At 33.7% G+C, this 109456-nt stretch overlaps 5 protein-coding genes across 18 annotated transcripts in view; 2 read left to right on the top strand and 3 right to left on the bottom strand.

The window, feature by feature from the left end:
* Window positions 1-1753, bottom strand: part of LOC138332636 (uncharacterized) — a 2542-nt gene extending 789 nt beyond the window's left edge. The window contains exons 1-2 of the mRNA XM_069280639.1: window positions 1699-1753; window positions 1005-1387 (exon numbers count right to left, since the gene is read on the bottom strand). Of these exons, the coding sequence (XP_069136740.1) occupies window positions 1005-1387; window positions 1699-1753 (438 nt within the window). The remainder of the gene's footprint in view (window positions 1-1004; window positions 1388-1698) is intronic.
* Window positions 1754-3484: 1731 nt separating this feature from the next.
* On the top strand, window positions 3485-8587 carry LOC138333527 (archaemetzincin-2-like). 2 transcript variants are annotated; one of them, XM_069281967.1, is made up of 2 exons: window positions 3485-3587; window positions 6064-8587. In XM_069281967.1, exon 2 carries the CDS (start codon window positions 6085-6087, stop codon window positions 7213-7215), a length of 1131 nt encoding a protein of 376 aa, XP_069138068.1. In that variant the 5' UTR covers window positions 3485-3587; window positions 6064-6084; the 3' UTR covers window positions 7216-8587. The 2 variants fall into 2 exon arrangements, with proteins under 2 accessions (XP_069138068.1, XP_069138069.1); XM_069281968.1 differs by lacking the exon at window positions 3485-3587 and adding an exon at window positions 4237-4294.
* A 1120-nt stretch (window positions 8588-9707) lies between these two features.
* LOC138333526 (coiled-coil domain-containing protein 87-like) lies at window positions 9708-33654 on the bottom strand. Of its 6 annotated transcripts, XM_069281961.1 has the most exons (29): window positions 33588-33654; window positions 33359-33455; window positions 32953-33034; window positions 32420-32564; window positions 32170-32241; window positions 31617-31707; window positions 31151-31199; window positions 30813-30855; window positions 30395-30535; window positions 30095-30235; window positions 29856-29956; window positions 29491-29551; window positions 29248-29349; window positions 28818-28934; window positions 28447-28607; window positions 27900-27951; window positions 25788-25802; window positions 24106-24288; window positions 22637-23053; window positions 19938-20122; window positions 19409-19429; window positions 17674-17792; window positions 15252-15372; window positions 14767-14857; window positions 14342-14479; window positions 14112-14226; window positions 13477-13538; window positions 12263-12343; window positions 9708-12031 (listed from the first exon to the last, which is right to left on the bottom strand). In XM_069281961.1, exons 1-29 carry the CDS (start codon window positions 33612-33614, stop codon window positions 11849-11851), a joined length of 3213 nt encoding a protein of 1070 aa, XP_069138062.1. In that variant the 5' UTR covers window positions 33615-33654; the 3' UTR covers window positions 9708-11848. The 6 variants fall into 6 exon arrangements, with proteins under 6 accessions (XP_069138062.1, XP_069138065.1, XP_069138063.1 ...); XM_069281964.1 differs by lacking the exon at window positions 22637-23053; XM_069281962.1 differs by lacking the exon at window positions 25788-25802.
* An 11369-nt stretch (window positions 33655-45023) lies between these two features.
* Window positions 45024-49431, top strand: LOC138333523 (tRNA (adenine(37)-N6)-methyltransferase-like). Its single transcript, XM_069281960.1, has 4 exons — window positions 45024-45353; window positions 45608-45706; window positions 45764-45822; window positions 46958-49431. Exons 1-4 carry the CDS (start codon window positions 45190-45192, stop codon window positions 47884-47886), a joined length of 1251 nt encoding a protein of 416 aa, XP_069138061.1. The 5' UTR covers window positions 45024-45189; the 3' UTR covers window positions 47887-49431.
* A 10-nt stretch (window positions 49432-49441) lies between these two features.
* LOC138333522 (homer protein homolog 2-like) lies at window positions 49442-105455 on the bottom strand. 8 transcript variants are annotated; one of them, XM_069281955.1, is made up of 10 exons: window positions 105329-105455; window positions 103673-103705; window positions 64783-64939; window positions 61463-61594; window positions 59372-59557; window positions 58799-58941; window positions 58125-58281; window positions 57347-57466; window positions 54746-54826; window positions 49442-54342 (listed from the first exon to the last, which is right to left on the bottom strand). In XM_069281955.1, exons 1-10 carry the CDS (start codon window positions 105337-105339, stop codon window positions 54145-54147), a joined length of 1218 nt encoding a protein of 405 aa, XP_069138056.1. In that variant the 5' UTR covers window positions 105340-105455; the 3' UTR covers window positions 49442-54144. The 8 variants fall into 8 exon arrangements, with proteins under 8 accessions (XP_069138056.1, XP_069138057.1, XP_069138060.1 ...); XM_069281956.1 differs by lacking the exon at window positions 103673-103705 and adding an exon at window positions 102919-102951 and having other exon boundaries at window positions 105329-105444; XM_069281959.1 differs by lacking the exon at window positions 103673-103705 and having other exon boundaries at window positions 105329-105452.
* Window positions 105456-109456: the final 4001 nt, after the last annotated feature.

Raw genomic sequence — 109456 nt, 5'->3', positions numbered from 1 at the left:
AATACCAGCTTCATTAAAGGATATAGCAGAGACAATGCTGAAATTTGAAATACATTTGTTTCTCCTCGAATTTGTCCTATCATCGGTGAAATGTAGTGCTAGACAATGGAAGACTTTCGTTAAAAACGTTACAGAACATTATTATTTCAATAAACGGTGCCGTGAATGTGATCATAGTGTACTACTGAGGCATTACAAATGTATACATCCGAACATTGGCCCAAATCTTTTCCGAAACAGACATGGGCTATTGCGGAATTAGGAAAAACTTTCATACAGATCAGAAACGAATAGTGTCATTTGTAAATTGTGTCGGAAAGAAACGGATAACATTGCTAAGCACTTCCTTATACAGTGTCCATCCTTATACGAATTCAGGGAAGCATTGTTAGAACATTTTGTAAATACGTTAAAAGTTAGTGACTATGTGGAATTTGACTTACTCGAAGATGATGATCGATATTTGTTTCTTCTTGGTAGTAGACTTTGCATGGAAATAGAAAATGACGAGTGGGAAAGCTGCATCATCGGAGTTGCCCGATACGTAGAGCTTATGCTCTCTGAAGTAAATTTCCTTCTTACAAAGTGACACTTTATCTGAAATGTCAGCTAAACTGACCAATTGACTATGTGTGTATTGAATATGGCTGCATTGTTTATCACAAAATATGTAATCTATGCACCAGTCACCATGTTATCTTTGATTCAATCGAGTTTATGTTATAACATTTCATTCATGTAAGACATGTAATCTCAATATTGAGGAAATAAAGAATCTGTCTGTCTGTCTGTCTGTCTATAAAGTAAATCATATTAATGACCATGATCATCATCATCAATCATGATAATCATGATCATCATCATCATCATCATCATCATCCATATAAAGTACATTATCATAATGACTACATGATCATCATCATCAGCAGCAGCAATTATCATCATCATCGACATCATCATCATCATCACAATCATCCTTTTCTTAAAGACATCCTCATCACTACTTTGTATGACCTCCTTTCATCCTCCTCTTCCTCGTCGTCCTCCTCTTCATCATAATCTACTACCTCCTTCTCATTCTCCTCTTCGTCATCATCACAATTTAGCGAGGAACAGGAAACATGTTGTTTATTTTGCGCTGGATACAGAGAGGTCCATGTGCTTCTCCTCAAATTTGTCACGAATTTTCTTTGACAGTAGTGGTCATCTCGGGGCAGTTCTTTGGTCAGGACCACGGACAGCTCCAGGCCATAGTGGAATAACCTCATTGCTTTTGAACGCTCCTCGAAGTTGGCTTTGTCCCTTTTTCTGGACTCGGAGGGTTTCCACAGAGACCTTCTCTTCACTTGACACGGAATGGTACCACAATGGCGGCAGAGGGTAAGACCTGATCAAAAATGACATTTGTTAGATATTATTCAAACAAAACTTTTTGTGTTGAGCATATGGATTGCGGTGGTAAAAGAAGCGCGCTCGGGCCTTTCGGTATCGCCTTTCACAACAACACGACTGAAACACAGATGAGCAAGCTACAACTTTCATCCTACCTCCTCTCAGATAAAAAGAAGGTCCAGTCTGTTTTAGCAGACATTTTCTCTGTCTTTGAAACAATTTCATGACTTGAACAAGTTGATTGGTATGTTGTTGGATACCATTGTTATGCTGCATTGGTATCATGGCCGAGGACCCGATTATTACATCTGTACTTCTCGACAGACTGGAAATAATAGACGAATATGTCAAGTTCTGCCATATTCATACAGTAGTGTTGGTTTACGCACAGGAGTTTGACGAACTCTATTGTTTATGCAACACGTTTGCTATATTATACATTAATTGCTGCAAATTATTCTCAATTCAAATGCAAAGCAGACTTAATACACAAATGCTGAACTAATAGTGCATTCGCAACAAACTACTTTAAACGACCCGCGTTATGAAAACGTGATATCAATCAAATCGTGATAGGTACGCTATATATTCGTTTTGATTTCTGGTCCAGTTTTGCTATAAAAGCATCAAAACCCTGTCAGTTTCCGGATACATCAACGAATAACAGCGGATATACATGTACAGCGCATATCATAAGCATGTAAGCTATGAGGATATAAAAATCCTGGGAACGGATAAACACGCCAATGCGGATAATTCCTGACCTGTGTGGATGTTGGGCGACAGATACAAGCACAATTTACGAATATTGCGTATGTTAAGCGAATGTCAGCCAATTTTGTGCGCAATGCATTCGCAAATCTTCCTAAACGCCAGTGGGACCGGGCCTTATATGGATGAACAAACGCCGCATATTCTACTGTTTGGTCAAGGTGGTAACTGATCATGACGTAACCAGAACCCAGCTTTTCAATAGGTAATATGGCTAATAAAACTTTAGCGACCGTTTTACAAATAAAGATAAAGTAAGTTCTAGCTAAAACATTGCATTTTGAAGATTTTAACGTGAGTTTTGCTAATACGAAGGTTGCTGATATTAATTTGGGGTGGCTATACAGCAAATACAGTATTGCTATACAGTTACAGAATGTATCATTAGATTTTATTAAAGGCCCACTACCTTTCCGGAGCAAAATTTAAAAGGTTTCTTAAAAACATTAATAACAAAAGAAAATATATGTCGATGGCTTAAGATGAGGTTACAACACCAAACATATGCAAGATTTCCTGTATAATGTACGATAACAGTGGAGATTCTTTCGCTGTTTTGTCGTCTGGCGCAGTGATAGTCAACTACCGCGCGGCATTTAGGACGACGGCGGGAAACATAAAACGACCCGCGTTATGAAAATTAACATTTTATTTATTCTAATGAAACAGTTCTGAAGGTGATGATAAGTGTGCTAGTAAACGTATAGTTAATAACTTCTGCGACTCTACCAAATTATCGATCTCGTTTTACATTCCTATTTTAAAAATTAAAAGCCGTTTCGGAAAGGTAGTGGCCCTTTAAGCTTATCCTGATGAATGCATTATGTTTCAAGCCATATATTGGCAAAAGGACCAACAATAACATCAAATATGTCAATGTTTCTAATAATGAAATTCGGTTGGTTGAACTTGCGCCGAATTTTACTAAATTTGACTCGACGTTGTACCAGAAATATAGAATATGGAATCTGGAAATATATACGCAGTTCTAAAGTAGACAAATAACTTTCAAACACTCAATTTGGTTGAATTGTGTGGAAAAACACTGCACTAAGAAAAGGAAGGGGGGGGGGGTTGCAAAATGTATGTACACATGTACATGGAGAGCTACCATCCTATACTACAATGTATTCTGTTTGTAACTAACCTTTGGCATGGCTTTTATATATTTTATTTGTCACTTGTATTTTGAAACTTGTTTATTTAAATCAACTTTTAATAAAGTTAACTAATAGCCAAGAGTTTATGCTTCAGTAGAAGTTCCTTGTCATGTTCCGGAAAACGGAATAATTAATAAATATTCTAAAATTAGTGTATCGATATAAACATCCGGTGGACATTGCACATGATAGTGACAGCTCAGGTGAAAACAACTAATGCAGACGTTTTCAGCTCAATTTGACTGTTGAATTAGGTTCCTTTAGGTAAGGGTCAATGATTACTTCTTATGTTCTTTGCAAACAATGTGTTGATATTGCCGACTTCTTATACACCCACTGCAAGGTAACTAAGTTAGAAAATTGATCGCCCACAATACCTAGCAACTGTCTGATAAATTTATATTGTCTCAAATACAGTGCATTGTCAGCATTTTCTTTATCTCTCTAAATTTAGGCATGAAGTAATCTATAAATAAAGTGGTTAATATTTAAGACCCGTATTACGTGTACAATGTATGTACTGTACATATAACTGCTGTTGTAGCGGAAAAGATATCATATATATATCTTTTCTGCTACAAGAGTACAATGTAGCTACAGTACATACACATTGTCAACTTTGTAATAAAAAGATATTATATCAGTTTATTAAAAAAGATAAGATTTCAAATTTATAATTGGAACTTTATATAAAATAGATATGATGTCAACATTGTAATAAGAAGTTTATACCAAATAGATGGCAAGAAGTTATTATAAAATACTAAAATAGATATGATGTCAATATTATAATATGAAGTTTTTATAAAATAGATGTTTTCATTATAATAGGAAGTTTATATAAAATAGACATGATGTCAACATTATAATAAGAAGTTTATACTAAATTTGATATGATGTCAACATTATAACTAAAACAACTAATGCAGACGTTTTCAGCTCAATTTGACTGTTGAATTAGGTTCCTTTTGGTAAGGGTCAATGATTACTTCTTATGTTCTTTGCAAACAATGTGTTGATATTGCCGACTTCTTATACACCCATTGCAAGGTAACTAGAAAATTGATCGCCCACAATACCTAGCAACTGTCTGATAAATTTACATTGTCTCAAATACAGTGCACTGTCAGCATTTTCTTTATCTCTCTAAATTTAGGCATGGAAGTAATCTATAAATAAAGTGGTTAATATTTAAGACCCGTATTACATGTACAATGTATGTGCTGTACATATAACTACTATTGTAGCGGAAAAGATATCATATATATCTTTTCTGCTACAAGAGTACAATGTAGCTACAGTACATACACATTGTCAACTTTGTAATAAAAAGATATTATATCAGTTTATTAAAAAAGATAAGATTTCAACATTATAATTGGAAGTTTATATAAAATAGATATGATGTCAACATTATAATAAGAAGTTTATACTAAAATTGATATGATGTCAACATTATAACATGAAGTTTATATAAAATAGACATGATTTCAACATTATAATAAGATGTTTATATAAAATAGACATGATGTCAACATTATAATAAAAAGTTCATGTAAAATAGACATGATGTCAACATTATAATTATAATAGAAGTTTATATAAAATAAATATGATGTCAACATTATAAAAAGAAATTTATAAACATAAAAAGAAATTTATATAAAATAAATATGATGTCAATTTTATGTTAGTTTCATAAGTCAATATGTTACAAAATGCTGTGGTAGCCTATTTCTATTGTTTGATATAAATAGGGATGATGTCTGGTAAGTAAATATGCAGTGATATGATTACCAGATTAATGCTAAATCCTTCCGTCAGCAATGTCACTGAAATAGAAATGATGATATCAGTATTTGGCGATATTATAGCACTCAGCTTCATTGATATAAGACACATTCACCCGGAAGACTCATTTGAACTCTTTGGTTTGACAGACTGGAACAGTTTATTATCATTTTTAGGGATGAATGAGTTAAATTTTTATAAAGAGTTGATTCTGAGTTGACATTCAGTCGTTGATTTAATTATCCTCGGCCTGCCACATACATCTTGGATGAGCTAAGTTGAGTAACAGAAGGAAATTTATCAGTTTGTAATTTTATCTATTCATGATAATATATAAATATGATATTGCTTTCTCATTCATGATTTGCTTCTAAAAAGCAAACTTGTTCTTGCCTAGGATTATAGAAAGTACTTGGGTTTATTCCAGACTAGTCAGATTATCTCCCCTGTTTAAAAATGTTCAACTATATGTTTATCTACGGTAGTTGTGATTTCATACTTATTACTTTTAAATATGTGTGACAAAATGTGTAGTGGTAATTTTTGAGATAAAATAATTATGTACATGAATATGTTATATAATCTGGAATACTAGAGAGACTGCGATGGCCAACTTGTCAATATGTCCAAACATATAAGCTTCCAACTCTGGGTTTTAAGGTTGCCAGGTATGTACTGATCTTAGCTGGGTGTTTTTCTCTAGATACTCCAACTTTTCTTTGCTATTAAACCTGGCACATCCATAAAGTCCAGGGGTAACGGCAGTGAAAGTAACCCCTGGAGTATCGAGGATCAAATTAGGATTTTGAACCAATCAAATAAAATATGGAATTTGACAAATTGATATTCCAATTAGGAAACACACTTAACAATTGAAATGACATATATTTTAATGTAAATTGTTTTTTTAGGAAAATTTATAAAATGTTGTTTTATTCTTTATCCACAGAGAGCTCTATCACCTGAAATCATGCCAAAACAAAAATCAAAGAAGCAAAATAGGTATTTGCCATTTGCTGTTGGTTTCAAAATACCTTCCGAACAGGAAAAAAGAAAGGCAATTGGCTCTTCCCCGATGATTCCAGCATTGGACCCACAGTCTTTTAAAGGGTTTGGCTTTTTCCCACCGATTCCCCGGCCTACCAGTATTGATGACTGGTTAGCTCAGTATGTCGAGGAAGGACAATCGTACAGTGATTACCAGCGACAATGTCCATGGCTATCAAAAAGAAAGCTGAAATACATGCCTCAACAATTTGTTAGCAAAGGCAAAACCATTTTGGAGAAATACCCAGATGGCAAAATATACCTTCTACCTGTTGGAGACTTCAGTGGTGAAAATTGTGTCAAATTCAAATCTTTGAGAGATTTTGCTCAGATATATTTGGGATTACCTGTGGTTGAACTACCTGGAATTGCTCTTGAGGAAGAGAATCATAAAATTTTCTGGACAGAAAATCCAGAAGATCGACCAACACATGGTGCAAGATCAAGTTCTCGAAAGAGAAAATTTGAAATAAACTCCAGATATCATCCAGGGACAAACCGTATACAGTTAAAAATGGACGAGACCTTGTTACGCCTGCGAAGCCTCATTCCAACAGACGCCCTTTGTATGGTCGGTTTGACGATGTATGATCTCTATGGAGATGACACTGACCTCTTTGTTGCTGGAATGGCTGCTGGCAACCATCGTGTGGCAATGTTTAGTTTCAATCGGTATGATCCCGCTCTGAGTTTCTCCATTGAGAAATGGTATGATATCACATGTGATAGCACCATAAGTGCTAGTGAGCGTAGAAAACTTATTCTTCAACGTAGTTGCAAGCTTCTTGTCCATGAAATTGGCCACCTGTTAGGCATTGACCATTGTATATACTATGACTGTTGTATGAACGGCTCTGGCCATTTGTCTGAAGATTTCAGGCAGCCCATGCACCTGTGTCCTGTTGATCTACATAAGTTACAGACATTGGTGGGATTTGACATCGTTGAAAGATACCAGAAACTTGCAGGGTTCTACAAGGAACACAAAATGGAGGAGGAACTTAAGTGGGTAACAAGGAGGATTGAGTTCATCACAGACCAAACAAAATCTTAATGATTAAAACTGTACACAATATCATAGAGATTAAATTATAGATTTGTAAAGAAATGTATTTTATGTCTTCGAAGTTTTGGTAACTAAATGTAATAAGTTAAGCTTTTTTAAGAAATGATTTTCATGTTGAACTTTATATATACTGTACATGTGTATTCTTTAAAAAAAAAAATAGAATATTTGATAATGAAACAAATACTAATTGAGTAACTAATCAGGTTTGTTAATTGGGTTTGTGCAAAACATATTCATACCTAATCATGATGTGTTTCGCTCTATGCAGTATAAAACGTTTGACTTATTCATGCCTTTGTCAGTTTAAACTGAATGCCGATACATGTATTTACATGTACAAACATATTGTATTTAAAATTGACAAACATGATAGATAACCAATACATAAATTTTATGATACCCTTATACTTTTTAGATCATTTGACCCGAAGGGTCTGGATGACCTATCGTCATCATGTATCATCTGTCATCTTATGTCGTATATCGTACGCACGTACGCCATGTGTAAACTTTTCATTCAATTGACTTCTTCTCTATAACCGAAAGGCCCAGGGTACTCATATTGGTCCCACAGCATGCCAACATGAAGGGCTACCAAGTTTATTTATATGAATGACCTAAACCTTCAATCAAGGTCACAGGTATCAAAAAGGTTAAATATTTTAACTTCTCAATAACAGAAAGGCCCAAGGTAATCATATTGGGCTTGTAGAATGCTTGGATGAAGGGTACCAAGTTTATTCAAATGAATGACCTTGACATTCATTCAAAGTCACAGGGGTCAAAAAGGCTAAAATCTTTAGATGACTTCTCAATAACCAAAAGGACCTGGGTAATCATATTTGGCCTGTAGCATGTTGGGATGAAGGGCTACCAAGTTTGGTCAAATGAATGACCTCAACGTTCATTCAAGGTCACATGGGTCAAAAAGGCTAAAATCTTTAAATGACTTCTTCTCAATAACCAAAACGCCCAGGGTAATCATATTGAGCCTGTAACATGCTGGGATGAAGGGCTACCAAGTTTGTTCTAATGAATGGCCTTGATCTTCATTCAAAGTCACAAGGGTAAAAAAATGCTACAATCTTTAAACAACTTATTGTGTATTTCAGTTCTCTCATATATTTTATTAATAGTCAGATGATCATAACCATTAAGGCCCATGGGGCGTCTTTTTGATGGGTTATGTGAATATCATTTTTCTTTAATCATGTTTCTCAGGGAAAATTGAAATATCATGAAATATTATAATTGCTTGTAATTGGACTGTGATATAAAACTTGAGGAGGTTGTGATATTAAGTTTTATCAATTTTGTCACACTTATTTCATATGAAATAAATTTATCAACAATTAAATGTTGTTCTATTGTGGATAGCTGAAGTGCAAGGAATATAAGGTAGGTTCCCTTTTTTGTAATAATTGTAGAAAAAGTGCTCAATTAGTCCACATCGCTCACCTAATACTTTTGGTTTGGTCTGATAAGTTTAACATTCTAATACGACCTGGGTCATTTAAGGATGTTACAGGTTTAAATGGTGGAGGAAAACCGGAGTTCCCTGATAAAAACCACTGAGCAGTGGTTAGTACCTGACACAACATGGGATTTGAACTTGCAACCCAGAGGTGGAGGACTTGTGGTAATACATGTATGTCAAGGCATCTTACTAGTAACCACCCGGCCACTTGCTAATGGTGATCAGGATGCACAATATAGGCTAATGATAGACATTTCAGAATTTTCCATGTTTGACCAAAATAACGTTAGGAAATGAAAGTCAAGGTCATTCCTTTGAACACCTTTAGTAGCCCATCAATTCAGCATGGTACAGAAAAAAATTTCTGTTCAAAGATTTCAACCTACCAACCTTGAATGAATATCAGGGTAATTCATGTGAACTAACTTGTAGTTAATAACTCTTCATCCCACCATGTCACAGGCCCAATATCTGGTATCTAGGCCTTTTACTTGTTGGCAACAAGTCATTCAAAATATTTCAGCTAATTAACCTTGAATGAAGGTCATAGTCATTGATATGAACAAACTTGATAGCCCTTCACCCCAGCATGTTGTAGGGCTAATATATCAGGAGGCAGTTGTGTAGTATTTGATCAACAGAAGTATACAGGAATACACAATTCAAATTTTGCTTCTTAAATCTGTTTTATTTTTATAAACACAATTTTGTGAGCATGACATCATATTAAGTCATAGCTACACATGTAAAACATGTTTGTATTTTGTAGAAACACAAAATGAAATATCAATAAAATAATTCAGGTTTTAAATAACAGAACAGTTTGACACAAATTCAGCAGTTATCAAAGACATTTTAGTTTGTCTCCATTATAATTTCCTGGTTAAAGTACATTGACTTAACTAACTAATGTAAAGGAAGTTATCTAAAATAGACGGCTTTTAATTTATAAAATAATACATCATTTACCACCTTCATAAACAACGCTTGTTTTTAAATAAAATATTCACAGTTTTAAATTGTATCACAGGCTTTCAGCAAATACTCTGCCATGTATTATAGCATGTGGTTAGGAATGCTATAATGTTACATACAGTAGAAGAAACCTATTTTGGAGTAATCATAAAAAAGTGTACAGTAAAATCCCATACATTACATCTGACAGTATACATCAAGTCCGTAGTTGTGTTTAATACAATGAAATGAATGATAATTTCCAAGACAGAGTGCTTTAAAATAAACTGAAAAATCCATTTGTTTAGCTTCAATTCCATGTAAAATTTTATTGTTATTCAATTCTTTAACCAAAAACACTCCACAACATATTATTGTAGAAACAAAACTATAAAGAATAAAAAGATTTCATGATAAATAAAAAAAAAAAAGCAGATATTTCTTCATGTAATTAGTATTTTCTTCAAAGATCAACAAGGCACAAACACAACAACACAGACTGGTCTGTTTCTCAGCATCCCTGATAAATAATCGTGGTATTGGGTACCATGGAATCTTCACCAGATGTCAGGTCACCGGAGGTCAGAGGTTATCACTAGAGGTCAGAAGTCACCATTAGAGGTCATAGGTTAAATAAGTTCAAATGTGAGTTCTCTAATCTTGTCAGTAAAATTGTGGTCCTTTTACAGAAGATAGGAATCAAAAGTGAGACAGATTACCATTATTACTGATAATGCTGAATTTTTTTTATAGTATAGAGACTTTTATAAATATATTGTATAATGCTCTTATATCTGATGAATAATTATGAACAATCTCTGACCAAAAATAGAAAAGCAGACATCTGTTAAACATATCTTCTTCACCACTAACATGACAGACAAATGTATCTTGTTTAACCAAGTTTCTAGAAAATTGCAGCATAGTATTTCATGCCACCAGTGAATAGTTAAGACAAAACAATGCATTCTTGTCATTATTATACACCTGGTAACAAGCAGTGATATCCTATCTATTGTGTATATGGTTCGAGACATCAACTTATGCAGTGTTTTTTTTTTTTAAATAGTATCGGTCATAACCAGCAAATATTTAAAAACTATGAACTTAAATTTAATGTCTATCAGATTTGATGTATAACTAGTGTCATCAGACCTAAAAAGACAACATCTGTTATCTAAAGTTTCAACACTGACAATTCATGAACAAAATTTCAAGTAAAATACATGTGGGGCCCTTTCCTTTGTACTTATATGTGGAAGGGGGTTAATGATCAGAATGTCTGTTACCACCGGCTTGTCACCTATTTAGTATTATATACTGGTATGTAGTTGCATATCTATCATTAATTCAAATTTTCTGTAAGAAATGTAATCATCACAGATTTTTAAATAACAGCAAATCAGCTAAAAAAATATGTGAATATCACAGATTTAAAGAACTATATACTGTGTAATATTGGCTAACTTGTCTATAGCACTGAAACCATCCAATCAAAATAAATTAACATTGAATTATGCAAATCTGAGGAATGTTACAATTTGTTTATGGATACACCAGACTTTTTTTTAGATAGTAAAACATAACATAAATATATATTCTGACAGTAAAATCAAAACAGTTCTGGAATACAAAAATACCCCAAAACTATAATATGTTTATATTAATACATATCATATAACAAGGATTATTATTTTATTTATCCTTATAAGGATAAAAAGTACATGTAGGTGTTAAAAAATACAAAAAAAAACTATCACAGTGACACCATGCTGTACATGTACTAATTATTGAACCAGGAATCATTGAAGGCCTTACAATCGGTTACTGAAGTGACATTTACAATGCTGACCACATGCACATCCGATTATCTACAGAATCAAAAGTTCATCTTTTTTATGACTCTGACTTTAGCAAAGGTTGATGATAATACAGGTCAAAGGTCACCTTCTTTAAAGACTTGCTTGTACTATGGTAATTTTTACCTCAACATAGGTTAATGATACGGGTCAAAATTCATCCTCTTCTTGGAATTGTTTGCACTTTGAACAATTTATACAAAGATGAACATTGATTTTTTTTTTACAACCCAAATAGCTGGTATTGCTCACTGGGGCCAGTCTATTAATATTTATTTTTTCTGTAAAGTTATAAACAAATACATTGTGTTAAATATTGAGACAGTCTCTATTTAACTTGTGCTGTACTAGGCGGTGTTATTGGGTCAAGGTGAGCAGTCTTGACCTTCATTGGCACTGCCTGCTGTTTCATCATGGCCTCGTACTTTAGAGCGTTTTGTTTCCTCTCCTCCTGTAACCAATACAGCATCTCTATCCTGTCCCACTTCATCTTCTCCTCATACGACCGACCCTGGGGACAGAAAGTACATGTTTAGGAAATTATCCTCATATGATCAGCCCTTGGGACAGAAATTACATGTATATATAGATGTAGAGAAATTATTATCTGGCTTTCAAGGTCTATTTGACCCATTCAATTCTCAAAACATGGCCGATAAAATTATTCAAAACAAGGTCTCATGAAATCCCAAAGATATAATTCCTGCAAAAATAACCAACCATACAGAATAATAATACTTACCTTATATGTGATAATATCTTGAAAGTGTTGTGTCATGTAATCTATCTCAATCTTAATCTCACGGTCGTAATAGTCAATTCTCTGTAGAAAAAAAGAGTTATTATTAGTATATTTATTAATAAGAAAAAAAGAAAAAGAAATAAAGGACATATGACATAAATGCCCCGCCTCTATTTGGCATCAGAATAGGACAGGATGGGAGAGGACACAAAGGGGCTAACACTAGGTGCTCCTCTTATCATGGATGAAGTGAAGTGTAAGACACACATGCCCCATATAGATCTATCAGAGTTACTTCCCTTTGTTTCATTTTATCAGTACTGTACTGACAGAATGAAACAAAGGAAAGTAAATGATAGATCAAAATCACTCCATATATCAAAGCCAGACGAGACATACCGTAATAGGAATGGACTGATAGGCTAGGATGGTATGGGCATTGGTGACATGAATACTGTTATATATACATATGTAAACGCAATCACATGTATAACTTTTAACCATTTACAAAATGTATGTAAATATTACCATATATCTATATAAGCCAAATATGGCTTTCCAATGATGTTGGACTGATGAGATACTGATGAGATATTACAATTTATATGTCAATCCCCACTTCATTTCATAACGATGGCATAATTATGGTGAAAATATGATCTGGGTCATTTAGTAACTTAATAGTTACAGCTGCTAAAACTGCTGATGAAGCAAAACATCAATGTGACCTAAATACCCTGACATTTATATATGGACATAGAGGTAAGTCTATCTGAGCTGACATGAGAATTATGAGGGCCTGCATTTTTAGTAGTGTACTAATCTACAGAGAGACCCTGGTACTGATGATGGATGGCGTTTATTACAGCTTGATAATCACATTCAGGGTGAAAGGTGACAGGTCACTAAGGTCGCTTCAGTACACATGTACCATGATTTTTTTTATTTGCACTGATAACCCACAGGGTCTATCTATGAACCAGCAAGTAGATATAGCATTAACATCTAAACACCATCAATTGTTGAACTGCAATGATATTTAAGTAATTACAGAAGCAGATAACACCATTCTAATCTACTGCATTGTAGTTGATCAACGTTTATTCTACAATATTAATAATCACTGTGGTATTGAAATTTTTTCACAATATTCAATATTCCACATGACATATAGTTTTTAATGAAGTATAGATGTATTTCTCATTTGGACTTGCCTTATAATAGAAACTTCTCTGTTTGGCCTCCTGTAGTCGTTTCACTGAACTGCCCTTGTTACCTGTATGGGAGTAAAAAACACTTATAAGTAAGCTATTCACAAAAATTCAAAATATTCCACTTTTCTATCCCAACATCATATATACAAGTATATAATTTTATCATATCCAAGAAAATGCCCATGCACACACAAAATACCTTTTGAAAGACTCCTTTCACATACTAGGGGTAGACCCCTTATTGTTGCATGTAGGTCAAAGGTTAAAATAAAGGTCAAAGTGCCTTATTCTTACCATGATAGCCACTTTATGGAGGTAAATCAAAGACCTTAGTATCCAGATCTAATGACAAGTCGTGTAACCTTAAGAAAGCTTTTCTGTTTTAATCAGTGGTGAAAAAGTAGGTCACAGTGACCTATTTATGGTATATACCTTGCCTAAGTAAAATGATAGCCTTGGTATTACGTACCTGGTAATATAAATTTTTGTGGTAAATCATGCTATATGCAAGACAGGATTATGTACAAGAGCACACACATGTAATGCAAACCAGGTCTCAACCCTACATCTAACTTTTACATGTAGAATAAATTGACAAGGTTAAATTCATGATGGACATAGATGCTGTACTTTACCTTTCTCAAAAAATCTGTTTGGATCTGAGGCATTACGTTCAAATTTCTCCAGTTTTGCCAATAAATCTTCTCTTTTTAATATGAATTCTGTTACTTTCTCCCAGCGGTCAATCACCTAAACAGAATACAAAAAAAGAATTTGGTTTTATTTCAGAAATTTTAGCTATTTGAATTGGAAAAAGATTACATGCATTTTTTTGAGGACAGGAATTAATACCAGATTAGGATACCTCAAACAGCCGTGAGTAGAACTCGTTACAGCTGTATTTGATAGCCATATCCAGTCGATGAGAGTCCGGCATTTCCAGCGATTTCCAGACTTTTTCCAATCGATCCTGTGGTGACAGAGGTGCATCTGCTCCTGCACTCTGAAAGTAACACATAAACGAATTGATTATCATTTAATCCCGAAAAATTCACTGAAAGTCTGGAAAAAAATGAACTACATTTATGACAAAATTTATTGTTTAATGGTATCATATGAAAAAGGTCTAAGTTAAAAAAAAAATATTAACCAAAGATAAGCCATTCATAAATTTTCACAGAAGTTGTAAATATACATGAAATTTATGCATGAAAGAGTTATACAAAGACATAGATCAAATATTTCAGGGAGAACTTTCGACTATTTCTATTATATCTAACAGCCACATACCTCTTCTGACCTCTCCGTGTCCATTTTGCTCATGGTACCAGTTACAGACGTCACCTTAGATTGTCTCGACTGTCTGGACTGTATAAAATCTCTGTCCAAAAAATAATCAACAGATTGAAAACTCAAAGTTTCTGCAAGTCAAAAATATCCCCACCTCCATATGAAAATTGGAATGTGACAGGATGGATGTGGTCAACCCTGTATGACCCCTCCCCCCCACACCCACTCCCATCAATAATGACAGCATCAATAAAAATATCTGTCAAAACTATAAACTAAAATAACTGGAAAGATATACCGACAAGTGTATATATGAAACTTTGACCATCACAATGTGAATCTGGATATATAGGCATGATATTGATATGGTCATTTTTCCTAATCCTTTTTTTTGTGACCATGCAAACTTGTGTGCTCCTAGATACTGTTACCATAGATAAAACATTACCATGCTTGGTAGTGTGAGTATAAGATAGTCACTATACCTGGTTGATGTTTTCTCCTGTAGTTTTGCTGAGTGGCGAGCTGCAGCACGCTCCTGTAAAGTCTTGGCAGACTTTGTAGTGTCCGCTGATTTTTGTCTTTTGGAGGAAGCATCATCATCTTCTGTATAAGAAATAGAAAATATAGTATTAAATTGTTAGAAAATGGCAAAATTATCTTAAATCTGGCAGGTACAATGTGGGAGTGCACAGAGTTTTAGGTGTTTACCTGTTTTTACCTGTCAAAGATCAGTAATCTACAAAAACTAGCTTAAACAAGATCTAATTGTGACGGTGCCGTCACATAAATTTCCCCCAATCTCCACAGAGCCTAATTTGACAAGAGTAACATCCCCTGAATGATGGCATGACATTATTTTACCAATATTAAAATAAATTTATTTCGCAGAAGAAAAATGCTTTTTGAAAAGTCACATTATTTAAAATTAATATATTAGGCACAGCAATGCCTATAATTGTATTAGATTTGTATTCTCAACCTTGTTCCTTTTTGTTCAATTTTGACCAATTACATGCCGTGGCAGCCATCTTGATTCCTGGTCTGCAAAAGTTGCACCCAAAAAAAAAGTTTTATGTCACTAGTAACAGTATGATCTATAACTTAAAAATACAACAAAAATGAACTTCGACCTATAGTTGAGGGAAGTTTCTGTAAGTGCTGGGTCCTTGTCTAGACCTCCCCTACAGTAACAATCGCTTACCATCTATAAGTGCTGGGTCCTTGTCTAGACCTCCCCTACAGTAACAATCACTTACCATCTATAAGTGCTGGGTCCTTGTCAATCGCTTACCATCTATAAGTGCTGGGTCCTTGTCTAGACCTCCCCTACAGTAACAATCGCTTACCATCTATAAGTGCTGGGTCCTTGTCTAGACCTCCCCTACAGTAACAATCGCTTACCATCTATAAGTGCTGGGTCCTTGTCTAGACCTCCCCTACAGTAACAATCGCTTACCATCTATAAGTGCTGGGTCCTTGTCTAGACCTCCCCTACAGTAACAATCGCTTACCATCTATAAGTGCTGGGTCCTTGTCTAGACCTCCCCTACAGTAACAATTGCTTACCATCTATAAGTGCTGGGTCCTTGTCTAGACCTCCCCTACAGTAACAATCGCTTACCATCTATAAGTGCTGGGTCCTTGTCTAGACCTCCCCTACAGTAACAATCGCTTACCATTCTATAAGTGCTGGGTCCTTGTCTAGACCTCCCCTACAGTAACAATCGCTTACCATCTATAAGTGCTGGGTCCTTGTCTCCCTACAGTAACATCTCCCCTCAGTACACAATCGCTTACCATCTATAGTGCTGGTCCTTGTCTAGACCTCCCTACAGTAACAATCGCTTACCATCTATAAGTGCTGGGTCTTGTCTAGACCTCCCCTACAGTAACATCGCTTACATCTATAAGTCTGGGTCCTTGTCAGACCTCCCTACAGTAACAATCGCTTACTGGGTCCTTGTCTAGACCTCCTACAGTAACAATCGCTTACCATCTATAAGTGCTGGGTCCTTGTCTAGACCTCCCTACAGTAACAGCCTCTATAAGTCTAGACCTCCCCTACAGTAACAATCGCTTACCATCTATAAGTGCTGGGTCCTTGTCTAGACCTCCCCTACAGTAACAATCGCTTACCATCTATAAGTGCTGGGTCCTTGTCTAGACCTCCCCTACAGTAACAATCGCTTACCATCTATAAGTGCTGGGTCCTTGTCTAGACCTCCCCTACAGTAACAATCGCTTACCATCTATAAGTGCTGGGTCCTTGTCTAGACCTCCCCTACAGTAACAATCGCTTACCATCTATAAGTGCTGGGTCCTTGTCTAGACCTCCCCTACAGTAACAATCCCTTACCATCTATAAGTGCTGGGTCCTTGTCTAGACCTCCCTACAGTAACAATCGCTTACCATCTATAAGTGCTGGGTCCTTGTCTAGACCTCCCCTACAGTAACAATCGCTTACCATCTATAAGTGCTGGGTCCTTGCCAGCCTCCCCTACAGTAACAATCGCTTACCATCTATAAGTGCTGGGTCCTTGTCTAGACCTCCCCTACAGTAACAATCGCTTACCATCTATAAGTGCTGGGTCCTTGTCTAGACCTCCCCTACAGTAACAATCGCTTACCATCTATAAGTGCTGGGTCCTTGCTAGCCTCCCCTACAGTAACAATCGCTTACCATCTATAAGTGCTGGGTCCTTGTCTAGACCTCCCCTACAGTAACAATCGCTTACCATCTATAAGTGTGCTGTGGTCTGGCCGTAGACCTCCCCTACAGTAACAATCGCTTACCATCTATAAGTGCTGGGTCCTTGTCTAGACCTCCCCTACAGTAACAATCGCTTACCATCTATAAGTGCTGGGTCCTTGTCTAGACCTCCCCTACAGTAACAATCGCTTACCATCTATAAGTGCTGGGTCCTTGCCGAGGCCTCCCATAAGAATTGTGTTAACATTCCACATTCCTTCTTCATATTTGTTCTTTACTTCTTTCAGTTCATTAATCTTTCTCTCTCGCTCCCTGTTAAATGTGATCACAAATCTAATTAGATATTCAGTAACAAATACAAAACCTAGAAATGACATAAATGGACAAAACTCATAAAATGATTAACTGTTTAGGCAGGCTTTATTTAGGAATTTCGTATCATTATATGTTTTAGTAAAAATATCTGGGGGAATTGAAAAATAAAATAAAAAAGGAAATGTTTAAATCGCTTTTTTATTAAAATAAGTTTTAAATTAAAATCAGTGTATACCAGGTGATTAATAGTCAACGTTTATTTTCATTTAATGAGACCTTTTGCACAACCCTGAAAGTGTCAAAGCTAATTCATTCAAAACTAAACAAAAAAAATCTGAATAAGAAGTTAAACAATGTTTTTCATATATCATTTTGTTCATGAATATTAGTTAGGTAAAGTAAATCCCGTTCTTAGAGAACTTACTCATACTGAAAAGAAAATAAAAACTTTGGGCTATTTTCTTAATGCTTAATGTCTTTAACTTACAACATAAATAACAAGTATCATCTACAATGAAGGGGTGAATAAATAATCTATCGCTGATAAGGTGAATTGATGGGTAACACAAAGATGTAAGATACAATTTCATTTCTTGGTAGTTTCACTTGCTGTCTTTTTTTTTATTATTTACTTCACATTAAAGTCCTGATTAATTTGAAACCCAGAGTATCAAATAAAAACTAATCAACCTAGGGTCAGGATATGTGTTTCAAACTCAAGCCCCTGAGATAAAAAGCTATATATTGCCACCTTTATCTTTCTGCCACCACCACCAAACTAGAAACGGGTCACACTTTATCAACATAGCCCTCTTTTTTCATAAAAATGATCATTATTAATAAGTTGTCGAAAAAAATAAAATGGTCAGCCATGGCAATTTTCAAACTTTCCATCACCTGTTGTTAAGAGCACTGCAGAATTAACATAATTTACATACATATATGATGCCAACATTCACAGTAACAATTAAAGCTTACATGATAATTTATTTTTATCCCCGGGAAGATTTTTCTACTGTATATTGAAATATGACATACAAAAATGGATGGTCGGGTGGTCTTTTGTGCTGAAATATTTATAATTTCACCAAATACAGTCAGAGCTTGACTGTCTGATTCAATTTTAAGAAGCATATGTGCAATGCATATGCAAATCAACTGAAATAAATTTGAATAATCTTTAATGCAGACAGAGTTCCCATCTCCCATCTCTGTTTATTTTTTTTTTCGTAAAAAATCCCCACTTCATTGTTTTTATTTTTGCAGTTAATAACTTTGACAACAATCAAAGATGTCATTTATTAAAATAAATAAATTAAAAGTGATACTTTAAGCTACATTCTACAGCTAATTCTGATATCTAGAACAAGACAATGATCTATATGAAAATATTAAAATTCATTAATTATTAACTACAAGTGTATTCTATGTAAAGAAATGCACATTATGACCAATGCTACTATCGGTAAGCCAAAATTTGCTGGGTTTACTCCTAAATTTGCACACTACATATAGCAATGATGGACAGAGATGGAAACATCAGGATGATAAAATGATGCTGCCGATTAGCGATGTATCTAGGCGAAAATCTACACAACTACCAGTATACTTACACCTCTCCCTTATGGCGTTTCCTGTAAGGTAATTATGTGATAAAATTCCTAGCCCTTTACCACAATGTCACTTTTTTTTTATTTATCTTATTTTCAGATGCAGTGATAGAGATGATGCACCATATGATACAATGCACTTGGAAAAAAATCCATACAAAAAAAACATGCTGTTATTTATCACAAACTTTAAAGATAAAATTATGGTCGGGACTTTATATACATGCGTTTATTATATCAGGTAATCCTAAAATTATTGTGAAAGGGATTTGAAGACAATAATTATGTAAACACAATGCATCCTTATTGCAAAATTCTTCCATTGAATTTTGTGATTGAATATCAATGAATTGCTGACACCATGCATAATAGGAAAACCTATCTTAGTTACAACCTCTGTGTGAGGACCACCCGGAGTCTAAAAAGTAGATTTTGATCTTTGTATTAAGACCTTTTCCCATTGGGTGGTCTATATAGACAGGTTTTACTGTATCTAGTAAAACCAAAAGTTAAAAAAAAAAGACCTTCATACCTCATTTCTGAAACTTTGCTGGAGTGTGGTTTCGGAGGTTTGGGTACACCTGACAGTGTCATGTGACTCGGCTGAGGAATGGAGTGTGTGTAGATTGATATTGGAGGGGCCGCCGACTCCTCATCTTCTTCATCTTCGTCATCGGAATCGAAAAAGTGGAATGTGGCACCAAGATAGTCGTTTTCCTAGTTATAAAATTGATAGAATCTAAAGTAAAACATTTTCATTTTCTCTTTATATCATCAGCTATTTTACGCTGTCAAGTATATCATAATTTGCTTTTGATCTTGATAATGAGACGTACATGATATGATATGAAATTACGAAATTACTGTAACATTTTGGCAATTGTATATATAATTAACACTTTCAAATAACATATTATGATTACTACTGAGGTATGTAAAATATTAACAACTTTAAATTGAAATTAAGAAATTTATCTTTACAAAGCAACAAAATGTATTCTCTTTTTAACACTGATAACAAAAAATGTCATTATGATTATGAGAACTGGCAGTGAAGGAGAAAATGAATTACATACTTGGCACCAGTATACCACTACACAAACAATTTGACTAGCAAAAATCTTCTCCATATATGTGCACTAGCTATAAACAACATATCCACACAATCACCTACACTAGGAAGCATCATATTTACCTTCAATAGATAATGACCTTGACCTTAAAGGTTGAGTGTATAATAATCAGAATCTTACTGTATGATGACCTTGACCCCGAAATGACCTTTAATTATGAGAGTTACTAGATCACCATCTTGAAACAGACGATAACCTTGAATTTACAGTTATATCTTTGGTACTATATTTTGACCTTAATATTTCAGTTATAATTCAGTTGAGCAATTTTCAAAAAAGTTTTGGTCATCTTACGTTCGACATTTAAATGTTGGACAATTATGTTAACAAGGTCATGTATACAAATACCTCACACCAGTCAACAAAACGTTAACACAATCCATTTTACCGTTATCAGGGACAGGTACAATTCTAAGATGTTAAAATAAAACACTTTATTCATAAAATCTGAATTCCAGAACCCATAAAATCTGACAAAGACAACTCAATGCTACTCCCCAATCCTATTACACAGAAAGACTGATACATATATCAGGGATTTATCAAAATGCTTTCAGAAACGAGCTAATGTAATCAAAACCTTTCATTCAAATTTCTTAATTAATTAAGACAGAAATACTTTTCATAAAAATTATAATGTACGAAACTTTGTTCTATTAAAGGAGAACTTATGAGTATTACATCAAATAGATATCTGAGTGACACTTCCGTTTCATTGTACATCAGAGTTCAACATTGAATATAATTTTGAAGTAAGGTGACACACATTTCTAATTTCATCATATTGTAAACATGGTATTACTTTTATTTATTGAAGTCCTCGAAAAGGAATGTGATATATAAAGAATGATAAAATATGTGTGATTTGGTATTTTATGATGTAAAACTATGTTTTTTTTTAGGGTATACATATTTTTCAGAAATTTCTCTTTTTGTAGGTTGAACTGACACACCTATAAATCATGGAATACCTACAGGTCGTTGGAAACCACTGTCTTTTATTTATTTTTTTAATCTAAAGGTTATTTCATCTTGTCATGAATTTGTTTGATCATGGAAGTAAAGGTTATGATAAATCCCTGTCTATATATGAAAGATTAAGTCTGTAAGCTTGTCAGTAAACTTTAACGTAGTTGACACATGACACAGTTACTCCACGTACGTCAAGTTGTCAGTGACAAAAACATAAGTACTGAAAGAATCTTACATTGGCCTGAAACAATGAGAAAAATGAAATAAAATTACAGCAATCGACATAAAATCAGTGGCAATGTTCAATAGTGAATAAGTATTCAACGGAGTGAATATTTGTTGTGAATATGACAGATGAAGTTTAAGATAAATGAAACAAAGTGAGGTGGTATGTGTTTTATGTTAATTAGTATAAGACTAATTAATAAAATTGGTTTGCCTTAACATATCTTTCTATAACATCTCCCCTTCAAAAGAAGAAAGAAAGAACAAAATATGGAAAATTTCAAACATATCACTTTAAATCTCCCCTGGTTAGATCTAAGTCAAGCCCAGAATTTAATTTCTATTTTGAAAATAACATAATATAGAGATATATTAAATTCAAGTGTCACCAATAAGTGAGAATATATTCTTGTAGAAATCTTGAACAAAATATATGTGTATGTTGTAAAAGTTAGTTATTCAAGATAACCACAATGTGTTATAGCATGCATAGAATATTAAAACAAAGACATTAGTTAACTCACAAACAGAAACGTTCTATAAGGGAAACAGAATCAAAATCAAACATTTGTTTTCACACGAAAAAAATAAAATAAAAAAATTGTGTTTATATTCCTTTCATAGTCTTTGGTAGGATTTCAAGATATTATTTTTCACTGCTGGTAATAACTAATAAGAATCAATAACGGTCTAGCAATTTATGGAACTGAATTGTACCAAATATGATTTGGGAGTCAGAGTTACAAGGACTCATAAATGGTGTCTCAATCTTTTATGTTTGTTTATATAGCCACATATGCTTTGTAGTCTGAAACATTATGATAATTTTAATTTGCAACAAAAGGTTTAATTCAACTTGAATTAACATAAATATGAACACGGCGACATGCTATTATTTTACCTGTACTATCGTAACATTGGAGAGGTTGGCTGCCAGTAAGGATGGCACGCTATGAGTCAGTGGTATCTTTGGTAACAAAAGTGTTTGGCTATCCTTGTGGTCACCTCCTGTACCATTGCTAATACGATTTTGCCCCGCACGTTTCAGGATGGACGGACTTGGACGACCATCTGGTGTATTTAGGTAGCATTTATTTGCTGATTTTTTTTCAGACAGGACACTGTCCTCAGCGGGAATATAATATGAACTTTGGTCCATTGGGTAATACTCCAGTACTTGTTTTAAATCCATAGAAGGAAGACTGAGAATGGCCAATTTGTCCGAGCTCAAGGATCTGGTGCTAGAGGAGTGTTCCTGCACAGAGCTACTGTTTGAAGGAGTAGCGGAAAATTCTAGAACGCCTGGAACAAGTTTCCCCTATTTTTAGAAATGATAGAGAGAAAGATACACAAAGCAAGATGGATTAATGCCATGATAAACACACACTATGTTATTAATGAACTAGAAACACATACCCTCTGAAAATTCTTCTACTCATTTTTTAATTTATAAGTTGAAATTGCAATGTTTCCGAGTTTTTATTCAGTATTCAGTTTGGAATTCTTATACAAAAATCTCGAAAGATTTCTGATCTGAAAATGCTTTTTGCTTAACATGATTGTAGCTAAAACTGTCATCTGTTTTGTTACGATGAGTAGGTTCTGAATTTTGAGAGTTTGCTGAAGGAACGCTATATATTAATCACGTTTTTGTACTAGTACATTCAAATCTGTCAAGAAGATTTTTTTGTATTAAATTACTAGAAATATGAATTCATAACTCAAAATATTTTGTGTTTCAAAACAATTTTCACTGAGACAGATTTGACAGTGTGACAAAAGTATAAGTTGTCACTAGTGACTAGCTAGAGAGAAATGTAAGTACTAACAGGCTAGGCTGAAAGAGAAAAACAGAAAAAGGCTGAAATAAAGAGAAAGTTAGTCAAGTCACAAACAGAAATCACTTCACAATCACGGAAATTCATTCTGGAGAATGAAACAGACTCCAACGGGAATCTTTATTTATGCAATTGATAAAATCAGAAGAAATCTTTTAAATGCTCAGGCCAAAATTAGGCAGAATATCAGTACAGGCAATATTCTTAATGACTGCCCTGAAATCGATATTGTCAACCTAATTTCAACAATTCGTTTGAGTCAAATTTCGGATGAGTCACAATATTTTTGACTGTCCTTTGATTTTTGAGATAACAAATTTTTACAATTGCTACTAATACTAAGAATATTTCCATGAAATTTCAGCCAATATGTCACTAACATAGAGTTGGATTTCCCGAGTGAAATTCTTTCTGTGATGTTTAGATTATGATATTGATATGAGTATCACTGCAGTCCAAACCAGGTGCTAACTAGTGCATGCTATAGGACACAACCGTCACCACTACACTCTAAACACTACAAAATCTGTACCGTGGTCGACAGGTATTTCATGTAATCGTCGCTCGTCACAGTACTTTTCCACCACTGAAGCCATGAGGCATATGTACGTGCCATCTTTTCTGCTACAAATTTTGGCATGTTATCCCCCTGCAACATCTGTGACATCTTGCCAGGGTTGTGCATGGCATCGTGAACACGTTCCATATTTGGAGTCTAAAGAAAATCATTCCAAAAATCAACTTAAATTAATTTTGTTTTTACTCAATGCCATATTATCATGTTAATGTTTATAATATTGATTATAATACACGTACATTTCAATATACAGTATGCAACAATGAACATGTAAAATCTGACGAAAGAAATTCTTGTTTAATCTCATTCTGTCGAAATGCATAGTCTTTAAACTATTTTTTAAGATTGTTGCATTACACAAATGCAAAAATTTGCCTTGAGTAGCCTTTATTACATATGAAATATCAAAATATCAGCTTTTAATTTGAATATATAAAGATAAGTTGATTTTTAAATTATGGATATAGAAATCAGTGTTACAGATAATCTTCTCCCTCAGATAATATGCTCAATGTTGCATACTTCAATGACAAAACTCAGAAAAAGAAATATTTCAATCGAGGAAATATTGAGATTTTTAGACCATTTCCCATTATCTATCAATGTGCCCTTTCACCACATTAATTATGAATGTTTATAAATATGATGTTTTAAAAAATTATAAAAAAATTAAATAAAAGACGTATGTACATAATGCATTAATAAATTCATGTGTTACAACAATCATCTCTTGTAGTTGAAAACACAATATATAAAAGGTTGTCATTTAGCAAATTAGATGTTTTTGATAATTATGATTCAGAAACATCAAAAACGTAGTTATTATACAGACAGTTTAATAGTTAATTAAGATACTAAACCAATCAGTAATTTTCAAAATCACAATTTATGAGGACTCACATCTTAGTTATATTATAACACATACATTCCCTTATAAATCAAACACAAATCATAAATATATTTCATAGTAAAAACACAGGTATATGTAATATACATGAAAATTCAAACAGAAATTATACACATGCATTTGTTTTATGCATTTCATGAATAAATTTTCATAATTAAGATCAACTGTTCCACAGAATTTAGTTTAATATTCTCAAGTTACTATTTTAATTGTGTTATATTCTGTGTTATATTCTAGCTGTCATACAACATCTCATGCTGCAAACAAACACACATACTAACAAATGATCATATTCAGTTAATAAGGAAACAAATATAAATCTAACTGTTAAAGTCTATACAAGGACAATATTAACATTTGATTTATTAATTGTAAATAGACAGACATGTATTTAAATACATAATCTTGTCTTAACCACTTGTTTAAGACTCTTTTAATCTTCGACTAGTTTGTTTAACATTGTCTTACCTACAGCAGCCCAGACCGGCCTGTTTATCAAAATCCTATCATCGGTAGGGAATACTGAACATAGCACCTAAGATCTTCTTCATTGGCAAAACACCCTTAACAACTGAGTTGTCATGTAACACCCATTATGTCCATTCCTCTACTCTAACGTCATTAAGATTATAGACAAGTTATAGAATATGACACAAATAAGTTAAGTGATCATGCTCAACACCTGGTTATATACTCTCTGGTCTACACACTTTCTCCTTATATTACTTACTAAGTTGCTAAGCCACTGTTAGGCATCAGAGAAAATAAACAAATTTATTATCATTTCGTTTCATAAAAGTTATGGTTTATTCTTTGCAACTTGGATTTCACACATTCAGAAAGGACCGTTTAGATTTCAGATCTATATCAACGGAAATTTGATCAAGAACCAACCATAAATCTACATAACATACCGGTACTGAAAAACATGATTGTGCATTGTAGACTTAAGAATTCTGAATGCAATGGAATACAAGTACATGTAATGTCTTTTTGTTAAATTTACAGAACTTAAAATAATTATACTGGCCTCTATTGAAAGGAAACAAGAGATCCCAGAGGGATTTTGGCGCCCACCATAGAATGATCTATGTCTGACAATGGAAAGAAGGATCTTTTCCCTGCTTTTCAAACTTTTTCAAATATACAACATATGATATTTAAGACAAATCGCTTTATTGTTCTCTGAGAATCAGCTGTGAAATCTAAGATGGCGACAGGTTGGCCATCTTGTTGACCAATCAGTTCCAAAGGTACTATGCACAACTAAAGCCCAAGGGGAAACTATGCATGAAATATGAGAGATATCCCTTCAGTAATTGCAGACAAATAGTGATAACTATCCAAATACAAGATGGCTGCCTGGCGGCCATCTTGTTGACCGATCAGTCTAAAAATGCAATGTGCACAACTAGGGTCATAGGGGAACATACATATGACATTTGAGAAACAACCCTTCAGTACTTTCTGAGATATAGCGGTAACAAACTTTAACTATCAAAATCCAAGATGGACGCCAGTCGGCCATCTTATTCACTGATCGGTCCCAAAATGCAATATGCACAACTAGGGTCCTAGGTGAATCTACATATGCCATTTGAGAAACATCCCTTTAGTACTTTCTGAGAAATAGCGGCAACAAACTTTAACTATCAAAATCCAAGATGGTAGCCGGTCGGCTATCTTGTTGACCGATCTTTCTCAAAATGTAATATGCACAACTTGGGTCCTAGGGGAACCTACATATGAAATTTGATAAAGATCCCTTCAGTACTTTCTGAGAAATAGCGGTAACAAACTTTAACTATCAAAACCAAGATGGCCGCCAGTCGCCCATCTTGTTGAGCGATCGGTCCAAAAATGCAATATGCACAACAAGGGTCCTAGGGGAACCTACATACGAAATTTGAGAAAGATTGCTTCAGTACTTTCTGAGAAATAGCGGTAACAAACTTTAACTATCAAAATCCAAGATGGCCGCCGGTCGGCCATCTTGTTGAGCGATCGCTCCAAAATGCAATATGCACAACTAGGGTCCTAGGGGAACCTATATATGAAATTTGAGAAAGATCCCTTAAGTAATTTCTGAGAAATAGCGGTAACAAACTTTAACTATCAAAATCCAAGATGGCCGCTGGTCAGCCATCTTGTTAAGCGATCGGTCCCAAAATGCAATATGCACAACTAGGGTCCTAGGGGAACCTACATATGAAATTTGAGAAAGATCCCTTCAGTACTTTCTGAGAAATAGCGGTAACAAACTTTAACTATCAAAATCCAAGATGGCCGCTGGTCGGCCATCTTGTTGAGCGATCGGTCCCAAAATCCAATATGCACAACTAGGGTCCTAGGGGAACCTACATATGAAATTTGAGAAAGATCCCTTTAGTACTTTCTGAGAAATAGCGGTAACAAACTTTAACTATCAAAATCCAAGATGGCCGCTGAGTGATCGGTCCCAAAATGCAATATGCACAACTAGGGTCCTAGGGGAACCTACATATAAAATTTGAGAATGATCCCTTCAGTACTTTCTGAGAAATAGCGGTAACAATAATTGTTAACGGACCGGACGGACGGACGGACGGACGACGGACCACGGACGAAAGGCGATTTGAATAGCCCACCATCTGATGATGGTGGGCTAAAAAATGCTACAAATCATCTTAAATCTGAATATTTTGACAAGTAAGTATAACTGAAAGAAAATGCCGAAATAATACTTTTTGAACAACAATTTTCAGTTTTATTTTAGAATATAACATTTATTCTATATAATAGCTATGTCATGAAAGTTCTTCCAACTCTTCTTTATTCTATGAATCAATTTGAAATTACTTACTGTTGGCTGAAAGATGTCCTCTCCCAGGAAATTTTTAGGTGGGTTGTTTGGTCTACAGGGACAATTTTGTACATATATATTACCAGGGTAGAATCAGTGGCATATATTCCATAAATAGCTTGTTTAAGAAAGAAATACCTTGGCAGAACAACAAATAATTTATCTTATAACATCTAATAATAAAGTTTTAAATTATCACGAAGGAAAAAAAATGTTCCGCTTCAATGAATTTATTTCAATAAAAAATCCACTTTGAATGGCTAAAAAAGATTTATCTTCATGAGTATGGGGTTGAGAAAAGGTGTGATAGTAATATTGAAAGTAAATAAGAATGAAAGTATTTCGCTACAGTATATATAGTATTTTGATTTATTACACCTAAAAAGAAATTTAACAAAAAAAAAAAAAAAAAAAAAAAAAAAAAAAAAAAAAAGAAAAAAAAAAAAAATCCTTTTTGAATTTAATTTTAGCTAAAATTTTGAATTCATTAGATTTTTACCTAGAAACAAGTTTGATATCAAGGCCATGTTGGCAAAGAAGGACTTACGTCTTGACCCAAGTTTTCGGATCATCGGCTCCCCATGGTGGCTGTTTTTGACTCCGAAGCTTTGGGTTGATGACACGTTCTGACTTCCTTTTGTTCAGTGTAGCTGATGCCATCGTACCTGACAGGTTTACAGAATCAGCCGCCGGGACAACATACACATCCTGTATCATATAGAAATTGTATTGATCCCGACTCTAGATTACCTTGAATACTTTTATAAACATAGAAGAAAGAGGTAATTTAACTTGGCTTATTCCCTGAAGTTTTTAGCTTGCTACTACAGTAATTTTAATAAGACTCTGTTTACAACTTATGCAATAGTATGGAAAATTGCAGCAAAATAATATATTTTGTGTATGAAATGTACTTACATCGTCAAGACGGAGATGTGTAGTGGGGACTGTTTTCATGATTTCTCTGTACACCTCTGTGATCTCCTCGCCAAGGAACAGGTTCTTGTCAAGGTTCTTCACTGTGACCGGGTCAATCTGTTTACATCAAAATCTTAATCTTAGAATTGATAAACATGGAAGTGAACATTAAATTACTTGGGGGTACAAAGACGGGTAATTAAAATAAGAGCACTGTTTATATTTGTTCTTTCGTTAACAGGAAATAATAGGTCACACAATCAGTTTACAAGGGTTTACTCTCGATAAAACAACCGAGTACAACATTTAAAATATAAAATGAACAATTTAACTAAAAATCGTGAAAGATAGAATATTATTCAAAAGAAATTTTTATGTTGATTTTTTTTAATTTCTCCACACTTAGTTGTCCTTGAATGTTATAGCTTACCTCATCCATAAGATCATTGAAGACTGTGGAGAATCGGTCGATCGTAATGGAGGACATGCAGACTCTCTCTGATACACGAATATCCGATGCTCTCACCGTCATCTGAAATAAACATCCACCAATACAGAATTCCTACCAGAAATATACAGTAATACATAAGACAAACACATAGTGAAAACAAAGATATTACAACAGATACTTCAGTGGGATTATTTCTCCTAAGTCTCACCCTTGAGTACCTACCCCGGGGAGCTTGGCGCTGACAGTAGCTGGCTGTGGTTGGGTTGGCTCACGCAGAGGTATACTAGAATACATGGAATGAACAATAATACAGAGCTTCAGTTTCAAACACATTAATGCCATGAAAAATAACCAGATACTTAATATATCCAACAACTTTCAAGTAAAACACTTCTTTTGTTGACTGATAACACACATTCATTAATTGAAATGTTTTATATTTTCAAATTATTTTTATTTGCATATATTTTCCTGTGATTTATTAAGATAATCAAAGTGTATTAGCCAAATTTTTAATGTAAATTTGTTATTAATAAACAAGAATTAATTGTCAGGAGACAAAGATCGTCTATCTAAAGTATGCTTACTTTTCCTTTTCAATTTCTCTTTTTTCTTTCTCTTCAAGTTCTTTTATCTTTTGTTCTACTTTCTTCTTCATCCCATCATGTTTTGCGCTCCTTGTCAGAGCCTAAATAAGAAGCAATAATTTCCAGTTGCAATCATAGAATTATAATGAACAACATAATGAAGTCTACCAGTAGTTTAAATTTAACTTTTTATCAAGCAAACAGACAGTAGAATAATAATATCAAAATGCCCATTGTACCTGTAATAGAGGTGGTAGATCCTCGTCTATTTTTCCCACGTCTTTGTCCTGTGCTCGAGACATCAACCGTTTCAGGTCATTCTGGGCATACTCTCGAGTTCCAGGCTGTGGCCCTTCCTCCACTAAAGGATGTTTTTTCTTCTGTTAAAACATAAACATAAATACATACAAATAACACAAAACCTTAAAGCATTCTAAAAAAAAATCCATATAAAAAAATCTGCATTACAATAACGGACCTAAATGACTTTAGTTATTGATTTGTTGTTAAACTTAAATATAAAGTATTACGATAATTACCCTTTCTAGGGCCTCGTTGTTTCGTTTCAGCATTGCAATCTCCACTTCCTCTAACTCATCCCGTCGGACTTTGTTGGCATCTATTCCAATCTCCTCTAAGATATTTTCTCCAATCTGTAGCTGAGGCATTGACCTTGACCTCTGTTCATACAGAAATAAACCATGTTAATGCCAAAATAGCACTATGTGATACTTTATTTCTTGGCATTGATTTTTCACATTCATTTCTCTAAATGAAAATCTGACTTGGGGATCGTTGGTTGTTTAATAACATCAATTCATGCCATGTTTTTTTCATATCTTAACCTAATAAATTTCTATCTAATTATTTTGATAATCCTTAGACTGACTAAGCTAACAATGTTGTATTCAACATTGATTATAAGATAATGTTTTGTAAGACAAGAAAGGACCTTACCTTGAGTAATATCTTTTTAACTGATAACATTTCCATAGAAACTCTAAAAACAAAAATTTAAATACTTTAATTAATTTATTACCAACTTTCATCAAACTTCTAACAGAATACTGTGAAAAAGTACTGTGAGAAAGTTGTGAGATAGCTAACTAAGGTGTATTTCATATGGTTAATGTCAAATTTCTTTTGTGCCATTTGTGATGCAAATTATTAAAAGTGTAGAGTTCTTAAGATAATTTCAGATAACCAAATTTTCACATCAAATAGAAACCTTACATAAGACAATCAAAAGGATTGTCATTCATTTATACACAAAAAAAACCCCAACATTTACTTACTCTGAAGTAAGATGCTGCTTGCCAGCTCGTGACATGAACCCCTCCGATTCTACAACCAATAGTTAATTAATATCATAAACAACTATATACCAACAAATAATGCAAATGTAGGTTACACAAGGCATTAACTAATATTAATTTTTTTCCAGCAAAACAGGATCTTTATATAAACTTTATTTATTTTTCAGTACTGGATTTGAAAAGCAGCTACAGTTCAACCTTGTTATCTTAGGGTTGTTGAACTGTTGTAAAATTTGAATGATTAGAGTATTGAACTTGCTGGCAACATTCAGGAAAAAAAAAACAAATATGAAAATAATTTTTAAATGAAATTCTTTTACTTTAATTAATGTTTTGGTGTTGATTACAAAAATGTTTCAGCTAACAATAGCCAATCATTCTTGTATGTATACAAACAGCTCTTTGATATGCATTGTAACTATATATATATATATATTAACTGTACCTTGAGATGGTGTTTGTAAATCTCTGTCCGGCATATCAGCCACCAGCCCCATAAGTTTGTTAGTATCTAGTGCAGGCATCGCTTCTGAGATCTAAAAGGTCAAAGGTTAGACGTCAGCAAATTATGAATAGAAAATATTTACAAATTTTTTCAGTTTATCTGTTTTATGTCCAATTCACAGCCAGGGTTTAACAGGATGTGTCAGGTTAAGAAGGTGGAGAAAGGCTGGAGTACCCAGAGGAAAACCACAAACTTTCTGTCAGTATCGAACAACTGATCCACATGGGTGGCTTGACCACATGGTAACCACAGCGATATCATCTCCAATGAATTACAAATTAAAATATCGGCCTTAATTCTTTCATCACACTTGTGTATAGACCTCAAGTACAAGTACCTGTATTTCAAACACTTATCATAAGAGAATTAATTTTAACAATATTAAGCTATAATATTATTTTTAAATATCTTAAGATTTATCAGTAAGATATATATATGTATGATATTAAAGACACAAAAATATGAATGACATTAAAAAGAATAAAGATCTTACTTCTTTTGCCTCCTGTTCTGCTGTCTTGTAGCGGTATTTCTTGATCCTAGACTTTGGACGGCTACTTTGAATCTATAAGAAGAAGCATTACAGATTCTCTGTCACCTTTAATGGTCTAAGACATTTTCAGGTTCATAATATTACTGTTTTCATGTATTTATCACTTTAGTTGATTTTGTTATTCAATGCAATTTCATTATCATATATCATATCATATCCATTGACAATGAAACTCCTACCAAGTACTTACCATCCCTTGGAAAGACAGTGGCGGATGGCTGATTTCCTGTTTCCCAGAAAACTTGGCTGTGAATGTATCCATGTCATCACCCTCAGAATCATCCTTCCCTCGTATATCAGCCACAATGTATCGTCGAATGGTCAACACATTTAAACTGTTGAAAAAAAATTAAAAAATGAAGAAAATATGAAGATATATAGTTTAATATGGAACAAGTGAATAATTATCCAAGAGAGGCAACACTTTGACTGAATGAAAATTTCAGTTTGGTTTATTTAGTTTTACATTCTATTAACAACCAGGGACATTTAAAGATGTACCAGGTTGGATGGTGGAGGAAAGCCGGAGTACCTGGAGACACCAACCAGCAGTCAATACCTGACAACTGCCCCACATTGGATTTGAACTCTTCACCCAGACGTGTAGGGCTTGCGGTAATATGTCAGGACTTCTTAACAACTCAACCAACCCCTAACCCTCACCCTAACCCTGAATAATATGACAAAGAAATAAACAACTAATTTCTTTATTTGATTACTTACAATTTATTGGCATCCAGAGCCAGCTGTGCCTTTAATCTACTCATGTTTGCGGGGCCACTGAATATACCTCTCTCATTCAGGACTGTCAAGATAAACATTCATATTTGCTATTAAAATCAATAATTTTATTCAAATATTCATCCTTTATCTTAAATTTGTCTATTTCAATAAGATATAGTTACTTACATTGTTTTCTTTAAAAATGTGTCGACAAATTTATAGCAGATTCTTCTTGATTCACCAACAAGTGTATATAAATAATATTATAATCATGGGGTGAACACTGCCATTGAAGTTTTGTAGGATAAAATTAAAATCTAAACATTAAATTTACAGAGCTGCTATTGAACCAGTATCTAACAGTTAACAAACATCACCATCAAAAGTTAAAACAGTTCATGCTTACCTTGTGCCTTTTTCAAGTAATGATGAAAGAGTTTTTCACACACTGTTACTATGTGCACCGATATCCGTCTATTCAATTCTTTATTTTCCAGAGTAGACTGCAAATAGAAAAGTTGTAATGCCATCATTCTCTTAGTTTTTCTTAATAAATCTATCACAGGTTATAATTCAAAGAAAAAAAGTGAAACAAATTATTATAGTAACTTTTCTTGACGTAAACAATTGCTTACCAGGAAAGGATCGTCAATCTGCTTCATAATTTCTGGCCAGATCAGTGAGACTTCTCCAATCAAAATTCCTGCCTGTTGATTACAAAAACAGTAGATTTTCATGAATAGAGCATGATATCGAGTGGTAATGCAGGTAAAAATTTATTATTCTGACTTAAAAGAGGGAAGAAATACAAAAGGGGAGTTGTTTGTTTTTACATTGTATTATAATTGATAGTCATTTTGTGGAGAACAGGTACGTTCGTATTGTGATCATGTCATTACGATTGGTCCCAAATGATGCTTTAACCATAGTTCCTCACTCAAACAGAATCGCTTGTTAACTACGTACGCGTCGAAGCGTCTGGGTGATCTATATTGCAGAAGCAAACAAACACGATAAATTATGAAAAGTACGCTGGTTCCTTATCAATTCACACGGATTGTCAACAAACGCATCCTTTCATTAACGAGGGAATATTTAATTACACGGATACAGATACAATGAAATATCGTTACACTCAGCATTTGTGTAATCGGCCGAATGGAAGCAAAGACGTCATCACGCAATGTAGGACCTGTGATGTTAAACTTGCAAGTCAAGAAATATATTTTCCAAATAATTATTCGTAGCGTAAATAAGTGGCATTCCTCATATCTGAAAAACACTAGAAGAATTATTTGAACCACCTGCTTGTTGCCAATGATTGTTGCAAGCCCACTTTGTCTTAGTAATACTACGAAATTCATTTTCGTAATTGGAGGACAGAAGCAGTGAGAAATCGTAAGTTTCATTGCGTTGTTGTATTCTTTGCCTATATATGCCTTATAAATGGGTCGGAATATTATTATATGAGACTATATGACAGACCATACGGAACATGAAGTGAACTTAACAACAGCATGAGTTAATGTGTGTATTCCTGCTAAACATCCATATAATCGACGTTTTAACGTTATTACTACGCATCAAAATTTGAATAACTACTTTAAAGGACCCTCTTTCACACGAACAATGGAAAATTTGCCCACGAACCAATTTTATTAAAAAAATCTAAATGTTACATGTGCTATACATTCTTAAAGCAAACCCTATGAAGATACGCTAAAAAATCCAATCAGCGTTCCAGGGGATCTGTGTTGTGGCCAAAATTTATTGTGGTCCAGTAAGGGTGTAATGACAGGGTTCCTCTTTTTGATCACAAAACTAGTATCCAAAATAATGTTTTTATGTCAAAAAACTGTATTATATGTCCTGAGAAGTATTAAATAATTACATATTTATGACCACAAATATGTAGGCAAAATTGGGTTCAAATAAAATTTTGGCTACATTTTAAAAAGACAGAAAAATATCGAAATTTTTGGGTTTTATTTTCGGGCCAGTTCAATTATTAAACCAATGGGTGGGGGGATTCAACGCAACTTCCAAGTTATGTATGTGCATCCAAAAATTATGTTCTAATCAGTTTGGCTCATGTGACCTGAAGGTTAAAATATTGTGGCGAAATTTCATAAAAATTGTGGACCGGTAAAATTTTTGTCGTTTAAAAGGTCTTAATGAGGCATAGGTCTAATTTTTAGCAGAATTACATCCGTGTGTGTTGCACCACGGCCCCTTTTCAATCATAAAAATCTGATAAAGACAAAGAATACTAATTTTCTTAATCCTAATTAATAACTTTCTTTAGCTTACATTAGATTTAAATTAATTTATGATGTTTATAACCTTATCTATTGTAGATTAATCAAAATATATGAAGTCATCAATAACAAAGTATTGTTTCGGAATATTTAGGGCATAATCATTCACCTGTTCAAACTAGAATGAATGTTTGCAACAGCAGTTCTCTAGAAATTTTATTTTTTATTTTACCGCTGAATAGGCATATAAAGTAAAAATAATCACAACAATCTAGAAAACAATGGGTGTGGTGAGAAGATAGATGTATTATGTAAGATGAATTAAGTTTTTTTTAACCAAATATTCGAAACAATCCGAATTATTAGTGTCATAAATGTATAATGTTGTTGTTTTTCAAAATATGGTGCTGTTTCAAAGTGTTTTGGCAAAATGGCATTCAAAATCACAACCATTAACAAGTTTTTGATGTTAAAAAAACTTAGACAAATAGATATATGATTTTTTTTTCGGTTCAAAATAATGTATGAATTTTTACTAAAGAAGTTATTTCTTACTCCAGTGTTTAAATATTTAGATTGATCATGAAACAGAGTGTGATCAATCAACTTGGACGAATTGATTTCGTAGTTTTTTTTTTTTGTAATTTTTCATTTAGAATTTTCATGAATTCCATAAAAGTTAACTAAGATTTTTTTTTTTCATTTAAAAAAAATAACATCGATCATTTATGGTTAAGTGAAACATGTCAAACGTGTTTTTGAGGTCCACAGTTTAATAATTTTTCATAAGTAGCTTTGTGTCATCCGTAAAACACTGCATTACTATCAATCAAAATGGCATAAGAGTGTTGTTATCGAAGTTCAGGTAAAATAAAAATGATTTTTATAAGGAAATTGGGGTTACTCACTACAATGAATTATAAATGTCATTGGGGGATCCACAGTAAATAAATACTTTATACGTGACACCAAAGCTAAGTGCAACATAAAGTATATGCAATACACAGCATTTAAATTGACTTTCCGACTTTGGACCAGACACTTCTCAATTCCATGTTTGACGTTTTCGTCCAATAATCTCTTTACGATAAAGGTACCATATCGCCAATCAATTAGAGATTTTTAAGAGATGGTTTTATGTATCACATGACAGGTATTACTTTACTAATTACTGTATAAAATTCTTATTATTCTAAACTCTAAAGTCAGTTTATCTAGTATAGGTGGAATAAAACGGTTTTCATACGCCACACAGACTCTTTACCTCGGCGGAAGATACACTCATCGTTCTCTGGTACTGTGTGATCGAAAGCCGGGTTTCTTTTAGTGTCTATTAACCTCAGTAAAGCTGTTTAATTTTTCTAATTTATATATATATACTAATTATTAACATGGAATTCTAAATTGCATTATTGACAATAAAGATAAATCAAGTGTTAGATGATGACGACATTAAGGTTAATGTCTAATTTTCATTAATTAAAACTGGCTAGCATTCAGTTAGTTAATTTTGCTCCCAAAAAGATTAATAGGAAGTGATTTTCCATTAATGCTATCTTAATCTGATAATGAGACATCAAGGAGTTTCCCGTAATAAAAAATTATAACTTTAAAGATCTAAAACCTATAGCGTTAAAAAGTGGATGAGATTTTGCATTTTTTAGCATCAATCAACATAAACTTAAAATGTACATCTCAGAAGTGGTAGCCCTGCAAATTAATTGAACTACTTGTTAGGTTTGTACACTATGTACCCGTGTAAACCTGGTAACTCCTTCCCGTCACCATTACCACACAGTTACAGAATCCCATTTTAATCAATCTCTTCACTGGAATATATGCTCTATAAATACAAAATACATCTATTTATAAAACAACCCAAGGACTAAATAGTGGCGGCTACTTCAGATGCCAAAATCATGCTTATTGCGTGGTCATAAAACACCCACAAATGTTTTGTAATTTTTGATTATGGTAAAACGTAAATTATTTCATTACAAAGTATCACTTAAATTAAATCAATTTGATAATCATATCAAGCGTTTACAGGATGAGTATTGGATTATACCTCTCAATGTTGACACCGTTAGATTCGTGATAAATGATCCAAAATAAACGCATATTTCTTAATCATTATGTGTTACGTTTAATAAAAATAGACCCATGCTATATTATAACCTTTAAACATATAACGACAAAAAATGACTAATTTACCGGTCGCAACAATTGTTACTAGAAATTTTCATTAATATTTACTTCAGGGTAAGTTAGACATCATTTTAAGAAAATATATTTTTGGTGCACTCAAACTGGATGTGGTGTGAAACAACCATTGTTAATAATTGACATGGTGCCGAAAATTAACACCCAAAATTTCGATATATATTCTGTCTTTAAAATGTAGCCAAAATTTTATTTGTTTCCCATTTTGCCTACATATTTGTGATCATAATTCTGGAATAATTTATACTCTTCAGAATATTAAAACAGTTTTATGACCATTAAAACATTATTTTTATACCATTTTTGATCAAAAAGGGAACCCTGGTCATACACCAACTACTTGGGCAACAATAATTTGGCCATAGCACAGTGCCCCTGGACCATTTGAAATTTTTTTAACGTATTTCAAAAGGGTTGTATTTATATTGCTACATAATTACATTTTAATTTGCAATAAAATTGCTTCGGTGGGGCAAAAATATCCCATGTTCGTGAAAGATGGTACCTTTGGAAGTTGTTTAGTTGTTACCGCTGTATATACTGAGCATTTGACCAGATTCATTTATTGGTATTATTTTTTCAAATGGCGAATGACATCAAATTTAATTATTAATGCATATAGTCAATTTACTCAGATTGTCCAATATTTCTATAAACATCACAAAGAAAGAGTTTATTGTGTTAGGCATAAAACAATGGCATGATATTAGAACCATACACAATATCGTACATATGTGTGTATTACACATGTGGAAAACAGCGAATTTATTTAGTATAAATATAAGAATAGTATTGCTAGATATATTTATGACAATTAAATATCTGGTGAATTTCGAAATTGGCGGTATGAAACTATATAAACAGCGATTAAACAGTCACACTACATATAATAACATCAGGGATTTCAGAGATTTTATTATAAACACTTACCAAAAGGATAAAACAATCAACCTGTGGCACTGTAATATGATCATACATGGTATAATTTACACTTGCTCAATATTACAGTAATTGGTTTAATAGTAAGTTTTGCTAGTCATAAAAAAACATTGTATGTTAGTCAATGTATATAAGGTATAGTAGGACCTAAATTATTTTTGATGCTAACTATAATTAATGATGCCTTCACCGCGGACAAAATGGTATATTTTCACTATCAAAAACGGCAGCAGACAATTTAGTGTAGTTTTCTTCAGTTACAAAAGTTTTACTTACTTTACTCCTATACCTGCCTCGTTGAAGACGTATTGAGCTCCAAGTTTCATTTTAAAGTTAAAAATATAAATAAATATAATATATTGCATTCCCGAAAAAATTCTGTAGGCCACTTTATCCTATATGGAATTAAGTATACTGATTGCGCTTGACACCAATGGCAAAATTAATTATTTTATATTTATCTTTTTGTTGTTGATTTTAGACTAGATGTCATACACGAATAATACACTAATTATTGTTCAAAATGATGAATATCATTTTATACTCTTTCGTGCGGGTGGAGCAATCTTTAACTCAAAGTACTTGTGTACACGAGTCCAAATTCTTCCTTTTGTCATCCTGTAAGATGATTTCTAGTAACTTTTTTTATTACTAATTAAGAATATTGATATATATGTATAAATTTTATTCAATTACAAGGACTCATTGCTAGATCCATCTGAAGCAGATTCATAATAGTTGAAGTACTGGAGATTATCTGTGATTAATTTTGAATCAGAGAAAATGCGATCTAAGGATGACTACCTAGGCATATTATTGAATCTAGCTGCGACATCGATACAGGTAGCACAGGACATCAAGCATATGGATTGGGCGCAATTCTCATTCGCAATGTTTCGTAATGCCCATTAATACACAAAAATACATAAAAGTAATTCCTAGAATATTTTGCTACTTTTGCAAAGAGTTTGACGACCATTTTGACATACTGCCGATTGATTATCAATCTGTGGAGAGATTAGAAAGGTGTTTAAAACTTTTTACTTCACAGACTGACTCACATGTTAGTCTTTCTGTATTGTTGTTATATTCCATAACAAACTAGGAATGAGTTATCTTGGCTTGAATGAAACATACTATATTTGTTCTCTGACATGACGGTCATTATCAGAACAACAAATTCTGTCCCATTGGACAGTAAATGTTGCAAGAACATCAAGTGATGACAATTAGCGTGTATCGCGATAACTTTGCATTTAGATATATATAGAAAGTATCCTACAATTTATGATATAAACTGATAATTTATTTACCCATCATCAAGCCTGAAGTATCCTTATTTACTATGTATATTTCAATGAATTCCACATCTGTGGTCGACTGCCCATAATGGACGTACATTGTATATGGAAGTACATTCATTTAATAGTGCCTACAACAGAAACATAATATAACAGTTTAAACTTGTAGTCTTTGCTGCAGTGTGTTCACACAAAATGACAACAAATATTTTAACGCTTCTGGGTTGACTATAGCCCATTGGTTGTTCCCATTAGTTGATGGGCCTCTATCAAATGTTATTTAACAACCTCTTGTCTTCTGATCTTGTTACCAAAATACATGTATAAAACATGTGTAAGAAATGTGACATTAACAACAATTTGGCCTCAATAATGTGTGATTAACATGTACGTTACATTTCTTATTTCCATAACATAATGCATATGGAAAAGAAAACCTTAAAAACATAATCAATAAACGAATTTATGTTAGTACGTATAAACATATAAAATCGATCATTGGATTTACAAGGTCATAGGGAGTATACTTGTACATGGACAATTTCAATATTGACTAGGGTACACGAAATTCGGCAGTCCGTAAAATTTGTAATCTGGACGGTTTAGGCTGGGAACAAATGGTTTCCAGATTTAACGAGGGTCCAAATCGTACATGTCAATGTATACAAATCAACACACTGATTTTGAGAATGGTTGTTTTAATATGCTGTTAAGAATTCTCAGTGTCCATTTTATGCATTATATAGAGACAAGTATCCATACTGGTAATCTAACTTTGATATGGACTTTTCGCTTCAATATTGCATGCAAAGTATCAAGAACTGCTCTTTAACTTACTACTTATGCCTGATAATACATTGTGGTGTATCACAGAAGAGAACTAGAAAAAATAATGTATTGTGATGTTATATTCCATAGTTGTTTGCATTAAAGTATTTTTTGAATAAACATAATTCAAAACAATTCAGTTTTTGATTTTGATGCAGTAACCTCAATTATTTAAAATGAACATTTTGAACCTTAGTTTTTGTCATTTCATTTCTCTCTCTTAAAATTATTATCTAATTAATTGCCTTTTGCCCTTTCCTCCCTTCTAACAGATCTGTACCTACATAGTTCATCGGAAAAAAAAATACTTGTATATTATATATGCATTAGCACATATGTTCCTTATAAATGAGGTCTTGTAAACAACATTTTGCTGCATAAGCAATTGAACTTTGTAAAAAAGTGGGGTGCCATCAAGGGTATCCATGTGTCAGAAGTATACTTTCTTCTTAATGGGAGTCTTAATGTTTCCCTTGTTGTCATTTTAAACTGAGATTGTTATTAGCTGTAGGTCTCCATGGCCTTGTCCTCAAAGATCAGTTATCAAATAAACATAACTACAAAATTTTTACTTTTATTTTGTTATTCAGACAATTATATTCAAACATTTAGAGAGAAAAAGTCATGACACTGACCTGTAAATATTTGTTGAAACTGTGTTAGGTTCAAAGTTCAAATCTAAAAGAAATTTTCTAGCGTTTTCTAAAATCTTCTCATAATTTTTACTTTACCTTTTGAATGATCTGCAATCTTAACAAAATTAATTAAAATTGGAAGATCAGATTACTAGAAATTGAGAATGAAAATACACACCCTGTTAGATTCTTTGAGATAATTTACAAAATTCAATGCTAAAAAGAAATTTTGACTTTTCGGATAGCATCATAAAAGCCCAACTAAAATCTTCTTGATGAATTACATTGAAATGTGATTACTCTGATAAAGTTAACTTGATGAAGAAAAAATACTAATGGGTTGTTGCAATAGAGAAAAAAATGAAATTTTCATGGAAATCTTTAATTGAATAAACTTGGAAAGCTACTCAAATACCCCAATTAATATATTGGTAAAAATTTAAATTGCCCAACAATAATACATGGATATTGTTCTGTATAAAAATTCTGTTACACTAAAAATGATCACGTTATTGCAGTAATGATGATAAACAAATGGGATTTACAAAAATGTGAGTAAATGGAGCAGGTTGGTGTGGTTTGTACATAGTGTTTGTTAAATACAAGTGTCCGTCACCAAGCTGAAGGAGCATGCTTCTTTAGTTCAGTCAGTGTTTTTTTAGCCCACCATCATCTGATGATGGTGGGCTATTCAAATTCAAATCAAAGCGGTCCATCCGTTAACAATTCATGTTATCACTATTTCTCAGAAAGTGCTGAAGGGATCTTTCTCAAATTTCATCTGTAGGTTCCCCTGCATATTGAAATTGGAACCAATCGGTCAACAAGATGTCCGCCTGGCTACCATCTTGGATTTTGATAAGTTAACGATTCTTGTTATCGCTATTTCGCAAAAAGTGCTGAAGGGATCATTTTCAAATTTCATATGTAGGTTCCCCTAGACCCCTAGTTGTGCATATTGCATTTTGGGACTGATTGGTCACAACAAGATGGCAGACAGGCCACCATCCTGGATTTAGATAGTTGAAGTTTGAAAACGAGAGAAAAGATCCATCTGGCAATTGTCAGATATAGATCAATCTTTGGTGGGCGACAAGATCCCCCTGGTTATTTAGTTTGATTACCACTATTTTCTGCATCGAATTGCATTTTCTATTTTTCTATCAAAGCAAATCTATCTGTTTGTTTCACATGTGAAAAGTCCATTACAAAAATATCTTACCTGGGTCTGCGATAGGTTGTCACCCGTTTGTGTACCATGGTGATTTCAGGAACAGATCATTCAATGTAAAAATCCAGATGTAGAAGAAAACACTTATCTGATAAATCCCAATTTCATTTGCAAAAATGTCCACTTCATTTTTTGATGGATTTTAAAAATATCATCCATCGTTTCATGTCAGCTGTAGCTGTTTCACAGACTGTGGTGACTACATTCTATTCTGTGTTAAAACTGAACGAAAATGTGCACTGAAAACATAATGTTATGTGTATACACCTATCGGAATACAATAATAGTGCTTAAGTTTGGTAAAATCTATCAGTCGATCTTAGTTGATGTGGTCCGATGATACCACCTATATATTACAAACAATACTTTATCGGGCCGATCTTTTGTCAGCTATAGTAGTCAGAAGTGTTTAAAATGGCTATCAAATTAGCACTTCGGCTACCTGTTGTAGTAAGTCTTAACAGTTTCAAAGACTCCAGAATGATTAAGCACAAAGGGAGGTAAGACATGTCTTATTAACATTTAGAAGTCTGAAGATTTAATCTTTAAATATATATACCAAAGTTTTAATGACTGCTAGACAGTTATGTTAGATTTTAAATGTTTGTTGGTACTGAGTAATGTATGTCTGTAATGGAGATTTGGTTTGTTTTATTGACTGAGTAATATGGTTGCTTTAAGGACAGATATGTGTAGATAATTATGAATAGTAATATGTATAGTTTATAGGGGTAGTATGAGTCAATTAAATCATTTGATACTGGTACTTCTAAGTTATTACAGTAAAATACTTCAGGCAAGTAGAATTTTCTCTTTTATAGCGCAATAAATTCACCAATAAAAACTAATAGATTGTCAGTGATGAAAAATATATTTGTAAAAAATATATGATATCATACTAGTCAATTTTACATTGGTAGTTAATTAAGAATTAAGATGTTTAAAACAATAATTTAAATCAAGATTTTATTTGTTGGAGTTACTCTAATTTTATTACATGCCAAGTCATCTATTTTATAAGTGTAGATATGACAGCTGATATTATTTAAATGTAGATTTTCACAAAAAGCCTAGAATTATGTATGGATGGAATATAACAGCGGATAAATATTTTCAATGCCTTTATGGATATATTTTTCATGAACTGATGTTGATTATGCCAGTACTTTGGAAATTGCTCTGGATTTATTTGTTTTGTGAAATACCTGTAAATGTGAACTTGAAAAATTTGGATGGTGAAAGAAAAGCTGAGTTAACGTACTGGAGAAACACCACCAGCATGCACTTAGAACCTGAGCTTAACTCTATTTGCCCTTTACTACTTCTAGAACATAACTTCCAGACACTCAATTTGTAGCTCTGCTACTTTTGGAAGCTCTTCCATCTATGAGGTTGAAGATCTGAGAAATCTGCTTTTCTTAGAAGAGTGGAAATCGAGTTGAGCTCTGGCAAGACTGGACTCTATGGAAAATATGAGGACTCTAGTTTTTGAGTATTTCGAATGCTTTTAGTCATGTGTATCCCCATTTCTGAACTGGTTTTTATACAAATAACAAAAAATTAAACAATAACAATAGCGGAGTCACATGTTATTATATACATACTACTGGTGTTTTAGTGGTTGTAAAACTGAACATAAAAGTTGTATTATGCCTTGGAGGAAACAATGCTTTTAACATTTTCCCTTTAACTTTATTACAAAGTAATTTCAATTAATAGCAATTACATTAAAACAAGTTTATAGCAAACTTTTTTGGACTGAAAATATTGATTTGGATGGAGACAATTTTGTTTCTTCTTGTTGAGTTCTGACTGCTCTGACCTATATGTATAGAGAAAGTTTCCTGTATGTCGTATTATCTCTGGTTATAGTAGTTATGTTTTTTACTCCAAGTAAAAATGTTTTATCTGTTTAACTTTTATTCATGTAGTATTTATATATATATGTTATAGAATGTTGACAAGATGTACAATTTTGGGGCCCAGTGGCCGAGTGGTTAAGATGTTTCGACATATTACCACAGGCCATCCACCTCTGGGTCGTGAGTTCGAATCCCATGTGGGGCAGTTGCTGGTTACTAACCGCTGATTGGTGGGTTTTCTCCAGGTACTCTGGCTTTCCTCCAACAAAAAACCTAGCATGTCCTTACATGACCCTGGCTGTTAATTGGACGTTAAACTAATAAAACCGAAGAGATGTAAACAATAACCTCACAAAGGAGATGGAAATAAGCAGATTCCTCTGTGCTTTGACATGGTTTCTGACTGCAAAGATACAGAAAATGAATGATGATTGTCTTCAATTAATGCTATTGAACTTACCCTGCATTTAAAATCTACACAAATTGGGAAGGAGTTGGAAAGAGGCACAAAGGCCGAGATGCTGCTCAGATGTCTGACTTTCTATCACTTGTCCACTACCCTCCACTTCTGTGTTACATTTGTCCAAAACCTTTGAAGAAGTTGCCAAGTATTGCCAATACATGTATAGTGTATTGATTTTCTCCAGGTCCTCCACCTTTAAGCTCTAGTACATCCTACATGTCTGATGCAATAAAACCAACCCTACAAGTACTCACATACTACACCACTTTGATTTCTCTATGGAAGAAATTGAGAAGTTCTTCACTCTCTAGAATACTTATGGTGTATCATATGAAGAAGGGTAACATATGTAATTCTACAATCTGATCTAAATGGGGAAGGAAGTTTAATATGGCAGTCATTAGATATAATAGTAACATCATTTAAGTACTTCCCCGTGATTGTGACATACTTCTCTATCCATAATTATTTCATCATTTCAGTTCTCATCTGTGAACATGAAGCCCATTGGGGTGGTGAATTCACTATTTACCTATAAGAATGGAACCCCTCGTCAGCCGTCAGTCTGTGACATGGCTCGAGGCAGTATCACCATCAGTAAGGAGATCTTCAATACACCTGAACACTCCCTAGACGGCATCCAACAGTACTCCCATATTTGGTAAGGTCAGAGGTGATATTCCATATTTAGTAAAGTAAAAGTTTAACTACTGAACATTAAACACTTATCAATGTTGTAATTTAGTTAATGCAAACTTTAATGCGAAACTTCAGTTGAACTATACATGTATTGTCAAAATGAAACATTCTATGTTACAAATAATTGAGAATGTGTTTTCCTGCTAAAACAAATTGTAACAAATCTGTACCAATGGTATTACTGGAAGTTGCCAATATTTTGTGTGATGATTTCAGGATAATCTTTGAGTTCCACAAAAACAACAACCAGTACACCAAGGCCAAGGTCAAACCTCCACGGCTGGATGGCAGGAGAGTAGGACTGTTCTCTACTAGGTCACCATACCGACCAAACCCGATCGGGTTAAGACTACTAGGACTGTTCTCTACTAGGTCACCATACCGACCAAACCCTATCGGGCTTACCCTGGCAAAACTGGAAAGGGTGGAAGGTGGGTAATTGTATTGTTTACATTTATAGTCCCCAGTTAATTTTGTTGAGGTAGGGTAAAAGTGCTCCAGTTTATATGTATGATCATGTTGTTCCACTGTTCAACAGTATATAAGTTTATATGCAACAAAAACGCAATCAACAGTTTACCTGTTTTTATTACTACAGTAAACATAAATTTTGGCAATCAGGGGCTACTCACTCAATACATAGCTATATACATAACATACTCTTACATAACTAAAATAATAAATAGAGAAGAGGCTTGACCCTGTCGAAACTCCAGAGAAGCGACTTGACTCTAAATATAGAACTACATAAAGAAGAAGCTTGACCCTGCCGAACTTCAGGGAAGCAACTTGACTTTACGTATAAAAAGAGATGGCTAAGCATATATAGAGAAGAAGCTTGACTCCCCAGAAGTGTGAAGAAGCAACTTGACTCTAGTGTTAGCGTAAAAAGAAGACACGAGAAAAAGTTTGACTCTGTACTAGGAGCCAGAGAAACTTCTTGACTCAAAGTATTCTTGAAAATATAATGTATGTGTTACTGATTTATTGGGGGTAAAAATTCCCCTGGAATTAAAAGCCAAAATTGAGAAAGTAAGTAAAATGAATACACTATTACTTATGAGTGAGAGCCCCCACCACTGTTCAACAGTATATATCGTATAGTGATGCCATATGGTATGTTCATCATGCCATGCACAAATTTATAGATTCTTTTTTCAATTTTAACTTCTCAAAAACCAGAGTCATGATATTGCATATGTAACAGGTTTTTGTCAAGTGACCTGATATAGGGCCTGTGGCATACTGGGATGAAGGGCGACAAAGTTTGTTCAAATGAATAACTTTGACATTCATTCACGATCACGGGAATCAAATAGGCGAAAATATTTGAACAATTTCTTATACATTATGACTCTAATTTAATATCTTGGGACTAACACATCCACCTTGATCACCAGGTGGCAGGTGAATGATTCATACCTAAGTTTCACTAATTGTTAATTTACATGGCAACTTAATTTGGTACTCCAATTCATTAGAAAATCTATGTAGATTCAGTATATCAAATTTTTTTATACTATTTATGATGTACCTGTGTACAGAAATGCTACTGCCTGTTTTCAGGTGCCAAACTCCATATATCAGGTATAGATATATTGGATGGTTCCCCAGTTCTGGACATCAAGCCCTACATACCCAGCTATGACTCTCCAGGGCTGTCCACAGCAGCGTCCACTACCCCCACAATGACCGCAGGAGATACTGACCAGCACTGTGACCTTAGTGATGATGACCAAGCCGTGGACGCCAGTGCAGATGACAGGAACTTAGACCGATCAGTAGATGATAATAGCAGGACGGTTCTGAGCTGTCAGAAACAAGATCAAGTGTGTGGCATTAGAAAAGATTGTTGTACTGAAGAAACAGTTTCTGGAAACAGTGAATTGAGAACAGAAATAGACACTGAGGTTTTAAGTGGTGAGCAAACAGGAAAAATGAATGATACTAAAGTCTCTTTATCTAGTAAAGTTCCTACAAGTGATGATCCTACAACAAAAGCAATAGATGATACAAAATGTTCTGTGGGTAAAGTGGATATCACAGGAGATTCTATAGATTTATCCAAAAATTCCGTTATTAAATCTAATCGAACTCAAAACAATAACCCTAAAGAAACAGATGATGCTTCAAAGTCGTCAGTTCCTGGCAGTTCAATTAAAACAGCAAATTGGGTGAAAAAACCTCCTATAGATACATTAACTGTACGATTCACACAAACTGTAGAAAAACAACTCTCTAACTTCAGCACGAGTGCAGAAGATTTGGATTACAGACTAGAGTTCTTAGAATCCGCGAATGAAGCCCACAGTGCTATATGTAAGATTTTGACTGAGGACCCAAGGTCAGTGTACCGGCGACAGAGTTGTCCAGATAGTCTGTATTTCTTTGTTGTAGACAAGGTACATGTGACTTGTTGGTTTGATGAGAATTTGGTGGAAGTTGTTAGAATTAAACCAGTGTTGCAAGTAAAACATTTACAAAACTCTAAGTGAAACTGTTAAGATCTATTACCTGTGGTATACCCTACAGCGGGTAATTTTCACGGAGTTAGGTTCATGGTTTCACTCTACATTACCTAATGATCGTGAAAAATTAATTCTCGAAATAGTAAATAATGTGCAGATTTGTAAACTTTGTAGACTGAAATTTGATTTCTTTTTCAAATTAATTTATGACTTTCTTTGTGCAGTGTTGTTATGAGTGTTTAGTCCAAGTTTGATTCTTTAAGCTCACCCAGTTTTTGTTTCATTTTTAGCCCACCATCATCAGATGGTGGGCTATTCAAATCGCCCCGAGTCCAAGGTCCGTCGTCCATCCGTAAACAATGCTTGTTATCACTATTTCTTAAAAACTACCGTAGGGATTTTGTTCAAACTTCACATGGAAGGTCCCCTTGGTCCCTAGTTGTGCCATACAGATTTTGTGGCTGATTGAAAAAACAAGATGGCCACCAGGCAGCCATCTTTGATTTTGGCAGTTGAAGTTTGTTATTAATATTTCTTGAGAACTACTGCAGGGATTTTGTTCCAACTTCACATGGAGGGTACCCTTGGTCCCTAGTTGTGCCATACAGTTATTGAGGCTGATCGGTAAAACCAGATGGCTGCTGGGGCCATATTGGATTTTGGCAGTGAAGTTTGTAATCGCTATTTCTTGAAAACTATTGAAGGGATTTTGTTCAAACTTCACATGGAGGATTCCATTGGTCCTTAGTTGTGCCATATAGATTTTGAGGCTGATCGGAAAAACAAGATGGCCGCCAGGTAGCCATCTCTGATTTTAATAGTTAAGGTTTGTTATCACTATTTTTCAGTGCTGAAGGGATCTTTCTTAAATTTAATATGTAGGTTCCCCTAGGGCCTTAGTTGTGCATTTTGCATTTTTGGACCAATCGGTGAACAAGATGGCCACCAGCTTGGATTTTGATAAAGTTTGTTATCGCTATTTCTCAGATAGTAATGAAGGGATCTGTCTCAAATTTCACATGTAGGTTCCCCTAGGGCCCTAGTTGTGCATTTTGCATTTTTGGACCAATCGGTCAACAAGATGGCCACCAGCAGCTATCTTGGATTTTGATCGTTAAAGTTTGTTATCTCTATTTCTCAGAAAGTATTGAATGGATCTATCTCAAATTTCACATGTAGGTTCCCCTAGGGCCCTAGTTGTGCATGTTGCGATTTGGGGCTGATTGATCGACAAGATGGCCAACAAGGAGCCATCTTGGATTTTGATAGTTAAAAGTTTGATGTCGCTATTTCTCAGAAAGTATTGAATGGATCATTCTCAAATTTTATGTGTAGTATGTTTGAAAAAGTTTTAAAAGTAGAGAAAAGATCCATCTTTCCATTGTCAGACATAGATCATTCTTTGGTGGGTGCCAAGATCCCTCTGGGATCTCTTGTTTAAGCATCCTGTGAGCTTATTGTGTTGAATAAGGTATATTTTACCTGCCATCATGATATGAAGTCAAAATGGTGATAGAATGTTGTGATGAATTGCATCTTTATATATATTGATATGCTGACAAATAAACACAATACACATAAAGCCATTTTCCTTTTTTTATTTTTAGATATATGTATTTTTTCATCAGGAACAATTGTCTGATGTTTGATTTTTATCACTACATAGTCTGAAATAAAATTTGTACGTGTATATTGCATAGATATATATATCATAAATAAATAAAGTAAATATGTATACCTGTTATATCTACAAAGGCGAAATAAATTGTAATTAATTTGGCTACTCCACAGGTTAACAGATCAGCATATGTCACTCCCCATCACTGTTCATGTTATAAACCTAAAATGTCGTTTGGGCACTAACATAAAAAATTCAACAACCTTACAGAAATTCACCAACCTTATAAATGTATAACGGTGTAAGTTTTATTCTGTGTCCATAAAGTTTTCCCAGAAAAATAAAAATGTTTTAATGCTATATACTGAAGAATACATGGAACTATAGCTACCACTATCTATGTCATTTTTTTTCTATACAGATATTTACGTATTTTGAGTCTGCTTGATGCGGATTGAATCCTGACAAGATTGGGCAATTTACATACATAAAATAGAAATTATAAAATTGATAATGACAGATCTAAATATAAAGGAACAGATTATCTGAGATTTTGTGAACTAAAACAGAAATACAGAGACAACTAGATCTACATGTGTTATTAAAACCCAAATTTGTTCAGTGTTTTAATAAAGCAAAGGAACCTGTTACATTGATTTATAATAGCCCCTGTGCCAGATGTTAGATAGACACAACACTTGAGATAGAGCCACAAATCCTGGCAATGAGATAAATATATATTAAATGTATGTTCTATACATTAAAATGATATGTTGAAGCATATATACAGACACAGGCCTATCAGCTCAGTACAACGCTTTCAAAATACCAAGATAAAATAAAACTTTGAAAAACACATTCTTTCATTTCCACTAGCATTCATTACTACTCAATACTCATGCAGTTTCTTTGAGAAATAACAATTTTAATAATATCTTTACACAGTTTTGTCACTAACACATTTCAACACACAAAACAACCGAATAATTTTAAAACACAATAAAATATAGAGAGCAACCTTTTAAAATCTGATTATTGCAATCAACAGAGAATACAATGTACATAAATCATAAAATTCCTCAAGTATAAACTACGTTCTCAGACAAGTATGCAAAATTTGTCGAATCTTCAGCAAAGAACATTAAATACTGTACACATAAAGACTAGCTCACAGACAATAGGAAATTCCTGAACATAAATCAATACCCTTAACAATACAGTGTATATGAATGTTAAAATATTTTGGACCATATCCTCTGAAAGAACCTTATACCATTAGTAAATTAAACTCAGCCATCATTTACCTATAAAGAGGATGAAAACCAAGAGTTTTAAGTTATACAGCTGAATGAAGAAGTAAATTAATAAAATAACCCCGATAGCAGCAAAAGAGTGTAAACATTGGAAGCACAACATCAGAGGACATGGGCGAGTATTCTGTATTTACTCAATACAGAGTTATCTGCCCTTGCAGGTAGGTATTGATTGTGACACCACATGTTTGTGAGCATAACACCATACTTTTTAGAGGAAACAACATTAATTTTGCTCACAAAATAATGACCCAATAATCAATACCTAACCGCAAGGGAGGTAACTCTGTAATCTGCAAAGACAGAATACCGGGTATAAGGCAGTGTTTTAGGTCATGTGGGACAACAAGGCTTCATGTCTAGGGGTAAAAGGATGGGGAAAAAAGGATGAGGAAACACCATGGGGGCACTTTGTGGTCATGGTAGGAGGGATTAAGGAAATTGATATCAAGGAAATGGACAACATTGGGGACAGGACGGATATAGGTCAAATTAACAAAATGCAAACACCACCTAGCTTTACAATTCAGCTGTACACATATGTAACATATACCAATGTATATACCTCATCACGGGGGATAAAAGAATTTGATTATTTAAAGACAAAAGACAAAATTAAACTCAACCTTAATATAAAATGCAAATGAACTATTCAGGCACACAGGACCTTGATGAATTCTAAAATTCCTTGTTTTACCGTATAATTATACAGTAAGTTGATTCATCATAGAAATGATCATGTTGTAAAGTCCCTGTGTGTCATCAATAAGAAAATGTTACAAGAATCAACAATTACAGAACATCTATCAACTTGTGTTTTGTAGAATTTGAAAAATAAAAAGGTTTTACTTCTACTCCTACATTTAATTAGAAGAATATTTTAAATATGACTGGTTTGGTATGTTCAAGTTTTAAATTAAAACCTTGGATAAATGAAAGAAACAACCTCTTTGTAGCAGTATGAAAAATTAACAGAATTGCAGAACAAAATGTTCATTTTTCTCCTGGATTTCAAAAACTAAATTAATTTATTCACTACTAAATTAATTACTTTGTAGGTTTGTTTTTTCAGCACCATTGACTTAAAATCATGCTCCCTTTGCCAGGGATTTTAAAACTTTGAAAAAAATATATATAATTTTAAAATAATAAAAAGTTAAAAGTATATATTATGGACAAATTACAAAATCCTTACTAATCCAGGTTAAAATTTTAAAAAAATCTTGGATATCAAAACAATCTGGATTTATGAAAGAATAATTGTAGTCTTTTATAAAACATCTGACCTCTAACTACAGTTAAAATGTATAATTTTATCTTTACCCGGAACTCTAGATCTTTGTTGTCTTGTGTACGATTATACCTGTGTACACGTTAATATCTTACATTCATAGCTTACAAGAATATTTCAAAGATTTTAAAATTATTTGACAAGTTTCAAATAAACTTTGAAATTCAATACTGGCCTGTTCAATAGAGTTCATAAGCCTTCTAGCTATTATTTATCAAACAAAGGGAGAGAAAATAATTAATTCACAAACTGACAATACACAGATTATATATCTCTATTCACAGCTTTCTTACACAAAATGTAGCAGCATATAATTGTACAATGTATTCGCTAAACATCTACCAGAGCTTCAAAGTATTACAGGTAAAATGAAGATGTTGAATAGGTAGGAAGCGAGAAAACACGAGTTGATTTAAATACTTCTTTTGAGTAATGTTTTATCAGTTTCCTGAGTTTATCACTGTATGTGATTTGTAATAATGCTTTAGTCATAGGGGCCAGACTAATTTACATATCACTCGGGAACAAAAATACTGAGTAGTGAATAAAAAGTTCGAAATTATTAAGAGAGAGTTAAAATCTTGTGTCAGATCTAGTAAAATAACCAAAAATAATGAACATCAATTGTCTATCAATTAACAAACTAAGAAACTAACTGATTTCAATATCAATTATAAACATTCAAATAAAATTCTGTAACAACATTTTCATAACTGGAAACTTAACTACATGTAATGTGTGCAATAATTGTACCATACATTTTTGACTATTTCTTGGCTTATCTGCATGGTAAGATTATCTCCATTAATTTTATATCTAAATGATTTTAACCAAATGGAATTTCTTGGTGTATACTGTTACAGGTATGAAAATACCTTAACAATATACACAAGATTCAAATTTCAAGAAAAATGCGAGCAAACTCTGGAAAAGTAATGCATAGTTTCACCACCAATGTGTACAGGCTGATCCGTGCTTTTTCAAACAACAAATATTTCTGAAGTTTTGTTTAACAACATGCTTCAAATCATACCATGAAAAAAATACTTTTTATGAGATACCAAACAACCAAAAATTACCACCAGAAATGATTAATTACAACAAAATGTTAAAGGATGCACGTTTCTCTGAAGATGATTATAGCCTTTTAGATAGAAAACATCATAGGTTTTCAAGGAAAGATATTTCAGTAGTTTACAATGGAAAATTTGATGTTCATATTTGTCACCTTGCTATATTTGATGCATGGAATGGTTCATTATTTCTTTATATAGTTCAGATACATACCGAGTAACATTTTTTGTGAGATTGTGTCACCATAAAACAGAAATATCCCGATATTTTTAGTCTCTCAATTCAACCACCATACATGATAAAACACGTAAAGACAAATTGAATCTAAAACCAAATGTAGATGTAGGCAGAAACATACAACATACTTCATAATAACACATTTTTCATAAAATCAAATCATTGTAACAGATTGACAAGAGGAATTACCTTCTGCTTTTATTAACCTTAGAATATGTAATATCATGTAACACAATATAATTAACGTTAATTTCCTGTTTAGTCTATATGATGTAGTTGTTTTGGCTGGCTTGAAGTTTGGCTGAAAAAACTTTGTATTCCAGATTAATTTCTGTAGTTGATTCAAAATCAATTTAATCCCATTCATTATCAGATTATCCCTTAGTTGGTAGTCTAGCACTACCAACAGTAAAGATCTTCCAAAAATGAAGTTTCCAGAGACCAATTCAATTTGTCCTCTTTCACTTCTAGAATATACACTTAATTTGTAGCTCTTCTGCTGCTGAGCGATACTGCTTCCTCTTATTTTTAAGATCTTGAAGATCTTTGAACAGGACTTCTCTTCTGAGAAGCACAAAAAAAGGTGGCCTCATGATCAGACACCAGGAATTTCTTCGAGAAGGTAAGAACTGCTGCATAGGCATCAGACAAAGTTCTACAACTTCCAACACAGGCAACTGAAGAAGCAGCGAAAATAACAATAATAATGATGAGATTAGGAAGACCATGAATGTAGGTATTATTGCTTAGTATCAACTGTTGGACTCCTTGCGTATTAATGATATAATCTGTTCGTGTATTTCGTACATTTCTGTCACTTTGGAGCCAAGCTGGTCCTGTAAGTTTAGGAGGTCATTCGAGTCCTGATCATGTGACATTCTACACTCCTGTAACTGCCGATGGTAATCCTCCACCTTTAGGGCTAGTGATTGGTTTTCATCTTCTAATGTCTGGAAAAAAGAAATAAATGAAATACAAAATGTAATGGGATTGGGAACAAGGCCCAAGAACTATGAAACAGTCTTAGACTTCAATTTTTGCTCGGCCAATTAGGAAAGATGCAATTTTTATAACCTCATCTGTGATTGGTTAAGTCTAAACTTATGACTGATTTATACTTAAGACTATCTCATGATCTTGGGGCCAGGTATGTTAATGTGATAAAGATAACATGTAACATCATTCACATAGGCCAAAGCAACGTATTTTCATTCTTAGATTTGGCAAAAAATACAGTTTACTCCAGTAAACTGCATTTCCATCTTACCAATTTACTTTCCAAAATAAACTATAAAATTCTCTTTCGTAATTAACTGAGAAATAGTCCTGTTTAACCTTCAGTAGCCCACTTACCTGAATTCGACCGTGTAGACTAGAACTTGCCGTTTCCTTCACTGCCATGTCATTCAATCTCATATTTAGTTGATTAATCTCCTGCAAACAGAAGGAGAAATGTATACAAAATTCCAGGTCACAGTCACTATATTATCATCTTTGGTATCTCATTACATAGAATAATGTAGAGTACAGTTGATATATAGGCATACATCTTCTTTACTTGTCTTTGGTATCTTATTACATAGAATATTGTAGAGTACAGTTGATATATAGGCATACATCTTCTATACTTGTCTTTGGTTAGAGTACAGTTGATATATAGGCATACATCTTCTATACTTGTCTTTGGTTAGATAGAATATTACAGTTGATATATAGGCATACATCTTCTATACTTGTCTTTGGTATCTCATTACATGGAATATTGTAGAGTACAGTTGATATATAGGCATACATCTTCTATACTTGTCTTTGGTATCTTATTACATAGAATATTGTAGAGTACAGTTGATATATAGGCATACATCTTCTATACTTGTCTTTGGTATCTTATTACATAGAATATTGTAGAGTACAGTTGATATATAGGCATACATCTTCTATACTTGTCTTTGGTATCTTATTACATGGAATATTGTAGAGTACAGTTGATATATAGGCATACATCTTCTATACTTGTCTTTGGTATCTTATTACGTAGAATATCAGAAAATACAAATGATTAATAGGTGTATCTCCCATGAATTAAAGAATATGTACATGCATATATTAGAAAGACAAAAAATAACACCAATAAATCAGACATTTTCAAATAACTTCAATATATATAATCAATGGATACAATGAGATGGTTAGAGATATCAACAATGTATTATCAATACACTGCACAATAATCATTTGGTATTGTCACATTTACTTCAGGAGTACTGCGATAGAATGTTGGGTTTGACGTAATGAACAGTCAAGGTAATTTTGAGGTAGTCTCCCTGTAGTAGCCTATGCTATCTCAGAGAAAACAAGAAAACGTCTAAAAGACATTAATGCCCCCTCCTTCATGTGACAATTGATGAAATTATCCAGTTCTACTGAATTAAAATATGACTAGGACTATTATGGCTACAGCTATATGACTTCCTCTCCCATTTTAATGATTGGAACATATATAACTGAGGAATGTATAATGTACGGAATACTGAGGAATAGCGGTATAGTATTCTGTTCTCAGTTGTACCCACAATAGCACAGACAAGTCTGATTCTCAACATCTCCACATAGACAATTATAGAGCATCAAACCAGGTACTTATCGTCATCTGCTGAAACATGGTCATATAACAGCAATATCAGCACTGTACGTGTATCATACGAAGCATCAAGTAGGAATAAAGTTAAATGAAAGCAGTTTATAGTCTCTGGTATAGATGCTTAAGGTTTATTGTGAATTACCATATGTGTAATTTAGATTAACATTCATGTTAAAGATATGCAAGAAATGGCAGATAAAATAAAGATTTCAAATTAAAAATATTCCCGCACAGCTTCATGGTTTCTTGATCTACCTGTATAGACTTCAGTTTTAAAAATCATGAATACCAACAGTAAATATTTTACATGTATAAGAACAATTTGACTTACTACAAATGTTTTGTGATGAGCTTCAATTATCTTTTTAAAACTTATTTGTAACAAAACATATGATAATTCAGTCTTCCTAACAAAATTCTCTGACACCCAAGTTAGATCCTCACTTCAGACTTTCAAATTCAGTGACAGTTTGTAGCAAACCAGACAGTATGTATGAATAATCATTTAATACAGATATATATACAGGAAAGCCTTGTTAATCTGAATTCAAAACATTTTCTCAGATCATCACAAGACAAATTTTAGAATCTCCACTTCAATGCATTAGGGTACTTCAGGAAATATACATTATTGAAAATTACATCTTAACAGCAATAAGTAGTACAGGAGGAGAAATTAAGGTATTAGACAGCGTGATAACTCACTTGTAAGATCTTACGAATATTGAAACGCTGAAAAAGTTACACAACATATAACGAGCAATGAATTGAAATATTCATAAGTTTTATACAGAAAATCTGCACTCCCTAATACATTAATCATTATTATTTTAAACTAGACTCCTTTCATTTAAAATCAACCCAATCTATCAAGATACAAGATACTTAAATATTTTTCTGTCATGTTTTTGTACATGGAAAAGTATCATGTGGGAAACTTTTACAGTTGTCTGCCCTTTGAATTTTTACAAATTCAAAGTAGTTTTTTGTTACCTGATTTTTTTTTTTTTTTTTTACAATTTACCTGTATGTGAAGTGAAAATCTGAGTATGACTTGTAAATCTGCATTTTTGTTAAAAATTTGAAGATATTTCTCAGAGCCTAACTCGATTTGCCCTTTTGTACCTTTAGAATAAAACTTCCAATCATTCCATTTGTAACTCTTCTACTTCTGGAAGCTTTTCCGTTTATATGCTGCAAGATCTTCTGAGAAGTTGCCTCTTAGAAGAGCACAAAGCGATTAGAGCTCAGAAAACAATGAATCTCGCCCCATAATCAGCATCAATAAGCTGACACAGCATGGTTAGACTTACATCTTGTTTATCTTGATTGTCGAGTTGTACCCGTTCTAAGCGCTCGGTCAGCTGTGACAGTTCCCCCTGTAGAGCCCCGACTTGCTCTGATGAATTCTGTTGCTTCTCCATCTCAACTATCTGTTAACATTAGAACAACATTAAAATTTATATGTAAAATTATATGAACAATGATTCTAGAACTTCATACAATAGAACTATGACACATAGAGAATCTTACATGCATGGCAATATTATATGAAATTTAATCAACAAAACAGTGAGTTGCTATGCCGTTAGCTTTTAGCCTACGCAAGTGAATGGTGTGATACAAAATTGTTGATTTTGAGTAATTCTGCATTACATAACTATGACTATAAGATTCTATTATAAATCACATTATTGGTAATTTTGGAGAGTAGAGGCAAAACTTTTTTCTCTGTATTTTCTCATCACACCAATTGCAAGTGCTGATTTTCTTCTCAGAAATTCAATTCTTGTACCCTGGGGTAATAATAAATGATGCACTTATAACTAAGCATAGACATATTATCCAATAGTTATTGTAATTAAGGGACGGCAGCATCAGGAAAGTGGCTGGGTATGAGAGAAAATGATCTTAATATAATATCAACTTCAATATGGAATATACAGTGGTCCTTTCAAAACCTAAATATTTCTAGCATTTTTTTTTAACTATGGTAAAAATCTTTTTGAGTAAAAGCTCAGAGGTTCAAATGAACATTAAACAGACCATAGTTAACCCTTTAACTACTTTATACAACTTTGGCCCTGTTACCTTTTTCTTCATGCGAGTACTCTCTTCCTTGTAAGCAGCGAGTTGCTTTTTCCATTCCTCCACGTTGGCCGTGCTTTCCTGAAGAGCCGCTGTCAAACGTGCATTATTGTTCTTCAGAGTCTGTAGTTCTATCTCCCATTTCTTGGCATTCGCTGAGCTGTAAATTACACCAGGAATCAAATTATTGATGCTCTAAGTTACAACTGGACAATTGTTAATGAAACACGCATTTCTGCACTCTAATTTTCAGTAGAAGTTGAGTGATGCAAAATCAGAATTCAGAATGTGTGAAAATTTTGGTGAAATTTAATTTGACTGTACTAAATGAATTTTGATCTTATAAAGGAACCTTAATACATGGTATCAACATTACAGATCTCCATCATTAATTGGAAAGCTTTCCCTGCAAATTGAGATTAAATCAAATGACAGGCAATATTAAATGCCTCTGGCAACTTTGTGGTAGAAAAAGGACTCTAATTGAAGAATAAGAAAACCAAATTTTAAATTTTGAAATGTGTATTAAGGATGCATGCAATCTTTCCTTAAATTTGCTTAATGTATCTCCATTTCAGGAGGGTAACAAAATTAAAACCTAGCTTTACACATGCCCTTTGGTACTACCCAAATATGTTTTCAAAAATGTCATCCTATCATTTCTGAAAGGAACTAACCTTTGAGCTAGAGCTAATTTGAGTCTGTCGTTTTCGTATTTGAGTTGGCCGTCGGCTGAGTTTGACTGAGGAGAGCCTGGAGTATTGAAGGAGTTACGACGTTCCCTAAGATTCACTGGTTCACGGCTCTCCTGCCCTTGTCCCTAAAAATAAATATTTTACTAAAGTTAACATAATTTATTGAAAACAGAATTTTCAAATATGATCTGCTAAATTCAAACCTTAATAAAGTGGACCCCCGATAATCCAGACGTCAATAGTCTAAAAAACTTGCAGTCCAGACGGAAATAGATTATCGTAAAGTCACATATTAACTAAGACACAGAATTTGGTAGTCGGGAAAATATCTGAAACAGACGATTTACAATGGGGGCAAAGGTATCCAGATTATCAAGGGTTCACTGTATACATGACTTCTAGCCTGTCAAGCCTGCTGTAATACATTACCACAGAGACAGACTTACTTATATAACCTTCAATGTGTTAAGATTTGGTGCTAGGTCATCTCCTTGATCTATCCAGTATTCACATTTATCATGTTGAAAATGGCTGAAATCTTGATGGATAATTTACCTGTCCATCTCCAACCTGCATGGCCGAGAGACTGGAGCTGCGTGTGTGTAGGAATTGTCTCCCCTGTTGAGGCGTCCCCGGGGTGCCATGTCCATCCTCACTGCTACCGTTACCGTTGACCTGAGCATTCTGTTGGGTTACCTGCTGCCTTGTCAGTTCCTTCACCTCCTTAAACTTCTCTATAAACTGGAATATAATGATAAAATGTAGTCACAGAGTTCTTAAGTATGACATTATTGAAAATGGTCCCTGTATAATATGTAAAACATGGGACTAGCGGGTATCTCACATAACCTCAAAAGATACAGCTACTACAAGATCAAGCATAAAACTACCAGAAACTTTAATTAGATTTAGGGTTTCATTCCACCGGTACATCTAATTGATTTCAATAGGTATGCTGAATTTTGTGAGAACTAGAACAGCAGAAATCTTAAAAATCCCTCCTACTTACAAGAGTAAATAAATTTTCATGATAAAAAGCTGGAATACTGTTTTGTTATAAGTTTTGGCTTGAAATATCTTTTAATGCATGAAAATACATGTACTATTGATATGCTTTGTATACCAAGTGTTTCCCCGCCATTTATAAATAATAATAATAATAATAGACTTTATTTAGAGTCGATAACACTTTGAGTCAGAGACTCCTCTTCCAAGTGTTTCATTTTATACTCTTATCATTAAAGGTCACCGTGACAATAATGTCGGAAATCTAGGAATTCCATGAATTCCAAACTGAAATCTGGGAGTCCATGTACAATTGTTTCATTTCCTTCGAAATATTTGTCATGTCAAAATACTGATTGTTTGCTCTCGTTCAATTGATTTTTCTTTAACTATCCATTTTAAACACATTTTAGACTGAGTTTAATCAAGTGCGACCGCAATCATTTTATTGGAAGATTCCACAATGATATTGTTGTGTGTGAAAATCTGTGTACAGAAAACTGGCCGTAGAGTGAGGAGTGGCTGATTCAGTAGTTATTAGGATAGAGACCTATAGTTTACATGTCCTCGGGAGGTATAAGATAAAATTTACACTTGATTAACTGTTAATTATCTGGGTATCCGCGGACATAATATAAAGGTAAATCCAAGCTGACCACTGTCCAGTCTTCTAAATGACCACAGGTATAAGTCTTGCGCTATCTTCTTGTCAATGATAGTGGACAGTTCAAGTTAAAATTCCGATCTGACAGGTATTCCACCTGACAAAATTATATAATATCTATTAACTTTTAAAGAGACGTGTCAAATATTCACTGACCATATAACAGGGCACTCATTTAATTTACTGTGCCAGGTTTCAAATGATCTCATTTCAAATTCACATGACCAAGTTAAAATCACATCTCTCGCCTTACTTTATATCATTGGATAGCTATATAGGGCGTGGTATAAAATGTTTCAACTATTAAACACCATTGTTTCTTTAATCAAATTTGTGCTGAAATAAACTTGCCCGAAATTGAATTACAGTAATCCAATTAAGGTGATTTCATTTTGTAGCATCCTAAAATATTCAAAGGAATATCTTTAAAAAAACCATTTTGCACTTGATTGCTGGGCATGGACCATAAATATCTACTTTGTCTAGGGCCATAGAACTCTGGATACTTGTTATCTATGATCTTCATCATAATTTCTTTGTAAATAAATTGTGATATATCTTGCTTTTAATTTTCCTTTTCTTCATCAAGAGAATTTCCTGTTTAATTCCTCATAGTTTAATTTGATTACCAGTTTGCATGAGACCACAAATAGCTTTCTACAATTTTTATTTCAGCATCCTCTTGGATATTTTCTTTTTAAATTGAGCTATAAATTTAAAACCCAAAATATTTACAGTGCCCCATGGTATATAAAACAAAGCATTTACAGTACCCCACCGTATATGAAACAAATACATACTGCAAGCTGTTCAATAAATTCATGGAGTAATAAAATTTGTGTCTCATAAAACAGTCATATGTTAAGATATATAATATTTCTTTATTATATGAGACCTAACTGCTTCACATTAGATTTTTTCAGCAATGTTTCCCCCAAACTTTTTTTGCTCTGTCTTTTGCATAATAAATTTAATACCTTGGCAAGGTCTGCCTCTGATGTAAATCCTAGCCCATAAACAGTGTTGGCCCGAGGATCTGACCACTGTCCGAACTTCTGTGAGGTCTTTGTAAAGGTCATCCCTGGGGTGATGGTACTATTAATAATTGCCTGTAAAACAAAGAAAAATATGTAAAAACAAATACCTTAATGTATATATATATATACCAAATAAGTACTTCAAAGAATACAAAAGTTGTAAATTATCCAGAGACTAGAAATGCTTGTAAGACATAAATGTCCACGCCAGCATAGATCAAGACAGGAGAGAATGGGACGAGATGGGACAGAAAGGGACAAGACATGCATATGACGCCCCTCCCCTCCATTTTATGACATCCTATCTATGATAAATCTAATTATACTTGAATGCAGATAAAATGTACGTCCTATATTTGATATTTGCTTAAAATTTAAAATATCAGCCTTGAGTAAAATCTGTCTATAAAAGATCACCCAAGGCACAAGAGAAAAGTGGTCTTTATAGTCAAGTTTTTTTTTTATAAATGGCCATTTGGGAACCTAAGAAAGTGGTCATAATGATCAGGTGGTCGCTAAGGCATTAGCTAGTATATAAGTTGTAAATAAACATTTTTATCTGTATAATTTCACCAATTTTCTCTCAACCCTTTGTCTTAGAGACAGTATGTACAAAATTACAGCAGTTGTTAAACTAGAATGACAAAAGACCTTAATAGTATTAAGCGATTTGCATTTCTACTGAACAGAACTGTAATCTGCAAAGAAACAGTATAATTCAAAGGAAGAAAATTACAATGCAAAATGTACAAATGCATGTTCCACCAAAAACCTAATCAATGTAACAATAAAAAACCTCCTAATTGTACATACCAGGTACTCTCAGACTCTATTTAATTAGCAAATCTTTTAATTGTATTGTTCGCTCAATTAACGTAATTAGGATTCTCAGGACGACAGTACTAATCTAAATGATGAGAATACCCGCAGTACAAGGGACTTGGATATGGACATTTACCGTAAGGCAACCAATCGCATGCGATAAACATTAATTGATTCAGATATTGATTTAAAGCATAAATAGAAAATACATATACACTTTCTGTCCATGTTAAATACTGCATCTGTCGAATGTATCAGGGCTTTCCTCTTCTCTATCTAATGAAATATATACCCATACAAGATACAAATTCACCTATTACCATTTTAACACAGAGAAAATAAATTTACATTCTCATTGGATGGCAAAAGTGCAAACACCTTTATTTTTTTTTTTTTTTTTTATTTCTTGCAGCAGGAAATGTTTCTGAGATAACAGAAGGTACAATAATAAATTTCCCTCCGTCGTAGTTTCCGTTTAGTCAATCAAGTGCAGCTTGTAGAATTTGCCAACAGAAATAAAAGCCATTCAAATTTCAAAGGTATGAAATTTAGGTGAACTCGGAGCCTAAATGGCTCCCACAGATGGTGCTTGCAATATCAGGTACCGAGAAAATGTTGGCATTACGAGGCTTAAAAAATTAGGGATGTTTTAGGGTAGCTGTTTATCGGTATTTTCATCAGTATATCGAATTGCAATGGTAAATAAACAGTACGACCATTTATATACAATTAATGACCTTGCCTAACTTTCTCATTTTATCCTCATGACTTATAACCTTTTGGCAAATCAAACATATTTTTACTCTCATATAAAACTGTTCCTTAGAATTGAACCAATTATTTATTTCCTTTCCTCATTACTTGTTTAATTTCATAAAGCCTCTGTCTTAAAATTTAGTAAAGAACAAAAATTATGTAATAATTCATGCACACAGAAAATCGGTTAATATCCTATAATAAAGCGTTTCTTGTGTGATTTTTCCTGCTATCACATAACATTGTGTGTTTACTACCGGCTAGCAGTACCTAGAAATGCCTGTAATTAAACACATAAATCCCTACACCTCCATACTCTGTTGTGTAAAATTTTGTGAGTGGTTTATTTTCGCTATATTCACGTTTTCACTGAAACCAAATAATTCTAAAAAAAAACACCAGACAAGTATTTCAGAAATCCATTGACATATACTTCAGAACAATAGTTCGAGGAATTCTAAGAATCCCAAAATTAAACCTTTGTAAACGAAACTTGTATAGAAAATGGGGGGCATTAGGCTGGGATCGACAGACAATTGCAAGGACAACATATGTACAATGATGTACCACTCTCCCCGGCTGGCCCCTCCATAGATTCATAGGTATCCAAATGGCATTGTTCTCGTATAACCTGTCTTGCAATATAACTATACTACTGAGCTTGGCAGTGGAAAATCTATCCAAGATTTCTGTACACAACCTTGGCATTTCTCCACTGTATAGTATACAGAAAATGTGATTGAAGAAAAGTAAATTAACAGCACATGGAACTAATGCTTTTACCAAAATTAAATAAACACAAAATTATCTAACGGAGTATTCTCCTAGAACAGATGTGAAAGTTTACTGTGGATTCCATCCGACATCTGCAGTCGTAAACAACACACATATCTCATTCTTTGGGGCTTAATTTCAGGCTTAAGGAAAGACCCATTGATTGGCAAAGCTGGTCAAGTGGTCAGTATCAATACATCTGATAACGACAAGTAACTGACCAAAGGTAGCAGGATGATAAGAACAAGAAATAGAGATTATTATTAAAGATCATAGCTCATAATGACATCACCAAGGTGACAACAATTGGAAATGTCAAGGTTGTATGTAAGAAAATTATTGATACCTGAATGCCAATAAGAGCTTAAGGTTAAGATGGAAAATAAGGAAGGGAAAGCAAATCTTTATTTTCGAGAATTAATAATATCATGGAGATCATCAATATCTAAGGACTGGGAAAGTGTTATTGTCACTTAACAGGATTAGCTGGCTAGGACACATGAGACCCAGGTATTCCATGATATATATATGAACCAATTAATTTTGACGTTTGAGGCAAATTTGACTTATCAACATCAAATATTAAAAAAATAATTTTGTCTGTGGGACTGATCTTTGTATTGACACAGCAGGTATCATTATGATACGGACATGAGAAATAGGTCATGTATGAAATAGGTATCGTTATATTTATATGGTATCAAAGTACTAAAACGACATAGGTTAAGAAGAAGGATTAACTATTGATTAGTCCCACCTTCTGATGATCGCAACTTCATATTTTGAATGATTTGTTGGTGTCATAATCACTAGAAGGTTGGAATAATCAATGGTAAATCCTACTTTATCGATGTTGTTTTGGTATTTTGAAACCATCATATTGACAGAGATTAGAGAAGGTTGCTTACCTTGGATCCATCCACACTGATAATCCTATATGTATTCCTTGTACTGTCATAATAATAGGACACATTGACGGACGACTGACAGGCGGGCACCCAATTCTTCTTCGTCTCGGGGTCGATCTGGAACACATGGGCTTTGGTGGTGAAGAAGGGCTGCTCCCTAAAAAGTATAAATAAAAATAATGAGGTTAAAGCGTCACAAAAATGAAGGTCATCTTTAAAGAAACCAGAATGAATATTTTCTGAAATTGAATTTGTGAGAAATATTTTTGTAACTGAAGATGAAATGTTGTCACCAAACAAATCAATGATTTCCTAATATTTTAGATAAAAACACACATTTGGATTTTTTTTATCACACAGTATGAAATGAGTACCTCGCCATCTCTTATACCAATCTAGCAGGCTGAAAAACAATAGAACTGGAGAAGACCAGCTATTTTTGTCAGAACACCTCGAGGCATATACTGTTGATGATGGTAGTGGAGGTGTTAGTGCCGACTACGACACTCGAGGTAACCTGAGGCACCAACGTGTAGCATCACCATAATAAAGTCGTGGTAAACTCGAGGTATCAAAGTGCTAGATTACCACAATGTGTATTGAAATGTACGGGACATCATGAATTCATTGTAACAGCTCTAAATGAGTTACAGGACATTATGTAGATGTGTACTTATTCAACACTGCCAAAGAACAGGTCTTTTACAACTTTTGTTTACCTCAACAAAATTGGGTTATGAACATGCCATGCACATGGATACATGCAGTTAATTGAGTAAATAATTTCTGAACAAGAATGAAAGTAAAACAATAATGTTATTCATTTTTTAACAAAAAACATTGGATACATTTTAACATTATATGTATTACATGTATCTATACACTGTAAAATCAATATTTTATGTATGTGATTGGACTGAACAATGGTGAGTATATTCATGTTTGATACTTATCATTAACATTGATATTGATAATATACCCATCCTAGAAATAAGATACATGTTGCCCTGATGATCAATACAAAGCCAATATATATGGGACCATCTACCCACCGTAGAATACTTAGAACAGCCACCGGAGTAGACAAAGTCCTCACAATTCTCCTTCTGGACATCTTACACAAAATAGCATCCTAATTTAGACCCCACGACAACAATTAAAGTGCCGATAATGCACACACATTCCAGTGGAGATATACAATATTAGTAAGCCTGTTGGTCCGTCATTATCACGACCAGCCCCAATAGACATTCCTGTATAATCCACACTGATTTGCCAGTCTGAAGGTACCGGTGCAGGCTCACCAGTATAATACTAGCTTCTCCACTGATTATTATTCTTGGCAAAATTTGTTTCTTTCAGCCAAAATGCTACTACAGGTGTTTCATCATGGACCGACATGGACTGTCAATTTGTAAATGCCTTTCATGTCCAGCCGCCTAATCTTGACATTGTTTGTAACATTGGTGGGATTGCATGTTGTACACTATCCTGAATACACAATCAGAAGTTATTGGTCCGGGACAGGTATTTTACAAGGCCCCTCATATAAAATTTTGCCATTATTAAATGGCCGATATACATGTGACAGAATGACAATACAGGACTTTGTTCTCAGAAATGTTTACTCTCGCTTGGAGGTCGACATTAAAATGCGAACCCAGGTCACCCAGAAGACTGACACTCGATGTTTAATCAATCACCGATTCGACGTCCCACTTTTAATATCTCCTCACCTAGCGTTACTACACTAAGACCCCGAGTACCTCCCCTAAATCAATGAATTGATCTAACTTGTTAGGCTATCACATGTCATCAAAATTAAGGATCGGTGTATACACAACCGACCAAAATAATTACCCCCAATATCGAGACATTTTATTTAGAACAAGTTTTTATGATCAATGTGTACTGTCTTTATGCTTTATATTGATGTCATATATCAATGAATCTACATTCCAGCGACCTATTTCAATTAACTGCCAGTACCACCAACAGAGAACCTTCATCGTACTTGCTATATATTTTTTCTGTGGATCAAATGAATCTGGTTTGTATCATTAATATGTGATCTCTATACAAAAGTCTTTTCAAAAAGTAGCATTGCATACTGGATATATATTTTTAACTCTTTTTATGATCAATAAATGAAATGTTTTGTGAAGGTCATACTCTATCCAGGTACATACAAGGATAGACAGTGGGCAGCATATATTGCTAGCTAATCAATAATTTTATCAATAATCTAATATTAGGACATACATAAACTGTTACAATTGCTTCAGAGAACTCCACAAGTTCCCTAATATATGTTGACATGGCATTCATTTTTGAAATCTGCCGTATTTGAAACAAACTTGACTCATTTTATTAATTTAGCAACAAAGATATGACATTGTTAGCATTTAATCAGTATCACGAAAGAATGGTTGACTTAACATTTTTTGGGGTGTTTTTTTGGTCTCTGCTAAAATACACAGGTTTTCATTACCTTGCAATTGCTATTTAAATACATGTACCTAGGGTGCAATCAAATTTCAATATTTATAAATGATTCCTTATTCACTAAGGAACCCCACCGGTACCCCCACCTCCAACATAAAAAAAAATCTTTAATATCTATTTAGAATTTGTGATGCATGGCCTTGAAGAAGACATCAAAATTTGTCCACATTATACAAATATCAAGCAAATAACAAGTAAATTGGATATCAAATGGGAAAAGTCACAAACAAACAGTCTAAAAGTATATTCAAGTTTAAATAAACTATTGGGAAAATTCACAAGCCATTAAAATCGGTGATAGATCATATACAGCCACTACACCCTACTAATTATCTATGTATGTATTCACAGTGGGTGCCTGTAACCGTACACCAAAACGTGAAACCAAGGAATGTATTCCAGTAATTAAAAGGCAAATATTGATCAATACACTATATCGCTGACTACTATATCAGCAAATGCGATAGTTGGGTATATTAAATGTTCATATAAAAACCAAGACAGGCAATATACTATGCAAAATACCTTTGTAATGTTGATTTCTTATAATGTGTCAGAAGTTTTACAGAGGAAAATTTCAAATCGATATATTTACATTCAGAGTGTTTCGTCACTATATGAATCAACCAACTGACGAAAACAAACATTTGTCTATGAATACACTATGAATACAACGATTCTTGTGCATCGTTCAGCTGATTTCAAACATCACGCCAGTCTCATATCGATAAAAGTTAGTCCCCCACAATATTTTAATGTATAATCTTTAATGTGATGTTTCTTGATGTAGAATCAACTATGGTTTACTGTAATAAGTCGATCAAATCGTATTTTAACTAAATTTCCTGTTTATAGTTTGTCATTTGCAATAAAAGGTCAACCGGAAGGCCGAAGCTTGAAAACGCCACGTTGTGGAAGGCGCTCCACGGGATATGTCGATAGCTTCTGCTATTCATATAGCCGCTATGAAAATTAGAAAAATACATTCAATCCCTGTTTGATCCTCGAGGATCTGTGGTTTGGATTTTAATTTTGTTTGGTTATACATGGACATGGAGGTGGATGAATGATAAAGTCCCTGGAGAAAAACCATCAACCTACATTGAGAACCTGGCAACTGGGTTTTCAATTTGGAACCCATAGGTGAGTAGGATTATCTTAACTCATCAGTCACTATTGGCCACCGTGGCCACCACAGCTACTATTGGCCACCGTGGCCACCACTGCCACTATTGGCCACCGTGGTCTCTGGCGAATCCTGCTACACACACCATCCAAAAACTCATAAAACTCAAAATCAACAATAGCAATGATTCATATTTAAATACTTTTCTGGATCATAAATTGACATAGCTTTCAGGGAATTTGCTTATTGTTAATTTTCATTACATATAACAATATATCCTTAATATTTGTTTGAGGCCATGTGTCACAAATTACTCCATTGCATGCTCACAAGTCTTGTACAGAGTTTTACTTGTTTACAAATTTTTGTTGAACCTATGATTATATATGCACAGCTTCAATTCTGTATCTTAATTACCTGACAATTATAAATAAAATACCTGTTATTCAAAACATCCTTATTAACAAAGCCTAACATATACAGAACAACAGAAACTGAGGAAACTTTCTGAAATGAAATTGAATACTCAAAGGAACTCTAAACTCTATACAAAACCAATCCACTCAAGTTCTCACCTAATTCCAACAGACTGTTTCATATGAGGCATTCGGATCTTGTCAACAAATTCCTTGAAAATATCACCTTAATTTTTTGTTAACATCAGAAATTCTGTTCACACTAAAGGTACATAATCCATGATGATGTAAGGTTTGATAGTGTTATTCCAGTCAGTGATATCCATGTAACTTAGTGTAAGTAAATGTCCAGGTATATATACATTGTATATACAGGTAGGCCAAACTATTCTCTACATTCACCTGAACTAATCCAAGTATGACAATAATTGACCTCGTTCTTTGTAGTTTTTACCTATCCCAAAAGACTGTCTGTAGTTTAAAAGGCTCAATCATTTTACCAGTACATATAATACGTACTAAGAATGTTTAGAACCAGCTATAGAAATTACATATTTATTTTACCTTATTATGATTTATGATCTGCTTTTTCCCTGCAATACAGTGTACATGCATTTTTGTACATATATTTCATTTTGTGAACTTACTGTAATCATTACAATATATTCCAAAGACATTTCGTGCATAAGTGAGTATCAATTTTGGCCCATGGTATATATCAATTAATTTGTAAATATTTTCTCTTCATTTACAGGTAAAAAGTGGTCAAAGTGTTTCAATATGCGACTAGTAGAAATCCACTTCTGGGCTTCAGTAGGTCATGGTGGCCAATCAAATGGTTCATTCACCCCTAAAACTTCATAATGAACTGGTCTAGTCTTTGATTTAGAAAAACTTTAATGGCCCTGATTTCTCGAAACAAACTTAAGTCAAAAACTGACTTAAGTCATACATTTTTATATAAGTTACATAAGGAGAAAAACTTTAGTTTTTACTTAAGTCTGCACTTTTGTTTCGAGAAATCTGAGCCGGGGTCCCGATATATATTACCACAAGTCCTTCACCACTGGGTCATTAGTTTGAATCCCAGGCAGAGCAGTTACCAGGTACTGACTATTGGTTGCTGATTTTTCTCTGAGTACTCTGGATTTCTTTCACATACACATCTGGCATGTTCTTGTTAAAACAATCAAACCAAAACAAAGACAAATTGTGGTGACACAATGTAGGCAGTTCCTTTGACTAGATGTAGAGAAGAAAGGAGGTAGCCAGTGCTCGCATTCTGTTTTACAGGTTAACAAGATCAGTTTTGATATTTTTGGGATATCATGGAATATTACTGAGGTGAAATGAATGTAATCAGTGAAAAAACAAGTCATGATTAAGGCACATACCAAAGAGCAAGATCTAGAATAGCGAAGAAAATGAAATATAAAATTCTGTAATTAGCAGCACGTCTATTGAATTTTTTTTTATATATCTTTCCCATTTTATATACATACATTACAGACAACTATAAGCTTAAAGTTGTATGTATAAAACATGCAAGAGTTTTTTTTTCTATTACATGTATATGTATACTTTGAACGCTTAAATCCATTATAAATTTGGTTGAGACCACAGTTTTATTGTGATGTTGTTATTTTGGTAAATGAAGGTATAGGTTTAGACTGTGTACACAACGTCTCGGTCTCCAGTGGATATTGAGGATGGGTCAATATTTAAACTGCTTACTATAGTGTACATTGTGTGAATAGAAGATCCAAATCATTTTCTGACATAAGACAAATATTTTCAGGCTAGTTTCAAAACAAGACCTTAAAACCTAACAAAAACATTAAAAGTTTCTTCTATTATTTGTCGGCTTAGCAACGAAAACAAATTTCAATTCTATATGGCTTACTGACTTATTTATTGAGGAAGTCAATTGATAATTTTATGTATATTATTCAAATACCATTGACTGAATTTGAAATTTTGTTTCAATGTATTTCAATTAGTTATCAAGTTTCTTCCTTATACCTGTTCAATTTCCTTAAAAACTATCACCATAAAAAAGTACATGTCTTCATCAAATTTGCAACAACATTACTTACACATGCATTACAAAGTAAAATTTCTGTATTCTCAATTTAATAGTTGCAAAACATATCAGGCCAAAAATGATAGGACATTTTAATAAGAATTTTCCCATATTTCTTTCCTTATTTGTTGCAAATATAGACCAGGATACTGATTGACATCACAATCAATACCTACCCCCAAGGACAGATAACTCTGTGAGCTAAATATACAGAATTTATTATGAAATACAGGACAGTATAGAATGGATATATGGGTTACTCTTATATTATGCCTGGCCTCCTCCCTCATTTTTACGACTTTGACATAGTTATAAAATTAAACCAAAGAAGATTATGTATGGTATGTATCTTATTGTATATTGGTATGTACTATATACATGTGCATGCAGTATTTACAAAATTCATCTTCGTATGGACCATTGCATTTTTTTTTGCTACATGTACATGTACAGTAATTTATATAAAGAAGGCTAAAACCACTATCAATAATGAAGATCTATCTCTGATAACATGTAGAAACGGTATATTATATAGCCACCCAAAAGAGCCAGGATCCCTTTAAAGTTCTGCTGAAGACAGATACCAGTTTTATTGACCGATTGGCTTTGAACACCCAAATTTGTTATCTCTGTACTTCATAGACCTGTCTGGAAATAAACCTCACCCCTATAGCTAGAGTTTCAAAGTTAGCCAGTACATCAGTGTTAAAAACATTATGATGCCAAGATTGTTCTCTTCAAGCCACAAATCTATTTTCATATACTATGTTTGTTATTGGTAGGTCTGTATTTTTTCAAACTGAAGGCCAAAGACACACAGTAAAAGTTTATGCAAGCAAAAATGGTTGAAGTACATGTATAATCTTAATTATATATATATATATCTTGTTCCCACCTGAAAACATATTTTTAATTCTTTTTCTATAGTAGGAACATACCTGAATTATGGTATTTCAGGGGTAAATGTGTTATATGTTTCATGTCACACACTGAGGTGATCAAATTATCTCCCCTTTTACAGTATTAATTGTTTCATATGCTCATTCATTTTCTTGTTTCAGAATAATTTATTGTTCCATGTGTTCCATGTGAAATCATGATAAGAAACATTTAAATTTCTGAACCCAACAAGAACAATATACATATGTACATGTAAGAGATATTGTCAGTTTTATGCCTTGAATAATCTTAAACATCAGTAAAGTTTAGCAGTAAAACAGCATTAAACCTCAATGTATAAAGGTTTAACAAGGAAACAGAGATTGTGATGAACGTATCCTTAGATTTTAGAACTGTCTATATCAGTAGGACACAGAATCAACCGGAAATGGCGGTATTTACATGTCATTCTAAAAGTTTTCTTTTGCAGCTTAAAAAAGAAGGCTTTGTTTTCTATCAAAATTCAGTTGACAGACAGATGAATATCAAGGATGCAAACAAAGGAGTTGAATTTGCTCCAATTTTTTCTGGGGAAATGAAGAAATAAGAAAATACATAAAATGCATACAATAACTTATTTGAGGACCAAGTTCTTAAGTACACTTCCACTCTACAATAATACTTATGATAAACCTTTCAGATACTATAGATATTATAGATGTTAAAGGTTGTCAGCAAGCTGTACAATATGTAGCCACAGCTATAAATAGAAGCCTATTTATAACATTATGAAAACCCCATTATTTTTACAAAGTAATGAAATTATATGCTTCAAAGCTGGTTGTTAAACCAAGACAGTGAGAACAAATTTAATTGCTGATACTGGAACATTCTTGTAAGTCAATATTTGACCTTTGGAAAAATAAAAATATTATCGAGCTGCTAAGGAAGATATGAAATAGAATATATATGCTCAATTTAATTGCTGTATTTCATTTTTTGGAAGAGAATTGTATCTGCACGAAGCTACATACTTATGCAAGTCCAATTTGAATTAAACTAAACGTGAACTTTTTTTTATGTTCAATTTCAAATTGATAATTTAAGTCTTAATATAACCTACTCTTCTTCTCCTATGTCCAGATCCTCAAAAAAAACTTCATCATCCGATGACAAGGCGGTTCCATCAAATGAGCTATGAAACACAGAATCTTGAGACGTTTCTGAGAGAGTTGACGCAGAAACAGAGGCTAGCATTATTATTCCACCGAACGACTTCAGAAATGAACCAGACAAGTTAAGCCTTGGATATGTATCAACCTTATAAGACTGGCAAGACTTCGTCACAACGTTTCTGGTCAATGTCTGCTATATATCACATCCCTATAGGCACCGAGAAAAATACTGGCTTTTCCGTGTCGATACCTACACTTCCGAAACAGTACAGAATATACTCCCCATATAAACATTAATTGCATGACTAAAAAAATAGAATCAACTCGTGTCCAGAGTGAAAATGTCAATAATGTAAACACCACTTTGCTTTTAGGTGTCAATACCCCATTGAGGCACCTTCTCAGAAAAAAAAATATCACTAACCTCTATGAGATTGTATAGCAACTTCCTGAATTACCCCTTATTGGGCCCCTGTAGACAAAACCTGGATAGATGTTGACAAGGTGACAGGAGATGTCCATTGCAATAAGTCACCCTGTCAATCAAGACTCATCTATTACCTGCAGTGACTGGGTATACATTAAGGACCTGGTTAGCTTGTCATAGCCGAAAATTGTCACATGTAGGTATTTATGTTGCCCTGGAGGCAATTGTAACAGATCTTATATCAATTTTCTGTTTTATTTTCACATAATTCTCTGACTGGACATGTAAACTTTATGATGCTATCTCATAACATTCATTTACACAGAAGTCTACATCAGGCCCTCTAGGGCTAAAACAGCATATTGAGATGTACATGTTTTCAAGGATATCACAGGAAAAGTACATAGAATTTAATATAAATGTTTGAAAGTCAAATAAGAAACACCAAGGGTTATTCAGAGTTCAAATTAAAGATGTAACTGAGTATATATATAAGGTTATCACTTTGTGTCACTATGTATTTTCAGTACAGTACTTCAGCTACCTTGCAAATGTTACACTTATCTGAAGAAAAAGGAGGAAATCAAAGTGATTATAAAAACATGGGCCATTATTAGACTAAATACTACATTTTACATGTATGTATATATACAAATAGGATTTCGACTTAAGGTATCACAGTTGTAATAGGTATGTGGGCGGTGTGTAAACCTTTGCTTAGTGACTATCTCAGGAGTATATATATATACATAATGATGGACATTAAGTAATTTGAGTTTGGGTTATTAGGTTTAACATCCTATTAACAAATTAACCAGGGTCATTTAAGGATGACCTCCCATGCGTGTAATGTGTTGCTGTGTGTGAATGTCTGTATTTGGGAGGCTGCAGTATATTTGTTATATATTTCTATAATTCAGCATGGGTCCTTGAATAATTTTTTTTTAATTAGGGCTTTTCTTCAAATGTTGAAAGGAACTATTGTTTTTGTTAAGTTTCCTATTCTTATCATTCTTATTATTCTTCTTTCTGTTTTTGTGAACGCTCTATCAGTCAAACGGTAAGACATAGGATAAAAATGATTTCAGTGTGTTCAAGATATTTTTTTGGGGCCGCGGTGGCCGAGTGGTTAAGATGTCCCGACATATTACCACAAGCCCTCCACTTCTGGGATGCGGGTTCGAATCCCATGTGGGGCAGTTGCCAGGTACTGACTGCTGACCGGTGGTTTTTCTCCGGGTACTCCGGCTTTCCTCCACCAACAAACCTGGCACGTCCTTACATGACCCTGGCTGTTAATAGGACGTAAAACTAAAACAAAGACAGGTATCTAAAGGTGATCCATGAACAAAATAAAGTAGGTAAAAAAAAACCAAATGGCCGCCATGACATAAAACCTAAAAACACAAAAACTGCTATAACTCAAAAAGTATGAAAGCTATTTCAAATCTGAAGGTATTTGGTTGTAGGGAATGAACATATCTAACTTTTCTCCGTTACATGTTTCCACAAAATATGTCTCATTAAAAAGCTTGCTAGAGGTCAAATTTAACAATTTAAATTTTTTTTTATTATATAATTTTTTTAAATTTCTTTGGATTACATCGATTTAGTATGTCATTCTGAAGATTTTGATGTCTTCAAATTTAAAATTGGTCAACAAATTTGCCCGTCACACAAGATCTTCCACTTATTACCATGATCAATTCTTGTCAATATGGTGTTGATTTAAATTCAAATATGGCTGCAATGACATCTGCACTTCCGGTTTAACCTAGACAGCCATAACTCGTTAACCACTTAGCCAATTTCTTTCATTTTGTTATTTGTTATGTAGAAAACTTTGTAATTGTACATTTTTCTCTAAAATATCAACTTTCGGTTGATCATGCATTCACTCATAATGGAAATTCACCGTTTTCGTTGAAAATCACGAAAACAACTTCTTGTCAAGTTCTACATGGTATAGAGGCTTGATATTGTGCATGAAGTATGCTTAGGTAGTTGACTATCAGGTTTGAAAAAATAAACGACCTTGACCTTCAGAGTGCTTGTGATTTTAGAGCTATGAAAATGATCCAGTGACATGAAATTACAGCTCATTGAGACAGCTGTAGCTCGTTTACCACACCGCCAATTTCTTTGATTTTTGGATATGTTATGTAGAATTGAAAGTGAAACAATTAAATTAATGAACACATTTCTGTTATATGTGAACTTTCGGTTGTAAATAAGGGTCAAAGTTCAAAAGTGCAATTTTTTGACAAAATCATTAATAAATCTTTTTCTCAAATTCTAGTAGGCCGACAGACCTAATATTTAGCATGTAGCATGCTGACATAAATGCCTACCAAGTTTGTTAATATGATTGACCTTCATCTATATTCAAAGTCACAGAGACCAAAAAACTGAAAATCTTCAAATGACGTCTGCTGTTCTGCAATGCCTAGATACCTAATATAGACATGCATGATGCTGAAATAAATGGCTACCAAGTTTGTAAATATGAAAGACCTTGACCTTCATTCAAGGTCACTGTGGCTAACAATCTTAAAATCTTCAAATTACTTCTTGTGAAGTTTTGAAATGGCAAAGACCTGTAACTGGACGTGTAGGACATCGACACAAAGCGCTACCAAGTTTGTTAATGTGAATGACCTTGATGGGAATACCTTTTAGGTGAAAAGCCCGTCAAATTGTCCCCGTGACAATTTCTAGTTATACATGTATTTAGAATTCCTAACCTGAAGATCATCTCACAGAAACACTTCTCAGTTATCTTAACAGTGAAAATGTAAATGTATTTTTGACCAATAAAATTCCCACCAATCTATTCCAAGAGGCCTATTACAAATGACCATGCAATCAAATGTTGAACTCAAATGTTAATGCCCGACTGACCTTTGAACAGTCAACATTAATTAAGTTTCAAAGAAGAACAAATTAGGCACAAAAGGTTAATCTACTAAAAATCCCTCACAGAATCAGTGATTAGCTTAATGTACAAAGGCCATTTCACATTAAACCAATCACTAGATCTTTAAGGCAATTTAATCTATAGCTTTATTTCAGGAATACATGGACATGCTCTGTGGTGAGGAAGCTCACATCTGGGAGACAAATTAACACAGCAGATAAAACTGTTCATTATCCAGTAATAAAAAACAGTCAGTCCCACAGAATAGTGTGTTCAATTTACTGGCAACATGTACATCTGTAGGCTATTCTAGTGCACCTGCTTTGAATGAAATATAAAGATGATGGGGAAAAACTATAAAAAAAATATCCTTGGGATATTACGTCAAAGGTTGAGTTCAATATCCCCCTGCTCCAAATCAAAATAATTTTTGAAATTCATTAAAAATTAAACATCAAAAAGTTCCATCCATTAATTTAGATATAATGACCATGCATGGTTATATACATTTAATATCTTACGACATTCCACTTCATTATTCTAAGTCAACCACAATACATCATCAACTAGGATGATGTTGGTACATACATACCTGGTAGTAGCCATATATATATATCGTAGGTAGGTCAACTTTCGTTTCTATGGAAACATGTTAATCAAAAGAAACATTTTCTTTTTATAATTATCATCCTAATCATTGTTTCATGCAGTAGAAATAGAAAAGGTAATATTTAAGAAGACTTAGGTAATATTGAATTTCAACCAGCGATATCCATCTGTGCAATCCAATTTAGATTCGCAACTGTTAGAACTTCAGGTTCCTCACATTTTTTCAAAACCTACTAATTCTATAATAATACATTACCTCCCCTTAGACAAAAGCTCATGTGTTGTATACATACCTAAACTATTTTTAGGCCTAATTTCACTGATAATTTGGATATTCTAGACACTGATATTGATGTTGGCTAGTCTGTAATAAATCCACCCATATAAAACTGAAAGAATCTTTGAGATTGACCCACAAAAGCAACATTTACTTATCAGCAAGAATTAGGTCAAGGTCATAACTTTAGCAACATGAGATCTCAAGTAAAATACTTTAATACCCTGAAGGAAGATGGGATATGTTTTAGGGACTGAAGTATAGACCCCATACAGTGGATAGGTAACTGACCAACAGAGAAACGCCACCAAGGTGTAATGGAGAACTGCCTGGTGTGCCAGTAATGGTACTATAGCAGTAGAGAATTAATCACAGGGGTGTATACATTAGTAATGTGATTATACACTTAGTATTAATTGATGTGTTAGAATCTGATAGGGCAGATATGACCAACATACTCCTACACTATCTGTGGCCAATATATAGTCCAGTGAAACTCCTATCATTCATACGTATCCAACCAGGCCTGAGCCAAATAAATACTTTCAGGTACTCTGATATATATTTCTATTATGGTTATCTGCTTTTGCGTCATAATAAAAGAACTTTTCTTACAACTGTCCTTGTTGAGTAGGTCTCATTGATTGCTACATTATTTATTTGTAAAAAAAATCAAAAATCTGTAGAAATATTTTTAGTTGACGTATGAAACTGCAATTCCAATAATGTATTACAGTACTTATATATCATGTAAATGATCATGATCGAAACCCGAAGTCATCTATATGTGTAACGTTTTTAACGGGTGTTACATAACCCCAGGTTCGCTCCTGTCCAGTATCGTGGATTTATTAGATATAATTGGCAAACACTTTTGTAAAAGTTCTGGTATATTTATTATGTTAACAAGAATTATATAAGGTTACAATAAAGTACATTGGTATGTAATTTTGGAACAGATACTTCAGTAGCTGTTCTGTTATAATATTAGTAAAAATGTCGATACGTTAGCTCATATGATGAGATCGTACTGTATTTGTAATAGTTACGATCGTTTATGATAAAAATCTAAATAATAGAGCCAAAATGACTTGTGCTACTAATTTCTGTAGAGGTTGCTTCCCTTGGATCGTATCACATCAACTTGTAAGCATTTAATTATAAGTTAGAATCATATTCACATTGTTTCCTTTACAACGTATATCGTCTGCTTTTGGGAGTATCCCATAATGCATCACGTCGTTGTGTAGGTAAACCAACGTAAGATGACGTTAACGTAAATAGTAAGTAATGCTCGAATATATAGAACACTAGTATTGAGAAACCAAACAAACTTGGATGCCTACCCATCGTTTAGGTGTAACTGACGACATCCTCTAAGGTAAGGTTGTGGAGTCTGAAGGTATTGTGACCAGCAGAGTGTGAGTCGAAAATCGAACTGACGTTTTGACGTTTCGGACGGCCTTTTATACTCGCCGCCGAGACCCTATTGACCAATCAGAATCGAGCTTACATGTTGTGACGTCACAATCTAGATTCCGCCAAACTGTAAACAACCGCCGCTCTCTGTCATGGAATTTCGCAGAATAATGGGCTTTCTGATGGTTTAGAGTGCATACAACAATAATACACGAATTAATAACATAATGAAGAATCTAAACATGCTTCGTTTACAGTATAAGGTAAGATAATCGACCTGCAATCGTCTTCAATCGTCTGAATCAAAGTTGATGAATCTCGCCATTTTGAATGGCATGGTCGATCCGCCATGTCAAAGTTGTCGGGAATTTCCGTTATAAATCAAGTATAATATATTTACGTCAGGATATATCTCATGTTTTATAAACATAGATATTATGATTATCTGCTAAAAAGTAGATAATGTAATATTCGTAACATATATCTAAATATAAGTATCAGTACTCTGATGCTTTTTAAATTGTGTATACTCAATAAAGTAAATATGGTATTAGTACTCTGAGGCTTTTTATGTTTGCTCAATAAAGTAATTACAGTATCGGTACTATAATGCTTATTGGGTTTACTATATAGTAAATACTATATAGCTAGGTACTCTGATGCTTTTTTATCTCAATAAAGTAAATACAGTATCGGCACTATAATGCTTATTGGGTTTACTATATAGTAAATACTATATAGCTAGATACTCTGATGCTTTTTTATCTCAATATAGTAAATACAGTATCGGTACTCTGATGCTTTTTTATCTCAATAAAGTAAATACAGTATCGGTACTCGGATGCTTATTGGATTAACTCAATGAAGTAAATACAGTATTGGTACTATGATGCTTTTTGTGTTTACTCAATATAGTTAATACGGTTTCGGTACTGTGATGCTTATTGGGATAACTATATATAGTAAATACAGTATCGGTACTCTGATGCTTATTGGGATAACTCAATAAAGTAAATACAGTATCGGTACTCCGATGCTTATTGGGTTAACTCAATATAGTAAATACAGTATCGGTACTCTGATGCTTATTGGGATAACTCAATATAGTAAATACAGTATCGGTACTCTGATGCTTATTGGGATAACTCAATATAGTAAATACAGTATCGGTACTCTGATGCTTATTGGGTTAACTTGATATAGTAAATACAGTATCGGTACTCTGATGCTTATTGGGTTAACTATATAGTAAATACTATATATCTAGGTACTCTGATGCTTATTGGGTTAACTTGATATAGTAAATATGGTATTGGTACTATGATGCTTTTTGTGTTTACTCAATATAGTTAATACAGTATCGGTACTCTGATGCTTATTGGGATAACTATATATAGTAAATACAGTATCGGTACTCTGATGCTTATTGGGTTAACTCAATATAGTAAATACAGTATCGGTACTCTGATGCTTATTGGGTTAACTTGATATAGTAAATACAGTATCGGTACTCTGATGCTTATTGGGTTTACTATATAGTAAATACTATATAGCTAGGTACTCTGATGCTTTTTTATCTCAATAAAGTAAATACAGTATCGGTACTCTGATGCTTATTGGGTTTACTATATAGTAATTACTATATATCTAGGTACTCTGATGCTTTTTTTATCTCAATAAAGTAAATACAGTATCGGTACTATGATGCTTATTGGGTTTACTATATGGTAATTACTATATAGCTAGGTACTCTGATGCTTTTTTTTATCTCAATAAAGTATATTGGATTAACTCAATGAAGTAAATACAGTATTGGTACTATGATGCTTTTTGTGTTTACTCAATATAGTTAATACAGTATCGGTACTGTGATGCTTATTGGGATAACTATATAGTAAATACAGTATTGGTACTGTGATGCTTATTGGGTTTACTATATGGTAAAGACAGTATCAGTACTTTGATGCTTATTATGTTTACTTAGTAAATAAGGTATCAGTACTCTGATGCTTATTGGAATTACTATTTGTTAAATACAGTATTGGTACTATGTTCAGTATCCGGAATTTCCATGTGCTCTTTCTATCTATATATTTAAATATCAAGGTGGTGCATGGCAATCACATGTGGCACAACATTACACAACATCCTGATGGCCAGAAGTGCTGCCATACCAAGAACCCCATTAACTTCAGCTTGTATCTGTGGTAATCAATTCCCAACATATACAACCACAATATATTACCCATGCAACCACTGTATATTAGTGGAACATTAATGTATGAGGCAAAGATTATTTGCAACGGAATTCAATGGTAAACATTTATATGTGAATTCCTCGAGAAATCACCTGCGCTAGACATTTCAAGCTAAAAACATTTATAAACACTCCTTGGTCTATACAATCAGATTTACCAATGTCAGGATTACAATTTTACAGAGATGTTGGAAGCTTTTATAGCTCTTATGAACATTAAACTCAAGTAAAATATCAAGAAGAATTTACATGACATGGGGTTAAACATAGGATTACAAAGAAGGGGCCCGGGGGACCTGTGTATTGCTTATTGGCATATCCTAGACTTAATTTTTATGGTAAAAACATTTGTTTTAATGAGAGATCATATCATCCTGTATACCAGGTAAACTAAACATAAAACTTTAAAAGGCAATTAAAGTTCCAAAGAGATGCAGAACTATAAATTTAACACTTTCCTTTGGGCGGACATTTTGGCATCCATACAGGAAGTGCAGTTTCCTGTTAACGCTAAAACTAATTTTTCATAACTTTTTATAGGTATTTTATGCTTGCTTTGAGCTCTAATTTAAATTTTTAATCAAGGCCTATTAAAATAGACTGTTAGCAGATATAAAATCTGTGTTATAATCGTGTACAGCGGTGATATTGGAGCTGTACAAGACTTTGAAATTATACGATAAAACACACGATGCTAATTTAACGATGACTCAGTCTGATAATAATTACACACATTATCTACAAACTCGAGACATATGCATTATATACGTCTGTATGTCATTAATGGAAAATCTTCTGAATGGAAAACGGTGCATGACCTAGATTTATATCTGTTGATTAACACAGGGACCTGACATGTTATTATTGTAAGGTTGAGAATTAAATGAAGAATAGAATATTTCAAAGAATCATATATTCAAATTTATGGAAATTTGTCTTTTTAGGGGGCTTAGGTCTTACCTATAGGGATTCAAATATATTTTTGGTGGACCATAATGGCCCATACAGGAATTATCAAGCCCCTGTGAGCATGCATAGACAGATATGATGGAACAGTGAGCCAGAGAAAATAATGGTATACAAGAAATCCCTTGAAATTCTATATTACCAAATCTCCCATTTATAAAGTACTTATCAAACAACAACCTGAAAGTACAGAGTCATAATTGTCCAGAAAATTAAAACATTTGGCAGTACATCAAAGGACACTAGGATAGCAGCAGATTACATTGGCAGACAATATTTTGTTTATTTTTATACATTGTCGTGTACAGTGGTGTCAGATGTCATACCAACAGTTTTAATGCAAGTGCTCATAACCTGTATACTTACCAGTTACAGGCATGTACAAGATCTACAGGAAAGTTGTGCAGGCACAAAAACTCAAAATTAATTACTGGCGACAAGAAACAAGAGAAAAGGCGAACTGATCACAAAAAACAGTGGCAAGTACGTAGTAAACAGGGAGCAGATGTTGACATGTGCATATTGTAGGAGGGGTGTGTATTTAGGAAGTAGTTTGGTCAACCAAAAACTGTAAACAATGTAGTAAACATCCTATAAACAGCCAGGGTCATTTACATAAGAATAAACCAGGTTTAGGAGGTCAGAGGGAAAGCTGGAGTATCATCGGAGAAAAACACCAGCCTAAACTACAGTCAAGAAACCCGGCACTGAATACAACTTACTGCCCCACAGGATTCAAACTCGTAACCCAGAGATGGAGGTCAGGCTGACGGTAATATGTTGAGACATATCTTAACGTCTCAGTCATAATATCAATGACCACTGTCATGCAAACAACAGTAAAGATATTTGTGACAATGTATTTAAATGAGGTCTGTAATTTACTAGCAATAGTCCCCTGTAGAACATCATATTTTAAGCATGTCAACCCCCGACAACATTGGCGCAGTTTCATGAAACAGTTATCAAGTGACCTTACAGTAATGAAATGGTCAGATTATGAATGCATGTCCGCTGTCACAGTATGCAGGTAAGATTATAAATTATTCAGATAGCATGCATATGTGTACTGCATATGTGAACTACAATGAATGGATTTTAACATTGTCAAAACTGCCATAGATATACATATATTTCTCTATTATTAAGTCATATTGCGGATATAAGACATATATTTCTCTGTTATTAAGTCATATTGCGGATATAAGACTTACACTGCCGGACAATATGCTGAATTCTTGGCAGAAGTTTATCACTCAATTATCTCCCCTTAATTAGTTCACAGGAGTTTCTATTTGTGGCCGTACCTGATACTTTTTTGCAGCTTAAAGTTGGGCTACGATATCGCCTTAAATTGACAAAATTATATTTCAAAGCAATATCAGAAGTATACAAATGCACCCCTTAAAACTGAAAGATAATGAAACCATGGATCGAGAATCAGACAAAATTGTAAGAACAGACTAGAAATTTTGGTAAGAGAAAAATTCTTGAATGGGACAAGGACGTGAACATCAAAGGGACTGGAGGTGATCATGATGTGGCACCACAATACACTGACATTTTGGCTTGGGCATAATCAAATCTCCTAACATTATTGATGTTCTTATTGACGTGAGTCCTTGTAGTAAGAAATCTATGTATGAAAGCATGTGTACTATAGGTCAAAATGATAGAACATTAAATTGCTCCTACCAGACAAACAAAATAAACATCACAAACCACATGCAGCATCAACAGGACAAGTGTAGGGTAGGTCTGGTTGTCATTACAGTGTTTCACTATATAGCATAACTGTCCTATTAGATACAGTGTAAACATCAGTATTCTGTACTTGAATATTACAGATTTAACTGTTCTTGTGGGTAGTAGGTATTGATTGTGACGTCATGTGTTTGCCAGAATAACGTCATACTTTTCGGAGAAAACGATGTGAATCGACCTCAGAAAATAATGATTTAACAATTGATACCTACCCGCAAGGGAGCTAACCCTGTAATATGCAAGGACATATACAGCATAATGTTAGAATAGATACAGCGTAATCGTCAGTATATAGAGCGTAATCATTGATATATGTCCGGTATAGATACACCATAATTGTCAGTAATTGTCAGTATAGATACAGCTAATCGTCAGTATATAGATACAGCGTAATCGTCAGTATATAGATACAGCGTAATCGTCAGTATATAGATACAGCTAATCGTCAGTATATAGATACAGCGTAATCGTCAGTATATAGATACAGCTAATCGTCAGTATATAGATACAGCGTAATCGTCAGTATATAGATATAGCGTAATCGTCAGTATAGATACAGCTAATCGTCAGTATATAGATACAGCGTAATCGTCAGTATATAGATACAGCGTAATCGTCAGTATATAGATACAGCTAATCGTCAGTATATAGATACAGCTAATCGTCAGTATATAGATACAGCGTAATCGTCAGTATATAGATACAGCGTAATCGTCAGTATATAGATATAGCGTAATCGTCAGTATAGATACAGCTAATCGTCAGTATATAGATACAGCGTAATCGTCAGTATATAGATATAGCGTAATCGTCAGTATAGATACAGCTAATCGTCAGTATATAGATACAGCGTAATCGTCAGTATATAGATACAGCTAATCGTCAGTATATATTTACAGTCAGTGGTGAATTGATAGTATAAACCCCGTTGATTTCAACCAAAGGCTACTCAACTTTATTTCTCGATAGATTGAGTATGTCACGCGCAATTTGGAGCCGCGCGGATGAATTTATGATGGTCCAAATCAGAAACTTTTGGTGTTTTCAGTAACCGAACGTACGTTCGATGAACATGTACATGTATCAAAATAGGTTTGAACACATATACATGTATGTGTGTAAATACAAATGTAGAAAAGTTACATTGTTTATGTTACTACCGTACCTCTTTGAGCAATGCTTCCGTGCGCGTATGATAAATAAACAATGTTGTACAATGTACAGTTTTGCACATTCCGATGACGTCGCAATGTTTACATGTTGTGTGTCTGTGAGTCTGTGTTGTTCTCTACAACATGTAGCCTAGATCTACATTATATTCGTATTTTTAACATCTTTGGTTGTACGCGAATGGATAAGATATGTCAGAACAACATCAGTATTTGAGTTGAATAAGTGTAACCAAAACGACCTAGCACGACAATGCATTTTTGTTCACCTCGGCGGACAGACAAGTCCTGTACGTTATCTAGAATCTACTGTGAATCGGCGAGAGTAGGACTTACATACACAATGTACGTTTGGGTGTTTCGAAATATCAATGAAACGGAATCCTTCAATTGTAGCTTTACAATACTTGTAATAGACACCTCTAATATTTATTGAAGTGTTTAAATCAACAATATAAATATAGCTAACATTTTGAGAGCGGTACAGTAAACGTTTACAGTAGTGGGCCTACCTGTGTTTGTACATGTTCCTCGAAACGACGTCCGATACATTTGAAAATCTCTAAAATCCGGAAATAATGACATGGAACTATGTTAACATCCGTGTATTCAAGAACTTTCAAACGTGAACTGATTAAGTAGAACTCAAGTGATCACAAAATTGAAGAAACTCTCTGTTTGTCACACCTCCTTGACACAGGCGGTTTGAATCGGACGCCGCGTCACAACTACGTTAAATATCCTGCCACGTTATGAATTGTGTAAGCGTGTGAAATCATACGAAGCAAAATATTAAAACCAAACTGCTTTGCACCATGGTGTTTTTAACAACAGATAAATAAAATGATTTATAGTTCCATACCGGGAAAACCTCAGATATATGCTTCATCAGACGGAACTCATTTTATTGGTATGTTCATTGATAAATTGGCGGGAATTTCCGCCACTTCAAGTGGCTGTTCGAAATGCCTGTCGGAACCAAACGATATAATTCAATTTTAGTCTTATAAATGCCATAAACACTATTAAGGGTAAATTTTGAGCTATGAAAATAATAGTTAAGACTGTAAATATAAGGATTAAAGTCTCTTTCTGGTGGTTCTATCGAAGGATAAAGTTGAGTAGGGTATCGATATTTGTTTCATGGACCGCTTCGCGGTCCATTCCAAATATCGATACCCTACTCAACTTTATCCTTCGATAGAACCACCAGAAAGAGACTTTAATCCTTAAATAGATACAGCTAATCGTCAGTATATAGATACAGCTAATCGTCAGTATATAGATACAGCGTAATCGTCAGTATATAGATACAGCGTAATCGTCAGTATATAGATACAGCGTAATCGTCAGTATATAGATACAGCGTAATCGTCAGTATATAGATACAGCTAATCGTCAGTATATAGATACAGCGTAATCGTCAGTATATAGATACAGCTAATCGTCAGTATATAGATACAGTGTAATCGTCAGTATATAGATACAGCTAATCGTCAGTATATAGATATAGCGTAATCCTCAGTATATACAGTGTAATCCTCAGTATATAAAGCGTAATCGTCAGTGTATAGATACATCAGTATAGTTACATCTTAATTATCAGTTATAGATACAGCATAATTGTCTGTGTAGATACAGCGTTATCATCAGTATACAGTGAAACCTGGACAATCCGAGCACATGTATTACAAGCCCAAACTGCAGTCTGACTTCCATTTCATACTTAATGTAGTCAACATCAAATCTGTTTCTTGACGATTCTGTCTGGATTGTAAAGTTTTTATTGTCAGTAAAGAGTAATTTTAGGTATAATTAATTAGGATCAGTAAAGAGTAATCGTTGCTATACAGAGTTTTAAAATCGTCAATATACAGAATTAGTGGCGTTATACTGAGCACATATGTAAATGTAAATTAACCATGGTCAATAGAATGAAACATGCAGGTAGGCTATATATTTTACAATAACAACAACAAATATACAAGTAAATGAACAGGTTAATTGCAGAGTATATATATAAAAGATGAACTAACAAGGACCCTTGCCTTTCGGACCAAACGTTGTGGTGCTGCAGCCAGGACAAGTCATGGAACAAAGACTCATCTGGACTAGGAGGACGATTCCGCAGCGCACGAGGGCTATCTGGAATGGCCTTGACCTTTCGCCCCGACCTTGGGGACGGTGGAATGGTTTGCATATTTACATTGACAGGAACTGGATATTTGATAATAATTGGGCTCTGTGGCCGGCCCCTGTCTGGGGTACTGCTCCGGCCACGCACACTTCGTATAACGTCCTGGCCATGGTGTGCCCTCGGGGTGCGTGGGGTAGTACGACTTCCAGAGTCTGGTGGAAGATCAGACATGTTGACTGGGAACTCCGGAGTCGGAGCTCGCTTTCTCGTATCATTAGATGAAAATGTTGATAACCAAGAGGTCTTCATTTTTTTGTATATAAAATCCACAGAAAATACACACTACTGAAATTGTAATCAAATATGTTCACAGAAAAAGAGAAATAGAGAATAAAATGTATGTATGCATTGAATTTCACAAATACGATCATCCAAATAGAATTTTTACAAAGAAAGTTAAATCCCAATGGTTGTAATTGACGACGTTGTTCCGTGAAATGTAATCCATGAATTAAGACCAATTACATGAGAAAACAAATTTAGATTAATTCCATTCCTCTTGAGTTTAGTATAGCCAATGAATACCAGCTTTCTTTTCTGAAAACATGTACATGTAGCTTAGCAACAAAGAATCACATGCTATCAAACAGCATCTGTAAAATACATCACATCTTAAGATTCCGTAGCAGGAACCATCCTATTAGCAGGTTGATCGAAATGAAGACTCTCAAGCAAAGCTTTATTATCGTATGTATTCATGAATGGAATTCCCCACGCACACATTACATCCGAAATCACACTGCTAAACACTAACTGCTGTTAGCTACAAAAATCTCTGTAATAGAATCTCCGTGAATTTGTGGTACTGAACAACCCAATGAACCGCGGTAACTCCCAGCAATGAATTGTCATATATATATATATATGTTTCCAAGGTAACTACAGAGTCTCATCGAAAATACATCTGCAGATTTTGAGAAGAATTAAGATATTTGTGGCAGGCTTGGGAGACAGGAGGAATGTAACCGAGGGATGATGGTACATCTCTAATTGAGATAATGAGCCACTTGGTACCAGTTACACATGGTCTATATCTAACTAGTGGTGGGATATACTACTACCAGGGAAAACTACTACAGCCTGCCACTGTGTAGAGATCTTAGAAAAACATCCCAGGAATACTTATTATTTCTGACATTTTTCCCTAACGAAAAGCGAAAGTGACCACTGTCTTTACTGAGTAAATATATATACCGGTCAGTTTTGTTTGTGTTCCTGCTTAGTCGGAGTTTTACTTCATCTGCAGTTAATCCAGAAAGGTTGATGAAACACTTACTTTTCCATATGTTGCTAATCCAAACATCTACTTATCACACATGATATGTAGTAATTTACTTTCCTCCTGTCTAAGCTCAAGGTACCTTAAATTCCAAATTGTGTTTTCGTCACAATGTATAATATTCTTTATATACCTGCCATCAACAGATTTCTTCCTTTTTTATCCAGATTTTTTAGTTTTCTCCTGGTAGTCTCCCTACACAAAGCTTCACACACTTATTCCAAACAGATTATATATACACTGGTAACACGTCACAAAACATGTGTTGATGATGCAGACCGTCACACTCGTGTTTGTATATAGCACCCCTGGTCTATATATGTATACCAGTCACAGAAACCACAGTGTCTAATGAAACAGAAAAAGTAACAGTCAACAGCAAGAAATTGATGTTCTCGTACAAAGATACAGAAACCGACCACAAATATGAGATGAAATACACAGAAAATAACTTTTGTGTTACATAGTGATGAATTCACCAATTCCTATATGGCGATACAGAACTGGAGCACTATGCCTAATGAAATTACACAGAAAAACAACTTCTGTAGTCCACAACAAAAAATTTATGAACTCTTATATATGAAGACACAGAACCGAAGCAGTATGTCTAATGGAATACACAGAAAAATAACTTTTGTAGTCCACAACAAAAAGTTTATGAACTCCAGTAGCCATAAGATTAGTGTAAGTTGGCTACCAAACGACAGTTACATCCACCTTTGTGGAGACGAGAGTCTTTATCACTGTCCGAAGCTTTCTTTGTGAAGGTTACTGCTGAGGGGGAGATATTTATTATGACTATTTGTTCCTAGGTACACAGTATGATGTAGATGATATATAGATTCACTTTAAGGTCTAGGCAGTTCTAGATTCTCCCTGGTACAGATGGTGCTCCCATAGCTATACCTGGGGCCAGTCAAATCTGGAAGGATGTCATAACCGACAGGACAAGATAAACAAACGTTTATAACTGTATCTATACAACACGTACAGTTGTATGTATCACATGTAAATGTTTATGAATCTGATAATGACCCACCTCCTTATCACAATTTCCCTGAGCACAGTAGGCTATGTACTGCTTCAGATCTGTTTTATCCTACATATGCGGCATGAGAGCAAGTACCAGCAGATGAAAATCTCATTTATTTATAGAACTTCACGTTTCAGGTTTGTACATATCTTAAAAAAAAAAAAAAAAAATGCCTGAAAATTTTCAATACAGTAGATAAATTATTTACAACCCTGGACCCTTGCACAGACACCTGAAATAGCAATTTCACGGAAGACAAGAAAAGCGCCTCCCAAATGGGCCGTTATCTATGCATATAATTTGTTAGATAATGCACATGCATGAGATGGCTGCATATACATCCGGAAACCATCTGCCCATTTTTTTTTCAAATAGTCACAATTTTTTTTTTTTTTTAATTATCAAAATAATATCTTGAATTCCTAGATACACAATCTTTTTTCATTTCTTTCAAATAGATTTTGAATAATCAACAATTCAAATTCTTTTTTTTTTAAGAATTTTACAATATTATTTTCATTCTAAATTTCTAAATTGGCTTTTGAAATCGGAAATTTTCTATAAAACTAAACCCTCGGTAGCTTCCAAAGTGACGTTTAAACTGAAGCAGCCGTGTGGTGTTTAAGAGACCATGATAATTTAAATCTGCTTTCGGCCTGATAAGCTGTTCAGCCTCAAACTTGATGAGGTGCTGCACTAAACTACAAAACCTAATCCATCCAATCTAAACAAGGGCCGCTAGATTTTACAGCGTAAAACATATGCATTCTACAATAAGCCTGTGAGACGATCTTATGTACCTAGATATACTATCTTACACTTGTTAGCAAGCTTTTTCCTCTGTGATAAGTAAATCCAGTCTCATCATTCATAGTAAAATCCTGTGTGTTGTATTTTATAAAAGCAAATTTTCTCAAGTGAAAATACATTTTTTTACTATTCTTTAGAGAAACAATTTTCAGTACTGATAGTGTAAAATCCTGGTACTGGGATTAAATTTTCCCAACACTGATTGTAATTTTTCAGGAATTAAAAATCAGAAGTAAGCAGGAATTTCTTCTACTCCAAAGAAACTGATCACTTCAACTAGTAGTTCCTGTACCAATGGTATAAATTTTGATAATTATATAGATTTCACTATCTAGGGTTTATGAAGGAGATTGTAATCCCAATGAAGTGTAATGTAACAATATTCCTTAAAATCAACTTTTTTTTACTTTTTTTAATCTTGTTTAAGTATGCATCTTACCGATTTAAGATCAGATATCATGTCTTTGACAAGTTCTGTTCTTCAAATCAGAACATACCGTAGTTCTTTAAATCTGCTGTCTTTCGAAACTGTATGTACATATATATTAGAGAATATCTATCTGCTTGTTTAATTTGTGTATCAAAGTTTTTAAATTCAGAGATTTTACAAGCTGACATTTTTGACTACATAACCTTTCAACTGGGCAGGAAAGTGTTGACTTCTAATTCAACGTGCAATCTTCAATTTCAGAACATCTCTTACCAAAACTACATCACGTACAGTTCACATATACAGCTACAGACATAATAGATAATATGGAATTCAGTTAATCTGTTTCCTCCAGAAGACTAAGAAAACTCCAGGGATATGAGATATTGCTGCTAATTTGATTAATATGTGATGACAGCCAAGAAATAAAGGAGACTAGACATGCTATGACAGTCCTCCACTCACACGTTCCCCGCTGGGTGACGACACGACTTTTACCATCAATACAGGTCCCATATATCACAAGAACGTGCTCTTGCTCAGTCTGGGTGACCTTGGAACTTTTTTGCATTCTGTTGCGAAAATCATTACTGGTCGTTTTCTCTAAGAGCCACAGGATTCAGAGATGAATATTGTTCAGTGTGAAATGAATACTTCTGAATGGGTATAAGGAGTTTAACTAATCAGACAGTTCCGTTAACACCAACTGAATCCTCAGACATATGGTCCATAAAAAATACCCATCCTCCAAAAATATTGTACAACAGTTTACACGTGGGGATCAACTTTCAGACAGACGCAATTGCTTTTACTGCTGGACCGAAAAAATCATAAGTTTTTACTTAGGACATCAAATGATACATAAAAAAGGTGTTACCCCATGTCAAAAGCAGTGGCTGAGTGAGTACTGTGCCTTGTCACATCTGAATTTGTCATTCCGTACTGACTCCTCCATGTTATAACAGTATTGTTATTGATATATGGCAAAAACAGAATTATTTCGAAGTTATGATCAATATTCACTTAAAGGGACAATTCAGTCTAAGAGAACATTAAAATTTGTACATATATCGAAAAAAAACCAGTTCTAATGGAAATTAGATCAGTCAGTTTTACTGTGACATGCCTAAAAAGCCCATGGTGGCGACATGTGTGTGAAATGTTCAAACTCGCTCGCTGTCCAGCATTACACACTGTTGTCAAACTTCTTGTATGCCGAACCCTGTCCCTTGCTCGTAGAGTAATGCAACTATAGTCTAGAACTGCTTAAAATTGCTCTGACAGTAGTGTGTTTACCTTTTTAGGTGAATTGTCTTGTCTAAAACTCATTTTATCACATTCTCAGTGGTTATGTAATTCATTTGTTTAACGTGCGTGACTTTGGCTCAGGTATGGGTACAGCGTCCATATTGTACCTGCTTAATCGCATTGATCAACGATTTGATATTTCAACGATATTAATTAAAATACTTAACAATGTCGTGGAATTTGTCAATGTTTTACGTTATACGTTTCATAAGAAATGTAGAACGATACATTTATGCTATATTTTGCTTCTTGGTTATGTAAAAGAATTAGCCTGAGTGAATTGTCTCTTTAAATACCATATAGCTGGCAATTTGTGCGATTATGTGGGATCTCTGACATTGCTATGATATATAATTTTCTTGTTTTTAGTTTGTTACACAAATGTTGTTGTGAGTCTGTGAGACATTTAAGGAATTACCTGGTACAGTCAACAATATCAAAATTGAAATGAAATCTTATTGTCTTCCTAAAGGAATATCTTAAGAATTCACATGCTTGAAGGAAACGTCCTGAATCAGCAATACAGAGGACTCCCTGATAGCTCTCAGAATCTCTTGCTTATACTGGCCCACATTCGAATGAAACACAGCAGGAAACAGGCAATATTGAAAAGTATCAAAAATAGATCAGAACTCAAAGTTGCCTGGATTAATCATACAGCTGAATCAGAGTTCCTCTGTTTCATAAATATATATATACATAAGTACAGAAAACGTGAATATGTACTCAAAGGTAAGTTACAGAAGAAAGACGTGATTTAAATTAGGATACCCGACAGCGGACTGACATCTATATGCTTTGCTCTACAGGAAATGGGTACTGAGTTGGACCTGATTTCAGATGGAAGAGAATCCTAAAAGCATTTAAATATTGGCTTTTTGTGGGTCCTATCTTATCTACTGATGATATGGGTCAGATAAGATTAGTCCCCCATGTTCTCCTAACATAAATAGTCACTGTATGTACTATACACACATCTCATTGGCCTGAGGTCGACTCACACCTGCTATACAAAATGGGAGAACATTTCAGTAATGCTAATGAAAATAGGTGTGTTCAAATTCTTGAGAAAATTGTGTTCATAAAACTATAATCCACATCCTTGATTTGATGTGCTTGATTAATTTTACAGATTTTTCATTTTAACCCAATTATCATAGCACAGTCTACGTAAAACATGGTTATAAGAAACCTCTGAGGACCAACAACATCACTTCTTTATAAGATCTTTTTACACACATTATAGGAACGTTGAAGGGAATGAAAAAACTAACAATTATATTATAATTACAACGAATTCAGTCTATGAACTGCCATCCTCTTATTATCATATCATTATCATTGTAATGTCACAATTATCGTGCCAGCAATCATGCAAGACGGCTGTTGAAATGGCCATGGCTGCTCTGTCTTTGATAATAATGGATTTTTTGTTATAGACGCAAAATTTCTTGGGATTTCATCATAAGATTGTTATCAAATGTAAATATAAGCATTGCATATCTTTCAGTTGGCATTCATTTTGGCTATAAATGCCAACAGAAAGATGTTAAATGCTTTAATTTCCCTATACATATATTATTTACAAGATATTGTTTTTATTAATTCTGATTAGAGCATACTGTATTAATCAATTTTTGACAATCCCAGCCAATCACAAAAATAAAATGTCGCAAAATAGTTTCAAACACAAATAAAAAATAAAATCATAAATCTACATCGCAAAGTTAAATTGTCATGATGAATTCCTTCAGCAGAAAAACGAGAAATAAATTTGCTGTGAAAATACGTTGGTATACAGTGAGTATTACATAGCATAAGCACTGTTCTGAATATTCTATTATAATAAATGATTATATAATATTGTACAGAGAGTGAATGGCTGTTTCTTTATATTACCAGAGAAGTAACCTAGCCATATAGGCCTTGACCCCAAAACGTTTGAGATTGATCTCCTCCTGGAGTCCCCACCATTCTCCAATTGTGAACATTTTTTCAAGCAAATGTTGTAATCTACTAGATATATCTTTTTGTAAAATTACTAGCATTCACTTGATGGCTATTCCATCTTATTTACAGACTCTGGAGCACCACCAATCGTTTAATCGGTTACAATAATCTTCCTGGAACCAACACATTCTCGCCATTAATTAAATCAATATGTTCCCACTCTCTATTGCAACAACTGAATAAAGCAATTCAAAAGCATTACAAGTTTTTTTATGTACACCACTCGTGTGAACTTGGCAATACTGGCCCACAAAAGAGTTTCAGATGGTAAAAAGTGATATGTACACATTAGCATCACCATTTGATCTAATATTTCACTCATAATCCTGATAATAAAACAATACTTTCATCATCCACAGGAAACGTTAGAACTGGGTCGATATGTGAGTTATAGAGTACAGAAAAAAGAACATGAATGAGGTACATGTAGGTTAGATAGTCAAGTACTGATACCTTTACTGAGATAACCGAGAGGTGATTCCTTCTTGTGCACCTCTCTATTTCATGTTTGATGTTCTGAGTTAAGCAGCGAGAAGGAATTCTTGTGCACCTCTCTATTTGTAATGTTTGATGTTCTGAGTTAAGCAGCGAGAAGGAATTTTGAAAAGGGGAGTATCTGAAGTTATCTAAGGTACTGGAGTCAATCATGATCACTGACATCAGAGTATAGTCATGTTGGGAGCTAGCGTATAACGTGGGTGTATGTATTAATACTATACATTATTGTTCTAACTCCTTGTAATGTTATGATACAAGGAGAAAATGAAGAACTGAGTTTTTTGAAGAGATTTTAAAAGAGACAAAATGTCTGCAAACATAATATTAATGTCCCTATATATTCATACATCAGAGCAGGAAAAGACAGGGCTGATATGAATAATACTATGCTCCTTCCATATACCCCTTCCCCATATTTCATGGTGGGTGCGTAAAATTGAAAATACTAATATATTAGCCATTTTATAGTGACTGAATTAAAGTCCTACTGACTTGTATGATTGTATTGTAGGTAATGTTCACTTCACACCCCATTTTAATCACAGATAATTTGAAACTTCATGGACCCTCAAGAGTTATCTCCCTTCTTTCATCAACCTTTCTTACTAAAGGGGTAGGAAACTTTAAAAACACCCCATTACTGTCACGTCAATCGACAACTCATGCTAGTCAGTACCTTCATCAGCGTAGTAAAAAACGATCTCGCATCTTTAAGGTCGGTAAAACTTTACTTATCAAAAATGCCCATCTCAGTTTTTTGAACAGACATCCAGCTGAACTCCAGTGTTTTAATAGGGATGATCCAAAAATAGAGCAGCGCCTTACTTTATGTCTTGTTAGTTTGATATAGTGGGGAAAGTGCAGGGTATTACAATAATTCTCCAGCAGATATAGGTTTTTAAATCCAAGAAAAGAAATGGTGGGAATATATTTTTACACATATCTGACTGTCCCGCCCCAAACCAATTAGGGCAGTTTCAAATTCTCACTGGCAAACTTTTATTTGTACTTGATTATCAATTTTAAAGTCTTTCTTAGTCTAAGATGGTATAATATTAGCAATATTTACATTTCAAACACATTTTATTTACATCTCATGAACTCTATATATATATATTGTTAACAGGCAGACAGTATGGTACAATTATCAGTTTTCATATTAATTAGCTGAATTTCAAGTTGGAGAGCAATAACAGTCCTAAAGCCAGAAAATTGGCAAAGTTTCATTGTGTGTGTTTATAAACCTAACATGGCCCAGCATACTTGCCGTGTTGGGTATAGGTGTGAGGTAATCGGATACAACATTGTTTTAGGAACAATATTCTAGGTAACTGCCAATTTAGATTCTTTCCTCTACTAAAGATCAATCTGAATTCTGAAGGCTTCTTATATAATTATAGAAAAGTGCACACTACTGACAAAATTCAGTATACCCGGCAAATGCTAATTAACTAAAATGACGGCGGCAGAACTATGGGTTATTAGAATGTAATACAGTGGATGTACCATCAACATAACTAGCTAAATAGGTAATACCTGTAATTAGCTCTGTGTTTTAACAGACTCATCCACATTTAGGTCTTTGTATTTCCCTTTTTATCTTCTTCTATGTTACTTTTTTTCTCAATTTACTTTGGATAGTGATATTAGTTATATAAATTTAATATATATATATATTTATATATAATGCTCCTACTCTTACTTTGAAATCGCAAATAACTGGACAGGACAGTAAACGATGGACATGGAGACAGAAAACACCAGACAGAGACATGAAGCGACAGACATGGATGGAGACAGGAAGCAACGTAACATATCCCTATATAAGTAACAACACTACAGTGGACCCCAATAATTCGCAATCTGCACAGAAATGTCACGGAATCGATCTAAATTTGATTGTTGACCAAGTTACGATGGAATTTGGCAGACAAGAACATTCTTAGTCATCCAGTTTTGGATGGGAACACAAGCTTTCAGATCATCCAGGATCCACTGTCCACCCTACACCACCCATTCTCACTTCAATAGCAGGGGTTATGATTGGTGCATTTCAAAAATGGCTGCTGTGTTGTGGCTATGAACGATCATATTTTAATGAGACCTGAACTGTTGTCAATATTTAATATAGCCAGTGATTCCAGGTAATCGCATTTAAGACTGTGTCTCTGTATAGATATTGATTTCATATATCTAACATATTTTACAAATAACAAACTTCCTGGTTTAGGACACCAACATCTTACAATTTAGATTCAACTTGATAACCTAATACACACTACGAATTTCAGGAGGCTGTCAAGATCTTCTATTTAAAGGGTCGATAAACCCTCCTAAGGACCTCCTCAAGGGTTTCAAGTGCTGACCTCCAAGATTCAAACTCATTTAATATTTGTGGACATATTGTAAACAAATATTCGGCTATATAAACATTCTTATCAAGGCAATAAAACCTATCATAAGGAGATCCTACCAATTCAGCTGTCTAGAGCTAATTCATCCCACTAAAATTCTTTGGTTGAAGTTAAGTTAGGGTTAAGCAAGATTCATCAGTTTCCCTTTTTAATGGTAAAGATTTGATCGTTACAGATACAGCTAACTACATAGATAAAAAGAGGAAGCTACTGCCAATTATATGAATTCAAAATCAGGATTTTTTTAGGTTGGTTTACTTCTGTTGTTTTATTTCCTAAATTAACAGCCGGTACAGATCATTAAAAGACTTTGAATGCTAATGAGGACGCAGAAATCCAGGGTCCCTGGTAAACCATCAACCTATAAGGTCAGTACCTAGCTGGTAATTATATATGTATATATAACTGCTTCATGTGGGTTTCAAACTTTCAACACAGAGGTGAAGGTCTATATATATGTGGATATGTGTCGAAATATCTATAATGTGTCGAAATATCTAAACTACATATATATAATTCTGCCATCATGAAAGCCAGAAATAACAATTTATGAAAAACTTTAATAACTCCAAGTCAAAATATATGAATGATGTATACTTTCCAAATATAAACTAAATAAAAAGATGAAAACAAAACAAAACACTATTACACTAAATCATCCAGCTATAAAAAAAAAATCTTAAGATAAAACGGATATATCCCCTCCTAAAAATAGAGTGTTTGTGTTTTACTGAAAATTACAAAAGACTGTTTATATTTACGATAGGATATTTATAGCACCAATCTGTACATAACAGTTACAAACAACGGTTTTAGCAACAGATATGCTTAAACCCAGGAAACATGATTTCAAACATTTCCCTTATCTCACGCCAGCATCTGCGGAAACCATCCCAAACTTATACTGCAGGGCAAGCCTAGATATGCACAGTGCCAGACCTGATCTGGCCTACCGTTACTTCTCCTTACCAATATAGACTGGTGGTATTCCATTTGACAGCAGTAATTACTTCTATTATATAAACATATATATTCAGTTCAGAAATACATACATTGGCCTCAGGAACAAACATTTTTCATGACATTTTTATCATTTTTCTTACAGTTAAGACAAAGCACTTTACCATTATCTTGATTTGCAAGAAAAATAAGTCATTATAATTTGTATTTATGAGGTTTAAGATAAGAAATGAATGAAATACTAATTGGTCAAGAAATGATTAAATTTTACCATAATGACTGTAGCAGCTAGATTCAGGGGAGATAACTTCAGTTTGTTAGGTTTGATATCCTTTGACCAGCCAGGGTCATTTAAGGACAAGAAAAGCTGGATTTCCTTGAGAAAAACACTTACGATCTGTCAGTATCTAGCAACTATGCATGTTCTTCATAGGGTTAGAACTCATAACCCAGAGGTGTAGGGCTTGTGGAAATAATCTGTCAGGATATCTTAACCATCGGCCAACACTAACTTCACTGAGAAAAATAAGGGTTTGGGTTTTATAAATTTAACGTCCTATTAACAGCCAGGATCATGTAAGGATGTGCCAGGTTTGTTGGTGGAGGAAGCAGAAGTTCCTGGAGAAAAACCACCGACCAGCGGTCAGTACCTTAGAGGGCTTGTGGTCGGGACATCTTAACCACTCTGCCAATGCGGCCCCAAGCAAAAGTATGCATAGTACATGTATACAGTTAGTATACAGTTGTTTCATGATTTACCATCCAGTCAACAGTCAAAATTCTTTCCTAAAGGTGTACTGGTACTGTTTCAAGAGCAATAAGAATTTGCCTAAGAAGTATAAGATGCTCCTTATCCCACATATTGTTTCACTTCTGACACAATATTATATCAAATCAAATCAAGTGATCACAAGCATAATAAAAAGTCAAATCACATTTTCTGGTTCGAATTGAGTCATGACAATATTATCAGCTTACAAGACATAAGTGATTGTGAATGACAGCAATATGCATCAAAACAGTCTTGGCACATCTAATCATTTTTAATATCTCCAAGGACAATATAGTTTTGTATTTAATTCATTGAGTTTCCTTGCTAATGAACGGAAATGCATGCTGGTATTTTTAATAACAATTGTAAGAGTGCAAATTATATTATAATGGCTTAATTTTCCGACCAATTCTTGAATGTGTATGAGTTATGCCTATTAAAACTCATTCCTGTGAAGGAGAATTAGTTACTTTGCTGGTCATTAATAAAATTTCTCCATCATAAATATTTAACATCATTTTTTTAACATGATAAATAGGAGCAAAAATAAGACTGTGAAAATGATAATCTAGCTATTTGAGAACAGCAAAGCTTGCCCCTGACGTCATTTATTAGCTATGAAAGTTGTTTGAGAAAATGTTTATTCTCACAAAATCCTCATTTTTGCTTATATTCAAATTTAAAACATACTTATAACCTTATCATGATGATATGCCATTTGTTATAAGGCTAAGAGTATTTCAACAACAGAATCATTTAAACAGTAACACCAGTACATGTATATGTCAACTTCATGAACTTCCAACGACTGATAATTATATATATAATTAGTGCTTTCTATGACCAAGAGATTTGAGTATCGCAAATTTTGAGTACTGTTTTATAACAATGATTAGAGAGTTATTTCCCTTATCACAAGATAGTTTCAAAGTGACAGAAATTCAAGTCAAATAACAATGATTTGATATGTAAGTAATGAGGACTTTTCCTGTTTTCTTTCTTCATTGTTCATATTATACCACTGAAATGACAGAATCAAGATTTGATATGTAAGTAATGAGGACTTTTCCTGTTTTCTTTCTTCATTGTTCATATTATAACACTGAAATGACAGAATCAAAGGTCCTTGAATTTCATATTCAACCTGAATTTTCTTTAACATGTTTATTGCTAAAAGATAAGCATAATAATTGCAAGAAGAGCAAAGGCCACAGGACACCACCCTGAAGAAATCAACATTTGGACAAAAAGCACAATTCCAGTTATGTTGTCACAATAGTATATCAACTTGGTGTTTTAAGAAATGTAAACATTAGAGTCATTATGCTTTATATCATGACCATGTACATGTATATTATATATAGTATTAGCCAATGAGTAGCATATCTAATACACATGCAATGATAACATTATATATATTCATCTATACCTTAAAATTGATCTAAGAAGACATTTAGCAACTTTATAATAAAATTTTATTCAATACCATTGTAAAGGGCTTATTATTTAAAAGTGAATGTTTAATGTAAATTTCAGCCTAAAAATTTAGATGAATGGAGAAGGGCTGATACTTGTTATTTCATGAACATCGCTGGGCAATATTATCGTGTGAAATACTTTTAAAACAATGCCAAATCACATCCATGCATAATTTAAAATGAAGAAGCATGCATAAGTACCGTAATATTATACTAATGTATGCATATGACACACAAAATTCATAAGACAAAACTCATTTACCTACCTTAGGATAATCCTAAACATTATCCTGTGGCCTCCGTTTAAATCCAAATCGACCTCATCTCACCAAAAGCATACGACACCTCTAGTCGTGAAATTAATTTAAACTCAGGTAAATAACTAAGCAATAACTGTGATAGCCCCACTGATAATAAGACATGGTTTGTGGGTTCGGTGTGTCCTCTCAATCAGGTGCCAATATGTAAACACATAGACTTCCTGTATAAACATATATACACCTCCAACCTTACTATCGAGACCTATAACTGCATTCCACTACTAAAGCCGTTTTTCTGTTTCTTCAATTATGTGGAAATGACAACAGCCAAGCAATATGTCCAGTATAAAATATCGAGACGAGAAGTTATAGAAAATATCTACATGACCGATTTATGTACTGTATCCGACTATCCGTATCAACCTGAAGGCCACAGTTTGTTCAGTCATGCATGTAAATATTTTCTTGCTTCTTCCCTGATGAGCTCAGAGGATGAGCCATCCTGATCTTTTATACATTTGTATAACATTATCAATTATGTATGGTTTTCATTGTTCATGTTTGGATGATCAGAAACAGCAACATGAATTGATAAAACACAAAGGCAAACCAAACACTGACTGATAAGTATACCTGTTTATCTAAATCTGCTTCAACTACGTCCATAGGCTAATAGACTTGATGAAGTGCAGCAATGTTACACAAAAGATTGTTGTAAGAAAGTTCTGTATACTTTCCAATTAACCCCAGCCACACAGCATGCCCGCCTTTATTAGATTATGAAATTTTTTATGAGAATAGTAAAACAGGTACATTCACTTTAAACTTCTCCATGTGTGACCAGGCGAGATAATTCAGTTTTTATTACCATGACGCAAATCGTTAAACATTAACTTTGAAAACTTATAAACAATCCATAAATCAGAAATACAACAACTAGGTAATAGATAAATGCACTCTAGCCTCAAATACAAATACAACCTTGCTAGACAAAAAGATATATGCATCCTGTGATTTTTCCCAACAAGAGGTATTTGATATTGGTTATTTTTGTGTTTTGACCTAAGCAAGGTCATTTGAAGGGCATGCCAGGCTTTGAAAACTAGATTATATAGAGTACCTGGAGAAACAAAAACTTCAACCTTATGTCAGCATATGGCAACTACATCAAGTAGGTTTGAATTTGCAACCCACAGCCAGTGGGTTATAGCTAATGCTAGGCAAATTAATTATATTAGAATGTTACTCTTATTGACATGGAATTGATAAACTCATCCAATTTTTTTCAGCTTTTTTTTAAACATTTGACCTCTTCTTATTATTTACGTTGGAGGGTTGACATTATGAAATTCAAGGGTAAATGACTCGATAACTGTAGTCTTTAGTAGACTACCATCAATGCAATTCTTTATATGTATAACAAGAAACGCATTGCTCAAAACTTATTTACTAATACAATTGAATAATATCGCAGTATAATGAATCTGTCAAAACACTCTTTTGATAGCAAATTCCATGTACACTTAATTTGATGACATTTAGAAATATTTTACTGCATATATATATAGATAAATTCATTAGCAGCCTTGTGTGTAATGTACTTATTAGACATATGACTAAAAATAAAGAAGAAAATAATAAAAACCCTTTTATTCGATACTAAAGTGTTTGACCATGTAGTCATGATTCAATTTCTCTAATGTTGATTACTTGGTCTATGTATACAGTATAAATATGTACAAATGATATTTCCAACTTTTTGTGTTATAGATAAATATAGAAGTACACATGCAAATGAAGTCTAATATAATAAAAACTACATGTCTACTTAAAGGCCCACTACCTTTCCGAAACGGTTTTAAATTTTTAAAATGGGAATGTAAAACAAGATCGATAATTTTGTAGAGTCGCAACAATTATTAACTTACCGTTAATACTACATTTATCATCACCTTCTGAACGATTTGATTAAAATAAATAAAATGTTTATTTTCATAACGCGGGTCGTATTATGTTTCCCGCCGTCGTCCTAAATACCGGGCGGTAGTTGACTATCACTGCGCCAGACGGCAAAACAGCGAATTTACTCTCCACTGTTTTCATATACTACGCAGGAAATCTTGCATATGCTTGGTGTTGTAACCTTATTTTAGGTCATCGGTACGCATTTTCTGTGTTATTAATGTTTTTTTAAGAAACCTTTATATTTTGCTCCGGAAAGGTAATGGGCCTTTAAAGCTAAGCTTGTTATGTTGTGTAAATGCATGCAATCTAACGTTAACTGACACTTCTATCATACATAATATTAAACCTTTCACCAATATTAATATTTACATGTTATAGGTCATTCAACTAATTCAAAGCCTAACTTAGGTATTCTGGTATGAGGTATGCACATAGTGAGTCATAGATTTTAAAATTCATTGGTGTATTCTAATTTCTATATATATTTTGTGAATTTTTGAGTGCTAATCTAGCCTATTAACTTAAATTTCTATAGAATAAATAAACAATGAATGTTTCCTAGCTTTATTCACCCTTTTCTGAATATGATAACAATGGAGGCTATAATTGATTCAATGATATATTTTAGAACTGGAATGAAGCAGCCTACATTTTATAGTGTTTAGTATTATATACAATATATCGGATTAGTCATTGTGCTAGATGTTAGTTAGATAGATATGAATCATACCGCTTTAGTGGTGAAATGTCACTATCACTGGTCCTGTAAATACAAACAGTTAATGATTGAATGTGCAAGACACTACAGAGTTATCTCCCATTGATCATGACTTCAAAGCTGCAGTTATGTGCAATATTACAGAAATACTAAATGAAAAGGAATTTAATGCACAAATGACATATCTATCTTCATTCTTCTACTAAGAAAAGTGTTTTTACAATAAACCATATGAGTATATTTTAAATTTTAAATTGATTTTCTTATGAAATAAACATGAATTTTAACAAATGTACAGGACATACATAAATGACACTTAATTATATTCATGCTCTAGATCTATAGGTTGAGCAATATATTGTAAAGAACTACTATCATACATAATATTAAACCTTTCACCAATATTAATATTTACATGTTATAGGTCATTCAACTAATTCAAAGCTTCGGTATTCTGGTATGAGGTATGCACATAGTGAGTCATAGAATTTTAAAATTCATTGGTGTATTCTAATTTCTATACATATTTTGTGAATTTTAAGTGCTAATCTAGCCTATTAACTTAAATTTCTATAGAATAAATAAACAATGAATGTTTCCTAGCTTTATTCACCCTTTTCTGAATATAACAATGGAGGCTATAATTGATTCAATGATATATTTTAGAACTAGACTGAAGCAGCCTACATTTTAGTGTTTAGTGTTATATACAATATATCGGATTAGTCATTGTGCTAGATGTTAGTTAGATAGATATGAATCATACCGCTTTAGTGGTGAAATGTCACTATCACTGGTCCTGTAAATACAAACAGTTAATGATTGAATGTGCAAGATACTACAGAGTTATCTCCCATTGATCATGACTTCAAAGCTGCAGTTACGCGCAATATCACAGACATACTAAATGAAAAGGAATTTAATGCACAAATGACATATCTATCTTCATTCTTCTACTAAGAAAAGTGTTTTCACAATAAACCATATGAGTATATTTTAAATTTTCAATTTATTTTCTTATGAAATAAACATGAATTTTAACAAATGTACAGGACATACATAAATGACACTTAATTATATTCATGCTCTAGATCTTTAGGTTGAGCAATATATTGTAAAGAATTTTGCATATATTTACATGTAATTTAGATCTTTTTATCAATATTTGATCTACTATATTAAGACTGCATGAAGCCATAGAACTTCAAATGTAAATAATTTACAATTACTTGTGTACCAATAAGATTATATTATTTTGATGCCAATTGACAAGTTTTAATACATGTATATCACTTGTATTTATAATTTGATTTAAATCAATTGAGAACACTGTCAAATGTAACTTCAAAAATTTTACTGGTTCCCTACATATATAGTTATAGATCTTAAAATATTTCTCAAAGAACAAGTTATCATGATCATTTTTTTTTTTAATTTCCACAAAACAATTTATAATAATATCATTTCTTTTATCTAATTTTGATTGAAAGAGTGCTTCATTTACTCCTCAATAGGAATAAAACTCCCTTCAGAACTTGAAGTCATTATCTGTATGTCATAATAAATTTCCCCAACTTTTACACAACTTAATAGAATTAAGACATGACGTGCCATGATCATGATCATTGAGAAATCACAATGAAATTAAATCTACATCTAGTAGCATAGAAGATCTAGACTAGACAAAGAACTTCAGAAAACGCCATGCAAATGAGGGTTAAATTTGAATAACAAAAAAAAAATGTCTGAATTAAAAAGATGCAGATAATATAAATGTTGTATATAAGATTTATGTTGGTTAATTAGTAATCATATCGTTACATCTGAATTTACAGCATCAATATTCTGACAATCAATGCAAAACAAAATATTTAGAAAATTATATAATTGTTATTTCAGTATATTCCAAACATCACTTTACAATATGATCTATTGTACTTTTTAAATGGAATAATGGATGTGAAAATAATATTCAAAATTATAGGTATCCAAGGAACTAAAACTTATTAATTATACAAAATGGCAACATCAAGAAATCTAACTGCAAGATGTATTCAGATACTGACAGACAGGAAATCAAGAAGTATTTCATATCTGAATTCATATTACAAGATATATGTATTTGATATCAAAACATCTTGATAATTAATAAATCAAAAAGTTCTTTCGTATAAGAAATCAGAATGATTTGTAAATTTGTCAAAAAATACAACACAGTTAATAAATGAAAATGGTGCAAATCGCTCGAGGCTATCCTGCATAACAGTTAAGCAGCCTGAAGGAATTTGAGGAATTTTTCAAAGAATTTTTACATGATTTGATCTGTTGACAAAAATTCACAATATCATGGAAAAATCATATCACAAGACCCACCATGACATCAATGATAACCAAAAATAAATACTTTATATTCAAAACTCACCCCAAACTCATCTTGGCTGGTTATGGAATCTGCATTCCGCCAATAGACGATCTTATCTGATGTAAGCGAACTTCTCAAACACTTTCAAGTTTCTGCAGAGAAAATATACCGGAAGTAACAAGTACATTGGGAAATATTTTGATCTCGCGAAATCTCATCCATTACGAGACTGCTTTGTTTTCCTGTCAGAGTTTCAGAAATCGTGAAAAAATACACCAAATTAGCAAGATAAGACAAAACGGGGGAACAAGACAAATAATAGCCCATGGCGTCGGCTCCTACGGTTTCCCCAGGACCCTCAGGAGCAGGTAAATATTAGTTTAACCTTCAGGACCAAATTGTGTCCGAAATGGCAATATGTCGGTTCTTGGACATTTTCAGAATAAGGGGGTTTTCCAGTTTTAGGTACATAGGCTAGATGTGTGTATTATATTAATAAAGTTCAATTTCTTTTTATTATATTGGCATATACATTATCTGAAAATAGCGTTGAAGGAGGTTATCAAACGTAATACTGGAGAAATACGTATCAAACTGTGTATTGACGAGAAATCAAACCATGCCCCGTAGGCCTACCAGAAACACAGTAATTTTTGTAAAGCCACCATTCTATTACAATGAATGGTTACAGAAAAATGAACACGTAGTTCTTAATACATGTTCATATGTGTTGCGAGATTGAACTCGACCGTTCAACTTCAGCGATGACCAGGTAGCTTCTGATCAATCAAGTACTCATGATCAGTAAGGGCATGCATGCATTCAGCTAGTGTTTGCAGAGAACGATGGTCTGGTCACTACATTTTCTCCTCCTGATACAGAATTGGTACCCATGATTGTGGTATGATCAGATCAGGGAAAACCAAAAACTTGCATTTGTAGTGTTTGCTGTTATTATATGATTACCACCCAAGACGTTTAAGATTATTAGAAAATGTAACAGTTAAAGGGGGGGGGGGGGCGCTAATAATATATAGTGAACCCAAATGTCAGTTGTGAATGAAAAAGGTCAGCCATATTTCAAATCTTAAAACTGTGACCCGCAGACTTTTTGGTCTGCCGCTCTACCAATTGAGCTAAAGGGAAATCCCCCCTAGCGCGAACCAAGAAGTGACAAAAAAAACTGACCATATCACTTATTACAATAAAACTTGCTACACTACTCACTCATTGGTGTTAGCCCACAGACCAACCCAGGTTCTGTCAGGGCATCCAGTAGACCCCTGAAAATATGTTTTTGACTCTCAAAAATCAGATTTGACACTTTGGTTTGAAGCATATATCTATTTATCATATATTTTGCCTCTTCATGTTTCTCAGAAATGATTATTTGATTCCTGAATCTGCTAAAAGTCAAGGGTCAACTGAATGTGCTTTCTCTCCAAGGAAGCCTTTCAATCTTGTATAGCTTTCAATTGGAGTATGCAGTCAATGGCACCAAATTAAATGTTATGAGTGTGCTGCCAGCCGAACTCGAACCCACAACCCCAGACTTTTTTCATCAGTTTCTTTTCAGTCCAACATCGATGGAAATCCATGCATACAGCTTGTAGTGATAAATTGTAGTATTTACATTAATGGTAAAAAGTTAAAAACTAGTGATAATTCCTTAATAGTATAATGTCCTAAGTATGTATATGCTATACAATTATTGTCCTATAGGTTAATGGTTGAAACTTTGTGGCATGGTTTTCCCATGCAGTGCTTGTTTAATCAGTTTTTAAGAATGTTCAAATTGTCAGCATTGACCACATACATCATTTCTTCTCTGCAGCATGCAGCTGGCAAAGGCTAAAAATCCACAGTTGGTAGATTTCTTTGTTACTTGGTCACATGGTCAAATGTGCCAACAAGGGCTCAGATGAGTTTGCTCGGCACTTTTATCAGACCCTATTTGGCAGAGTAATGGCCCTTGGTTATTGAAAAACATCATTTTCGGCTGTTTCCGTTTAAAAACTTTTGCGAATACATGTATTACCAGATTGTCTCGAAAGTTGGTAATTATAACATGGTTAAATGTCTCAGGGCCTTGGACAATTTTGATCAGGGCTTTGATTGGACCTTATATATTTGGCAGATAATGGCCCTTTGATAAACGAAAAACGCCTTTTTCATCTGTTTCCATTCAATACCTCTCGCAAATATTACAGATTTTCTTAAAACTTGGTAACATGGTTAAATGTCTCGGGCCTTGGCGAAGTTTGATAGACAGTTTCATCGGACCCTATTTTGCTGAGTTATGGGCCTTTGATAAACGAAATGGGGGATACAAATTCCACGAATTTGCTTGTTCAGAAATGGGGAGGAGCACTAATTATAGTGCTGGAACGTTTAGTAAAAATGCCAACTGGTTAATGGGATCTGATTAACAGATCTAGAACCATAACCGGATAACTGACTTAAGCTCTAGCTGTTTTAGTAATGTTACAGCCATGCATACTTCAATGCCACAAATTCATCATACTTTGTCTAGATCTGGATTCCACAACAATAGCTCACATCTTTCATGAAACAATTATTTGCTAACAACAATAATTACTTTGAATAAAATTTATTTTGTTTGTTTTTAATAAAACCATGACAGTAAATTGGAAAATTGGTGTAAACACTTACAATGTAAGACTCAGAGACTCTGAGAGGAGTACACTAGAACGTTTATAGATCAAAGCCTAGTGAAATCTAAGCATTCTAGTGATTACCCAGTTTCCGATGACAACACTGTTGTCATAACACTTTGAATTTCATTACAAAATTGCACTTTTGAAAGCATGTATACCATATACTATAAGTGAAAACGGTCATTAGTACAAAAATTTCATTACGGTACTTTGAGAAGTACTTTTTAATTGCTGTATCAAATGTGTATGATGGTTATCAAGGAAAAACAATTTTGATCACGATCTCAATCCTGGATAGTGGTGCTGTTGTTGCTTTAAAATGACAATGGACCTTGTAATACTATATCAGATTGCTATAGTTCATGACTATCCATATAATCATTGCTTTGTATCAGTACTGTGTTACTGACTTGGTTACATTGTACTGCTGTAAATCAGAGAAAATTGACCAGGTGTGATAACTAGGAGGGGCTTGAAATAAATCAACCCATTTACTGGTAATTTCTGGAAAGGATTGATGTAACATTGTTAGAATTGCATAGTTTTTATCTTCGACAAAAGTTGAGGAAGGTGAGAATGTAAGGTGTTGCTTTTACGTCACCATTGGCAACATCAATATTTGCAATATAATCCATGTTTGACAAAGTTTATCACATTCAATTGAACTACCGGGTTAAATTTGGTTAAGCTGCTTTTAGATCTTGGATCAGTCTGCAGTCAGAGTACATATTTAAATTTATAGACAAAGGTGGAGAAAATTTTAAGGATTTGTGGTTTAAAAATTAAACCCGGATTTGTGAGTCAGAGAATTTGCATAAAATAGAGGGGATCTCTATTAGTTAGTCATTAATGTGGCTTATCGTTCTTGTTCCATTTGCGATAATTAAGTACACAATAAAATGATATTTTTCTAATACACAGGTTTAGATACACTTGTGGCTTTGAAATGGCCAAATGACGACAACTAATTTGACCTAGATTGACCTAGATGTCAGAATTTGTTATAGATATGTACATTACACATCAAACGAGACCAGCAAATCTGTCAATCAAATTATTCATAAATTCCCTTTTCATCAGTTTACTTCTAAGATGTTGTGTTATAGCTATGGTAGAGCTGTGATTAAGCTGTGGGGACATGACCTTTATTGATTATGGAGAATGAGCGTTAGTTCTGTCCAGAATAAATCATTTTCATTTGTTAGAACATCTGGTGATATGAATGTCAATTTGTGTTTCATTGTTGCCAGCTGTAATCTTTACAGGCTAATGATGAGTCAAAGGGATATTGGATTGAAGGAATCAGTACCTTAATAGTCCAGCACTTTTATAAAAATCAAAAATTTTGAATTTGTATTCTTCTGTCAGTTGCATTTGTAACTGCTTTTATAACACATTAACATCCACATCTGATTCCAGACTGATAATTATATTCTAATATGATGTGTAGTTATCACTTTTGAAGTTCTTAATCCCTTCATTTGTAAAGACTATGTTGACTTTTTTTTAG

Source organism: Argopecten irradians, chromosome 10, assembly GCF_041381155.1.
Source record: "Argopecten irradians isolate NY chromosome 10, Ai_NY, whole genome shotgun sequence".
NCBI classification, from domain to species: Eukaryota; Metazoa; Mollusca; class Bivalvia; order Pectinida; family Pectinidae; genus Argopecten; species Argopecten irradians.
This window is presented reverse-complemented; position numbering and strand designations above follow the sequence as displayed.

Excerpts from the sequence above, each read along its gene's own strand:
- LOC138333527 (XM_069281967.1), top strand. The coding sequence starts at position 6,085 with ATGCCAAAACAAAAATCAAAGAAGCAAAATAGGTATTTGCCATTTGCT.
- LOC138333522 (XM_069281951.1), bottom strand. The coding sequence starts at position 87,217 with ATGAAGACCTCTTGGTTATCAACATTTTCATCTAATGATACGAGAAAG. Across the intron at positions 64,940-86,807 it reads TCCGAAAGGCAAGGGTCCTT|GGAGCAGCCCTTCTTCACCA; the intron begins GTTAGTTCATCT and ends TATACTTTTTAG. Across the intron at positions 58,942-59,371 it reads TGCAGGTTGGAGATGGACAG|GGACAAGGGCAGGAGAGCCG; the intron begins GTAAATTATCCA and ends ATTTATTTTTAG.
- LOC138333526 (XM_069281961.1), bottom strand. The coding sequence starts at position 33,614 with ATGAAGCAGATTGACGATCCTTTCCTG. Across the intron at positions 14,858-15,251 it reads CAGGAGAAAACATCAACCAG|AGATTTTATACAGTCCAGAC; the intron begins GTATAGTGACTA and ends TTTTTTGGACAG. Across the intron at positions 14,480-14,766 it reads ACACGGAGAGGTCAGAAGAG|AGTGCAGGAGCAGATGCACC; the intron begins GTATGTGGCTGT and ends TGTTACTTTCAG.
- LOC138333523 (XM_069281960.1), top strand. The coding sequence starts at position 45,190 with ATGAAGCCCATTGGGGTGGTGAATTCACTATTTACCTATAAGAATGGA. Across the intron at positions 45,354-45,607 it reads CAACAGTACTCCCATATTTG|GATAATCTTTGAGTTCCACA; the intron begins GTAAGGTCAGAG and ends TGATGATTTCAG. Across the intron at positions 45,823-46,957 it reads AAAACTGGAAAGGGTGGAAG|GTGCCAAACTCCATATATCA; the intron begins GTGGGTAATTGT and ends GCCTGTTTTCAG.